General features: G+C 44.6%; 1 protein-coding gene across 1 annotated transcript; it reads left to right on the forward strand.

Annotated features, from left to right (window-relative positions):
* Nucleotides 1-19,635: 19,635 nt before the first annotated feature.
* On the forward strand, nt 19,636-91,157 carry RGMB (repulsive guidance molecule BMP co-receptor b). Its single transcript, XM_078675437.1, has 3 exons — nt 19,636-19,946; nt 37,720-38,225; nt 89,065-91,157. Exons 1-3 carry the CDS (start codon nt 19,844-19,846, stop codon nt 89,731-89,733), a joined length of 1,278 nt encoding a protein of 425 aa, XP_078531563.1. The 5' UTR covers nt 19,636-19,843; the 3' UTR covers nt 89,734-91,157.
* The last annotated feature ends 53,022 nt before the right edge of the window (nt 91,158-144,179 follow it).

The raw sequence follows: 144,179 nt of genomic DNA on the forward strand, positions 1-144,179 counted from the left end.
TGAGACCTTCTTAGATATAATATAATATGCTAGATAGGGAGGGTGAGAAATAGGTGTTGTTGAACCCTATTCATTTCAGCATATTTAGTATGTTGTCACCTTTTGCATTCTATGGACTAGTAACTATGCTGATAACTTTGCTTCTTATAATATGTTTGCTTGTATTATCTAAGATACTGCGTTTGAGAACACTGCATTAGTAAATAAATATTTCAAATATGCACGCGTCCTCATTTACTCCACGTTCTGGTTTGAAATGATTGTATAACGAAAGAGTGCTCATGTATTCCACGTGACCTGAGGTATTCTAAGTTCATGTTCTGGTTTGTCTAAACATTGGGAGTGTGTAATGACCAATGACACTTTGTAGCTAGCTCGGTAAGGGGATTTTGGGTACTAAGGTGAGTTTTGGCACACCCTAATTCACTGAGGTTCCAAATCTCTATGCACAGTTTTGTAGGAGAACGGAATCCCTGCTACAGTGGGGAATGCTTCAACCCATCGTGAAAACAGACAAATGATCACAAGTACATATCTAAGTCTGTTACATGGTGGCAATTCAATAAAATCTAACTGCATTCTTGTAAATGGACCTCCCTCTCGTCCTATGGTTCCCAAACTCACAACAGTTTTCCTTCTTGGGTTCAATTGCTGGCACACAAGACACCTCTGACAGAGACTCTCGGCAATCATCCTAAATTTAGGATTATACCATGTCTGTCTAAACATCCTAATCATAGCGTCTCTTCCAATGTGTGCTTGACCATGATAAATTCGTGCCATATTTGAGATCGTGTTATCAGGCATTACTGGTATTTCATCTTTGTAAACCCAAATTTCATCTTGTTCTCTTTGTCTACATCCTGCTTTTAACCAATTATCTTTTTCTTCCTCAATAGCTTCTTCCTGCATTTGTTTTACCTCCTACCATGTCTCAACTACTGTGGTTAGCATCAAAGGACTTGAAACATGTTCAGTTTGCCTATCAAGATTTATGGATGCAAGATTTTTGGCACAGTAGTTTGCAATTGAATCTACATATTTATTACCGCGAGTGATGTAATCATCTCCTTTTTTATGAGCTGTACATTTCACAACAGCTATATTGTCTGGTAATTGAATGACATCAATTAACATTTTCACAAATTCAGCATGTCTAATGGTGGATCCTGCTGTAGTCATAAAACCTCTTTGGGACCACAGTTGACCTTTAATCATGGACAACCCCAAATCCATACTGACTGTCAGTCACTATGTTGACCCTTATCTCTTTTCCCAACTCACATGCTCAAATCAAAACAATTAATTCCACAATCTGAGCTGAACAGATTCCTTTCAGACAAGATGCTTCTAGGACATCTGCTACTGTACAAACAGCATAAACAGCGCTCAGTACACCTTCATCTGTTCTCAAACATGATCCATCAACAAACATCACATAATCAGATTCAGGCAAAGGTGCATCTTTGATATCAGGCCTTGGTTTAGTGCAGTATTCTAGAACATCCAAGCATTTGTGATCCACTTCATCTCTTACTTCGACATTCACGGCATCAGGTTATAATGTACATGGATTCACATTTACACATCTTGAAATTGTTACGTTTTCTGCACCTAGAATCGTTTTCTCATATTTTCTCATTCTATTATTGGTTAGGTACTGTGTTTTGGTTCTAGTGAGGAGAATCTCCACCGAATGAGGCACATACACTCTCAAAGGAAATCCCATCACTATACCTTCACTTTGTTCAAGACTCATACTTGGATCTAAAACAGCAGAAAAGTATGCAATTGGCTTTCTCAGTAATCCATGCCTCTGTATTAGAACTGACAATGCACATCCTTCTCTCTCACTGCAATATAGTTCAAATTCTTTTTCATAATCTGGCATTCCCAACACTGGTGCTTCACATAGACTTGTTTTTAGTTGCTCAAAAGCTTCCAGTTCTGCCTTATTCAGTATTATTGGGTCTTTTACATCTGCTTTTGTCAATCTCTGTAAGGGTTTGGCTATTAGTGAAAATCCACTAATCCATTGTCGACAGTATCCAACCATTCCAAGAAACATTCTCACCTGTCTCTGTGTTTTTGGAGGTTTCGTTCCTTGTATCATTCTAATTCTTTCTATTGTGACTTGTCTGATTCCCTTAGCAATCTTGTGGCCCAAATATTGTACCTCTTTCTGACAAAATTGCAGCTTTGATAGTGACACTTTATGCCCTTCTGCCAGATGATTTAACACTGCAACAGTGTCTGAAACACATGCATCTTTTGATTTTGACGCCACCAACAAATTGTCAATGTACTGTACTAGAATTGACTCTCCAGGCATGCTTAAACTTTCTAATGATTTCTTTAACAATTGATTAAAGATAGAGGGACTTCAGTATACCCCTGAGGAATTCGGCACCATGCCAAAATACGGTCTCTGAATCGGAACGCAAGTATTGGCTGGCTTTCAGGGTGTAATGGAACAGTGAAGAACGCATTACATAGATCAATGACTGTGTACCATTCTGCATCATGTGGAATTTGGTATAGAATTACTGCTGGAATGGCACAATTGGACAACATGAAACTACAATTTTATTTACCTTTCTCAAATCCTGCACTATTCTGAATGTTCCGTTAGGCTTTTTCAATCCCATTATAGGTGAATTACAAGGACTGCTTTCTATTTCTCTCAAAATCCCTTGCTCAATCATTTTATTTATCACTGGTGTTATTCCTTCAATTGTTTCAGCTGTCATTTTGTATTGGGGAATATTTGGATAACGTATTCCTTCTTTCACAGAAATTTTCACAGGATCTACGTTTTTCATCAAGCCAATATCTTCTCCTGTGAAATCCCACACATGTTCTTTGACTACCTCTTTTAATTCATCAGGTATTTTCTCTCGATCAAACACAGGAAACATACTATTCTTTTCTGCTTCTATTAATGTCATTGTCATTTTATACAAACTATCCTCGTCTGGAGTTTGAAGCTCAGTGCCATCTGGTGAACAGTAAATGGCACAGTTCATTTTGCACAATATATCCCTTCCAAGAAGATTAACAGGACTACTGTCACACACCACAAATCGATGCATGTCTTTGAAATTTCCAATTTCTATTTCAATTGGTTTTGTTAAGGACGTTTTAATCTGCTGATTAGCTATACCTACAACTTGAATGTGTTCACCCGAGAGAGTAAGATTTTGAATTTCCACTGATCTAACAGTAGAACGGGCAGCACCTGTGTCCACTAGGAAAGTCACTTTTACATCATTCACCTTCCCATTCACATATGGACCAGACTGATCTACCTCTAGAGTAGCGCCAAGTACGCGCTCTTCTCCCTCTCTCAGGAGAAGAAAAATGTACTTTTCACCGTCAGAAACTGTCATCCGACTCACTTCCGTCTTCTTTCAGCCAATATTGCGGACTCACATGCACTCTGGGATATCTTATTACCTGATCTCCTGCGCAGAATCCTGTCTTTGTATTGTATCTCTCTAGGTTTAATATTGTGAGGAAGTGGAGGTTGTGGCATCTGGCACTGTGGATTAACTACCTGTTGCTGTGGCGATGGCTGTTAAATTACCTCATTCTGCACCTGCGGATTCAATGATATATTTTCTGAATTAACTTTCGGTGGAAACTTACACTCTTTCCTCCAATGTACCATCCTAACGCAATTATGACATGGATATTTCTTCTTTAATTCTTCTATATTTCCAATTAATTTTTGCTTCCTGAAATTTCTCTTTACTCTGTTTTGGTTCCCTTCTGTAGTTTTATTTTCTAGTTGAGCTACTTGATGCTCTGCAACCGTTACTTGTGCCCACATTGACTTTTCCTTAAGTTTCCTCTGTTTTACTTCAATTTCATCACTACAGTATTTTGCATGTCTTAAAACTTCATCACAGAACATGACTGCCATCCGATTAAATTATGGTTAATCATATCTCCTATTTCTGGTCTCAATCCGAACACAAAGCGATATACAAAATGACTCATATCCTTTTCATTCAGTTCCTCATATCCACTGTACTGTTTAAACACTATTAACAGTCTCTCATAAAATGTATGAACTGACTCTTTGGCTTCTTGTATTGTCCTGTCTATTTTTAGCCAATCTGTCTCTTTTGGTGGAATTTTGTTTTTCAGAAACACTATCACTTGTTCATATTTTCGCATTACTTCAGGTCCAGGAGCACCTGTCACTTTATCTCGTGGATATTCAGCTTTTGGCCAGTCCCCCGTAATCTTACACTCGGACCATAGATCGACTGGTACTACTATGTTAAATAACCCATCTAAGTCTTCCCACAAAACTTTTGAAACTTTCACAACTCGATCGACTTGCCTTTACCACTCTACTGGTTTCTCTCTCAATCTGGGAAAGTCATTTGTGAATGATAAAATATCTTGTCTACTCCAGGGTACATGCACATATCCTCCTCCTGGTGTTTCTCTCATAGGAAACTCATTTACTACTTCTTCCTTTTCTCTTACTGGGAACGCTAATGTGGATTTGTCACTGCTTTCCTCTCTTTTCTTTGTCCAAATCATTTTCCACTTCTCAATGTCTCCCCATTTTCTCAATAACACAGTCAACTTTTATTTGAGTAATTCTCCCTGCTGTATTCATATTTTCTATATCTTTGTCAGTAAAATCCACTCTAAAGGGTTTCTGCAATGCTTTATATTTTGAAAAGTCTACATCCATTTCACTTGCCAACCCTTCAAATCGATCATGCATGCTTTTTGTTTTCCCCGTAATACTTTTACACATAAATGTTATTTCATCGTCCTGATAATTTTTCAATCTATCTGTACCAATCGTTTCAATTATTAGTTCCTCCATATCAATTTTTAGTCTCGCCACATCTAACAATTTTGGTTCCGTTTCTTTCAATTTTAAAGTTTTAATTCAATCACTTAATTCCTGCTCTGATGGTCCTACTGGAGTTTGTGTTAAATCAATTTTCTCTACACTTTCCTCAGGAGTTATAGAACCAGACTCCGCTCCTGTTGGAAATGTATACGGAAGACACTGATTAAAAGTCAAATCAGGCGGTGTCATTTGATTAGTACGTTTAATTTCTGACAAGTCTGGGTAAACCTTTTCTTTTACTTTTTGTAAACTCTGATTTAAAGAAATAGTTAAAGATGGTTCTTTTATTTTCTGATTTTCAAACACTGGGATTACAGGACCTATTGTTACTGGAACAGTTACAGCTTCTATATTTTTAGTAAGTTCCTGTATTTTTTTTAGGCCAATTCATTTGTTGAACGTATATATTCAGAAGTACTCTGTTGTGCTTCAATTTGTTGTTCTGGTCTATTTCCAATGTTCTCTGTTCCATCTCTTTGTTTAGGTGTCCCAGTGTATCTGGTTCCTATTAATGGAACATCCGAATCATATCTCATTTCTACTTATTCCGGAACATCTCTAAAGTTTGAAAATTGTTTTGGAGTTTCTGCTAGTCTATCCTCTGTCTGGGGAGCACTTGGAGTTGTACTCATAGAATTTGGTTGGTATGGCGGTGGTCTCCTATTTAGGATCTCCTCCAGCACTGCATCCTCGGACCCACAATCCTCATAACTTCTTTCTCCTGTTTCTATATTATTCTTCATTTCTGTACATTTTCTCCCTTTCTCCTCATCAACCAATCTAACCGGATACATTCCATCACACATGTTAGCATTTCTCCACCTCCGCATTCTAGTCTCATGTGTCTCTCTCCAAAATCCACGACATCTATTCCTTGGTCCTATGTAATCTCCAAACCTTTCTTGCTCTAAATCATGCATTTCATCTTCCCACTCAGCTAAAGCTTCAAACTGAGTCGGTCTAGGTCTTGGTTCAAGCTTCATCATCTTGTCTCTCAAATTCCTCAAAACTGCAAGACGGAAAGATCCTACTTCTGGGAAAGCTAATGCACCATAATTTTTAGTATACCTTGCCCAATTTTCTAACCATATGCAAGTATGGTAGCCATATTTTGTCATCATGTATGGTGCAGGCATTTTCGGCGGAGGAATTATTTTTCCCTCCCTTGTTTCAATTACTTTATCCTTTTTAAACATATTTTTCAATTTTTGGAACCATGAAGATTTTTCTTTCTCCATCTCGTAATAAAATTCCATTTTGCTATTGATCTCCTCTCTTTCAAAAGATTGCGCACTCTTCCGTAAACTGGTTTGTAACACCAGCCTATCACAGCGCGGTTCACAATAACGCACCAATTAGAACAAGGTACATTTCATTAGTGCTCAACCAATTATTTCGCTGCTTTTACTGATGCACCAATCAGCCCTTACTCTGTCTTGATCACATGGACCAATCCCAGCGCAACACTTTTGACGTCAGCCCTGCTCTGGCTTCTGCAGCTTTGACTGACCCCTCCTTTACAAAATTTATCAGCACACTTTATTTACACCTTTATACAGCAAAATCAGTTAGTAACTACATAAAACAACTCCATTGGTCTGTTTAGTTGAAACCAAAGTGATAGTTTCCTCAATCACACAGGAATTCTGCATTTCCAGTAGACAGCGCTTACCTCTTCTCTACCACAGAATTTTTGCTTTTGCCGATAAAGTAGCACTTCCCTCTACCTTACCCTTCTCTCAAGCTTAGGTTAAACTTTATCACTCTCTCCGGGTAGAGTTTTAGCAAGAATACGCAATGATCCCTATGCTCAGACCCAAGATTTCACAGGTTGCCTTCGCTATACATTCACCACTTTTACACGTAAAGGTCCCTAAACTTGTAACATACGACGATGTCACCACTTTGAAACAGACTATGTGATGTGCGACTTCACTTGCCACACTTCCTCTGCCTGCAGATAGAGTGACCAGCTTCCCACACTTTCCAGAAGCCTTTTTCAGACTACATATAACGTTATACGAACTCAGCAGATGTTAATCCCAAATTCTGTACATCAAAATTCTATATATTCTACTCAACACATCATATATCCTAGTCAACCTATAGCAACCAATGCTCTGCTACCAAGTATTTATGGTACAGCGCGGCTTCAGAAATTCTTCGTATACCATCACCTTAACCCAAGGAGCTATTCACAAATTTCTCACCTGTGGGCCCATAACACTACAATATATATTCATCGACACATCTACTCTGCTCCGAGGATTCAGTGAAGACCAAAGGAGAGCCGTGGTGCTATAGTGGAGTGTCTAAACTAAGATTTTATACATTATTTACATCTGCAGTTTTAATTCTACTATCATGGTTTTCTTTAAAGGAAAGACTTGAAACATCCCACCATTTATTTTCGATGGATCAGATAATAAAAGTTAACTAAAGGACAACAAGACCTGCTTAATTCTCCATTTATTTAATTTTTATTTAGAGATTATTCTCCTAGCATGATCTCTATGTTTTACTTGAAGGAAAAATTCAGTTATGCATTAATAATCCTTAAAGAAAGATTAAATTTAAAACATTAATTTATTAGCATGACAATTTAGGAAAATAAATCAAAAACATAGTACCAAGATGTAGAGACGCAGACATCAGCATACAACAAAATAGTTCCCAAAGAAATACCTCTCTATCTCTCTTGATGTTCCCCTCCCATAGGACTTCGCAAACATTCAAAAGTTAAAGATCAGAAAAATGTCAAAGTCCCTGAGCCATGGGAAAAATTGGGCAGACCGACAGTATCTTGGGGAGCAAAGATTAAGTCGAAAAGTAAGCTTTTTTCATTGTCCAAAATGTCCTCTTTTATACCCCTTTTCACTAGCTTATCTATCTAAATTTGTAACTCTTATGTCCTAGAGTGTCCGTGATTGGTCAATTTAGAGGTGGATGAGCATCACCTCATCGCCTTACTGTTCATTTTGTGTTGAGTCATCATTATAACAGAAAAAATAGTGGTGCCATTGTTCATGTTCAACTTCCTTCGAAGTGTCCTTTAAATTGTTATTCAATGCCCCATTCCCACGGATTAACTTGCTGGCTTTCATAAAATTTAGCATCTGCTCCATGCGGCAGCCCACGCTGTCCTTGACCCATACTGCACAGGCACCGGCAGCTCGAGCTTCCAGTTGGCGCATGCGTACTTAGACAGCCACCTCGGAGTCACAGTCCGCTTCCATTTCCTTTTGGTCACATAGGCCTCAATTTAGGAACTATTATAGAAACAAACACAAATAAATGTAAATTTATCAAATAAAGCCCTTCTGTTTACCTCCCCCTTCTAATAATATCCCAGTTAGTATTTACCTAGCTTTAAGCAACACATATGCGTGATTTTACTTACCAATCTTCATGATTTATGCCACAAATAAACAGACAAAAAGCACATTCATGCAATTTTCAATTAAATTACGACAAATGCGTACCTTTTATGACGTGATACATGACAAATTAGTGAATTATGCTTGGCAATTACATGCAAATTAATATCCCATGTGTATTTGTGTGTGTGCATTCTAGTATATGTTGGTTAATTTCAAAACCACACATTTAGTACATATTACTGTTATGGAAAGTTATTTTCACAAAGGGTATACAAAAATGTTGGTTTCCACCTCGCTCCATCAGTACCTTGTCCAGAACAACGAACAGCGCTGGTTTTGGCAGTCAGGGTCCGATGGCCAGAGAGACGCATGCAGCCGTCAAGATGGCGGAGAATGGTTGTGACTAGGAGACCCATCGGCATCGGAGACCTGCTGCTGAGAGAGGCCTGAGCCTGAGACTAGTGGCAGGAGCGATGGGAGTCGGGAGAGAGCCCCTCTGGGGTGCCTGGAGTACACACCCTGTGGCGTAGAGGTCGGGACCCAGTGGCACTGTGGGTGCTTCAGCCCATCAGGAGGCCTGACTTTGTGGCACGGATCCGCCTGTCCCTACGGCTATCACCAGCTTGAGGAGAACTCCAGGCCCAAGATTGCCACCCATGAGTGCTGGCTGAACGGGCACTGCAAGAGCCCCATCCCTGGCAAGAAGATCATGCTCTGTAAATATGTAATATATTATTATCCAACTCAAATCACTTCAACTCTTTTTACAATATAATCTTGAGTAAATTTTCAACTTGTATATATGTAACTCTAACCACTAATATCTGTAGTAGACATGTACTTACTACCATTCTTATGTGATTTTAGAGTTTATCTCTGTGTGTATTTTATGTTATTCATGTACTCTGAAGTCCTTATGTAATGTAACCGGTTCTATTGTAAAGCGCTCTGACACCCTCGGGTAAAGTTCGGGCTATACAAAAACGCATAAATAAATAAAGGTCCTGCAATGCAAACACACCCCTCCCACGCAAACTGATCATTTAAAAAGCTTAATTAATAGCTGAACGCAAGGAAAATGTAAACGAGTCAGACGTATGTTAGGAAGCCTGTACAGCAGTGCAGTGTGCGTGCAGGTGACAGCTGTCTTGTGCGGTGTTAACACGTTATTCTGTTCCAAGGGAGACAAAGACGAGATAATACAAAATGGATTTGAACTATTTGCCCAAAAAGTATTCCAGTAAAGGCACCATTTGACTTTTTTGAAAGACTCAGACAAAGTCTAAATGTTACCTTTCGTCGAGGAACCGCATAAATTACGAACAATGCATCTTCAATCCAATCAATTCAGCCATGCTACTTTATTACAAGCACAATAATCCAGTGAACCTTTGTTTAAAATATGAAACATTAGAGTGCCCTCTAACGTTGAAACAGGGTAAATGTGTTTAAAGATGTTAACCAGGAGTTTTCTCGGAGACTTAAAATAGAAGTATATTCATGAACTTAGTAGGGTGGTTTACATTTGCTTTTTCTGCCGAATCCCCACCGTCTTGAGCTGGTGGGGGTATGCCAGGCTGAGTATGGTGGCACTTGAAAGGAGAGAGTGGCTGCTTGAAGCGTCGAAGACTGAGAACCACTTCACCCCCGCTGACTGGGGAAATTGCTCAATCCACTTGGCAAACCTACTTTTAAGGAAACCGCGCCCTTACGATTGTCAATGATGATACGTCCTCACCACAACAGCTGTTTTTGTGTTCTCGGATGGTCTGCTGCTGGAGCGCACAGCATTGCTATGTTAGCATCAATCCCCAAAACACGAAAGAGTTCTTTTCATGGGGAGGTTTGATATTAGACACATTGATCAAAGCGACCTAATACATGTAATGCGAATCCAGAAGGTGTTTTTGTAGGTGGAGTGGGAAGGGGGAGGGGGGGAGGGGTGTGGGGGAGGGGTTGTGGACTGGCGAGGTATGTCGAGTTCTGAGCATATGGCTATTTTCGAAATATACATTTATTCAGTAAAGATAATGTATTTGGCCACTTGCGAGCATTTATCTGCATTTTTCAGATGAGCTATATAGCACGTTGGTTATATGCACCATTTTATACATTTGACCAGTGATTCCATTTTTAAATATCAATGAATATTGCCTGATTTCCAAGATCAAGCAATATGATCAAATCAAGTTTACAATGGGATTATCACAATTTCTCAAACAACTTCTCAGAGCGGAAAAGCAAGACTCCACGTAGTATTCTGCCATCTGGATACTCTCCGGAGAAAATGTCCTGCTACCACTTGCCGTGTGGGGTGCAGGGGAGGAGGGGTGGGTTGGGGAGGTAAGGGGGGTTTGTGGTGGGCGTGATTTGTAGGCTGCGATCTTAAGAGGTCTCTGAAGCTCTTTCTCGTGTGCTGGAAAAAGAAGATTGCTATTACCACTGCCTCCCTCTGCCTAGAAAAGCCCAAATATGTGATGGTTAATCACTGCCTAGCGACACAACAGCATGGGTAGGGCCCTCTTCCTTCCTTGGCTACAACTAGCTGTCCATTCCTCAAACGCCTCTATGTATCTAAGTAAGCAAACTTTGAAGCTTAAGCCAACTGGAAAGAGAGGGGCACAGTAAAATGAAGATCACCAATAAGCCAAGAATCACAACGTTTACATCCTATTGGTCTTGGTGGCTCCATTCAAGAACTTGAAACAGGTGCATTTGATCTTTAGATAGCTGTTATTACTGAATATTAGGAACCAAAACACATTTATTGTTTCATAATATGTTCTATATCCCTTTGTGACTCTGAATGCAGCCTCTCTGAAGAGCTGGGGTTCATAGTCAGAAACAACAATTAAAGAATGTTCCTTTATCCTTCCAGTTCAACAGACTGGGGCAATGGGGGACTCGATAAAAGATGATTTAGCTGCACAAAGCGCTTCAAAGTAAGCTTCTGATGGCATACCTTTTACCCTTCTTGCAAGGAGGCATACACTCATAGCAATATTTTTAGGTATGTTTTAGAATGAGTTTAAAAGGTCACAGCTTATGTCAAACATCTGGATGTGACTCCTCATGGAAACTCTTGGGACCTGAATAGCTCCAGGGCCAGCCATGATTATAAAGTCTATCAACATTTGAGAACTACCAGGAAAATCAGCGTTTTTAAATGTATGTATGTGTGGGTATTTGTATAGCACAAATCTAGCTTGGAAGCAACGGAGCGCTGTGCAAAGGTCAAGGCCAAAGAGTAAGATTCATAGTTGTTACAGAGAGGAAGGGGACAGCTGTGATACTTTTGTGCCTTTTGCTTATTTCTGAATTGCAGAAGAAAGGGAGAAAATTAGATTTTGGTGAAAATGCTACTCTAAATCCGGTGGGTGTTGACGGACACGTCCTGCCTTCAGTTTTATTTTTCCAGCACATTTCTGTCTGAAATCTGATCGTCTCATGGATCCAGGTAACACATTGTATATCTAAGGTGAATACTTTGTTGGCCAGATATATCAGGTTATCATTTTTGATTGCCTTTTAGGTGGGTCAGCTGCTCTTAAGCATGGTGTGAGCATGCAGGGCGGGGGCAATCTAGATCCTTAAATGTTGGGGTGATGTGGCTGAATTTCTGCAAGCGATGGACAAGACAAGCCGTAGCATGTGGGATGTCTTTGAAGTTTTGCTGGAGTGGAGTCAGGAAGACTCTTGAGGACAACACTGCTTTCATCTAGGCGGAAGAAGACTAGGTCATGCACTGTTCTGAATTAGGTGTCTGAAGGAAGAAATTCACTTTTTGCAGGATTGAGAGCTGGCAAATTGCCTTGGTTTTCCTGGCAATGTTTTTCAGGTGAGGTCTGTGTTGATGGTGAATCCTAGGAATGGTGTGTCAGCTGACAGGTGAAGCCATCTATGCTCATGTTGAATAGCCATGCTTATATCTGTAAGCTCAAAGGTTCCCTAACATGCTTGTGGAAAACAAACTTAGGGGCCAATTAGGATGGCGGACCGAGGTGGAGGGACCGTCCGCAGGGGCTGCGGCGTTCCCTCCCTCGGAATTAGGATGTGACCGCCACCCTGGCAGTCACATCCCGTATACTTAACATTCCGGCGGTTGCGGCTTGAGGCAGCACCCGCCACAGGGTTAAATATGCAAGTATTCCCTTTGCAGGCACCGTGCGGTGCCTGCCGCTTTGTGCATGCAAAGGCAGGTGGGTACCATAGGCACCCCCCACTCCCCCTTCACCCTCGCCATATTAGGACTAGCCTTGGTACATGCCTTTCCGCGGCGGCAATGCCGCCACGAAAAGGCATACAGTCTTTTCTTTTGGTGCCTGTTGCGGGCCCCCACTCCCCCTTCACCCTGGGGGCCCGCAACGGGCCCCCAAAGAAAAGACCGTATGCCTTTTCGTGGCTTCGTGGCGGCATTGCCGCCGCGGAAAGGCATGTACCAAGGCTAATCCTAATATGGCTGGCGGTGTCTGATAGACACCGCCACCATATTAGAGCTTTTACGCCGCGGTCTGAAGGCGACTGCGGTGGAAAAGCGGAGGACGGTCTTCCCGTCCGCCGATGACCCCCCAGCCATCCTAATCTGGCGGGGGGTCTATGCAAACACCGCAGCGGTGAATCCGCATCCTCCAGGCCGGCGTTGGCTTCCGCCGGCCCGGAGGATGCGGATTCACGGCAATCATAATCGGCCCCTTAGTTAGTACAATTATGAGAGAAAAGGAGGGAAAAGAGACATTGTTCATCCCCTGATTCGTGTGGTTCCAGGATCTATTGTCCTATTTGTGTGGTCCTTCGTACAGCGCCTTAGCTTAGCTAACACGTGTTTCATCGCTACCATTTAGTACCCAGCGACTTCTTCAGAGCTAAATTAGTACTACCCCATGTTCTTTCATTTCATCGAATGTTGCAAGGCTAAGAAAAGTGCTGGAAAACAGATGCGCTTTGACCTTTATCTCAAATTGGGATGTTATGCCTAAAGGAAACATGGAGGGTCACACCTGTGCTAATCAATTGACACCATGAATATGTATCCCTGCAGCTAAATCAAATAAGTTTGGTAGATCATCAGACAGCCTCTGTGTATATGTTTACACTTTGACAGAAACCAACATTATTTTGATAGATCAGCCCTGTATATTGTTACAGGAAGTTATTTTAAATCACTGTAATTTCTACAATAAAATAATTTTCATTATTTTAATTAATGTTTTATTGAGTGTAAACAAAGGTGATCGAAGAGGGAAAAGTCCGACTTTCAGCAAAACAACTGAGGTTTGTGTGTATCAATACTCTGATTGTGAAGGTATAACTGGTGATTTCAATATCAATCTTAATCTACTGGATAAAATTAATGACTCCTCGCCCAGCATAGCCCATGATATTAAATTGCTAGATCAGAATACTCAAGAAGGCCTGAAGATAAAGATTGTTGTCAATCCTTCAACCTTCATTCTTTTATCACGCAGTGTGCATTTAAAATGACTTCAGCAGACACATATCACACCACTATTATTGTTGTCCGTCCATTAGATTATATATTTCTTTCTCTGTTGTTACTTTCCATCTGCACAGATTTTACCATTCTGCAGAGGAATAAAACTGATAATTTCCCCCTTAATTTTGTCAATGACTTCTTTTTAAATTGGGCGGAATGCAATAAAGCGGTAGAAAATGTGGAAAATAACAGGTAAAGTGGAGAGGTGTAAATAGAAACCAGTCTGTATAAAGAAATTAGAAGAGTGGCATCATCTCGTAAAAAGACACAGCTATTTGACAGTTTACTTTTCCTGAATCATTCCCAGTCACTCTGTGAATTGGTTATTAAATTATCGATACTCTGACCAGTAAAAGAAAACAAAGACCAAGGGTTACATAAGGAAGGCTTGGAGGATTACACCTACCCTAAAAGCACTTAGCTCTAAGATTAGACCACCTCATAATTACAAAAAAGAATTAGTTAAATCTCTCAAGCCATTTTCAGTCTCTGTAGAAGGATATATCACAGATTATTGTAGGAAGAGAAAAAGCATTATATCGATCAACAGTGATCACTAGTATATACGTTTTCAAGGCAGAGGGACAAGGCCAATATTTTGGAAATTTGTAAACAACCTTGATGCCAGTAAGGCTCACACTTCTGTTCATATAACTAATTAGATTCTAATTAACCCACCCCCTCCAATGATTTGTTTTCAAAACCATAGATTTGGCACATAAGTCAAGTAGATCCAACAGCACTTCAGGCCTGTATGGGATTCCGGGCTCTTTATTTAAATATAATATCGATTACCAGTTTCAATGGTTATTCCAGCTGTATCATGCAAGCATTTCAACAGGAACACATGCTAGATTCTTGGCATGAGTTTATTCTACACCCTTTTCATAAGAAGGGCGAAAGATCTGATTCTGCTATTGCTCAATCACGCTTTTACATATGGAGACGAAGGCGTATGCCATGATCCTCTTGGGAGAATATTAATTCAATTCTTTCAAACAGAGTTTAGATCTAATTGCAATGCCACAGATTACAATCTGATCCTGAACTTTATGGATCATAATTCTACTCTTACATAAAGTCCCAGTATGTGCTTGTTTTAATGATTCTACTGCTGCATTTGACAGGGTGGACTTTCAAATCCTAAGGGGTTAGACATGGGGTATTCCCCCTGTCCTACAAACAGCTATTAGTTCCTTGTACTCTGATATCTGGTTAAGAGTTAAAGCTGGAAACAGTCATGTGGTTTCAGACCACATATACTCAAACAGAGAGCTTCAATAAGGATGTTTCTTGGCTCCTTTAATATTAAGTCTTTACATAGCAAAAATTGGCAAAGCACTTTCCACAGCCGCTTGTATGTCGGAACAATGAGTTCCACAACCCTGCCTACCTTTACAATGCCGTCTCTACTACGACCGCGCTTAACGACAAATGGCTTTACCGCGAATGTTCGTGGTAAAGGCATGGCTGGTAAACGACTATCCATGGCTAAGGTTACCGCCCCCCCTCCCTCTCCCCCTGAGCCCTAAATACACCCCCAACCACCTAAAAACTACCCGAACCCTCAAACCCTCTAAAAACTACCGAACCCCCCACGCCCCTAAAAACGACCCCAAAGCCCACCCCCTAAAAACTACTCTGAACCCCTCCCACCCCCTGAAAACTACCCTGAACCTCCCCACCCCCTAAAAACGACTCTGAACCCCTCCCACCCCTTAAAATCTACCATGAACCCCCACCCCCTAAAAACTACCCCCACCCCCACTCCCTAAAAACTACCCTGAACCAAAGCCCACCCCCTAAATACGACTCTGAACCCCTCCCACCCCTTAAAAACTACCTTGAACCCCCACCCCTTAAAACTACCCCCACCCCCACTCCCTAAAAACTACCCTGAACCACCCCACCGCCTAACATCTGCCTCAAACCCCTCCACCCCTAAAAACTACCCCGAACCCCCACCCCTAAAACTACCCTGAACCCCCACCTCTAAAACTACCTCAAACCTCCACCCCCTAAAAACTACCTCGACCCCACCCCCTAAAATCTACCTCAAACCCCTCCACCTCTAAAAAGTACGGTTTATTGAGGAAACCCCACATTGTACTAGCTGCCCCTTTGCTATCAAGACAAGTAACCCAATATTTCCGCAAGATACAAGGAAGCTCGCCAAGCACAAAATTGAAATCTACCATCAACCCAATGCCATGATTCTCTCTGAAACCTGGCTTAGTGCAGACTCAGCCCCCGACATACTTGAAGCACTTCCCAATGACTATGGCATGCTCAGACTAGATCGTCCCCTAATAGGCGGAGGAGGAATAGCCATCATCTTCCGCCTATCCCTTAAATGCACTCTACACAAAGTCCAAATAGAAAGTGCAGAGGCAACCCATTTCACCTTGAAAAAGGCTAATGACCTTATCATGAGGGTCTCTTAATTTACCGCCCACCTAGCCAGCTAACCAATTTTATTACTAACCTTGTGGAAGTGACCACCCAATTTGCCATTCAATACACTAATTTTACGGTTCTAGGTGATCTAAATCTGCAAATGGAGGATCACCTGATGACGGAGGCGCAAGCCTTATGCAAAGAAATGGCCTGCCTACAATTAGAACTTAAACCTACAGCACCAACTCACCATACGGGCCATTTGTTAGATCCCATCTTCTCGAACCTACAGGGCTGGTGGTCGAGTCACTGACCCCCATCCCTTGATCTGATCACCAGCTCATAGTATTCCATATTCCTCAACCTAAACCACAACCCTCAAATAAAAGCAACTCTGACTTCCCACATAGGAAATGGGCTAGGTTCAATTGTGAGAGTTTCTCCAACGCGCTACAAAAAAATCCTCCTCAACTAGGCAGTGACATTAATACAGCTAACGCCTTAGTAGAGTCATGGATTACGGAGGAACTTGATGAGGTGGCACCCTGGACCAGTAAGACCCCGAAGAGAGGGTCGAAATCAGCACCCTGGTATAAATGAAGAGCTGCGAATTGCAAAGCAGGGCTGCAAGCGCCTAGAACGCAAATTGAAAGTAGCCTTCTCCAAAGAATCGAAGGAAGCCTATAACATAGCTCAAAACAAAAACCACTCTCGACGAAAAAAGAGACGCAAAGTGTATTATAAGGAGAAAATAAAAATGGCAGAAAACGCATCCAAGGAAATGTTTGCAACTCTTAAAGAGATTTCATCTCTCGAGTGGACAATGTTCGCCCCTACCAGTTCTGAGGAACGGTGCAACAGGATTGCCTATTTTTTCTGGCTCCCCTGCAGATCCTGCTGCTCCTAGCAGAATAAGGGAGGGCATAGAACTGATTCTCCCCTACATACAACACATTTTTGATGCATCTTTAAATGTGGGGAGGTCCCTAAGTCATAGAAGCACGCGATTGTCATACCTTTTAAGAAAAAACCCTCAGCCAGCCCTGAGCTGTTTCACAATCTCCGGCCCATCTCTCTACTTCCCTACATCTCCAAAATCACAGCAAAGGTTGTAAATAAGCAATTAGTGGCTCATATTGACAGACACAAGCTATTTCACCCTACTCAATCAGGTTTTAAAGCATCTTTCTCAACTGAGACAGCACTGCTCTTCGCAACAGAGTCCATACGGAGACAAGTGGACACCGGTCAGATGGTCGCCCTGGTCCTGCTGGACCTAAGCACCGCCTTTGATACGGTCTCCCACAAACTTCTCCTTCAGGTCTGTGGACTAGATGGGGTAGCACTTAAGTGGATGCGGTCCTTTCTAGAGGACCGGAGTTTCCAGGTGGCACAACACCCTTACAGATCCAAAACCCGGCCACTACTCCTAGGGGTTCCACAAGGTTCTATATTGAGCCCCACCATCTTTAACCTGTACATCGGCCTGTTGGCAAATATTATGGACAAATATAAGATCTATATGGTGTCATATACTGACGACACCCAGCTTGTGGTAAACCTCGCTCAAAACTCGGGTGAGACAGCAACACAGTTCTCTTGTCTCAATGATCTGGCCTCATGGATGTCAAACTGTCTAAAATTGAATGGGAGTAAGCCGGAGGTCATGATCATTGGGAAATCTCCCTCTATCTGGGGATCAGCCTGGTGGTCCCAGAGGCTGGGGACGGTCCCCCTGCCTAAATCAGAGGTAAAGAATCTTGGAGTGTGGCTCGATCCAAAACTATCCTTCGAAGCCCACTTAGAAAGGTAGCAGAGAACTGCTTTGGCACACTCAAAATGCTAAGGAAAACCTTAGACATCCTCCCTGTGTCAGCAAGAAAAACTGTTGTCCATGCCCTGGTGACCTTCCAATTGGACTATGGGAACGTTCTGTACCTGGGTGCATCAAAATGTTGGGTGCAACACTTTCAACTAATCCAGAACTTAGCGGCTCGCCTCGTCCTTAATCTACTGAGGCATGCCTCAATGACAAAAGCCCTTGACTTCCTGCACTGGCTTCCAATGGAAAAAAGATTTTTTTTTTAAGGCCATGTGTTTCTGCCACCGAAGTTTACAAGGGAAAGGCCCCAGCTATCTGTGTGATCTTCCAACCCCTTGCAATCCTAGCCGACAGTTAAGATCAACAGGAACTCACCTGCTCAAAATACCGAAGATAACAAAAAGGGCTAGGATGGGAGCAAGCTCTTTTGACTACCTGGCGGCCAACAGCTGGAACACACTCCCACCTCTGCTAAGAGCAGAGAAATCAGAAACCACCTTTCGAAAAGGTCTGAAAACCCATCTCTACAGGACTTGGTCAGCTCTCTCCCTTTGTCCCAGCGTGAGACTGCTTCCTAGCGCGGGGACACACCAGGAGGTGTAACCAGTTGCTCTATACAGGCTGTATTATTATTATTATTATTATTATAACATTACCATAGATGTGTCGTTCTCTTGAATTCAATTAAAGATACACTTGAGTGTGTATGCTATGGTGATTAAAAAAAAGTATAACTTGTATAAATGTTGGGATTCTTGGCTGAACTTAGTGATAGGAGTTCCAATAAGGATCGGAAGATTTGGACGGTATCACGCTTTTACCTTCCTTTAACCTATTTGCCCCCAAAGTACAGCGACCTACATTGGCTCTGGTAGAACTAGATGGAAATGGTCCAAGGAGCGCAATTTCACAAAGAAATGTGTACTTGTGTTGTTTTTTTTTTTTTTTTATGGGAGCGGGAGCAAGTGGCTCCCTTTTTTCTGCTCGCAAGGTGGGGGGGTTTTATGACGACGCTCTTTCGCATTCCAAAAACAAGCTGTTTGGCGCCCCCACCAAAACCTCCAACAGGTATGAACTGACCACGCTGCCTTCCCATTGTAAAGCGAGACACGCGTGACATAGAACTCCTCCTCTTGCCCAGCTTGAAGACATCTGGTCTGAAGACAGCTGTCTGGAAGGACTGGGGACATTCATGTCAGTGGATCTGTGACTTGGGCGGAGCGCTGGCTGCTCCTATGCTCTTCACGAGGGGGAAAGCATGTGCCTCTGTCAACAACTGAGCTGCACTGCCTTCTCCACAACTAGACCTCCCTCAGGATATGCCTTGGCAGTAAGCCACGCGAGATAAGGGGGAGGGTGAGAGATTCGCAGGCTTCATCCAACAAACCGGCCCAGTGCAGTAGGCACTAGAGCAGAAGGTGTCAGGTTCCGCTGCGGGCTTCTACACCGGCAACCAATGGCTGCCATGTAGAGTGGCCTACGGCGACTTGCAATTGGTCGTCGAAATTACCTTTCGCGTCTCCGAAGTGGCTGTTAGAGTTTCTGTACACGGGGACTTGGAGTAGTTGACAGCCATTCCCCTTCTAAGAAGAACTACAACGCCCTCAGCCAATCAGTTGCGAGCTGGAGGTGGGGGACAGCCAATTCACGGGCGAAGGGCGGAGTTTGAGTGCGAGGCTGCGATTGATCGATGGCGGTTGGGGCAGTGAGCGCGAGGCACTGTTACAGTCGCTGAAGCTGTAACGCTCCTGCGCGCGCTCCGTAATCGGGCTCCGGTCGCAGTACCGCGTGACCTGGACTGAAGAGGAAGGAAGCCAGCGTCCCCCTGCTGTCATACTCCTGGCCCGCCGAGCCCTGAATGGACGGGCATGGGGAGAGCGGCCGCCCCCTGCCCCCCCGGCGCTGACCGACGCCCCGGCCCACTCCGCCCGCCGCCGCTGCTGTTCCTTTGGCTTTTCTGGCTTGCTGCAGGTATGTGTACGCTGGGGCCGACTCATGATCCATTACAGTCCCAGGCGGTAGTGTTTTTCTCATGTCCGGGTGATGTCCGAGTGGGGTGTCCTAGAGAGGTCGGATGTTCATCAAGGGGAGGAGACCAGGGAGTCCCGGTCAGAGAGCCTGGTTGAAGGCGTCCCGCACCTCCGACAGCAGCAGCCTCTGTGTATTGCAGATAGCGGGGTCAGTTCCTCTGAATGAGAAGGGGGTGGGGGTGTTAATCTACTTTGTGGTCCAGTTCTAACGTCTACAGTGTATGCTTAATGATTCCCCTTCACTCCTCTATGATCCTCCAGAGCAGGGGATCCGGAACCACCGCCGTTAAAAGGCCTCTGCGCAGCTGTGGCAGCCCTTGTGTTATGGGAGCAGCACTTTTGTCGATCACAGGGCTGAAAAGTGTTTTGACGGTGCTTTCAACTGCTGATCAATGATGTATATGGCCAGCAGTCTGTGTGTTTGGAATTCCTTGGCTTCCTACCAAGGACTCGTGTTAGAAAACATGTGGATCCAAGGTATAAACCTCGTTGCCAAAAGTCACATGAGTCTCGCAGAGAGCGAGACTAAACTCCGATGTGTGAGACATGAAGTCTTAGGGTAATGAGGTGAAAAGTAGATCAAGTGAGTTCCTGACACCACCGAGGCTCTTCAGCAGCCTACACATACACACATTTGGGCTTGTGGTGATCATTTTCAGCATGTTTTAAGTTCATTTGCAAAAATGCGCTTTCCCCTCTGGTATTTTTTTTTTTTTTTAGAAATGCGATTACTTTATAAATCGTTCGAGGTCTAGGTTTGACGTGATGGTTGGCAGGTCGAGGACCCCCCCTGAAATGTTGATCCTAGCGAAATCGCCTTTTTTTCTTGTTGCTGTAATGTTGAGCGTGGCGAGCAATCAAAAAATGGTCGATAAAGTACTATTTGGTGTACTGCTAATTACTATAGTTTTCCTCACCCCGTGTTCTTAAGTTGCAAGCTGTCAAAACATCGACCAACTCTGGCCCTAACAGTTACTTAAAAAAAAAATCTGCTGCTTTTATTTATTAAATCTCTCCTTCACCCATGGTAGTCTTCCAGTACTCCATAGTAGATTAGATTTTAGGGACCTTTCCCCACATACGTGTGGTCACCGGAAGGGTTTTCTCATGTGCCGAGGATGCCCTGAGAGGCCCTTGGCGCATTGCATGAACGGCTGTTTTCTTGACTGTTTCAAGGGATTTCTGCGGTTGGGCTTGTTGTGTCTGTTCTTCCCTGGGATCCTGGCCGGAGGTTTTCAGTATTGACCCCGTAACAGTCAGTGCTTGCATCGTTATCAAATGTTCACTAAGCCCAATTATTCCTCGGTCCGTGGTGTAAAGACTTCCTTCCTGGAGTGGAACGCTGGCAGACTGAGTCAAACTGGCCCACAGCGAAGCTGAACTGTAGGCTTAAGGTCCTCCTGCCCATACACCTAAACCTCGGCAGCTGGGCGTGGATACAAATGGAAAAGGAGGCATTCTTATAACGTTAACCCCATGTGCGTAAATGGTGTTTATTTTAAGCTCCTTGTTCTACCGGATTGAACATCCAATTAGCAGCATCTTCAAGGTATACCTACTAGATTGCTGGCGCATCTGTCTTGTAGCAACGATTGTGTATGTATATATTTCCAAACCCTTATTTGAAAGTCGGAGTAGTAGTTAGTTATTTTGGAATTAGAAATGTTGTTTTAATGTTGAACCTTAGGAAGTAATAAAGGGTGTATTTTGAGCTAGGGTACACTTTTTATTTAATTTGCACAGTAATATATTTTCTACGTTCTCATTTTGCCAATGTGGGAATTCGTGTATCAACTATGCAGTGCTTTCTCTTTCGACACTGAATACCTGGTAGTGATTGCGTGTTCCACCATTGCAGTGAGCTTTACATCTCGTTTCCATGCTTTAATCCATGCCACCATTTCAATCGACACATTTCACTAGCTACACTAGTCGGGTGTACTCGGACCAGTGTGCTCTTGTTCAGTACGGAACACATACATTTAATGTAGAGTATTGCATGGTATTTATGGTTGTCATTTTCTATTTTGATCACAATAACTAATATTTTACATTTTGAAATAACTAATATTTTACATTTTGAAATTACGCTTTGGAGGCTTTTTTTGTTTACTAATAATGGTCTGCACAAACCAGTTATCCGCAAGCAGGATGGATTACAATATATTTTGGAGCATAGAAATGGGGTATAATGTATTTCACAACATATTTGTACATTGGTCCTTTTAAAGCCTATGTTTTGCTACTCTTTTAAGCCGTGGGTATGCATTTTATTCCATCCGTGGTGTCTATGGAGTTTTGTTCCCTCACAAGTGTTCGAGTGTTATTACACTGCATGTTTCATTGCGTCGTTTTGTACCCCCACCCTGACCACCACTGGCATGTGAAAACTCACTGCCTTGTAAAGTGCCATATAATAACACCGTTGTCTTAAGAAGCTCGTAGCTAGCCGCTAGGTTTTAGGAGAAGACAGATTGACGTCCTGCCAAGTTTCAACAGAGAAGGCTCGAGCGAGCTGGGGGAGGGGTGTTATTTCTCCTAGGCATTCCTGCCCGTAGACTGTTGTATTTGCTTTCCGCCGGTTCATGACATAGTTTGAAACCTGAGCTTGGGTTTTATACAAGGGAACTGGAATATAAATCCACCACCTGTGTTTTCTCGGTAATGTTTTTTCAAGCTGTGCGGCCCCGTTGGCTTGTTTCACCTTAACTGTGCATACTATGCTTTAAAGGCTGCACATGGCAATATCTGTATGCATGGGGTCTTGTTTAAGAAGGCAAGTTGGTTTCAGTCTTTTCTTTCCGTGTGTCTGTAAGAGGGTGAAACGTTAGTCTAGGTTGAATCCAAATCGCATCCAGATGTGAATAGTTTCCCACTTGATTTGTAGCTCGCAGAAGTGTCCATCAGCTCACCGCGTCAGCACTAAATAAGTGTTTTTTAAATACTAAGACATGACCAGGAAGACTTGGTGAATACAATGTTTTAGGCACAGGCTTGGAAAATGTAGTAGTCAAGTAGGAGTGTTTAATTGGAAAGTTTGGCATTTGAAACCTCGCATTTTCAGAGTTCCTCATTTGAATATAGTGATGTTGTCACAAAAAAATTAGTGACTACCCTCACAAGTTAGGACGTTTACGCTTATAATATTTACGAAAGGTTATCAATTTATGGACACTTAAGATGTACCATTAAAAGTTACCGAAAATGTGTGAGTAATGCTCTGCTGGTGCAGGACAAATATTGTCTGGAAAGGTGCCTTTGGAAAAATCGAACACAGGGAGCCAAGTAATTTGTGCCATGTGCTGTCCTATTGCAGACATTACTAGCACCCACATAGAATGGGAAACATCATTTACCACGAAGGCATTACCACTACTCACGTTTACCACGTGACACTTACCACGCAGGGTGCCTTCCACGCAGGGTACCTTCCACGACGTCTTTACCACGGGCTAGGGGGGAGACGTGGTATTCCTTCAAGTCGATCTGCGTGGGCATGGGGGGGCAGAGGGAGGGGGGGGGGCTCGGAGGGGGGCTGGGGGGGGTCTCCCCCCCCAAAAATAACAAGCAGGTTACTTTAACAAAAAAACGAACATAAATTTAAAAGAAAGAGGAAAGAGCCTCCCCCAAAGACGTGCCGTGTACGTCAAAAAAGCAGTCCTTTTTTTATTTTGGTATACGTGTTTTGACGCTTGTTTCAAAGTAGGATGGAAGTAAGGGCTCGTGGAGAAAGACGTGAAGGTAAGACGTTGCAACGCGTAGTAAAATGCTACGTTGTAAATACAAGCGTGGTAAAGCCACTTGCGAGGTAAAATTCGCGTGGTAAAGCCATGCGTGGTAACTGAAATCGTGGTATAATCATATATTCACATAGAATATTTCTCTGTGGATGAAGTGCTTAAGTGAGTACCGTGCCTAAATGGAAAGCTACTTTTCCATATCCAACCCACAAAATAACTGTGACCCATCATACAGAATGGAAGGAATTTCGTCATAGCTTTCAAGTTCTGCACTTGAGGATTTGAAAAAGTATTGATGTGACATTGAACAATGAGTGTACAAGAACCTTGACGGCTTTGGCAGTGTGCAATCTCACCAGGGAAGGAATATCGTTTCACTGTTAGGCCTCGTGAAGAGATCAGGCTAACTGATTTAGACCTCCTAGAGGCAGTAGATGTCATATAGACTTTTGGATTCAAAGCAGGATACAAGCAAAGCTGCACAGAAACAACATGCATCCTTTCATGTTTTTTTTTTTTTTTTGTCGCCCTGTGAATGTGATGTCCTGGAATACAGCTGGTAGGACCTTACTGCTGGGGCACGTGTGCGGAACTGGTCGCTACCAGCACTAAATACCGCTAGTTGCCACCATATTGTAATTCATGACAGAAGGCCATGAGGCAGCTCACAGTGAAGGACATGCATGTGCTGGACATGCTAAAAAGCTGCCTAGGTTCACATACATAACTGTAACTCTCATTAGCTCTTTGGACTACTTGTTGGCATGACTGGCACTGCACTCAGATACTGGCTGCAGAGGTTTGCCACACGTTCAGCTACCAGAATTCCCACCAACATTGGACAGGCTGAAGCTAGTGATGACCACACTGTCTGTTGATAAACTGAATTTACACTGAAGAGATACCGAGCCTCGGTTTTCATGCAGGCATGGCCACTCCCACATACAAGTTATCTTCAACACCTACATTTTGGCTAGTAACAGGTCTACACCTAGCTGTTGTATTAAAGTGACTTAAAATAGATGAAGAGACTTGTAAAGCACGACTACTCACCAGTAATGTTCTCAAGGCGCGGAGGGGGAGGGGGAGTGGGGGTGGGGGTGACTGCTGATCTTTCGCAGGCACTTTTGTTTAGTTAAATAGCCAGGTCTTGAGGTCCTTCTTGAATGGGGGCTGTGACTGTGATTGCCTTAGGTGGAGAAGCAGGGTGTTCCAGGTCTCCCCTGACCGTGGTCTTGCTGACATGTGGGATGGCAGCAAGGGCCAGATGTGTCACGTAAGGCTCACTAACACTTCAGGGGTTCCCTTAGTACTGCAAGAAAATTAGGTGATAATCCACATTGTCAGAGACTTGATGGGTAGGTAGTTTACTAGTAGCCAGGTCTTGAGAAAGAGAAGCGTTTGTACTCTATCCAGGACAGTGTAAGAGAGATTCAAAGTGTCTCCTGAAAGCACAGAAATGCACCATCAACAAGTCTGTTTAAGTAAGGCACATTATTTAGCTCTAAGTTACTGGAATGCTGACTGTAGGGGTGAGTTTGATAGTTCTGATTATGAAAAGCGGATCAATGCAATTGATAAAGCAGTGGACAATGATTACCATGTTAAAAGACCTGTTGTCCTCCAATGGAAGCCAGTGAGAGTGCAGAATGGGGTAAGGAAGCTGAATCGGGGAGCTTCTAGAGTAAGTTAAACCACCAGCCTCTCGCCTCCTAATGCATGGTTATCAATTACTTGACCCGGCCTATTATTGCTAGATGGTGACTGTATTGTTCAGGAATATGTACTACCAACTTTAAACCTGTCCGTACCTCCGGCCCTGCTGTTTATTATCTGGTGGTATGTTGCGTTGATTGTTAAAAACCTGGCTGTATTTCAACAGAGGTTTTCAACATGTTGTAATTGGTAAGCCTTTATTCAGATATGCTCACTGTTTCAATATGGCACTGTCAGTGGTGTGGTCACGTATAGATTGTGTTCATACATGGTAGTGGGAATGAGAGCTGCAGAAAGACTGACGTTGAAGAGTGGAGGGAGCACACTGCCTGGCATATTAGTGCACTGTAATAAATCCAGTGCATGATAACGTTCAGTTTAGCTGAAAGTTTTAGTAGTCCCCATTGTTGGTTTAGCCAGTGCTGTGTATTTCTATTCATGGTTGTGAAGTTGGTACATAAAATATATTATAGAATACACAAAATTACACAGTTGTTCACATGCTTGTTGCTTACTGCGTTGGGAAGTGTTTGCCAATAGTCACAAGACCCGAGAGAGGAAGAGGGGCTAGAAAGAAATCTGGCGGAACTTTAAAGTCTTAGAAGATGGCCCTCCGAGTGATCCATCGCCCTATGAAATACCACAATTTAACCAGAGAAGGAAAAAAAATGTCGTTATCTCTGCAAATGTGAATTAAAAAAAAAAAGGGCATTATTTATGTAGGCAACTCAAAACTACAAAGCGGCATTGCTCTGTGAAAGTTTCTAGAAGAAGTTTTCAAAGGATGGGCAAGGAGTTAGTTTCTAGAATGTCTGCTGGGTTGATGGCGGAGATAGATGTGTAGCAGTCCTTATGAATGATAGTGTTAATAAAGAGCATTGTTGCAAATCGAAATGCTAACAACTCCGGACTTACAGATGAGCAAGGTAAGTGTATTTGAGAGTCGTGTATGTATGTAACTTGCTTGTTGACTAGGAAAGTCTAAGAAATGGACTGGAATGCACAGGATCATTGCGATGTCTTGCTTTTGGCAATTTCAGAGTTGGCAGCTCATTGTGGTGTAGGAACTTGACTGTTCAGTGTCGCGTTTTGTCCTTTTAAGATGCAGCAGAGTGGGTACATCATGGTGGCGTAATACTGCCAACTGCTTACCAGTACCTGGCAAGTCTCTGCCCTTGCAGTTACTGTGTTGGATGGAACAGTCCTATGTCCTATCTCATGTAAAGTGCTCTGATACCGCCGGGTCTAGCCAGTGCTATATAAAACTTTTAAAAGAAATAAAATAAAAACAGTAATGTCATTGAGTTGTAATCTTTTGTATGGCGAGTGCTCCCTTATGGTTGACTGAAGGCTTTCCGCATAGATATCTCCCACCACCCCCTTGCATGTCAAGCTCTAACAGACTGTTTCTCAAGTCGAAATTGGTTTAAACCAACTAATCTAATTCCTTTAATTTGGCTCTCCAGGTACCCATTCTGTAACCTAGTCTACAGTTTGACTGTACATGCACGGTGATGCATTACACCTATGTTCAAAATCAGTTTATTCATCCACTACTCCCTGAAGTTAACTTAAATGGGCAGTAGTAGAATCCATACAGTCGGGGAAAGGCTTCTTATAATTTTTCATCAGGTAGATATTTTTAAAGTCTGAGGTAAGAATTTACTTGCTACTGATACTTCATTTTTTAGGTCTCACATACCACGTATCTTTTAGTTATCTGTAGGCGAAAGCCAATCGCGGACCAGTACAAAAACCGTTAGTGGGCTTAGAGACCACCCTTTGGTTGAATGTATTGTTACTTGATATTAGCTCCCTTCTTATTTAATGCATTCACTTCCTCTTCTTGTTTGGCTCTCCTGTGATAACCTCTTTACTATCTTTTAACGGACTTGTACCCTTCCACTGGTCACCTTAGGAAACACATTTTTAGGTCTCGTCCTTTTCCATTGCGAAGCAATGGGAAATGGGGGAGAATTATAGTGCTTGATCGGCTAGTGAAACCACTGGCGTTTCTTCCAAGTGCATGTGAGGTCACGTGGCCACAAAGCGGGTCACGTGACCACACAAGCACGAGCATCTCCCTAATCCGCCTGCCCCCACCAGGCTCGCATTCCCGCCCCCTCACCAGGCCGCACATCTGCCTGCCACACTTCTCCTCCCCTCGCACGCATTCCGCTGCCCCTCCTTTCTCCCCCCGCCCCCCCCCCCCCCCCCCCGCCAGAAGCCTCGCAAAATCACCCCTCCTTTCTCCCCCTGCCCTGCTGCTCCCTTGATCCATTTTGGCTCTCTTTAGGGCTCGCCTGCTGATGCGCTTCAGGCCCCTTCGCTGCTAACCTCGCCATTGGTATGCACAGCGCACTCTCTCCCCCCTCCCTCCTCCTCACAGCGCTACACGAAGGTTGGCACCCCAGCTTGTCTTTATCTCTCTGCCCTCTCCTGCTTCACCCCATCATGCTCTCTCACAGCTGTTCTTTCCTCCCTCTCCCTGCCCTGTAGCCCCGCTGCAACCCCCCCCCCGCACGCAGCATTTTTAGTTTCACTTTCCGACTTGGCTATTCTTCTTTTCCTTCCGTCCACACTCTCTGCCTTGCGCTCCTCTCCCTCCCTCGCAATCCGTTCGCACCAAGGCTCTTTCCCCTCATGCTCCTCCTTCCTGTTTCTTTATCTCTCTGCCCTCTCCTGCTTCACCCCATCATGCTCTCTCACAGCTGTTCTTTCCTCCCTCTCCCTGCCCTGTAGCCCCGCTGCAACCCCCCCCCCCCGCACGCAGCATTTTTAGTTTCACTTTCCGACTTGGCTATTCTTCTTTTCCTTCCGTCCACACTCTCTGCCTTGCGCTCCTCTCCCTCCCTCGCAATCCGTTGGCACCAAGGCCCTTTCCCCTCATGCTCCTCCTTCCTGTTTCTTCCTGCTGCTCTCCTCTGGCTCGCGCCCCTGCCTTATTTATCAGCATTCCACTGTTCCTCTGCCACACTTCCCTTTTCTTCCGTGCTTCTAGATCATTGTTTGTCCTGTTCGTGTCTTACTCCCTTCTCCTGTAGTTTCCCTGTTCTCTTTACTCAGTGCTGCTCTACCTCCAAATAACGCCTCTGTCGTCTTCTCTCTTGCTTCCCTCCCTCTTCCACCCTATCCCATTGCCAGGGCTCCCGCTGTCTTTTTTGTCTCCTCTCTCTCGCTGTATGTCCCCTCTCCCTCTTCTTGCCTTCTTGCCTTGTGACCGGAGCCTCAACCACGCCTTATCAGTGTCATCAATCATGATAGATACCAGGGCAATGGCGGATGACTCACTCATCTACTCTGATTCCGATATGTGTGCACTGTCAGGAAACATCGGGTTTGAAGAGGAAGCGCAATTGAAGAGAGACTGCTTGCCGGCTGCAGCAGAGAGCTAGAACGGAGCACTTTAAAACGATGCTGCTGCACCAGACAAAGAGAAGATATTGTTTTAAAGTGGTGGTGCTGTAAGTACAGCTCACCGATTACAGTGGTGCAGTGCTAATCTGGGCGGACCAAATCACAACCCAGCGGTAGTACATATGTGCATACCCCTCCTCAATCATCAATAATGTCCAGGCTAGGGTAATGGCAGATGACTCACTTATCCACTCTGCCTCAGCGATCGGGGGAGTGTTGTAAATAGCGCTTCACACCACATAGGCGCTATTCTGAGCACAGAAGCAAAAAATATTTTTCCACAAACATTTGGAATTAGAAGTGGGCAGTTTAAACCTCATGCCTCTCACTCTAAGACCTCAGCTGAGGGAGTCCAAGGGTTTGCAAAGCTGCCTTTGGATTCTTTCTGAAGAGGAAGCCGAACCACTACAAACAAGAAGTGCATGTGGTCTCGTGAACGCTCCGCCTGCCTGCGGAGAGCTTCACACACTTCAAAGGCCCCGCTCCCGCCCCCCGCCTGCACTTCGCACTCTCCGACTTCCCCTCCCACCTCCCACGGCCGCTATTCCCATTCACGCGCCATCGTTACCATTTGCTCCCGAGCCGCATTTCCCCTCCCATGCCAGGAGCTTGTTTTGTAAATACGCGTTGACAGCTGGGGTGGACAGATAGACAACCAGAATATATCCTGCTGGCTGGAATCCTTTGAACCCAGGGGGGGGGCTCTACCCTGCATACATATTACACTATCGCTGTATTCTCCGAGCCCTGTCTTGCCTGCATGTTTACAGTGTCTCAAAGCGCTTTGAAACGGCAGACAGGCAGCATACGAGCGCTACATGACAATTTTTCAACACACAAAACAGTTCAAACACTCTTTGTCACTGCTGTTCTTTACAATGCTGCCCTTATGTGTTTGAAACCAGACCCCTGACCCCCAACCGCACACTAGCGCCCACAAATCTTAAGAGGCGCTCAGACCACCAGTCCGGTAATAGCGCCAGAGGTACTTGAGGCTGGGGTTGAGTTTGCATGACATTTTATTTATTTCCCTATGCGCTTTGTTAGCATTAAGTGCAAACTTCTAGTTTCACAGAGCACTGTATAGACTGGATCGCTTCTGGGTGCTATATTTAAATGTAATGCTCTGAAGAATGTCCCAATGACAACACAGGAAATGAAATTGATATAAAGTAATTGCAGATCACACGCTTTTCAGGTTGGGCAGGTCCAACCCCTTTAGATTCATTTGCATCAAGGTATTCGTAGTCTCTCAATTGTCATTCATTCATGCTCAGCACTGTAACTTTTCACAAACATATGTTGATTTTTCTTTAAGTTTTGTGTAAAAAAGCATCTAGTCACAGTGTAGACAAGGGCACAGATCAAAGGGCAAGGGATAGAATTGCCTCTCGAGGGGCGCACGCACCCCCGCACAGGAAGCAAGGCTCCGACGGACCATGTTAATATGCCTGAAAGCGTAAGAGCTACCCCGACAAATCAGCTCGTTCAACATTTAAAAGTGCTCGGCCCCCGTTGAGGGATTCATTTCACGCGAGGTATTATGGTACTTGTGGTTTTTATAATTTCAATTCATTCATCCATGTTTTTTCACCATTGTAATTCACGACATGTACGTACTTTGCTTTATGCTATACTAATCAGTTAAAAAACCCACACACTTCCTGCAGCAGATGAGCCAAGAAGTGAGGGGAGGCAGAGCCTCGCAGCATCCCTCCCTGCTCCAGGCACCAGGGCCCCCTCCTGGAATTGGAGCCTCCCATATCCTCTGCTGCGTCAGCCCCCAGGGACGCTAAACTCCCATTGCTGCACCCCCCACATCCATACTCCTTCTTTCACCTCAGCTGAGATTTCATACAGGGGTTAGAACTCCTGCTATAGGCTCCTGCTATTGCTTTGCCCACAAGTATGTATTTACTCTACCCTTCCCCATTGAAGTCATGACTCTCTTGCCCTTCCATTGCAAAATGCTGATTTTAGCCCCAAATACAATTTGTCCCATATGCCTTCCTTTAAACTGCTGTATTTCCAGATCGTGCTGCTACATTTAACTAGACTTAACCGCACAACAGTTCATGTAACTTTAATATTTTTATAACTTTACAAACTTGTTTTTTAAGTGACATCGCACTGGAAATGTCCAATGTCAACCTTGCGCTTGTCTTTCTTTTTTGCGATGTCACTCAAAGTTCATGTTAAGATAGAAAAGTTTGAGTGACATTGCACTGAAAATGTCAAAACATAGCATAGCATAACAAAACACAACAAAGCATAACAAAACACAGCAAAGCATAGCATAGCATAACAAAACATAGCATAACATAACAAAACATAGCATAACAAAATACAACAACACATAGCATAGCAAAACACAACAAAACAGCATGGCTTAACAAAACATAACAAAACATATAGCATAGCAAAACACAGCATAGCATACCAAACACAGCAAAACATAGCATAGCAAAACAAAGCATAGCATAATAAAACACAACAAAGCATAGCATAGCATAAAACAACATAGCATAACAAAGCATAGCAGAGCAAAACATAGCATAGCATAACAAAACATAGCATAGCATAACAAAACACAACAAAACATAGCATAACAAAACAAAGCATAGGAGAGCAAAACTAAACATAGCATAAGAAAGCATAGGATAGCAAAACAAAACAGCATAACAAAACATAGCATAACAAAACATAGCATAACAAAACACAACAAAACAGCATAGCTTAACAAAACAAAACATAGCATGGCTGAACAAAACATAACAAAACATAATAACATAGCAAAACACAGCATAGCATACCAACACAACAAAACATAGCATAGCATAGCAAAACAAAGCATAGCATAATAAAACACAACAAAGCATAGCATAGCAAAACATAGCATAGCATAGCATAGCATAGCATAGCATAGCATAACAAAACAAAACATAGGATAGCAAAACAAAACATAGAATAGCATACAGCATCACTCAGCACCACAACAGCATCACTCAGTGGCACCACAACATCAATCTGTGCAACCATTCAACAACAACTGGTTCAAATGTGTTATATCAATGTTTCAAGCTTTATTACAAATGTCACAAAAAGATGTTAATATTTGACATATGTTCTTGGATTTTCGTCACAATAAAATACACTGAACATAATCTTCACAAATGTTATTTACAAAAGTTTAAGCTATTGCCATTATAAATTACAATAACTTTTATTTAAGTATTAATTATTTAAAAAAATTATAAGCCATTGTTATTTGTAATATCAATACATGTAAGTCACGTAAATACAACACATATTGCATTACAAATGCTATAGGTGTCACATGATTTGCGAGAGTTATAACTGTTGGCATTGTAAATGACAAAGCTATTAATTTCGCAATTTTCAAAAACAAAACCAAAATAAAAAATGTGTCATTTACAATACCAACAGCTCTAACTTTCCTAATACGAGACCTATTGCATTGCAAATGCTTGTTTCCTTTGTGTTCAATCGCTCCCATTAGTGTGCATGTTTTTCTTTCTCTTGTGCTTCTCACTCCATACCCACCTTGCGCTACATGTTAGTCCCTCCTTCCCAATCTCTCATTTGTGTGCTGCTTTTACTGTTCTAGCTGCCCCACTAATCCATGCGCCCCATGTTGCCCCCCACTTCATGGTTTGTTTGTTTTTAAACCGCAGGCTGCCTGCGCTCATGGTCCTATCATAATAATATTTTTTAATTTATTTGGAGGACCCAGCAGTTGCTGGGCCGTTCTGTATACTAAAAAGAGCTTTCGTGCTAGTAAATTTTTTATTTACCAGTTCAATTGGCACCTGCCATTTTAGATCGGTAAATAAAATCTTTACAAAATTATGCCTATAGAAGCAGCCGTGTCATTGCACTTTTTTCCTTCTTTAAGTGTGACCTATTAGCTTTGCCAATGCTTGTTGCTAATATAATCAATCAGGCATCCAAATAGTTCTTTCGTTTAGCAGCTACCCAGATCTTCTAATGCTAGTGTGTTTTAAAATTGTAAAGCATTTTTTTTCTTAAAGTGAAAACGTCTTTGCCATTACACATCATGTAAACTCATTATCTAAAAAAAAAAAACTAAATATAAATCCCGTAAAAGTGTGTAAAGTCCCAGGTCCCTTAGAGTCTTCCTAAAATCCTAGGCTTATTTTTCGTTTTTTTGGGGTGCTTTAAAATTGGTAGTAACATTTCAGAATAGCAAAATACATTTATTTCAAACCTCTTGTCCATCTTGCACAATCATTGAATACATTTAGTTTGAGATTTCTGCTTCTTGTTTTTCGTTGCTTCGGAATCACTCTTTATTTGATGTCACCATAGACTCTTTCAAGTCCTTTGCACACCATTCAGTCACTCCAGCCATATTGGGACTAGGGCTCCCTGTGCCATTGGTTGCATGGACTTGTTTTGGGACTACTGGTAGGGCTAGGGCCTTTATTGGACGTAGAGATCAGGGTTTTTGAACTGATTGGGTGCTTGCACTAGGGCTAAGATTGGCTGGAAGGTCCTGGTCTCCCATTGCTTCCTAGATTTTAGGGCGAGTGTTGTGATTGGATAGTGTTAGGGCTAGGGTTCCCATTGGCTGAAGGGGTCACCTGATTACTAGGGCTATAAAAATAGGCCAGGCTTAGGGCGTCTCAGCCCGGGCGTCGAGGCAAAGGGCAGAGAGGACAAGGGTGGTTGCCTGTTTGAGACTGGACGTGACTAGGGCCAGAAATGCTACCCTTTTTCTCATTTAGTAATACCCAGCCCACACCATCCACATCCACAAACAGAGCAACACACTCGCACCAAATGTACACCACGCACAACACTATGCACAGATTAATGTACCAGCCTGCACTACAAACCCAACCAAACCACATCTACACACCCTACTATCCCAACTACCACACATATCCACCATCACCTACAAACAGTACACAACTCTATCCTATACCACTAACCAATACTCATCACTAACACACCAATCAACACCATACATAACTACATCCCATTCAGACACACTCTCCCTGCTCTAATTACAACTAACAGACCTTCCATCAGTTGTCCAACAAACACCCTCCTCTCCCTTCTTCCATAACACACACACACACACACACACAACACACACACTGCACACCACCACACTTTTTAACTCTTGCAACACATATACTTTCAATGTATTTATGGATCTACATATTTATCACTTTCTTCTAATTTAGCATTTCCAATGCACTACCCTATTTCTCAGCCTATACTTCGCTCAATATATCTATAGCCCAACCTTCTGACTCATCTCAAACTTCTACTACTCCTTCCAATGCACTATCCTATCTCTCATCCTATACATCTATCAATATATCCTGTTCATCCACTCTCTCATGTATCCCAAACCCCATGCCACTACTATGATTGCCAAAATAACCCTTTCTAGACTCTCTCCTACTCTACCCCTCCTTGTATCATCTGGCACCTCTTTTACTATACTGATCCCCTAAAACAAACCTTTCTAAACTTTCCTCTGAGTCCTCCCCTCCTAAACTCCTTTTTACTCATCCAAAAGCCTCCTCCTATTGCTAAGACCGTAAAAAAATATTTTCAAAAATTAATAATAAAAAAATCTTTAACTATTTTATCCCTCCACTATTCTTTTAAATCGAAATTAACAGACTAACATGTTCACTTCTCAAATTCCATATTAAACTATACTAATATACTACCTAAATAACTGGATAACATATCCACTACTCAAATTACTTCATATTTTTACTATAGTAATTTTCAACAGTAATCCTTTATGGGTTCTGGAGTGGCGTGCTACTCATCAGAAAAGCGATTCAACACCCATCAGGGTAACAGGTGCTATATGAATGCACATCTCTCTTCCCCTTTTATCCCTCCCTATCCTTCTCACTAAAAGTAACTGACTAATATCCACCACTGAAATTACTTCATATTTCACCATATTAATTCACCACTAATTCTTTGTAGGCTTCCTAAATAGCGTGCGTCAACAAGCGCTATATAAATACAAACCTTTGTCCTCCTCTGTCCTTCTGCTATCATTCCAGATCCAAATAACTGACTAACCTATCCACCACTTGAATTAGTATAGTGAAACATGCAACTACATTTTAACACTAATCCTCTATGGGTCCCAGAGTAGCGTGCTACTCGCCGAAAAAGCGCTTCGACACCTCGTCAGAGGTAGTAAGCGCTATATAAATGCAATTACAATACTATACAATAGACCAATGCGGTGGCATTGAATATGTTACATAGTATAGAACTAGACCTGTATTCTCTCACTCCTCTCCTCCTAACCTTCTCGTCCTTCTAGCATTGCTCAATGTTGACTTCACAAGCTGCAGCTATATCTTTTTTTATTTTAATTTTTACAATTGTTTTGCAATGTTTCAAGGAAATGTTTTATAGTACTTAAACTTTCTGAACCATCTAGTTTATGAATTTTATTACATTTGTACACAGCAAGATTTGCTTTCTGCTCTAGAGAACAGTATGCACACACCCTAAAACAAGATTTCACTGACAGTAAATCTTCTTTATCTACTTGGGACTTTTTTTAGTTGCATAGGTTTCTATCAGGTTACCAAATACTATTCTTTTTTTCAGTGTAAATGTGGTTTTCGTTCAAACGATGGACTACTTTTTTACTTTTCACTTTTGTTAGACCGAAATGCTTTTCAAAATTTTCAGCTAAAACACCACCACAAGATATTTATTATTAATGATCTGTTTGTCTTATGTGGTGTGATTGGCTCTATACACTTCCTTTTGTTTCTAGCTTTCACGCTAGTTAAGAGTGTACTTGTGAGAAACCACCCCTGCTCTGCGCGTTTTTAGCCTTTTCTTGAACATACCAAAGAGTGACGACGTCACATTTGTCATCAAAGAACCACTGAAATAATACCAGCTTTAGTGTCTCTGTTGCTGTTCATGGCACAAATGTTTGCCTCAGATAAAGATGTATATCAGGGCAATGAGCTAGCTTAAAGAATCTTTTTCATTCTCTAATGTCCTTTGTCATCGGTTATGCCAGACGACACTGACCAAACATTTTGATATTAAAAATAGTTTCATATTTGTATTCCATTATGTTGTACCTGTATGGGATTACTGTGCTCTTCATGAATCTTGCACATTCATTGTAATGCGCTAGGTGGAAGTTGTTCAATATGCTGAAGTTCTGCTCATTGTGCTTCTGAAAAAACATAAATTACATTACTTGCGTATATTCTCGATGTGTATATTTTTAAATGCCTAACCTTCCAACACTACTTCTCAGAGACTTCTTTATTCTATTTAATCAAGGGGAAACCAGTGTATTTTTTCAGGGACCCTCCTTGGTGATTCCTTGATATTGCACTTTTTGCCAAGGAGATTCCTGCATTTCAGGGCGACCATCCCCTTCTGGCCATTCCCTAGGTGATCCCTAAAAACTGCTGTGACTTTTGTTAGGTGCTGCCTTAGCATTTCATTTTTCACACGTATTATGCCTCTACTGTATATACAGTTTGTAGAGTTTTCATTGTGGCCTGTGTATTTAAATAGCAAAAGACACACAAATGGACGGAATATGGAACAAAGCAAACATCCACTCCCCAGTCAAGAGATCTGGGTTAAATCCATTGTTCTTTTGCTGACCAAGCCACCCCAGTTTAGCATACGCTTAGCCAGGTCCTCCTTGGACCTTCTATTTGCATTTGTACACCAGAGTGGGACAGGTATGCCCAGACACGGGTCTCGTGTTTGCCATCCCTCTGGAGTCAAATGAAGGGTGATAGGATGTGTGTTTCCGGTCCAGGGAAGACCTGGCCTGGCAGTTCCGGTTTGGATTGTTCCGGTTTGAATTGTTCCCGTGGTGAGAGCAGGGTCAAGACAGGAATGGCCTGGTGAGCAGAAAACGACGGATTTAGATCCAGATCTCTGCACTGGTGGTGGATGTTTGACATTGTTAAGCATTCCGTCCATCAATTGTTCTTTTTGCATGTGTATTTAAATAGGCACATGTGCTGCTTAGTCTGTCTCTGGCTTGTCTAGTTACAGGGTTAGAAGGCACCTGTTCCGATGCCTCAGTGAGATTTCACTATCATTGAAATGGTTATTGTTTTAATGTTTCTGCACACCTTGCACTTGTCTATGATTAATGCTCGTGCAAACTTCTTACTGTTGTAAGCAACCTTTTTTGCTGAAACTGTTAATATTCTACCCCCACGTACTTCCTTTATTTTCTAGTTACTCTGTTTTAACTCTTGCTTGTCAGATGACTTGCCTTGACAGGCTATGACTTACTTTGTGAACTACACATTGTTTTAATTGGATCACGGTCTTGATGTTTTAAATAGAAGTTTGTTTCGATAATAGGAACTACTGATATCTAGACTATTCATTGACTAAGTGATGTGTCCGAAGAACCTGGGAATGGAGCAGCTTGTCACAAGCCTAACTGTCATTGGACACACAAGCAGCACTGGCTTTTGTTTCTTACTGTAAAGCAATGTTGCGAATCTGAGCTTAACTTGTGATTCTCTCTGGATCCCTTATTGAGTATGCTCAATGGTAAATGGTATGAAGAAGTGACGCAAAGCGCTGAAAACTGTGTTGTGTGAACTATCTGCTTTGTATACTGTTAATCCCAATATATTGTAAAATCAGAAAGATTAACAAATTCTGTAAACTGTATCGGAATTCTCATGCCTTAGTACTACCTTGCCTTGTATTTCTGCTATTGTGGTTGGGTTTGTTTGGCAAAACAGTAGATATAGTGTTATGTTAAATATTTACCCTTTTTCTACTCTGCCTTTTCAGGTGATGGTCAACCTTTGCAGTCACAATGTCGGATCCACAAATGTAGCGCGGATTTTGTTGCCCTGACCTCACATCTGAATACTGATGGAGTTGAGTTAGAGTTCTGCAAAGCTCTGCGGGCGTATGCTGGGTGCACTGAGAAAAATTCCAAAACATGTCGGGGAAATTTAGTCTATCATTCTGCTGTGCTGGGGATTAACGACCTCATGAGCCAGAGAAATTGCTCTAAGGATGGCCCAACATCCTCCACTCACCCCGAGGTGGCCCACGACCCGTGTAATTACCATACCCGCTCTGGAACCAGAGAGCACTTGGTAGGGCAAAACACAAAGCCTACCTATGTCTTCTGTGGTTTGTTCGGGGACCCCCATCTGAGGACATTTAAGGATCACTTTCAGACCTGCAAAGTGGAGGGCGCTTGGCCTCTGATAGACAATAATTACTTGTCCGTCCAAGTGACAAATGTCCCCGTTGTTCCAGGATCTAGTGCTACTGCTACTAATAAGGTAATTGTGTGTCTTCCTTTTGTATGGGGAGGGGCAGTGAGGGTTGACTTTGAGTTACTACTTTTTTTTTTTTTTTTGATCCTTCACTACACCTGCCTGAAATAATTCAAATTGTTCATGAGGTTTATTTCGCAGCCTTTATCTGTTGGCAGAAGCCATGCTTTATGCTTTTTCTGGTGTCTTTAATGTTTGTATGATAGCGTGAGTGACACTTACTATTGGTTGCTTGAATGTGAAGATTGTACCTTCATGGACATGGCTGCTGAATAACCCTACTCCTGCCTGCATGTGGCCTTTTCATGGGATCTGGCGCCTCAAAGGTTTTCACATCAGTTTAGTTGGAGATTTTATAAAGTTACTATAGAAAATTCCAGAACAGAGATCAGCTCCTTCCATGAAAAAAGTGGTTGTCTTTGTAGTGAGCTCATGGCATGAGATTACTCATTGTAACCACTATTGCGTTGCAGCTTACAAAATAAGCACTGTAATGTGTAAAGTTTCTCGTATGTGGCTTGCAGGCACAGCATTTTTTTCCTTATTCCCGAGAATGTTCCTAGGAGTCTTATGTAACTAAACTTGCTTCTCTGCCAGGTAAAGACTTTTATTAGTGCCCTTCTGTGAAGACTGAATGCAGCATTTATGCTTAGAGAGCAGTCTTTTGCAAGGTGTAGTGTGTAAACTGGGGCACATCTGTCTGAACTCTGGGTTGCAGCTCTACGTGCCAAGGAAGCCACACGTTTGTTACAGTTCCAGCACATCGGGTTTCAGCTGATCTTGTTGTTTCTCATGACAGTCTCCCAAGTATATTAAAAAAAAAAAAACTTTGCTTCGCCTGTAATTCCACAATTTTGGCTGTATCTTTTTTGTAGTCTAAGAACCGCATTGTAGGCTTTAAGCTCATCAGACTTCTACTTAGACATACATGTATGTGGCATCCTTTCCACTATTCTCATACAGTTGCGTAGCTGTTCACCTATTTTGCACAATCTGTTTGTTGTATCTCTTAATTGAACAATGAGTCATGATTCTGTTGTATTTCGTATAGCAGATTGTGCATGTTGTAACTAGAAAGTTAATCTGCCATTTGTGACTGGCCATGGTCCCCTGAAGCATATCCCCACTCAGCAGATCATTGTAAGATGGTGAATTCCTTTTGGTGATCACTGTGCACAATCATTTTTTAAGAATTACACTAGTGCATTCCACGCAATCTGTACTGGAATTCTGATGCTGATAGAAACTGATTTATAGGGCACTGCAGTTTTTTCTTTCCCCGTGCTTTTAGGCAGGTGAAATTTAATAAAATATACTGGGGGGCGGGTTGGTGGGAGGCAGTGGGGGACTCGATTCTAGACCTGAATGTTTCTTAAATTTTGCCCTGGGGAAATACAGGTTCCCACTGTGTTTGTAGGTCCTGAAACTTCAAGTATTCTCCTAGCAAGCTCCATTTGCTCAGTGAGTGTCTGCAGCTTAATATTAATACATTGCCAAAATCATCCGATATTCATGCTCTGCAAATTAAAGAAAATCGTTAGAATAACAAACTATACCAGTTTCTGTTGGATTAAATACTTTTCTGGTTTATTCAACAAGGTAATGGGATAATTTGCATACAATACAAACTGATAGTCTGCCTGATTTGCCACAAATCACCAGAAATAACCATATGCTTGTATTGCAATATTTTTATTAGTTTGTCCTACTTCTGGACACCGAGGGCCAGAAAAATGAAACTCCTATGATGAGCAGAGTAATACCAGTCCACCTCCGGTTGGACAGTTCCAACTGCTCTAAGGGGAAAGAGGCACAGTCCCTTTCTTTCCAGTACTAGCCACAGTGACTCCTGGTATATTGGTTTGGCTGCCTCCTTTGAGCTCTTTCGTGTTGGTCTTTTCTGCAATGAAGCAGTTTTAAACTCGGCCCCCTGATCTACCGCAGTAAAAAAAAATGTTGTCCGAAGATTTTCATTTTTGATTTATTTTTGGATTATTAGAGCAGTAGTTTTGCAGCGTGAATCTTTTCTGGATTCACCTGCTGTGCATTATTCTGCCATCCAGTGGTTGGGTCCGGAATTGTTGTATTTGTCCCTTTTTTTTCCTTTGTTTGTTGGTAAGCATCGACAAACTCCCATTTGGTGTCCTGTGTCTACGTGCTTCCTCTGGGAGCTCCCACCTTTGGTCGCCATCTTCAGATTTATTTTTTCCCGCCGTTGGGTCTGGAACGATACGGAAGGAGCTCCTGATATTTGGAGAGAACTATCAACGAACACTAAGGAATAAACTCCAAAAACAAACAGTACGAGGATTCGACGTACCAGACTTTGAATCAAGCTGTCGGAGTTCACCGAGAGCTGAAAACAACCTGCACCGATGGACAATGCGCATACAAGGAGCGCCCTGTGCGCGGTAATGGAAAAGATACCGCTCAAGTTCTGCCAACATTGTCACCACAAGTCCGCCCAAAAGGACCAGCATCCTGTCTGCAACCTTTGCTTGCCATTGAATCACCAAAGTGAAGATTGCAGCGCGTGTTCAGCTTTCACCCCAAAGACTTTAAGGGTAAGAGTGAGACAGAGAAAAGCCAACTACAACATGCAGGGGCAGGGCACAGCACCATCGCTACCAGACCTGGGACTCTCCAGCGAGGAAGAGAACAATGTTGTGAAGGTCCACAGGTCGACGCTGACATAGACGTCCAGGTCGTAGATGTCGAAAAGAAGATGTCAAGAAAAGTAAGAAAACCGTTGACCTCGAAAAAACTAGATGAGTCCTGAAAGACTGTCTCTAGGGCGTCGAAGGGAGCCTTGGCGTCAAAGCACTCGACTTCCGCAGTTGCGTCCAGAGAAATGCTTCATTGGATCCTTACACAAGGACTCCGTAACGGCAAAGACCCTCGAAAGATCAAAGACGGTCAAGAAAGGACGCTTTAATGTCAAAACCAGAGATGTCAAAACAGGCTTTGACAGCGTTGAAGGCACCGTCTACCTTAAAGAGCAAAGAAAAGAGTTTGACGAAAACTTGAAGCAATTCAAGATTCTGCTAAGAAATTCGACCGAAGTAAAAAAAAAAAACGCTGGCGTTACAGCCTCCAACAACACCCAAACCGATCGAGGAGCAAGGAGAAGTATACTTTTATGGAGAAGAAGACTAACAGACTTATGTGGGCTCGGAAACCTCGGAGGCTCCAGAGCTACAATGGCAGGACCTCGACGCAGGCTCCCCATAAGAGACTGTTGATACCTATCCTTTGAGGTCTTCAACTCCAGACGACATTGTTATGTACAACCAAGTAATCAAAAAGACTGCAGATACCTATGGAGTACAACTTGAGGGGAAAAAAACGTTGTGTCTTCTGCTCAGAACTTTAATGCCTATACAATCAAGGAACCATGCTGCCAAGTTATCTCGATCAGGGAAAAGAGGCATTTAACACCATCGATGCTCATGACGAGCTCAGCTCGTCATGAGGCACGGCGCTCGGGTGCTCATGACGAGCTCAGCTCCTCATGACGAGCTCAGCTCCTCATGAGCCGTGGAACGCTCGCATGTGGGGATAATTCCCCTGCTGTGCTGAGCGTTCCACGGGAACGGGTGGGCTCATGACGAGCTGAGCTCGTCATGAGCATGGGGGCGCTGCGCGCGGGCCCCCCAGCACAGCAGGGGAATTACCCCCGCACAGAAGGGGCTAAGGAGCCTGCCACATGTAAGGCACTTACACCAAGAGTAGAGAAAAAAATACAAACACTCCTCTAAGGACACTATTTACATCAAGGGGTCAGTGGTAGTTGACTCCATTATAAAAGCCAGGAAAAGGGCCAATGTACCAACCACCATGGGTCCATCACTGGACAAAGAAAGCAAGAGGATGGACCTCATGGGGAGAAAGGTAGAGCGAAGTGCAGCAAATCAATGGTGCGTAGCAAGTTCAAATGGATTGCTCAACAGACCTGCATACCCACGCTGGGAGGAGGTAGGTGAGCTACTAAAGCACCTACTGGAACAATTCCAAAAAAGAGCAAACCACTTAGTAGAGGAAGGAAATAATATTGCAAATAAATTTTTAAAATCTGCACTAGATGCTCAGAAACATCAAGCAGGCAAATGATCGGCATCACCGAAAAAAGGCACGCATGGCTGTGGATCTTTGGTTTCAAACCAGAGGTGCAGAACAATATACTGAACTCACCGTTCAATGGAGAACAGCTGTTTGGTAGCTCAGTCGACGACAAGCTAAACCAAATAAAAAAGGACAACGGGCGCTCTACAACTCTGATTCTGGCGCAGGGGCACCCCCTCAAGGAGTCCAGCGGGCAGAGGTAACTATCATCCTACAACCTTGCATCAGTAATAGCAGGGTTACCAAGGTGTAAAGCAAGTGCAAACAACAAAATTGGCAATACCAGCAAGAAAGACCATTCTTTCAAGGACGCCCCCAGAGAAAAGGCCTTCCACAAAGCAGGGGGAGCACCACCACCACCACCAACAACAAAGTTACTGCTTTCCAAGCAGCACACACACTCCAACATGACGGAGTGTACCCGCAGTAGAACATCAAATAAACAAACCGTTCCTCTACCATACTACACCAGTAGGAGGCAGGTTAATGTACTTCCACAAATGGAGAGAGATTACTTCAGGCAAATGGATCTTAAACATAATACAGTACGGTTACTGCATAGACCTAATCAAACCATCTCCAAACAAAGGCCCAAAAGCTACTCCAAGAATTACAAGCCAAAAAATAATAGAGCAGGTACCACACAAGGAAAGAAACTAAGTGAATTACTCCACATACTTCCTAATGCCATAGATAGACGGAACGCTGCGTCCTGTATTAGACCTCTGATTTCTCAACAAATTCATTAAGACTCAAAGGTTCAAAATGACAACACTGCAAGAGGTGATTCCTCAATTGCAAAAGGAGACTACATGGCAACCATAGACTTAAAGGATGCTTACTTGCACATTCTCATGAACAAGAAACACAAGAAGGCTATTAAGATTTGTGGTCATTGAAAAGCACTACCAACTCAGTGCTAGCATTCGGTCAGAAATCAGCAGCAAGAGTGTTCACAAAGTGCCTAGCAGCAGTGGCCCTCATCTAAGAAGACCAGGAATCCATGTATATCTGTACCTAGATGACTGGTTAGTAAGAGCAACCTCGTAAAGAGACTGCAAACAACATATACAGCAAGTAATAGAGAGACTAGTTCAGCTCGGATTTTCCATTCACTGGGACACATTTTCCCCAGAACCAGAACAAGAAAAAGTGTTATTAGAAGCAAGAATAGATGCAATATTGGGCAAGATCTTCCAAAGTGAGAAGAGGATATTGGCCCTACTGAAGGAGATACATCTATACAAGGAGGTAGAGCTTGCCCCTTCTGGTATAGCTGTGACAGTGGGAAAGCTGCTAGGAATGATGGCTTGATACATTCATTTGATTCCCAACATTTGCATACACATGAGACCATTCCAAGAACGGCTTCAAGCACATGGTCGTAAGTAACAGGGAGTTGGGACGTGCTAGTGGTTGTAACTCAAACAGTACAGCAGGAAATAGCATGGTGGAACCAAACAAACCTATTGCAAGGTAGTCCTTTCACAGAACCAACTCCAACAGTGACCATAATGACAGATGCCTCACAAACAGGATGTGGAACGCATATGGACACCCTCAAAGTAAGAGGATTGTGGACAAGGAAGGATGCTCTGCAGCACATGCATATCCTAGAATTAAAAACAGTGTTCCTAGCCTTAAAAGCCTTTCAGGAAGAGCTCTACAGAAAGACAGTTCTGATACAAACAGACAACACAACCACAGTGTTTTACATAGACCAGCAAGGAGGAACACAATCATGGGCAATCTCGACTCTAGCTCAGCAATTCTGGATGTGGGCAATCCCAATAAACATAAACATAATAGCAATACACCTGCCAAGAAAGGACAATGTAGAAGCAGACAAGCTGATTATACAGGTGCCATCATCCCATGAGTGGGAGTTGAATTGAACAGAACTCTACAAGATTTTTCACAAATGGGGAACCCCGAAAGTCGACCTCTTTGCAACACCCCATAATGCAAAATGGCATCGCTTCGCATCCAGGCAACCTTGCAATCCAGTCCCTGGGGAATGCTCTATGGACAGACTGGTCAAGGATATTTGCTTACGCTTTTCTCCCCGATACCACTTCTCCATAGAGTAATGAACAAATGCAAAAGCAGCCACATGACAATGATTCTCATTGCCCCACAATGGGCAAGACAGACTTGGTTCTCAAAGTTAATGGAGATCTCTCGGATCAATTCATAAATTGCCAAAAAGACAAGACTTACTAACAAAGCAAGAGGGGAAAAGTACTTCACCCAGAACCAGAGAGCCTGAGCTTGCAGCATGGCTCCTGAGGACATAGAATTTGCACACCTAAAACTACCAGAAAGCACAATGGCAGTTCTAGGAGAGGCAAGGAAGCCAACAACAAGAAAATGTTACACGTCAAAAAGGCAAAGATACTCTCAATGGTGCCTCAAAGAATACCTTTCCAAAAAGACCACAAAAGAAAAGACAGTTCTGCAGTACTTAACACATTACTACATAGCAAACAAACCTATACATCACTAAAGGTTCACTTGGCAGCAAATGTAGCATGAACAAGAGGACAAACCGGGAAGAGCTTCTTCACTTCTCACGTGGTCAAAATGTTCCTAGAAGGGGCAAAAATAATTGCACCGCCAGAAACCGTGCCTGCTCCCACATGGAACCTTAATATAGTACCCGCTCAGCTGATGTAAGCACCATTTGAGCTGCTACACAATGCAATGCCACAGATGCTCACGCTGAAAGCTGCCTTTGTATATATAATACCGCTATGTAGAATTAGTGAACTACAGGCACTAACACTGCAGGAACCCTACTTTCAAATACATAACCGAATCGAAACTGATCCACATAAAAGAACTGATCCACATTTCATTCCATAGGTGTTTCAAAATTCCACTTAAACCAAACCATACAAATTCCAAGTTTCTTCCAAAAACACTGGCAGAGAAATCATTGCAAAAGAGCAGTCATGTATTTCATTGAAAAGACAAAAGAAAACAGGAAAACAAAGCAATTGTTTTGTATCTTTTGCAAACTTTTTTCTGGGAAGGCCAGTCACCAAGAACACAATTGCAAGATGGGTTGCCCAAGCTATACAGTTATGCCATAAACAAGCAGGGCAAACATTACAAAGAGCACCGCAGACTCGCTCAACACGAAAGAAAGGAGCAACAATCTAATTTCTAGCCAATACTCCAATTCAACACACTTGCATGACATCAACATGGTCTTCAGTGCATGCTTTCACGAAACATTACTTTGTGGACATTCAAATGAGTAAGGAAGCACAAGTAGGACAAAGTCTTGCAACACAATATTCTCAAACCAGCGCTCCTCTTCCACCCAGCCACCACAAGACTAGCAAACCGTCATAAAGTCTATGCACAGCATGTGAATCCAGAAAAGATTCACAATGCAAAACATAGCTTCTTACCTGTTGGTGTTTTGCAGCTTGAAGATTGTTATGGCTTCACTAGGAACCCACCCACCTCCCCCAAGAAAGATGAGACCAGAGGGGGGAAAAAAAAGATTATCCAGTATTAGGGGTGTCTTTCATAGATTCACATGCCTGAATCATTCCCTGTTGTCGAAATGGGAGTCCCCGGTACATAAATAAAGTAATGTCCCATAGACCTATAGATAACTAGGCCTAAAGGCCTCACATTAATAACATATCCATGTCCTTTTGCAGAAAGGACCAAACTCTAGAAAAGAGACCATCAGCTACCACCTCCCTCTAGAACCCTCCTGGAAGGAGCCTCAGTCCCTCAGATTTTCTACCGCACGTTGTGCTAAGGGAGTCTCCCCTGAGCTCTGCTCAGATTTTTTCTTCACAACTATTTTCCAGTGATCTGGGATATTTTATCCTGTTTCTTCTGTGATTGCTGATATTATCATGACTGACACGCCAAAAAAGGGTCTTTTTAGATCCTGTGGTTCATGTGGAAAGAAAAGGTTACATGTTGATGACCAGCATAAAGACTGCCTGTATCCGGACCATTCTTCTAAAGACTGTAAGGTATGTCGTACCCTTTTCCACTAAAACCCTCAAAGACCGTGAGGGACGCCTTTTAATTTGGCTCCAGAGGCTGAAAGACAAGGACCACCTTGAATCTTCAGAGGAAAGTGAAGGTTCACCTGTCTCTTCAAAATCTTCTCTAAAGAGACCAAAGGTGGCTTCCCCTAGCCCTTCGGCTCCCCCTAGCCCTACGGCTCCTCCTCAAAAGAAGACATCAAAGAAGTCTTCAGAGGTTCTATCTAAGGCAACTTCTGTGAAGGGTCCTCTCCGGAAGTTCACACCTTCAAAAAGCCTGTTTCGACACCGTCGACGACTGCATTGTCGACGACTGCATTGTCGACGACTGCATTGTCGACGACTGCATTGTCGACGACATCTTCATCGTCAAGTAAAAGCTGTCTACTGCTTCATATGTATCTACAGCGACTGTTTCTACGTCGACGGCATCGTCGTCATTATCCTCGTCAAGGACTACGACCCCATCGTCGACGATAGCCATCAAGAAAACAGTCGACGTCTAAGACCCCGTCAACGCTGGCCTCGCCGACAACGGGATCGGCGACGACATCGACGAAGCCAATATCGGCAACGTCTGCACCATCGGCGAAGACGTCGGCGAAGACATCGAAGACAGGGATGTCTCCACCGTCGACGGCGCCCCCATCGACGATGACTCCAACTACGACACCCGTCGACGACTACACCGTCGACTGGCTCGTCGACGATGATGGATTCTAGCCTACAAACCACGTGAACGCCTAAGGATCACGAAAAAGGCGCTGACGCCGGCTTTAGCATCGCCAAGCAGAGTTCAACCACTGCCTCCAACATGTCTTCTTCAAGAGGAGGATTCAGATGCAGGAGACCTGTTTCAGACGGCTACAAGCCCGTCTGAGCTTCACGTAAAATATCTACGTTCGGATGAAGAAGAGAATTACTAGGAGGAATATCATCCACCACCTCCTCCTATGGTTTGCCTTCCAGCCTCTTTAGTCACTGACTTAAGGTACCTCATTCAAGACTACAAACCGAGGTTTCCAGAGTCTCCGGCTCCTCCATCTACCACAGAATCTCCTTCACCAAGACCACGGCCTCCACCTTTGTGTGTTCAGCCTGAGCGGTTTGATCTGCCGTATCCTCTGACTTCTGATGAGGAAGAGGAAGAACAGCAGGAAGAAGGAGAACTGCAAGATACTCAATCTATGCATGATGACTGTCATTCCCTCTCCCGCTTCTCCAGTGCCTGCGTCTGCAGCTTCACCACCAGGCGACATTGGAGGGTTCCATAACGTAGTTGAGAGGGCCGCTCAACGTTTTAAAATATCAATGGTCTCTCAAGAACAAGACTGCTTCTTGTATGAATTTAAAGAACCTCGTAAAAAATCAGTTAGATCAATACCCATTATTGATTATTTATGGGACCAGGGTGTTAGTCATGCAGAACCCTTCTTCTGTACCTCCAGTGGTGCCTCGCTTGGATAAAAAGTATAGAGCACCTGATACTGCACCGGCTTGTTTGATAGGACACCCCAAACCGGATTCAGTGGTGACACAGGCGGCCCAGAAGAACTCCAGGAATCCTTCTGCCCTGTTATCGGCACCTCCGGATAAGGAAGGCAGGAGGTTGGACAACATTGGGAAGCGGCTCTCCTCAATGTCCGCAATGACGGTGAAGGCGGCCAATGCCTTAGCGCTTTTGGGACGCTACAATAGACAATTGTGGGCGGATATAGCCCAGTATCTATCAGAATTACCTGATGCATCCAAAGAGGAGGTAAAGAAAATGTTACTAGAGGGTGAAGCCTCGGCGTCAGAAATAATAGACTGTGCGATGGATATCGCTACAACAGGTTTCCGCCAACTGGCTGGAGCAGCAGTCTTGCGACGGCAAGGGTGGCTGAGGGGAACTTCCTTTTGTCCCGAGGTGCAAACGAAAATATTGGACATGCCCTATGATGGCCAATTGCTTTTCGGCTCCAAAATTGAAGCGCTGCAGAATATAAAAAAAGGACACGGACATTGCTAGGGCTTTGGGCACTCTCCAGTTCAGGAACCAGTCCTTTCGAGGATCTAGAGGAAGAGGACAGTCCTGTTATTGAGGAAACTACATAAAACAGGTCTTCATACTCTTCAGGCCAGAGTCAACCCCAATATCAGCAACGCCAGCAGTCTTCCTTTTGTGGTAAAGGACAGCGGAAAAACAACGGACGTAGACAATGACATGTCTCTTCAGCCAGTCCCAGATTCAGTTCCCTCATCGAAGATTGAAGTAAAGATTTCCCATTTCTTAACAAATTGGAAGATTACTACCATGGACTGTTGGGTCCTTCAATTAGTTCAATTCGGCCATTCTCTGAAATTCACGCATATTCTTCCCTAAACTCCGCCACGCCCAATGAATCACAAAAATCTATGTCTGCTTCTCCGAGAAGTCTCTCTTATGCTCCAGAAAGGGGCAATAGAGAAGGTACCTCCGTCTCAACGGGGAAGGGGATTTTATTCTTGCTTCTTTTTAATTCAGAAAAAAGAGAAGTGGAGACCGATTTTGGACCTCAGGGCCCTGAACAAATTCCTGAAGAAGCAGTTGTTTCGCATGGTAACGATCCAGGAGGTCTTGCAACCCCTGGAAGTGGAAGATTGCATGACGTCCCTGGACCTTCAGGACGCTTACTTCCATATCCCAATTCACAGAAATCACAAAAAATATTTAAGATTTGCAGTGGCAGGCAGACACTTTCAATTTCGCGTCCTGTCCTTCGGGCTCAAGTCTGCACCTCGCATCTTCACGAAGTGTCTCTCCCCAGTAGCTGCATATCTCAGGCAGCACCATCAAGTCTTTCCGTATCTGGACGGCTGGCTGATCAAGGGTCCATCCTTAAAAGACGCGTCCAGGTCTTCCAACGCTTGTCTGCAACTTTTCAATCATTTAGGGCTCACACTCAATTGGGAGAAAACAGTCCTACCTTCTCAGCGCATCAATTTCCTAGGTGCAACCCTCAACACACGACTAAGGAGAGCCTTCCCATCTCAAGAGAGAAAGAACGAGCTTTTGATGCTGGCTATGCGTGTAGCTTCAAAGAGGACCTTAACAACAGTCCGACTTTTCAAATCTCTACTGGGGATTATGTCATCATGTATCCTCTTAATACCTCGCTGCTGGCTGCGGATGCGCCCCCTCCAGGAGGCACTCTCAAAACAATGGGTCCAATGCACAGGGTCTTTCGATGATCTCATCAAAGTAACTCCTCAGATGGTCATGGCCCAACAATGGTGGAAATCTGCTTGAAACCTTTCTCAAGGCTTACCATTTCTGGTTCCGGCTACACCGCATGTCATCACAACAGACGCCTCCTTAGAAGGTTGGGGAGCTTTCCTTCAAGAGCTACAGATAAGCGGGAAGTGATCCGCCTTAGAAAAGGGGCTCCATATCAATCTCCTGGAACTGCGGTGTTCCTCACCCTGCAAGCATTTCTGCCAAGAATCAAAAATTCCCTAGTGCTCGTCCGTACAGACAACACTACGACGATGCACTACCTCAACAAACCAGGAGGGACTCGCTCTATAACACTCTCTCACGAGTCGCAGAAAATCTGGAACTGGTTAATTGGACACAATATATCTCTTAGAGCGGAGTACGTCCCAGGCATGGAAAATGTACTCGCCGACTCATTAAGCAGACGGAGGTCAACATCTCACGAATGGGAACTGGATCGAGGAATCCTCAACCAAATCTTCTCCCAATGGGGCACTCCACGGATCGACCTGTCCGCCACAAGATCCAACACCAAATGCCCACACTTTGCAAGCTGGTATCCCCAGAAAGGGTCCCCAGGGAATGCATTTTCGATCGCATGGTGCAACGTCTTTGCATACGCCTCTCCACCATTTCCAATGATTCCCAGGGTCCTCAAAGTTGAAGGCGGAGCCTTGTACACTCATTCTGATAACCCCAACGTGGCCACGCCAACATTGGTTCACGGAACTCCACCGCCTATCTCTGGAGCCGCCAATCCGCTTGAAGCAGGTCCCATCTCTCCTCACAATGAGCAACCAGCAAGTCCAGCATCCGAATCTAGCCTCTCTCAAATTAGCGGCTTGGCTCCTGAGTTCAGAGAACTTCAGAATTTGAATATTCTACCAGACTGTAGAGCCATCTTGGCTCGAGCACGGGCGGATAGTACCAACAAAACATACTCTTTAAAATGGAAGAGATTTTGCATCTGGTGTAAGGCTCAAGGTATACATCCTTTCTCTTCCTCTCCTGAACAGATACTGCCTTATCTTCTCCATCAGTCAGAGTCCACTTGGCGGCAATATCCAGCTACAGAAGATCTCCTACTGGCCCTTCTCTTTGGTCCCACAGGTTGATCAAACAGTTTTTGAAAGGACTCTGCAGAACCTTCCCTCCTGTGAAAATGTTGCCACCTACCTGGCACCTTAATACAGTCCTTAATCAGCTCATGAAGCATCCTTTTGAGCTGGTACACAGGGCTGACCTAAAATACCTCTCTTCGAAGACCGCCCTCCTGCTTGCACTCACCTCGGCGAGTGAGTGAGCTCCAAGCCCTCTCGATACAGGAACCCTTTCTGCAATTCAAGTAGGACAGAGTAATTTTAAGGACAAATCCTAAATTTATTCCAAAAGTCCAGTCTGACTTCCATCTCAACGAACCTGTGGTCTTGCGCTCTTTCTTCCCAAATCCCAGTACTACAGCGGAAAGGTCGTTGCACTCTCTAGATCTTAAAAGATGACTGAAATTTTATATTGAAAAGACAAAAACCTTCAGAAAGTCACCAACTATTCGTAGCTTACAGCAGGCCCAGGAAGGGCCTTCCACTCACCAAACAAAGTATTTCACACTGGATTTCTGCAGCTATTTCATTTTGTCATGAACAGGCAGGGCAACCCCTGCAATATAAAATGAGAGCCCACTCTACCAGGGCCATGTCCACGTCACTTTTTGCAGGAGTGCCGGTTATAGACATTTGTAGAGCGGCAACATGGAAGTCGCCACATACCTTCACTAGGCATTACGGCCTGGATACAGAACTCATGTAGGATGCTGCAGTGGGTCAAGCAGTACTTCGTCATCTATTTCAGTAGAGGGGAGCCCTCTTTTCATCCCTCCATCCTTCTCAGGTATGCACATTTCTCTATTGTATGATTTGACGGTATTTCTTACTAGCGAATGTGTATTTCGTCGTTTGATATGTTATCTGATGACTTGTATATATTTCATACCATCCGAAATGTGCTTTGTTCATTGCTTGCTACTCTCATTCAGGCATGTGAATCTATGAAAGACACCCCTAATACTGGATAAGAAATGTATTACTTACCTCTAACTGCAGTCATCCAGTATTTTTGTCTTTCATAGATTCACATGCAACCCTCCCGCCTCCCCTGGAAGGGCTCACCTACTTCTCTCAGTAATACGCCTACTTAACACTGTGCTTAAGAAAATCTGAGGGACTGAGGCTCCTTCCAAAAGGGTTCTAGAGGGAGGTGATAGCTGATTGGCTCTTTTCTAGAGTTTGGTTCTGCAAAAGGACATGGATATGTTACTAATGTGAGGCCTTTAGGCTTAGTTATTTATAGGTCTATGGGACATTACTTTATTTATGTACCGGGGACTCCCATTACGACGACTGGGAATGATTCAGGCATGTGAATCTATGAAAGACACCAATACTGGATAACTGCAGGCACAGGTAGGTAAAGCATTTCATCCGAAGAGGGCAGCGAAAGGTGGGAGCTTCTGGAGGAAGGACTTCACAGAAGGATACTAAATGGTGGTATGTCGACGCCCACCAACAAACGGAAAAAACCAAGGACAAATACAACAATGCTGGACCCAACCACTAGATGGCAGAATAATGCACAGCATGTGAATTCAGAAAATTCTTCAACTGCAAAACTGCACAGACAGACAGATAACTCCTCAGAGCAACCCTTCTGCTATTTTCCATAATGGAAGCTATAATGGAAGAAGAGACTTATGTAGAAATTAAACAAATGATGGTTTTGAATACTTTTATGTATACACCAAACAATTTCTTTGATCTGAATATGAAAACAAATGTTCATCACTCCTGTTTTAGACACATTTTCATAGTTAACTTTATTTGTTTCTGCAATTGCTCATGGTAAATTTGCAGAATGTTGAACATTTGAGTAGAACATATTGACCGGGACATATTTTTGTAGTACAGGTTTTGCGTGTAAATTCTGTGGGTAGAGGCTTTTGAAATTTCGTATGTTTTAGCACCCTATCAATATATTCCCAACCAAATGCACACTGATCTTTAGCTACCTATTCATGAACCAAAACATTTACACATCTTCTGATTGAAGAGAATTTGTATTTTAATGTGTCCATGTACAGAATAGGACATCGGTGGAAAGTCACTTAGAAGGATTGAACTCGCTGTTAAATGTGACAGTAAGCACTTGTTTTCCACACACTCACAAGATGTTTTTCTACGTCTTTAATGTCATAGGCTTTCTCAGCAAATCCTTTTAGAAATGTCACAGGTTCAGAAGTTCAAGCTCCAAGCTTTGTTCCAATTTTGTTCATAGTGCCATCACCTGTAAGAATGTGCCTTGATAAGAATGCTGGGGATCTCTGGGTCAAGTTTCTTTTACAGAATATGAAGCAGGATTACGTGGCCTGTTACATAACTTACAATCCTTGACTTATGAACATAAAGTGAGGTATCATTTTACTAGGGAGACTGAGGGAAACGCTGAGTGGTAGGACACTTTTGCCGGCAAAGTGATCCCACACAAAAATGTAAGAGAATTTAGATTTTTTTTAAAGCTAAATTTGAGGGTTGCAGGGGATTCTGGGTAGGAACACTTAGGAGGTTCCACACAAGTCCTACCAATTCCACACATTTCTGAAAACTAGACACCCAGGGGAGTCCAGGGAGGTGGGTTTCCCTAGATGGCCGCTGACCCCGGGACCAAAAATGCAGATACCCCCTATCTATCAGATGGTCTGACGGTCCACTATTTATCCTTGATGCCAGCTTTGAACAAGGATATGTTTCTAGATGGTTCCACCCCCCAGAGGTGCTTTGAATTTCCTGCCTCCTTGCCCCCCAGCTTGCCTGGGGACACAAAAGACTAATGTCAAGCTCTTTGTGAGGGTGCTGAGGTAGAGGCTTTGTGATGTGCCAGTGTGTACTCCACCCCCTATCAAATCAGAGATGGCCCTTCCTGCGAATACCTATTCCTCCTTTGTTGCAATGTCTGGGAACAATATACAAAGGCCAGCTACACCTAGTCATGTGACCAGCGTACAGGCACCAAATGGTTGTAACAGGAAACTGAAAACTTTCTAAAAGGGACTTTTTCAGAATTGTGACTTAAAATCCGACTTTACTATTACACCGTTTTAAACTACAATTCGTTAGATACCAAACTCTACATTTCTACTTGCTTAACACTTATTAAATGTAATCATGAATTCCAATGTTATCCTATAGAAGAGTAGTGAAAAGCAATGTTAGGAGTTCTCCACTACCAGGACATGTAAAACCTAAAAGTACATGTCTAACTTTTTTGAATACTCTGCACCCTGCCCTATGGGCTGTTTAGGGCCCACCCTATGGGTGACTTATATGTATTAAAAGGAAGAGTTTGGCCTGACAAAGTTTATTTTGCCACATCGAAATGGCACTTTAAAACTGCACACACGGGGTGCAATGGCAAGCGGAAGACCCGTTTAAAAGACTTAGTGGGTGGCACAATCATTGCTGCAGGCCCACTATTACCTTGTAGAGAGGGCCAAGTCCTACAATAAGCAATATATTTAAACTCTTAAGCAGTGTATGGCGGGAACACAAGTTCTAGTTGGCACAGTATGCTACAACTGGTGTTTTCTTTTGTGTGGTATTTTTTTGTGTTTGGGTCTTATTCTAACACCTAATTATAAAGTCACTTTAATCTGTGTGGGTGTGGTTTTTTATTTTTTTTCTTACGGAATATTTGGTGTTTTTATCTTGCGGGAAGATCTAATTACTATACCTAACTATTCCGTCATTTTAACCTTTTTTTTTTTTTTTTTAACGTAAAGGAGGACTATACTACCATACCTGGTTATAACCTCATTGGCCTGTGGCAGACCAAACATGCACCCAATTTGGGGGTTTTGATCCTATTCAGCCGTGCAGCGAGGGTTTGGCCACCAGAGCTGGCCAGAGGCTACATACATCCTACCCTGCACTAGTGGCCAACTCTGTGTACCGCCATCAGCCGTGCCAAACAAGCTTTTCACTCCACTCCATGTAGACAGCAAATACCCATTTCCCTCCCTTCCTACCCTCCCCCCCCCCCCCAAACCCCACTGTGCACAGGCTTCTAGTGTGCACAACAGAGGATTGGCTGGAGGGCCTGGACAGAGTTCAGACACTGCGGCCAACCTCGTGCATGTGGCCAACTCCCCACTGTGCACACCCAAAAGCCTATGGACAAATGAACCCCCGCAGCGATAGCCATCAGCTTACAGACACAAATCTCACATTTGGCTTAATTGATGTATTATTTTTTTGTGGAAACTACACTACTCCTGTGGTATCTGCACCTCTCTGGTACTGCACAAGCTTCACCTGGGGAACCTCATTCCCACCACAAGTGCTAGAATGGTCCGGGTAGGCGATTTACACCAGAGCACAAAAAGCACTCCTGAGTAAATTTTAAATTATTTTCAAATGTGGTGTAATTCCATTTTTTTCTATATGGACAACAGATGTTTTTCATGGGAATTAAAATATGAAAACATTTTGGGGGACACCACCTCCTTTTTCTCTTGACCGATCGACTGAAAATGTACCATGAACAATTAAAGGTGGATGAACTTTTGTTTGTGTGTATCTGTATATATGCTTGAAGTTGCCCTGCTTTTAATGGAGGTGATACTCATACTTTTTGAATAGACAGACTGAAAGAAGATTCATGCTGTGTTTGGTGCTCGTTATTAAAGGTATGTTACACCTTTTATAAGTGTGTGTGTGTGTGTGAAGCTGTCACTTCAACCTTTTGGTGACAATCGCCAGCCACATGACCAGACAGTGAGTCCAGACACTGCGTGAGCAGGAGTGAAGCAGTCCCTGTTGGCATCCCTGCTGTTGAGGGTATCAAGGGAAAGCTTGGTGCGCAGTGATTAACAGACTGTGCTTGGAGGCATCCATGCCTGCTTTGGTAGGTGCACAAAGTGAAAGCGGCTGACTCTTGGGGACGCCCGTTGATCATAGGGCGTGATCGCTGTAGGAGAATGGTCCTTGCCTGTTGTGGCGTGTGCGCACTTGGAAGGTGTCTGAGTTTAAGGCCCCCCGTTGATCAGAGGGCCAGTTGTTTCAGGCATGCTCTGCATCTGGGGAGTCTAGACTGCATGCTGGGTCTGACTCGCGCTACCTCCCCTGCCGGCTGTGGTGTAACACAGGCTCTATGCTTACCGTGCTGGGTGCATATCGAACATCCTGTTATTTGCCATTGTTGGGGGGCAGATGTACTTATTCCCTCTCGATCTTGTATTCTGCCACGTTAGACGACGACTGCAGCAGTGGACTGTGCACAAACCTAAGATAAAGCACAGTTTTGTTTTAATGGATTAGAGGAAAGACTATAAGCCGGGACTGAGTTTCTCTGCATGTGCAATGTTGACATCACCGTTGAGGAAAATACTTTGGGAAGATGTACTTTCACTTTTTCACAGCTCTACAGACCTTCATTTTGGCAGTTCCATCATAGTTATCCAGTATTGGGGTATCTTTCATAGATTCACATGCCTGAATCATTCCCCGTCGTCGAGGCGGGGTCCCACGGTAACAATATATACAATAGCAGTGCCTAAAAATCTTTGTAGTAGGCTGGAGAAAGGTATAGGCCCAAACTAGGCCCAAAACTTAGCAGCCTTTCTACCTCTTTTTGTAAAAAGAACTGATAGTAGCTCCAGCCAATCGGCTGTCCTCACCCTCTAGAACCTTCCCAGCTCAGGCAGTTCTCCTCAGATTTTCCCCGCACTTCGTGTGGAAGGGAGTCTCCCTGAGTGCCTACTCAGTTTTTTCTCTGTTTTCTTTTCGAGATGTCTGAAAAGAAGGCTCTTTTCAAAGCTTGTGGGACCTGTCTTCAGAAGAGGGTCCATGTGGATGACCAGCATTCCGACTGCATCTACTGCCTGCACCCCTCACACATTGTGAAGGATTGCAGAATCTGCCACACCTTCCCTGCCAAAACCATCAGGGACAGGAAGGCAAGGGTTCTTTTATGGCTTAAGTCATGTATGTATGTATGTATGTATTTAATGCTTGTTAAGCGCGACTGTCACCCAAAGGGTATCCTGGCGCTGAGATCAATTCAACCATCCGATGTATGCTTAAACTACTCTTGGGAATAAATGTGTTTTGAGATCCCTTTAAAAGAGGCCAGATCTTGTCTACTCCTCAGCGGCAGAGGTAGCTTGAGCATCTTCCACAGATGATGAGGACAAGGCCTCTACTTCCAGTAAGAGAGTCAGATCCCGAGAAAGCTCTTCTCCTGAGAGAAAGAAGAAACATAAACTCTCTCAGATCTTCAGAACCCTCAAGAAGGTCATCGTCTCAATCAGGACATTCATCTGCAATTGTGAGTACAGCCCAGACTAATACTGTCACTCTGGTGTCTTCTCACACTACAACTGTCACCTCTACCTCCTCAATTTCTTCTGCTACGGTGTCAACAGCTGCTATCACCTCTCCTAGGGTGTCGGCTAAGATTTATTCTGCAAAACCTGCCACGCCGACGCCATCGTCGACGCGGTTGTCGTCTAAAGTTTCTGTGTCAAAGTCATTGTCATCGACCAAGAGCCCTTCGACGACGGAAGGCCCGTCGACAACTAAGTCATCGTCTACGAGAAGCCCATCGTCGACAGTCCCGTCGACGGCAACTCCGTTGACGAAGAAAGTGACAAAGATGACAGCCTCGTCGACTAAGGATTCGTCGACTAAGACACCATCGGCGGCTTTGTCGGCGACAGCACCATCAACGGCCTCGTCGAGGAAGGATTCGTCGACAGCCTCGTCGATGACGGCATCGCCGTCGACGGCGAAACCGTTGATAACAGCCCCGTCGACGGTAAAACCATTGATAACAGCCCCGTCGACAACGGACCTGTCTGACGCCACAATCCATAACGAGTTCCGCTGTGGCGATTACATCTGCACATCTACTAAATAAAACACCTCCTTCAAGAGTACAATATACACGTTTTCAAATAAACTTATCAAAGACAAGACTATTCTCACATCTCTCCACTTCTACCATCTCATATTTTAGAAACATATGTGGAAGAGGATTCTGATGACGAAGAAGATGAGGGTCCCTTTGGGATTGCCAGTCACCCTTTACAATTACGAATCAAATGTCAGGAGGAGGATGAAGAGGATATGCAGGACCAATATTATCAAGAAGACTTATCAACGCCTTATTATACTCAATCAATAAGGCCTCCACGTTCCGAAGATGCAAGTCATCTCCCTCCTTCCTTAATTCAAGACTTGCAAGCCATGTTGGCAGACTATCGCCAAAGATTTCCACCTTCACCAGCTGCACCTATTGTGCCTCCTGTGCCAGTGGATGTACCACGGCCTCCTTCGCCAGAGGTTCCAGTGTCGCCAAGACACACTGCAGTCCCTACGCCACAGGATGATCTTGATACCTCATCTTCAGATGATGATGAGAGAGAAGAAGGCGAGTTGCCTGCGGACAACACGCCTACAGATCCATGGGATGATTATATAATCCCTATGCCTTCACCGCCAGTACCACAGCCCTCAGATTCTCCACCAGAAGATATTGGCGGATTTCACAACATCATGCAGCGGGCTGCTGCACGGTTTCAACTGCCTGTAACGGTAGAGCAGTCAGACTGTTTGTTGCATGACTTCAAGGAGGGGTACAGAAAGATTACCAGAGCAATACCAATTATTGACTACATATGGAAGGAAGGCCTTAACATCATGAAAAATCTGGCTTCTATTCCGGCAGTCCTTCCTCGAATTGAAAAGAAGTATCGAGCACCATCAGATCCCCCATCTTGTCTATTGGGACACCCTCATCCAGACTCAGTAATATCTCCGGCTGCACAGCAAAGATCCAAGAATCCCTCGACTCCGATATCTACACCCCCTGACAAGGAGGGCAGGAGGCTGGATTTGATAGGGGAAACGTTTTCCACGAATGCTGCAGCATCCATTAAAGCGGCTAATTCCTTGGCAATCCTTGCCCGCTATGACCGACAGATGTGATTGGACCTGTCGGAATTCATAAATTTAATACCTGAAGATCGACAGCAGGAAGCGCGCAAGATAGCACTGGAAGGAGAGAGGGCGGCATCGGAGATCATTGACTGCGCCCTAGACATCTCGAACACCAATTTCAGACAATTAGCAGGCGCAGCAGTCCTCAGACACCAAGGCAGGCTCAAGGCTACCTCCTTCAGGCCAGAGGTTCAAACAAAAATTATAGATATGGCCTATGATGGTGACTCACTTTTCGGTAAGCACATAGACGATGCCTTACTAGCGATTAAGACGGATACAGACCCCTCCAAATCTCTTGGTACCCTACAATTTAAAAGAGGATCTTTTAGAGGGGCAAGAGGCTGTGGTTTCTCCTCCAGAGGAAATTATCACAACCAGCAAAATACAGTACCAGTCTCAGTACAAACAACCGTACTATTAATCGTCTTACAGGCAACCTACCTCTAGTAATTTCTCTCGTCAGGGAGGAAGACGACGATCAAACAATCAAGGACGTGATTCCAACAAGCGTTAATGAGTATTGCCGGACGCCAGTCCATCATCCTCCCCTCCCTGTGGGCGTGAAAATGTCCGCATTTTACCAACAGTGGTGGAGTATAACTTCAGATCAGGGGTCCCCCTCCCATCTCGTCTTCACTTACTGTTCAAAGAGGCCTTAAAGATGCTACACAAGAATGCAATAGAAAAAGTTCCCACCTCTCAAAAAGGGAAAGGATTTTACTCTTGCTTCTTCCTCATAGAGAAAAGATCAGGAGATTGGTGCCCAATCTTAGATCTACGCAAGCTCAACAAATATCTAAAGAAACAGAGTTTCCGCATGGTGACGCTGACAGATGTCCTAAATTGTCTCAACGAAGAGGACTTTATGGCTTCTCTGGACCTAGAAGACGCCTACTTTCACATCCCTATTCACCCAAAACACCGCAAATACCTGAGATTCGCAGTGGCTGGCGTCCATTTTCAATTCAATGTGCTCCCATTCGGTTTAAAGTCGGCACCAAGAATATTTACGAAGTGTTTAGCCCCAGTTGCTGCCGCGCTGAGGTCACAGGGAATACAAGTCTTGCCGTACCTAGACGACTGGCTGCTAAAAGGACCATCAGTGAACTCAACAAGGGAAGCGATCAAAAGCTCCCTCTATCTATTCTCAAATTTGGGACTCACCCTCATATCAACCAAATCTCAATTGCAACCCCGTCAGGTATTAACCTTTCTGAGGGCATTACTGGACACTTGCCAATGCAAAGCGTTCTTGACTCGGGAACAACAAACGAAACTACTAAAGCTGGCAAAACAAATATCGGCAAGAAGGTCACTTTTGGTCCGAACATATGCTTCCCTTGTGTTCGTCTGCAATCAGTTTAGTCCCAATGGCAAGACTCAGAATGAGGCCTCTACAGGAGGAATTACACCGACAGTGGCGGCAGGTAGACGGCTCGTTCGAGGATCGCTTAAAGGTAACATCAAGAATGAGGCGAGCCCTTCTTTGGTGGTCGAAGGAAGACAATCTGTCACCAGGCCTCACATTTCTCCAGACCATGCCAGAATTTACCTTAACAGATGCTTCCATGGAAGGTTGGGGAGGTCACCTCCAGAACCTCCAAATTCAAGGTCGATGGTCTCACCAGTATCGGCAGAAACACATCAACAGCCTGGAGCTGAGAGCCATCTTTCTATCTCTGCAAGCTTTCCTTCCAAGGATTCCTCAGTGCTGGTGCGTACGGACAATACCACCAGCATGTATTATATCAACAAACCAGGGGGAACAAGATCTCTCTCCCTCTCGCAAGAGGCTCAAGAAATGTGGTAGTGGGTCATACGACACGGCATATCCCTCAGAGCGGAGAATATGAAGGGTATTCAGAACTCTCTCTAGCCGACAACCTCAGCAGGTCTCACAGGTTGCCACAAATGGGAGCTCAAGCAAGATCAAGTGGACAGGATCTTTCAAACATGGGGCATACCAACTCTGGATCTGTTCGCGACACGGTAGAACAGCAAATGCCTGTACCTAGCCAGCAGATTTCCTCAACAGGGGTCAAGGGGAAATGCCCTGTTGATGAGATGGTCCGGAATCTTTGCATACGCCTTTCCTCCGATTACGCTTATTCCAAAAATACTGCAGAAAATGAAAAGGGAACATTGCACTCTCCTCCTAATTGCTCCTCGCTGGCCGAGGCAGTACTGGTTCCAAGAACTGCTTCTTTTGTCTCGACAGCCTCCACTTTGTCTCAGACCGACAATGTCAATGCTGACAAGAGAAGGAAGTCAGATCTGCACCCGGATCCTCAATCGCTTCACTTGCACGCCTGGCTCCTGACTTCCTAGAATTTAAGGATCTTAACATTTCTACAGATTGCAGAGCAATTTTAACTCAAGCCCGTGCTCAAAGTACCATCAGAACATATCGTTTTAAGTGGAAAAGATTCTGTAGCTGGTGTGAGGCAAATTATGTTCATCCACTCCAAGCTCCACCAGAGGACATCCTTCCTTACCTGCTGTCCTTGGCCAAGGCAGGTCTAGTTATCTCTTCTATTAAGGTACATCTGGCCGCTATCTCCAGTTTCAGGAAGAGTTCCAACAAACCATCACTGTGTTCTTCCTCATTAATAAAACAATTTCTTAAAGGGTTATTCCGAGCGTTCACTCCAGTTCAACCTCCACCTCCTGAGTGGGACCTCAAGTTTTATCCCAATTGTTAAGGAGGCCATTTGAACCTATTCACAAAGCTGAGCTGAAGTTTATAACTTGGAAAGTAGCTATCCTGCTAGCCCTCACTTCGGCCCGTAGAGTCAGCGAGATGCAAGCCTTCACTATCACAGAACCTTTCTTACATTTCTCTAAAGACTTTGTAACGCTAAGAACGAATCCAAAGTTCATTCCAAAAGTACCATCGCAATGTCACACTAATCAGCCTGTAAAACTAAAGACCTTTTTCCCGGACCCTGTAACTCAAGCCGAAAAGACATTACATTCCCTGGATATGAAACGGTGCCTTAAGTTCTACCTGCAAAGAACTAAGAGCATACGCAAATCTAACCAGCTATTTGTTGCTTATGGACAAGCCACACTGGGGCAGGCTGTAACGAAAGCGACAATAGCCAGATGGCTATCTTCTGTGATTCTCTTTGTCACGAAAAGGCTAACAAACCCCTAACAAGAAGGGTTAAAGAGCATTCTACCAGAATGTCAGCGTCTACTGCCCTATTCGCTGGAGTGACGCTGGAGAACATTTGCTGAGCTGCTACGTGGAAGAGTGTCCACACCTTTACGAAGCATTACTGCTTGCAGTCGGCATCTCATGATGATACAGCAGTGGGGGAAGCGGTGCTACACCCATTTGATAATTACATAGTAGCATTATATGGTCTGGAATTCTCGCCTAAAAGGAAGAAAGTGTTGTTTCTGGGCACCATTGGCAAAGAGGCTCAATATTTTTTAAATACTTACCTCAGATGCTGGGTAATGACAATCTACCTGTGGAGGATGTTTCAAGGTAGAAAAGTTACGTCTGGCGAAAAGGTTTGCCAAAGAGGAAAACATAGTAATGTTGCGGTACAAGTTAATAGAAACCTGAAGGTTGAGTGGAGAATAAGATATTTGGGTCGAGGATCAAAGTGAATGGACCCGAGGGGGAGATTAGTGTGTGTAATTCAGCACCCGCCTGTCATTATATTACATCCTATTATATATTTCACGGCACATATTGTCGGTATGCTTTCATGAACAAATGCTCAATAACGTTGTCTCAAGCTTACGCGAATTGTCCATAAAATGGAACTTCAGCCAAATGACAGATGAGTTGATCAGTTATCAACTTGTAGTGCAGTCCATAGTAAAAAAAAAACACAGGAGTGTCTGTGGGTGGCTAAATATCAATCTTTGAAGAATGCCATCTCCGTTTCCAAGGTAGTTGAGTAATCTGAGCGATCTATGAGGGAGATGGGTAAGAAAGATGTCGGAAGAAGACGTTGCAGCTGTTGGGGGAAGCGGGGGGGCGGGAGGGGGGAGAATGTCTGTCAAAGGGACAAGCAACCAATATAATGCCTGAGCGCGGAAAAGGTCTAAAGGGAAGGGGTGCTTCAGCTGTGGTAGTGTGCACCTTACCAGCGATTCCAAGTGGTGCTTGGCTTTCAACAAGGAGTGCAGGAGGTGCGCATGCAAAGGTCATTATGCCTAAGTTTGCAGAGAGCTGGTCAAATCTCGTGTGGCTGTTACTGACGACATGGTCTGGGATGATGACCATGAGGATTGAGTGTTGATGATTCTTCCTGGAAGTGAAGGTGGTAGAAGAATTTGACTGACTGTGTCCTTTGGAATTCCCGACAAACTTGTGGAACTGATGGATTCTGGTTCGCTTTACACAATCGTACCAAAGAAGATCTGGATGGAAGAGTAGCCACAAATCCCACTCTTACATAAAGACATGAATCCTGGGGGTACCAGGGATAGAGAATAGATGTGTTGGGATGTTTTGTGTCTCCTATTGAGTTCAGGTCCCAACAGGTGGTAGGAAAGATCTACGTGGCTGAAGATGGAGCACCTATTTTGGTTTGAGGTAATCAATGTGATCGCCATATAGTGATTGATCCACATGCCACTGGACAAGTGTTGTTTGTGATGTGTGTTACCATTGATGAGGTGTTGGGTGAGATGGAGGATGTGTTCAGTTAGAAACTGGATGTGATGAAGGGGTACAGGCACAGGATTGTGCTCGAGACTGGTACCATCCCAGTTAAACAAAGTGAGGAGGGTGCCAGTAGTTGTGCGGGCCGCAGTTAGAAAATTGTTGGATTACATGCTTCGAGCAGGAGTCATAGAGCCTGTTGAGGCTTTTGTTTGGATCTCTCCAGTTTTTATTGCTAAAAAGAGCAATGGCAAACGTAGGTTCTATGTGGACCATCGTAGTTTAAATCGCATGTGGTGACCGACACATTATTTCCCATCCCCATCATTAATGAGCTGCTGTTGCGTAAGAGTGGTAGGTACTTTTCGAAACTTGACTTCAGGCGCTTACCACCAGATTAGGCTAGAAATCTTTCATCTTCTATCACCATGGCGGGAATGTTTCAGTTCACAAGGATGATGTTCGGGCTATCCATGGATGCAAGCGAGTTTTCAGAGAATTAAGACTGTCGTCCTGAATTTTTTTTACATTATCTAAACCCCTGAAAACCTCATTCTTATTTTTGGAGGCTCCATTCAAGAATACAACAGCATCTTGAGGGCTGTATTGGGTAGGCGGAGGCAGGCAGGCCTTACTTTGAGGAAGGACAAATGCAGGTTTCTTGTGGAAGAATTCAAATACCTTGGGTTTACCATTTCGGGGCAGGGTGTCCGACCCAAAGTTGACTTGATCGAGGCTATTACGTCTGCACCTGTTCCTCAATATAAAGACCAGTTAAGGTTGTTTATGGGCCTTATTGAGTACTACGAAATTTGTTCACAATTTTGCGAGCAAGATTGAAGACCTCAAAATGTTGCTGCAGAAGGACTGTTCGTTTGCTTGGGGCAAAGATCAGCAAAGAGCGTTTGACGTGCTGATAGACATTTGTGAGGCTGGTATCCTTGCCCTGTTTCACACCCAACTTGAGACGTTTTTAGCTGGGAATGCCAGTGCGTGTGGTTTGGGAGCAATTTTATCCCAGGTGCATGCGGGTACTGAGACAACTATCGCTTTTGCCTCGCGTTCTCTGAGTGTGAGAGCAACTAGTCAGTCATTGAATGTGAAGCTGTAGCGGCAGCATGGTCAATCGAACATTTTAGGAAACATTTTAGGGGTTTTAAAGTTTGGGATTCGCACAGACCATAAACCATTGTTCAAAGTTTTGAGTCCTGGTGGAATTGGAAAGGGTTCGGCCAAACTGGCTAGACTAGCTTCTAGAATTCAAGAGTATCGGTACTGGGTTGCCATATTCAAGGTTGGAGGAACGCGCTAGCTGACTGCCTTTCTCGTTTGTCTTTGGAGTGGTCGGGGGTAGATGGGCATGGTAGTTCAGCTTGGTAACCAGAAGGACCTGTGTTTTTTTGGTGCAATGTAGAGGAGTGCATTGGTGGATCGTTCTCGTCCGAAGAGTGGGCCAAGTGTATGGATGTGGATTTAGTCCTGAAGTGTGAAGCATATGGTGGTTTGTGGAGAGCCTAGGGAGAGTATGTTGACTCCCGACTTGAGACCTTTTGTGAAAATTTTGGATAAGTTAACTTCAAGTGATTCAGAAGTGCTCATAATGATGCATTTGTTCAGCATGAGGGTTTGAGACGCAAGATCATTATTTTAGCGCATGAGGGTAATTTTGGGCAAACCATAACTAAAACGTGTAAGGGATAATTTTTGATGGCCTAGAATCGTTGATCAGATCACGTCATGGGTGGTGAATTGTGTGGTCTGTAAGGAAAGGGACTTAAGACCGGTGTCTATGCAGCACAAGGGCATAGTGAAGATCCTGGTACACCTCGAAATACGGTATGTTTGGATTTTATCAGACGTATGCAAATGCTGGCTGATGGATGGAAGAGCGCCTTGGTGTTGATGGACATGCGTTCCAAATGGTTGGTCGTCAAATTCATGCCTGATATCACCACCATAAGGACAGTGGAAGCATTGAAGGGTGTGTTCCTGGATGAAGGGTTGCCTCGTGTCCTTGTCACGGATAATGGAACCCAATTATTTTTGAATGAAAAAAAACATTAGTAGTTGTGGTATCGCCCACCATCGCACAGCACTTTATAGCCCCCAGGCCGATAGCACGGTGGAACAGGCCATTCGTTTAGTGAAGAGTGCCATTTCCATGGCTCTCCAGAGTGGGAAAGATTTCAGAACGATGGTGGATGACATGGTATGGGCCCTTCGCACGCAGCGCATTGTGACTCGGGTCTGTGCTTTTGCGAAAATGTGTGGTCTGAAGCCAGGCACGAAGTTCACCCCAGCGTGGCTTACAAATTCTTGTTACGACAAGAATGGCACTATGGAAATCATGACCAGTAACAAAGCGGTGTGTTTCCGGGGGCTGGGTCAAAATAAGGCATGGGAGGCTCTGTAAAGGTTTGTCTAAGTTTTGGGGCCTGTACAGAGTCAAAGAGCTTTGACAGTGGAATTGTACCAAAAAGGGGGAGTTGGGCACAGTGAAGTGGCGAGGCGTGAGTGTGGTCGGCCGTGAGCGGGCCTAAACGGGTTCAGGATGATGATTGATGATGATTTGACCAAGGGTAGGGATGATGCTAGAGGTGAGTGTATGGAGTGTGGGGCTGGTAATGCTTATGACTGGAGACTGGAGCCTCTTTGTCCCTTTGCTAGGAGGCTAGAGGTTTTCACTCTACCAGGATTCATAGACCTTCTTTACCTGGAGGATTATATGCAAACCGTTGGAATTTGTTTTATTGATTTGTATTCTTCACTTGTTTCTTTTTTCATTGTTTTTCTCTGCCTTATTTCACTATAATTTTTGTTTGATTTGAAGGGGAAGATATCCTCATTTCTCCTCTACCTTCCTTTGTTTTATGTGTTCATGGTGGTTCTGCTGGTTGGGTAGAAGGGAGGGGGATGTGTAGTAATGGGGTTTAAAATGTTTCCTATGCAATGTTGTATTGGAATGTAGCCAGTGCGTGGATTCAACCCAAGTCAGCTATCCTGTCGCTGTCAAAGGAAATTCCACGCTGTGTTTGGTGCTCGTTAATAAAGGACAATGCACCCAATGTTTTCCCACTCTCATCCACCGTAAGTATGTTATGTAGCGCTGGATCATACCCCTGAATAGGTGCTGCATTACAAATTTTATCAACTCAAAACTTTCCTTACACTTTTCACTCCCCTCAAATTTGTTTCGAATTTTTTTTAAACAGGTACTTTTCATTTATTCAGACTCCTCAATCCGCTCCATTCTTTTTCTCGATCTGCAGAAATTTCGTATTTGTAGGATAGCTTGCACACCAGTTATAGCGGAGTTGAGCCCGCCGCCAACTTTGTAGTATGAAGATATTGTCACGCAGTGTAGAAGTAAAGCGTATCCTTTGTTTTCCTGCTGAAGTGGAGTTGAGAATAAAGCACAACCCATAATGTCTAGGCTTAAACATCAACTGCCACCCAAAGAACCCAAATACCAAAACGTTCTACATACCTCATAGTGACACCATCATATTCCACAAAAGTACATAGCAACACCACACTCTGTTACACCTTTTTAAGTGTGTTAGGAGCTGTCACTTTAACACCCTGCTTTTAGTGGAGGCAATACTCGTTATTTCGATTGGAAAAACATCCATTCTCTTCTAATCTGTTAGACAACCGTGTAATTTAGTTCTGATTTAGTTTATTTATTTATTTCAAATTTTTATATAGCGCGAATAAGATCTTTGCAGATATCAGAGCGCTTTACAGAAAACAAGGGCTAGGGGAAACAAGAGGGTGATTAAACAAACTATTGGGTACAATATAGTAGTCGGTAGTAAGAGAATAGCCAAATAGGATAGTAATCAGATAAAAACATAATGCAAAAAGGATAGCAGTCAGATAAAAACATAATACAAAGTAGGATAGCAGTCAGATAAAAACATAATACAAAAAGATAATCAGAAAAACCAGTAATACAAAAAAAAACGGAGCAAAGTCTTCGGTCCAGTAAATGTAGAGATCAGGTGAATTTAGCCATAAGGATGGCTTTTACCACTTTCTTAAAAAATGCCATGGAGGAGATAAGTCTGATTTCAGGAGGGAGTGCATTCCAGATCCTGGGTGCCATTCCCAAGAAGGAGCGTTTGTATGTTTTTTCCTTCCGGAATCTTCGAGGTTTCAGGAGGAGATTTTTTGTGCTTCTGTTGGATCTAGAGCCTCCTGATATAGTCAGCTTTTGAGTGAGGTAGTTGGGTGACTTGTGGTGTACGGCCAAGTGTCATGCAGGCGATTTTCAGCTGTATTCTGGCTTCAAACGGCAGCCAGTTCAGTGATTTTAAGTCGGGGGATATATGCGAATGTTTCCTTGATCCGGTGATAAGTCTCGCTGCAGCGTTCAAGGAGGCTCTTAGGGGTGCGGTTGTTGATAGGGGGAGTCCGCTGAGAGCCACAATTCCGTAGTCTATGCGTGGGATGACTAGGGCTTGTACAGGAGTTTGGAAATCCTTAGCTGGGAGGAAGGGTTTAAGTTTCCTCAAAGTGTTGATTTGAAAATTAGCTCCTTTAGTTGCTTTGCTAATGTGCTGCTGCATGTTGAGATTGGCGTCCAGTGTGATGCCTAAGGATTTCGCGGAGTCCACGATGTTGGGTTGGACATTGAGTGCAGTAAGATGCTTGAGCCAGGTTTGGGAGATGGCGAGTTTCGCCGGAGGTGCGATCAGAAGGAACTCTGTTTTCAGGGCATTTAGTTTGAGGTGATTGTCGGCCAACCATAATTGGGTGTTTCTGAGCGTGGAGTTCAGAAGTTTGATGTCTTCCGGGGATTGGAGTTTGAGGTAGAGTTGAGTGTCATCGGCGTACATGTGAAAGTGTACATTAGATGCTTGAAGCAATGTGGTGAGTGGTTCCATGACCAGGTTGAACAAAGTGGGGGATAGGGAAGATCCTTGTGGAACGCCTAATGTTACAGGCACAGATGAGGACAACACGTTGTTGATCTTGAACTTCTGAGACCGGTTCTGTAGGAAGGAAGTGAACCATTTGAGAACAGTTCCGGATAAACCCATTCTGGTGTTTAACAGCTCCAGCAGATTCTCATGTTTGACAGTGTCAAATGCTGAGGAGAGATCAAGTAGGATAAGGAGGCAGGAATCGTTGTGATCAAGGATTTGGAGGGCGTCATCAATTATGTGCGTCATAGTTTGAACTACTACATTTCCTCTCGGAAATGCACTGGTCTTGTATGTATAATTTCTGAGTCATTTGAAAACTCAGACAATCTTTTCATATCTGGGAATCCAATATGTAATCCTCTTCTAAAACAAAGTCCAATGCATAACAAAATGCAGCTAGAAGTTGTGAGCGGAGTACACAATATTAAGAATCTTGTGAATAAAAACGAAGACTAGAACATGACTTTGGACTTCTTGACTCGCCTGGAGTGCTTGGGGGCATCTTGTTTTGTTTTAGACTTTTTTCCAGTTGAGGTGTATTTTGGTAGCCCCGCCCCTCTTCCCACCACAGTTTTGAGCACCCACTTGTTTGAGTACTATTGCTGATGATTCTGTTGGTACTTCATTGAGTGTGGCACTTATTACGTAGCCACCTTATTTTCTGATATCTCTTTGTGATTGGGGTACATGTTCATGCTTTCACTAAGTTGCTGTAACTTGTGAAAGTATGTGACGAGCATTAATGACTGTAGAAAAAGAATAATCTACTGAGTAATACATTAATGTATAATCTGATTCATTGCATTATCTTCACCCGCACTCAAATGATATTTTAGGCATGTACATGAACAGAAAACCTCGCCTCTTTTAGCCATTTTTATTGTGGCATACAGTGACTCAAAACGATGTAACAATGTTGTTGTAACATTGTGAAGACCATGATAATATGCTCAAGTGTGTAGGGGTTTTTAATCAGTTTTGTTACTTTTAAAGAAGCATGAAAATTAAGTTAGAAGATTATGGACTTTTTTTCCTCCCTAAAATTTACCTAACATATCTTGGAATACAATATCTGGGGGTAGGAAGTTTTGTAGTTGTTCACCATTCTAAAATAGTTTGCTTCTCTGTAGAGAGTTAATCTGCTATGTGATCCCTTTCTTTCAGATGATATAGTTGTGTGTATTACTTGTCTTGTATATTTGTTCTGCTTGGCTCTAAAGGGGTCATTTCGGCTAACTAGGTGCCGATTGCGGGTAGGGCATTACGGCATACCTAAAGAGCATCTGCTTGATATGGTTTTTGTGAGCAATAAAAAAGAAGCTGTCGTGTTCTCAGCCTACTGATAAAAAGCAGTCCATGCCATTTTTTTGTATGCTTAAGCCTTGCCACCAAAAGGTTTGCGGTTCTGGTACTAAAACTAGCGTCATGTTTGTGTTTAGGACTTGAAAACGTTTCTGCCATGTTCACTTTATTTATCGTGTGAACTCTAATGTGGCATAGAAGACGAATCTGTGACTAAGTGGTTGCTGCACCACTTGTTCTCAGTGCATCTAATTGTTTAGTAAGGGTTTGGAAACACCGCCCTCTTCAAAGTACCTATCCAACGGCTGCCTTTCTGGTTGATTTAACATTGCCTAGTAATCTTTTTCTTTGAGATAAAGTGCGATTAAAATTGCAGAGATCGCGACTTTCATCAAAGTCATTTTCATAACCTGTTTGGAAGACTTTTAATAGGGAACTTTAATCGCTTCAAGAGCGACCTCTAGGAAGGGCATTTACAGAGGGAATTAATGGCAAGGGCTGGAGGCCAAACTACTGGGAATGCAATTCAGCTGCCCATTAACCCAGAGGAAACGCCGAACCCTGTCCTTATTACAAACTATTTTCTAAAGCAATAATTGATTTGTTTATGTACAGTACCAGATTTTCACATTGTATGTATTTTTATTCTAAAACCGGATTTTTACCTTTGTGTGTTTTTTTTAGGTCGAGCTAGACGTAAGCAATGCGAAGCATTGCTTAGTCTGCGAAGACATCTATTGTCACCCGTTTCTGGGAATGTGAGACACGAGAGGGTGCACGAGCGCAGAGCGCAGATTTCATCTTGTGATCGCGCACGGCGCCGTGCCCCTCTCGTGCCTCATTCCCTTGCGCAAACACACTCCACACTCACGCATGCGCACATACACAGCCATACACAGGCACACACACACTGCATACACACACGCAGACCCACGCGCACACACACAGACAGACACATTCGAACACACACACGAGCGTACACCCCCCCCCCCCCCCCCCCCCCCACTCACCGGGCTCTTTCGGCGTGTTCCGTGGGCACTCACCGGGCTGTTGCTGGGGATCGGGCTCCTCTCTGCGGCAGTCTCATCTCGTCGCGGCACCAGGGGGCAGGACTTCACTTCCGGGGCTCCCTCCAGCACCTGGGAGCCCCGGGCTGCGGAGAGGCCATCAGTCGGCCGGCTTCACTTCTTCCTCGGCGGCGGCGGGCGGGACTTCCTGCCGGATTGCAGGCCCCGCCCCAGTCTCGGCCAAAAGTGCCTGACTTCCGGTTTTCACGGAGCAGGGCTGCGGCAGTGATTTCTTTTTCTTGCTTTCTCGTTAGCTATTTGATTTGCTAAAGGGGTTCACTTTTATTTTGGTGCCCGTGGCAGTGGTGCCTGCTTACTTACGTTAACCTGATTTTCATAAAAGTGAATGATATCACACGTTCACTGTCTCTGCGCGCTGTAAATGTCAATTGTTACTAATTTAATGACAGTAAAGATTTTACCATGATTCGAACGTGGCTGCGACGAAGGTTTAACTCTTTAGCCACCTGCACCTTACACAGTTTGGCGAGAACCGTAACTCCTCCACTCCCATTTAAAGCACCGTGAGACCCCTCTTTAATCTATGAATCATGAAGTCTGGCTACGTGAAGAGAACTGTCACGGGCTGCAAGGCGAGCGTTGCAGCGTACAGGAACGGAGGAGTTGCAGGGCCTCTAACGCCTACATCCCTCAAAAGGGGCTGTTTAATTTGGCTCCTCCCTCTTGCTGTCGCCCTTATTTCTGCTGCCTTTCCACTGAAGGTTGGAAAGCCGCGGGGCGGCGGCAACTTACATGAATCATCAGGCCTGACCCACCTCTCCCATTGCCCGGCAGCGCTTCCAGAGGACCTGCTCCTACTGTAAGTTTATTTATGTATTGTAAGTTTATTTATGTATGGAATGAGCATTGACTCGAGGGAACATGGATCCACCCGACCGACCCTTTTTACCGGCCACGCGGTTGGGAAGGACGTAGTTGACAGAGAAGATAAACTTTTTTTTGTTTGTTGTGGTGTTGGCGAGGCACATTTTTACAGCTCTCTAGTTCTAGCACTGTTTGCATTGTTAGTCATGGACACCTAACCGCCAGTCTTCCAGGCGCGGACCGTCACACTCCACTTTGTAAGCCGTAATATTGCTGATTGCCGGAGTAGCCTTTTATACAATTAGCACGGTCATGGTAAAATAGAAATCTTTATTATACACTTGACTTAATTACTCCGACGAAAACCCAAACTCAGGCTTTAAACTTGAAGCAGACCAATGTATTTTTCAATTACATACTCCTTTTTAATCCAAATATAGACTGGAACATAGCCCCGAATATATGCTTTTGAAGGCATGCCAGTCCCCCAGTAACAATAGCAACATAATGGGTGGTAGGGAGAATTATTCCGAACTTTCCCCCTTAACGCACGCGCCCCAGTAAGCTTTTACAGCACACGCTGCATTTCACTGTATTGTCAGATTGTGGATTTTGTAATGCTGATAGTGGACAGAATCATGTAAGAAATAATAATAACGTTGGTAATCAATGTCATTTTGCAAATTAGGCATTGTGCACGGCATGGTACCTCTTGTATTTTGTTGGCTCACGATTGTCACTTTTGTAATGCACCGTTTGCTACCTCTTGTATTTTGTTGGCTCACGATTGTCATTTTTGCTTCATTTAATGTAACGTTTGCTTTTGTATTTTGCTCACCTGTATTGTTCTCCTGTATCAGTTCTGTTCCTATTGTGAAGCACTCTGACACCTTCGGGTAAAGTCCGCGCTATACAAAAACGCATACATAAATAAATAAATGGAAAGATAATTCAGCGGGGTAATGCAAATCTTGCAGAGAGGTACGTGTACCATGCAGGTTCCAAAACTAGCAAGATAATACAAATGTCTAATATAAATAGGAATCCTAGTAAAATAACTTATGGGGTTAATGCACTTGCTGCAGATAGCCATTTCTAACTTGGAGGTTACTTATAACAATCCCAGATAACACAGCTAAAAGCAATGTAATTTTTGTTGACATCATGTACAACATCAAGGTCAAGGGTTTCAGGTGAGCGTGTCTTTGTATGTGTGTCACATTTATATCACAGATTACAATTCTATTAAGATATACTAGTAGGCTAATGTGCCATGTGTCCAGAACTGTATGTAAAGTATAGGTCGCAGGTTGACATCATTGTAAGTCAGCTCAGTATATTAAAATAATTGCAGTAAGGACAGACTGCCTTAACTTTTAACTTTCAGTGTAAAATTGCCCAACGCCCCCCTCACACCACCCTTTGGCAGTGCAATTGGGTGCTTCTCATTTTCACCCTCCCCAACTCTAACCGAAATCATTATGCTCCTTTACACAATATTGAAATTACCTGTCACAAAGTCAGCAACAGCAATAGCACTAAAATTCTAAACCCAAAGGGGCCACCACTGTCCTGTCAGATCTGGACTAATGCTAGACATCATCACCAGGGTCAGACACTCATCTGTCACAGATGTGTAATCCTCCCGTAGCGGATCCCTTAGTACCCTTCCCCATGCCAGGTGCCTTCATCTGTGCCCTCCAGGGTCCGATCCCACATAATCCTGCCCGTGCCAGGCAACTAGAGCAGACACCTCTACCTATGTCAGACTCCCTGAGCTGTCAGACTCCCTGAGCTGTCAGACGCCCTCGCCTGTGTGACCTCTCACATGTCGACACCTACATCCGTTGCCAGTGCTCCAGAACTCCTCCAGCGTCAGCTCCCCTGGAATTCTGCCCATGCCAAGCACCAGTGCCAGACACCTTCACGTGTGCCAATCATCTAAACCCCTTCATGGTCAGAACGCTCAGTATCCGGCCCATGCCGGAAACCCCGACCTGTGCCAGACACCCCCGACCTGTGCCAGACACCCCCGACCTGTGCCAGACACCCCCGACCTGTGCCAGACACCCCCGACCTGTGCCAGACACCCCCGACCTGTGCCAGACACCCCCGACCTGTGCCAGACACCTACACATGCCACAGTGATCCAGAACCCTCCAGCGTCCGTTCCCTCGGAATTCTGCCCATGCCAGACATCCCCAGATGCCCCCACCTTTGCCAGTCATCTAGAGCCCCTCCAGCGTCAATCTCTCAGTATCCTGCCCATGCCCGAAACGCCCACCTGTGCCAGACACCAACATCTGCGTCAGACACCTACACCTGCGTCAGAGATCCATGACTACTTCAGAGTCAGATCCTTCACTCTCCTTCTCATGGCGGGCACCCCACCTGTACAAGACACCTACACCTGGGTCAGACACCTACACCTGTGCCAGTGATCCAAGACCCCTCCAGCGTCAGATCCCTCAGTATCCTGCCCATTCCAGAAACACCCACCTGTGCCAGACACCAACATCTACACCAGACACCTACACCTGCGTCAGAGATCCATGACTAATCCAGAGTCAGATCCTTCACTCTCCTCCTCATGGCGTGCACCTACTCCTGGGTCAGGCACCTACTCCTGGGTCAGGCACCTACTCCTGGGTCAGGCACCTACACCTGGGTCAGACACCTACACCTGTGCCAATGATCCATGACCCCTCCAGGGTCAGATCCCTCAGTATCCTTCTCAAGGCGGGCACCCCACTTGTACCAGGCACCTACACCTACACCTGTGTCAATGATCCAGGACCCCTCCGGGGTGAGATCCCTCAGTATCCTGCCGTGCCGAGCATCCCCACCTGTACCTGACACCTACACCTGGGTCAGACACATATGCCAGTGACCCCGCCAGGGTCAGACACTTACCTACACCTGTGTCAATGATCCAGGACCCCTCCAGGGCCAGACACCTACCTACACCTGTGCCAGTAATCCAGGGTCAGACACCTACCTACACCTGTGCCAGTGATTCAGGGTCAGACACCTACACCTGCCTCAGACACCCTCACCAGTGACCCCTCCAGGGTCAGACACCTACACTCACCTGTGCCAATGATCCAGAACCCCTCCAGGGTCAGACACAGGTGATGATCCAGGACCCCTCCTGGGTCAGACACCTACACCTGCCTCAGACATTGTTATTTGTAATATTAATACATCTAAGTCATGTAAATACAACACAGATTGCATTACAAATGCTATAGGTGTCACGTTTGTGAAAGTTGAAACTATTGGCATTGTAAATGACAAAGCTATTAATATCGCTATTTACAAAACCAACACATAAATAAAATATTTGTCATTTACAATACCAATTGCTCAAACTGTCCTAATGCGAGACCTATTGCATTGCAAATGCTTGTAGTTTTTTTTTTGTGTGTATTCAGTACCTTTAGTTAGAATGTTTTGTTTTTTCTAAATGGGAAGACTTAGGAAATGTCCTTTCTAAAAAGAGACCTTTAATGCTTTCTATTCTTTGCCTCAGAAGCATTGATACGTACAGACTGTGAATTTGTGACCAGACTACTATATAGAATTTTTTTGTGTGACTAACTTAAATTGTGCCGATTGGGTTGGCATGTTAGAATTTAGGTGAAACTGGATCTTCAAGTTGTACAGGTGCTAAAACGTATCGACACAAACGTTAGTATTGTTTTTAAGAGTGAGGGAGTTATTTACATATAGAATTACTGGAATGGACTCTGGGTTTACAGTGTTTATTGTATGTTCCTTTGTTATCCCGTAATTTGATACTGTGACCAAACGGTGACTGCAGAATTTTCTCGATCAAGTTCTTCATTATCTCATCAACTCTCTGCATGATCCTCTATGTTTCCTAATCCCTCTTAGGCATTTCAGGGGTAATCGTTTTGCTGAATGGTTGTCCATAGATTCTCCTTGGCTGTACCACTATTCTGGAATGCCCTCTCCTCATTACAAACCCTACTAAGGTTCACAGAACTCTCAGAGCCTGGCAGCTAATGGCTGTCCTTTATCTGAAAAGTGTTAGACCAAGTATCTTGAGGCCATTCAGGTTGCCTTGTACTATTTGTAAAAACTCCAATTAATTGGTGAAACTTATCTCCTTTGTAAGTTTTCTTGAATTGTGCTTCATATATGATGTATAGCCTTGTTTGGGCTCATCGGAGTGGTTTATGCGCGGGAGTAGCAGGAAACTACTTTAATTGCCCAGCAGAATTACCATTTACTTCTGGCATTGAACCCAAGCTCTCCAAAGCATGGTTTACAGCCTCACTACTTCCTCTGCAGAAGAGCTAATCAGCCGTCTGATGTAGGCCTGTGTTGACTGTTCACATTTGTAAAGGAAATGGCATGAGACTAGGGCGAAACGCTAGACTAGCCATGCCTAATAAAGTTTATGCAAGCAAAACCGGCTATGCTGGTCATTGATAACTCTCTTGCTCCAAGTCTTTACTTTTCAATTGGTAAAAGAAAGTCGGTTTCCTCCTGGAAAACCCCTTATATCAGCATGACATTGGCTTCCTCTTCTAGCAAGAGCATTTCTTTCTACTATAACCTTTCAAGAGCAGTGTGATAATCTCGACCCTCTTTTTGAAACCCTAAACCTGAAGTTTGAAATCTGTATGATCCAAAGTCAGAGCTTTCTTGGCCTTCTCCACCAAGTAACCTTAAATGGAAAATGTGTTTTGAGTGATTCAGTAGAGTACTCGGAACAAATTTTGAATGCCTTGCCGATTTTAAAGTTAGCATACTGGAAAATAAAGTATGGCCAACAACACAGTCTCGTATACACTGATGAACCTTTCTAAAATCAGTGCTCTTAAATAATTTTTCCCCCTTTTTATTAACTGAATATTGATACCTAGTTGGTATTACTGCTACTTCTGTACACCTTTGCATGATCTAGTGTATGCAGTTTTGCTGATTTCTGTAACTTTATTTTACAGGTGAACAACTACAGCAGAAGATAGTTCTCCTTTCACTTCTACTAGGCAACATGCTTCAAGGGATTAATTAGGCAGTTAAATGAACAAATTGCACCGCGTTTGAAATCTTTTATTATTTGATTCTTAGATTGGGCTGATTTTGGAGGTAAAATAATTATTATTTTGGCACTCCTGTTCACCTCACTCATTCTTCGCATCATTAACCTCTCGGTAGTCCGACATTGTTGAAGTGTTATAGCTGCATGTGTTAATGGCTTTGAATAAACTAACATGGTAAATTTGATGAACGACTGCCTTGCACTTGGCTGCCATTAACCATTATTCTTTAATATCCGAAGCCTGAGCATTTAGAGAGTGGATAAACCAGTTTCTCAGAGTAGCACGGTTTAAAAAATTGGATTAGAATTGGTTTGAAAAGCTGATGGAGGATTGATGTCCTACAGTAAAGAGAGAAGGTGTCTTTGTAGAAGCTGGTACGAAAGAAGTCTTCTTTTTATGTGGTGTATTGGATATTCAAGTCACATTTATGGCCCTTTCCATAGGTCGATTTACAAGACATTTGTCGAAAGGAGGACCTGTCATACGACCAGTTGTGCTGTCCCCTCATCCTTACCCTAGGAAATAGTTGACAAAGGTCTAGCAAGTGATAATTTCATCCAGAACCGTGTCAGTGCACCTCCCTATTTTCGGCGGGTAATTTTAATATTTGTCAAGCACATTCTTCTACTCCCCAGAGGAAATGTCAGTATGCACTACGGTAGTCATTCATTGACACTTCTGTTGATGATTCTTTGCTCTTATACCCCCTCACCTGTTCATCTGACTCTGCCTTTTTGGGGTCACTTTTTAATTTTTTTATTTGCAGAATTTGATGTTAAAGCCGTTTGTAACTACAACACTCTCCATCCGCTTAAATCTGAGCTTTTTTGGTCCTACTCCAACTGGAAACTTAAGAGACGAAATCTTCACCTTGCTTTATGGGGTATTGACATTCAGCCAGCACTTGCCAAGTCGGACCTACAGTCATCTTTTCCAGGGGACACTGTGGCCTGAAATGCGGGAGACTGGTCATGGGGAATATTAGGCTACCACAGGGTTGACATCTCAACCTTTCCTGTAGGTGGCCTGGCAAATGCTGCCATAAACTTGGAAACACAATTGATGGTAACTTGCGACCCAAGGACTGCCTCCGCTTGTGGCCAGAAGCCACCAGATATGCATAAAGCACAGATGAAATGCAGGATTTAGTGGAAGAAATTCGAAATTGGTACCACAATATGGTGTTCTGTTGCTGGTGCATCTGCTCTTCTCACACAAGTGAAACCCATGAAGTTGTGTGCACCTCATCACTAGACAGCTTACAAACAGTGCAACAGCCCCATACTAATGGCGGACTTCTCTATTCAAGTGCAATTAACATCCCATTTAGTAAATCGGATTCCACTTTTGGTATGTAAGAGTCTACCTGACCAAACGCCCATTCATTTTGAATTATGCGCACTCAGTAATCTAAAGAATCTGGAACTTTGATTTTAATCTGGTTCTGCTTTACATGCTGAAAACCTCCTAGAGATAACAGTTTGAGGGGGAACCGCAATTTTCCAGAGCGGGTTTTAAGTCTGTAGGTGTATTTCAAGTAGTCCAGGCCTGTTCCAGCTAGACCTTAAAAGCTATGCTAAGTGCTTTGAAAATGGCTTGCTTCTTTACAGGAAGCCAATGAAGCTCTTTAATGGCTTAGCTTACAGGATGACATTTGTGTAAGTTTAAGAGCATCCTGGCTGCCGAGTTCTGCACAGTTTGTAATTTGGAGATCAACTTTATTTGCAGATTTATATAAATTCCATTTGCGTAGTCCATTCAAGAGAGAACTAGTCCAATGACTACTGTTTTTAATAGATCAAATGTGATCATGTGACTGATTTTGTTTATAGTTTTGTAAAGTGCAGACAGAAGAAATGACTACACTGACCTGGATTTTGTAGGTAAGTCTATAATCTAGAATGATGCCAAGGTTTTTTTACTTTATTCTTTTGGCCCTGGGAGAATTCCTAAGTCTTGCAGCCACCAAGAAGGAGTCCAGACTGATGCCTTATGCCCAACATCAACACTGTTTTGGCTGAATTTAATTTAAGGCAATTTTTGCCCGTGCAATCGCTAACTGCAGACATGCAGTTTCGAAAGGATTAGTCTATGCCCTGATCACTGTTGAAAAGAACACCACAGTTTGGTTATCATCGGCGCAGGACACTAATGAAAATCCAAATGATCAGATTAACACCACCAGAGCGGTGACCTATATACTAAACAGGGATGGGCTTAATGGTTAACCCGGAGGAACACCACAAGCTACGGTTCTGAAGTAAAGTCGCCCAAGGTTACAGATTGAACCTTGTTTGTTAGAAAGGGGCAAAGCAGTACTAGTGCAGAATCTTTAACCCCCAGCTTACTCAACCAGTTGACCAAACATTTATTATTGTCGAAAACCGCCGGTAGGTCCAACAGGACAAGGGCTGCTCTGCTGCCCCTGTCCAGAGTGGATCGGATTTCCTCTGGGGGAGGGGGAGTTGGTTATTAGGGGGGCCTCAAGAATAGATTTTTTAAGTAGCAGGACTGAGGCCTGTTTCCAATACATAGGAAATGTGCCTGTAAGGAACATTGCATTGCAGATTTTTGCAAAATTTCCAGCAATAATATCTGGTGCCATCTGAATAGTGAGAGGGAAAGCAGAGATCCTGACTTGGCAACCTTAATCAGCTGTCTTCTGACTTTGCAACCTTAATCAGCTGTCTGACTTACTCTGCTGACAGACAGGTACATTCTCTGAAGGAGCTGGGATTGTCGTTCACTAAGGGATCAGTGCTCGAGGCTGCTTGCTAGTTTGGCTATTGGCAGAAAAGCTATCAAAGATGTCCTGACTTTCTTTTTTTTTTTTATTATTTGTTTTTATTATAAGTTGCCATGGCATTACAGAAGTCTTCATTGCCTGTGGCAGAATTAGGAGCAGGGGTGGTAGTTCATTTAGCAATAGTTCGAAAACGCTCCTTAGTTGAGTTTTTAGCTAACACTTTTTTTGCCCTCCTACTGCTTCCACAAGGCTACTTTGAATCTGTTAAACTTTTTATTATTTGATATATTGCATGCTTTTTCTGTGAGTGGACTTTTTATGAGAACTGGTCACATTTAGGGTCACAAAAAGGCTTAACCAAACTTCTGACTGACCCTAATCGTATTATTTTAATATGAAAGTTTAAAGTCCTGAAAGATAGTTTTGGAAACTCCACTTCTGCATAGATTCCATTGCCAACCATAGTCTGTATTTCATAGCAAAACGCAATAAAAGCAGTCATTCCTCAAAATAAAAACTATAATAAAAGAAAAAAAATTCAAACACATGTGACATGAAAAGTTTTTTAAAAACCTATTTTCTCCCCTTCAGAACTTTGGGTAGCTTTTTTCGGATTACAGATTATTAGTATAACTGGATTTCAAAGGGCAGACTTCATAAGCGTCTAATCGCTGTCTTGCTGTTCTTATTTATGAATAAAATATTCTTTATCCTCTCCAGTTCCACTGTGTTCTGCTAAACAATACTAGTTCAAAAACCGCTGTTGCGTCCATGTCCAGGTAAAATGGATCACATCTCATATCTGCACGCAACTGCTTGAGAATGTACTAAGTTCAGCTCCCATGTGGTCGGATCCATCACTTTTTGGCAGCAGCTAGATACACCGATGATTCCCAGTGCAAATTCTGTTGCCTGTGATGAATGTACGAAGAATTGCAGCCTAGAGAGATTATCATGATTAGGCTGCAGCTGGTTTTATTTAGCTGCATAACTGATTGCAGCCGAGAAGCTGTTGGAAAATTCCTGACACATGATATCAGTTGGGAACACGCTAGCTTGTTGTAGGTTGGTTGGCCAACTATTGTTTGATCGAGGCTGACTTTTTATTATCTTCTTATGGATGGTGCTGTTTAATGCAGAACGCTTACAAGGATTTCATGTTTAAATATACTTTTTTAAACCATATATATTGAAATGATTTGTCAGTATCTTAATTTTGTTTTTTAAGTGGTAGTATTTTATTCCCCTTTTTAAAAACCTGTAAGTAAACGTTTTTTTCCCCTAAATAGTAAAAAGGCTAAATACTTGAAAGAGCATTTTTTTGTTGGTTAAAGAAGTATTTAAAACCCTCGGCTTTTTTCCTATGCAATTCATCCTTTCTTTCAAAGACACACATTTAATTTGTATCGCTCTTTCGTTTATGCGAACTATCAGAGCAGTTTGTGGCAAGAGACTGCTGCTGTATTTCACGCATGCCTATGCTGATACGGAAGCATTTAAGTAAGTGGACCGTGCCCCTATACCAGTAGTGATTTAAAATGGACATTGAAACTGGTCCCTTTCGGGTCCTGTATTCATGTTCTTAACTTTCCATGTAAAAAAGATGTTCGATTTCTGACCAATGGGTGGAAAAACGTTAATGTAATCTGTGGTTCCTGCTTCTATTTGACAAACTTTACTTAAACTTGCATTCCCTAGAAGTGCTTTTCCGGAATGTTGAGTTACTGTTTTTTTTCAGGCAGCATAATACTCTTGTCTCGTGCATGATTTGAATTGAGTAGCATCCGGATGTTTCTTAATGGGACACAATTGAGTTTTGGTTAAAGGAAGTGCAAATTTCTTACATTGCATGTCGGGTGCAAAAAGGTGTTACGAATACGTGGTTATGCAATACTTGGCCTCTCAGCACAGCGCATAGACCAATGGTCACAAAGCCAGTTACAGTTGTGATTCTATTGAAATGTGTGGTTATGGTGACACTCTACACAAATTTTAATCTGTATGTTTAAGCGCCGCCCTTAATTATAGAAGTCCCACCTTTCTCCTGAACCCTCTACTTTTTTCATCCCACTTAAAGAGCTGGAGGGAAGGTTTCTGTTCAACTTTTGGGAGAATGTGCACGATAGGAGTGAGCAAACAGGAGTTCTGATGTACTAGTGAGGCAACTGAAATAGATAGTTCACTTTAGTGCTGCCATAACCCTGATATGTGTGCATTCTATTGTACTGTAAATCATTTGTGACGACTCCTGAAATCCAGTTTACAGGTGCTTACTGCTTCGGAATTCGGAATCAATCAATTGAAATTCCAGACTATTATCACTAATTTCTGATAGAATCATCTGCCGTGTGGATTCCTCACCTTGTGAATATCCCCTTGCGTCAGCAACATTCGGAAATTCTTTTCGTAGCCTCGCGCCGATGTAGATTCGGACGTCATAGAGACATGGCATCGCTCGCGCCTCCGCTGACGTCACCGACGCCTATAATAGGCCCACGCCGGCGTGATGACATCAGTTCCCTTTTTTCCGCGTCATCGACGCTAACTGTTTCGGGAATCTCAGTAGCCAACTGGTACTTTGTTGCCTTTTTGTTACCGCTTTCTGCTTCTTTGTTTCTTGTCTCTTCGATGTCGACAAAGAAGACCGGCTTCCAGCCCGGCAGGGAGTGCGGAAAAAATGATGTCCATTACTGATCCGCATGAGGACTGCATTTGGTGTTTGAGCTCTGACCACGATGTGAATGGATGTTCGTCTTGTCGGAAGATGAACCCGAAGGCCCTGAGGGAAAGAGAGACCAAGCTCCTGGTAGCGAAGCTGCAGGCTGGAAAAGGAAAATTGTCGGTCTCGTTCTCGAAGATCTGGATCTCGAGAGGAGTCGTCTTCGAGGTCAGCTTCAGACCATGCTTCGAAGTCTAAGAGGAAGCATAAGAAGAGGAGGCATGAGTCTCGACGTCGATCCGGTAAGGAGTCGAGGTCACCCAAGATGGTACGTTCTAAGGTGGTTACGCTGGATGTCTCGGATCATGAAGGTGAGGCCTCGCCTTCGGAGTCGTGGGTACAGTCGCCGACTCCGGCTTCGAATCCATCTCCGGCGCCGTCCCCGGCCCGAGAATAGGAAGAGGTTCAGGTGGATGTGGATTCAGCGCCTGCTGAAGAGCCGAATCCGATCCCTCCTCAAGACCAGCCTGAGGGTTTACAGCCACCCTTTCCAGCCTCAGGCCAGGACCCATCGGTGTTTCTGAACGCTATGTATGGCGTCTTTTCAAGGGCGTGGTACCCCTCTGGCGCACCTTCGGGTCCAATGGGTCCTCTGGCTTTCAATCTTGGAGTCCCTCACTCCTATCCTCCTGCTCCATTCATGCCCTATATGCCGGCTCCGATGCCGCCATGGCAATTGCCGAAGCCGTCGACGCCGGTTTCGGCGTCGTCTGCTCCAGATCGTCCTCGAGAGCATCCCGCTGGGCCTTCGGATTCGATACCGACTTCGATCCCGACTCCGTCGGAGCCATTGGTGGATCCGGCTGCGAGGTGTGTGAAGGAGAGGTCCAGAAGGGAGGCTCAACGCCTTTTGGAAGAGCGAAGATATATGGATTCACATCCTGATAAGGAGGAAGGTGAATTGGATGAGGACTGTTTTTAGGAACTGGCTGCCGCTGGTAGCCTGGATTTCTCTCCGGAGTGGGAGTTGCCTTCAGGCTCTGATACACCTTCTAGGGATGTCCAGCCTTATCATATGGTGATGAGGAAGGCTGCAGAACTTCTACAATTAACTTTGCCAACGGTGGAGTTTAAATCCAATCTTCTCACTGAGGTTTTACATTCGCCTAGTTCTGTGGTAGAGCCATTGCTTCCGTTTAATGACGCCTTAACGGAGCCCATTTTGGAGGTGTGGCAAGAAGGTACAGGGTTGCACCTGAGGACCCTGTTTTTTTGACGTCTCATCCTTCACCAGAGAGCCTAGTCATTCAAGCAGCCTGCTCCAAAAAGAATGCGAGTGCCTTTCCCCAGGTACCCTGTGAAAAAGAGGGAAAGAAACCGGATCAGGTTGCTAAAAAGACCTCCTCTGCAAGCATGGCGTTGAAGTCGACTAATGCCACTTGTCTGATGGGGAGGTATGTGCATGCCCTTATGGATTCTTTCCGTATTCTAGCTCCTGAGATTCCTGATGCCAACAGGAAGGATTTTGAGGAGGTAATTTCGGATGCACAGGCAGCGGCTCGCCAAGTGATACAGAGTGGTCTGGACACTGCGGACTCTGTGGCGCGTATCATGGGCACTGCTATCGCCACTAGAAGATCAGCTTGGCTGAAATCCTCAGACTTTTCGGCGGATGTTCAGGCGACTTAGCTGGATCTTCCATTTGATGGATCTGGTCTCTTTGGGAAGAAAGCTGATACGGCCCTGGAGAGATTTAAAGACAGTAGGGCGACTGCTAAATCTTTGTCTCCAGATCAGAGGCTCTTCGGCCAACAGGAGATTCAGGGGTTTCGGTCGCTCTTCCTTTCGGAATTACCGACAAGGTCAGCAGCAACAGCAGCAGCAAAATTCCATGTACAGGTCTTACAGGGGAAAGCAAAGAGCGCGTCCTCGTGGACGTCAAGTCTCTTCCTCTTCCACTTCCTCCAGCCTCAGAAAAGCAGTCCTAGATCCGCCATTCAGGATCATGTGGGTCCGGTGGGGGGCCAGCTTACCATTTTCCACAGGATTGGGAATTGGTTACATCAGATCTTTGGGTTCTCAATCTTGTAGAAAATGGGTATGCCCTTCCCTTTCGGGAATTCCCTCCCAATTACCCTCCTTGCCAAGGTTATTACAAGGAGGAACATCTGTTGCTTCTACAGGAGGAAGTGCTGACTCTGTTAAAAAAAGGGTGCGATAGAGGTGGTCCCAGAGCAGGAAAGGGGTCAGGGGTGCTACTCCCTGTATTTCCTGATTCCCAAGAAGGATGGCAGACTTCGTCCAATCCTGGATCTCAGGATCTTGAATCTCTATCTGAAACAAGAGAAATTCAAGATGCTCACCCTTGCTCAGGTTCTTCAAGCGCTGCTAGAATAAGACTGGATGGTGTCGCTCGACTTGCAGGATGCGTACTTTCACATCCCAATCCTGAAGTCGCACAGGAAGTACCTCTGTTTTACGGTGGGATCGCAACACTATCAGTTTGCGGTCCTTCCATTTAGACTTACTACTGCGCCTCGAGTCTTCACCAAGGTGATGGCGGTGGTGGCGGCGCATCTCAGAAGGTCGGGGATTCCAGTATTCCCCTATTTGGACGACTGGCTGATCAAAGCAGAGTCGTCAGAGAGTGCTCCATCATCTGCAAGAGACAACCCAGTTGTTGTACAGGTTGGGTTTTTCGATAAATGTACCCAAGTCTCACCTGGTGCCCTCCCAGCGCAACCTTTTCATAGGTGCTGTACTGGACACAACTGTATGTCGCGCATTCCCTCCTCCTCAAAGGATTCGCGACGTACAGGAAATGATTCCTTTATTTTACAATGGAGCGGTCGTTCCAGTCCTGAAGGTCCTTCGTCTGCTCGGTCTGATGGCTTCCTGCATTCTGTTGGTCAACCATGCACGCTGGCACATGAGGGTGCTCCAGTGGTGCCTCTGCAGGCAGTGGTATCAACACAACGGAGATCTCTGGAGTCAGTGAGGATCTCCAGAGAAGCTGCGGTGGATCTGTCTTGGTGGGGCGTGGAAGGCAACCTGTCTCAGGGGAAGCCTTTTCAGCTGCCTCCTCCGGTGGCCACAGTAATAGCGGATGCATCCACTCTAGGGTGGGGTGCTCATCTGGGGGATCTGGAGGTCAAGGGTCTTTGGTCTCCAGAGGAAAGGTTGCTTCATATCAACCTTCTAGAATTGCGGGCGATACGTTTGGCGCTCAAGGCCTTCCTCCCTTCCCGGTCGGTCCAGGTCCTGACGGACAACACGAATGCGATGTGGTACATCAACAAGCAGTGAGGAGTGGGGTCGCAGTGTCTCTGCAGAGAGGCTCTGCGTCTCTGGTCCTGGGTTCAGGACCATCTGATTTGTCTGATGGCGAATCATCTGGCCGGAGTTCTGAACGTGTGTGCAGACAGTCTCAGTCGGCAGTTCTCGGCCGACCACGAGTGAAGGCTTCACCCGACCACGAGTGGAGGCTTCACCCGGAGGTGGTTAGTCACGTCTGTCGGACGTGGGGAATCCTCAGGTGGACCTGTTTGCCACTCGCGAGAATGCTCACTGCCTGTCATTCTGCAGTCTCCAGTATCCGATGCAAGGAGCCTTGGGGGACGCGTTTCTGTTATGTTGGGGAAGACCACTCCTTTACGCGTTTCCTCCCATACCTTTGATTCCTCGGGTTCTGAGGAAGATTCGCCAAGACCGGGCCTAAGTCATATTGGTCGCCCCGGACTGGCCAAGAAGGGTGTGGTATACAGATCTTCTCCACCTCTCCTCTCACCCGCCGCTCCGTCTCCCTCTCAGGGCAGACCTCCTCTCTCAGATGGAGGGGCAGGTTCTACACCCCCACCTCCAGACATTGCACCTTCATGCCTGGAGATTGAACGGGGCAACCTGAATTCCTTTTCTCTCCCGCCTGACGTGGTGGATGTCATCTTGTCAGCCAGGCGTGACTCCACTAAGTCCATCTATTCATATAGATGGTCAAAATTTGTCACGTGGTGTGGGGAGAATTCTATTGACCCTTTGAGAGCCCATTTGTCTGATGTTCTCCAGTTTGCCCTCTCTGGCGCAGCAAGGGCTTGCTGTTGCCACAGTTAAGGGCTATCTTTCTGCGCTGTTGGCATTTCTCTGCTTGCCTGACCAGCCATCTCTTTTTAAATCTCCTGTAGTTTTAGGTTTTTGAAGGGCCTCACAAATAAGTTCCCTCCTACTCCTTTTATTGTTCCTCAGTGGGACTTAAATCTTGTCTTGACCTTTTTAATGGGTGCTCCCTTTGAGCCTCTTCACAAATGTCCTACGAGGCTTTTGACTCTTAAGACAGTCTTCCTGGTTGCAATTACCTCGGCAAGGAGGGTAAGTGAGCTTCAAGCTCTTAGTTCCAAGCCCCCATTCTTGACCATTCATGCTGATCGAATGGTTCTTAGGACCAGGGCTGCTTTTCTCCCAAAGGTGGTGACTCCTTTCCCTTGGTCAATCCATTACCCTCCCTACCTTTTATCCTCCCCCGCACCCTTCCAAGGAGGAGGAGAAGTTACACCGTCTGGACCCCAAAAGGGTGGTATCTTTTTACCTGGACCGATCTAAAGACTGTTGATTGGATGACCAGTTCTTCGTTGGGTTTGCTGGAAGAGCGGTCCATAAAAGAACTTTGTCATGATGGATCGTCCTCTGTATAAAGATCTGCTACTCTTTGGCCGGTAAGGAACCACCATAGGGTATAAGGGCTCATTCTACAAGAGCTAAATCTTCAACCTCAGCATTGGCTAGAGGTGTTCGAGTAGAGGACATTTGTAGGGCGGCAACTTGGACTTCCCTCCACGCTTTCGCGAAGCATTACTGCTTGGATTCCGAAGTGAGGAGGGACGGCCACTTTGCACGCTCTGTCCTTAAGGATTTCCAGGTTTAGAAGAGTGGACACCCTCCTCCGGGAGTGGGGACTGCTGTGGGACTCTATTCACAAGGTGAGGAATCCACACGGCAGATGTATCTATCAGAAGAACACGTTACTTACCTTCGGTAACGCTTTTTCTGGTAGATACAATATCTGCCTGTGGATTCCTCACTGACCCACCCGCCTCCCCGTTGTCCACTCTTCTATACCAGTATATCTGTATTGTATTTATTTTATAGTCAAGAAAATGTGTTATTTCAAATGTTAGCTTACATTTGCTTCACACTGTGTGTTATTTTGACTATAGTGTACTGTGTATGCTATGTACATTACTACTGTCATTGGTCCGTCCGTGTGCCTCGAAGGCACGGAAAAAAGGGCGGAACTGATGTCATCACGCCGGCGTGGGCCTATTATAGGCGTCATTGACGTCAGCGGAGTTGCGAGCGATGCCGTGTCTCTGACGTCCGAATCCACGTCGGCGCGAGGCTACGAAAAGAATTTCCGAATGTTGCTGACGCAAGGGGATATTCACAAGGTGAGGAATCCACAGGCAGATATTGTATCTACCAGAAAAAGCGTAACCGAAGGTAAGTAACTTGTTCGTTAGTGCCCAACATTTGAGCACCCATATTAGTTGGCTGTTTTGCTTTGCAGATAGCGTATGACTGTGGGAAGGGGGCGGGGGGGGGGGGGTTGTACATCAATTAACCCAGACTTATAACAAACAGCTTTTCATGACACCTATGTTTGGAGGACAAATAGCCAGTTTACTGTGTCGTCTTCTAAAGGGGCAGAACTGTTAATGGCATGGTCATTTTTTAGGTATATCATTATCCAAGACCTTTTTTGATTTTTCTGAAATTCTATGTTATATAGTTATAGGAGCTTTCAGCCAACCCTCATTACCCATTGGTTTGTTGTCATCCACGTTTTTCCTTTGCCCACTACAGCATTGATGCAGTTGGTCATCCTACTTTAACCACTGTCTGTCTTCACTGTGAGTAGGAAGACACCCATGTCAAAGTAGTTCCTTCAGCCCAACGGATTACTATGGCATTGTGTGCTTATTGAATTTAAAAAAAGACTAAATACAAAATAATTGTTTCAATATTGGCGAAAGCATATTTTCTCCCCCAACTGTAAGGTTTTACAAAAGCCATGAGAAACCAAAACGAGCATTGGTAAAGCAAACCGACGCAGCCAACACCATATCTATTAGCTTAAGCAATACTTGTGTGTTTTTATACATTTAGCGTGCTTCGAGACAAAGGTGCTTCAAGGATCTTGGAGAGTAATGCTTTAATTGATATTGTGACCTCTCTGAGAAGGTAGTTGTTTGTAGTGTTGAGGGAAAACAAGGATCTGAGGTTTTAGTCCTGACTGTATTGGATATAGATATTTTAACTAATGTTATCAGTTTGAACTGTATATTGGTCTTAACTAACGCATAGTTTATATTCATTTCTGCCAACAACTGAAAAAAGGGCATGCATTTGCCAAGCATGTTTGTATAAAAACCATCTACAACTATTTGATTATTTTTTTCTTTCCTTTTTAGTGGGACACAAAGCACTTTTATTTCGATTTTAATTGGCTTAGTTTTGTATTAGTGGGCCTTAAACACTTGATTGTAGCAGCATCTCCATTTATCCAGAGTTTTTAGAAATTGTGGAGCTGTGCTGTATTTGGCCAGTCTGTGTTCTATGTTATTGATATTTATTACATGAAGGATTAATTACTGTTATTGTATTGTTCTTAAGCATCGATTTATGGACACATTTCCGAAAAAATATATTTGATTTTGACCTGACTCGGGACAAGGATGTATTTAACCAGGCAGGAATTGGGAATGAGAAACTCCATACAATCTGTTAGCTCATGGTTTTTTCCACCCCCCCCACTGCTCTGAGATTGTGTAGAATGGAAAGAACTGAAAACATTTCATTCTAATATCCTTTCCACACATGGCTGTTTTTGTGGCCAGCATAAATTGTTTTGAGCAAGAATAGTACAAATGACAACATATGATGGTAATTTAAATATGCTCATCACTGGGGATGCTAGATTTAGTTTAAGCCAACCTGGAGTTCGGAAAGGGGGTTTAAATGAAGAATTAAAGGATTACAAATGTTATCAATGTAGTGTCCATTTCTCGCTCATGGTTTGACGTTCATAGGTTTTATATTTGCTGGGGTCATCTTAACCACATATTATTCCAAAGAACAGGTGAGAACTATTTGCAAGCTTTACAAAATCAATTTATTCTGTTTTTCCCTTCCAGATTACCATTATCTTCAAATCCTACCAAGACTGTACAGATCAGAAAGTGTACTTGGCAGTGACAGATGAGTTGCCTGCAGCCTTTGTGGATGGCACCACAAATGGACGTGATGGTGACTCAAAGAGCTTGCGCATTGTAGAGAAAGTCAGTGGCAGGCATATAGAGATACATGCCAAGTACATAGGAACCACAGTGTTTGTGCGCCAACTTGGGCGCTACTTAACCATGGCAATCAGTATGCCTGAAGAGCTAGCAATGGCCTATGAAGAAAGCCAAGACCTTCAGCTTTGCATGAATGGTTGCCCATACAGCGAACGCATTGATGACCAGGGAAACCTACCTTTACCTATCAAGGGGCCTCTCCTACTTCACACTGCCGCTGCTCAGACACAGTCTGTTTACACACTGGAGACTGCTACAACCATGTGTTTGGAGACTATGAGAGTGAAGGACATCTATTTTCACAGCTGTGTTTTTGATCTACTTACCACTGGGGATGCTAATTTCACTGCAGCTGCTCGGAGTGCATTGGAAGACCTGAAGGTACTCCATCCAAAAAGAGAGCTGTGGCATATTTTCCCAAACAATGGTATCGACAGCATTGGTAGCAACCATGCATTGCCAGTGATCAGTCTCGGACTTGTGTGCTTAATCCTTGCCTTTTCATAGGTTTCATGATTTTTGTCTATAAACAAAGTTTATATATATATATTGTCATAATATATTGAGTAAAGATAAGAGCATATATGTATATACTGTGTATATGATGGGGCGTGTACATATTGTCATTGTTTTTGTGTATGTTGGATGTAGTATTCCTTAATTGTAACAATGTTTTGCAGTGTGTGAATGTTTTGTAATGTCTCTTCATTGGGGCATTTTAGAAAGCACTTTATTTTTTATATACTTAAAATATTTGCCTGTATCTATCTGGGGAATATGTATAATTGTACATAAGAAGCAGACGCCACACTCCCATAGTGCTCCCTGCAGGTGTTCTTTTGGCTGGCAGCATTCTGTACATGGGGAGCTCTAAAATAAATTCACCCCTACTTCTGTCCTTAAAATGACACTCACAATTCGGTCAGAATCTGTGTTATTTTTATTGACAAAAATGTGAATTTTCACTTAAAACTTTTTTTTTAAGAGCCTTTTCCTTGTGCCATTTTGAAGTCCAGTTTAGCTGGCCAACTATGCCGAGTTTCCTGCACTGTTCTTTCAGCAGTCTGCGTTCTGCTGTTTAAGAGGGATTATTTCCTCCTTTATTGATATATTGTGCTCGTGCTTTCCCATGGTACTATTACATTTTGAATTTTAATGAAGATTTTAGAGACTTCTTAGCTTCAAGTCTTTTTCTTTTCAACAATTAGTATGTTGACCACACGGGAAAAAAAACACAAAAGGAAAACATCTGGTCAGGAACTGCCAGTTGGATCCTTTCGTATTGACATTGTCCTCTAGAGTGGAGTTAATTGGACATTTTTGTTTTGAAGGATATTTTGTCTGTCTGATTTTAAGACTTCATGCAAGTTGTGAATGTTTGCCACAGGGTTGCTTTCATTAAGATAAGAATTGTTTTTGTCTTCTTTTTTTTTCTTTTCTTTTTTTTACCCACGATCTCCAAGAGCAGCGCTTACTTTAAAATACTGAATTTCTACCCGGATCGCTTTCAATGAGCAAGTAGATAATGGTTTCAAGAAGAAGCCGCTATCGATTGGGCTAATATATTTTACGTTAGACAATTTCTTGACTAGTGCAAATGCCACATAGTGTCCAAGCTCCAGCAATTTGTGGTATCCCAAAGAAATGTGACTATACAAGGTTAAAAAGAAGTTAACGTTCATGTCTGTATTCAGTTGTTTTTGGCACACATTCAGCTCATTTAAAAAAATAAATTAGTAATCGTTCTTGTTTCTGATCTGAGATTTCTTGCGAAAATGTTATTTGCACGTCAGTAGACAAAAGCCAGGAGAACTATAATGCCAAACACATGGTTATTTTGAAGCAAGAAAATGCTCTCTTGGGATAGATTGAGCGGAGGGTGAATAGTTTTTTGTTTCCTACGCAAAATAAAAGCTGTCCTTTTTGCATAGCTTCAAATGTGTGTTTTATACTCTGAAACCCCTCTGTATCTATCTTTGCAAAGACTAAAGCTGAGGTTCGATGTTATAGCAATAGGCATCCGCTTGTGTTAAAATGGCTATAGTGTGAAGAATATTGCTATAAGTTATTATGGTGAAAAATAAAGTTTCATACATGTTGTGCGTTTGAAATGTGACTTTAGTGCCACCTACTGGATGCTAAGATGATGGTGTACGCCTGGGAACTTAAGCATCCAGGCACAAAACCCTCAGACGCCTTACAAAGTCAGCACAAATAAGCAATTCTAGGACTGTATTCAACTAGTAGCATTTTTTACTGCGGGACACGATAGAATATGCGCTGCTCTTTAGTAAGCTTGCTTTATGCCAACCAGGTCAACATTTTCCTTCAGATTACACGTTCACTTTCTAGTGTGAGCTTTGGCAAAACGCTTTTATTTATGTTTTTCCAGGTTCATCCGAGATAAACTATTTTCCACTCCCCTTTTTGGAAAATGTTTAATATTTCCTGTCTTTATTTTTTGTCTTGCTATTCAGCAGTAATGCGCTGCTTTGGTTGTATGCAGTCCCGGCATCTACTGAACCTATGGAGAAGAAAGGCATTTACTGGCTTCGAAGAGCTGCACTGAGCTGAGCCTGGTGGCTGATACATGAGGATTTGGTGTTATCAGCATCTTCAGAGGGTTGCACTGTTACTTATTTACCCAGTGTTGCGGTGTATGTGTGCAAAGTCCAGTGGGCTATGTAAAATTACCCCCTACCCACCTGTGTTCTGTGTCTTTGCCCGGGCTGCTGAAGCTTCCAAGACGCACACGTTCTTTGGCTACTGTGTGCTGGGCTGCTGTGAACATGGGGCCTCAATGGCAGCCTCGTACTAAGTATTTCCCAGGTTCTCTTGTGCTTTAAAACACGAAAGAAAATTGATTCTAAGTGCAAAGCAGACTGGGTCAGAAATGTGGCTAACAGAAAAACAAAATATTATACAACTATTTTGTTGTCCTTTTACCTTAATATAAATATATATAACACACACTCAAGTTAAAGTGATCTGTGCTAGATGCATTATTTTATGTCCTACAAGCTCATTCTGATAACGAATCACTTCAGAAGTTTGTGTGTGCAACCAGTCACACAACTGAATCCAGGTTGGTGCATCGGCGAATACTGATGTGTATTTATAGTGCTATAAAGTCCCAATGCAACCAAGAACACTGAATTCAAGTAATTATAATTACTAGGGAAAAAGTGTTGCGGTACGGTTAAGTTTCAGTGACGGGATGCATTTTCTAGGTAATTGTGTGCATTGGAAATAAAGTTAACAGCAATAATAAAATTAGATTACATAGAGTACGATTGGCTGCCAAAATATATTTAGAGATTTTCGGACTGTGATGTACAAAGTCATTTTTGCAATCACAAAGCATGTGATTCTCAATATCACAGGAATGGCGACTTTAAAAAATAAATTAAAAAAAAGTCTTACTTAATACATTTTGTGGTTCTTTAGCAGGTTACCGAATCATAAAATGGGTTGAGAAAGACACGACAAAGCATTCTGCATTCATTAATAGTCTTAAATAATTCCCTGCTGCCTACGCAGATTGCAGAACACCTTTCCAATAGATGTTCTTAATGAAATTGACATTGTAGAGTGTATTTTTTCCATTTATTGCACAGTTACTTAAAACCATTGCAATAATAGCACCAACGAAACAACCTTCAGTGCATTAGTAGTACTGGGCTTCACATGTATTAGGATAAAATCATTCCTCCTAAAAAAAAAAAAAAAAGTATTCTACTAAAAGATAAAACCATTGGGTTGAGGTTGAAACGTAAGTTACACCAGCAGCTATTGTTAATCTTTTTCTTGTGAGAACGTTGATGCCAAGGTTCGGACCGTGCCAGGTTAGCCCCTAGGGGTAGAGAATGGCAAGTGCAAGTTTGTGATGGGGAGTTCCAAGTGCGAAGCTGGGGCCGAAGGTCAAGTAGGGCCGGATCGAGGGCAGCCCTTGTTCAGTAAGGACCGGATTCCGCCATGTTCAGAAGGAGTTATCGATCAGGGACCCTGAGTGTGATAGCCTGCCATTACTTCTACGATGGCCAGGCTGCCCCGCTATGTCAGTGAATTGCTCGACCAACGGCAGGCAAATAGCTTTTATATAATGGATTCTTTCATAAATGAATAATGTGAGCTTTGATGGAAATAGATTAGTGCGGAGAGTAGTTTAGCAGCGTTGGCATTGGTGGCAGCCCAAAACCATGTGGAGAGACGGTGAAGAAGATAGAAAATGCAGGGTGTAAAAGAAAAAAAAAACAACAAAAGAAGGCAACCCCATTTAAAAGGACTTTGGGGCATATTATCAAGCAGGGAGATAGAATTATCGCCGCTTAGCGGCTGAAAACGGCGATAATTGCCTATCGCCCTATTAGCAAGCTGTCGCTAACTGATGTTAGCGACAGCGAGCGGTTTGGGGCCCGCTTTGCATGTCAGCGATGTTTATCGCTAATGACATGCAAAGTGGGCATACCCAACCAGTTAGCGACTGAAAGCAGTCGCTATTGCCTATTAGCAAGGCAGGCGTAGCGATGGAAATATTCGCGCTAAGCGCGAATATCTCCAAATACTAACACCTGCCCAGACCAGTTCTTAGCCATGTTATCCAATGGGAGGTGGATAACATGGCTAAGAGCATTTTGTCGCTAATGCGCGAATATTGCTGTATTCTCAGCGATATTCACGCATTTCGACGCTATCGCTGGATATTTTAGCACAATGGAGAAAAACGATGTTATAGCATGTTTTCTCCGCTAACATATCCAGCGATAGGCAGCGATTTAAAAAAAAAAAAATGCGCTAAGTGCATTTTGCGATAAATATCGCTATTCCTTGGTAATATGCCCCTTAGTGTATTGATAAAACTCTTGAGGCACACCTTGAAATAATCAGTTTTCAATTTTTGAACTGTGATAGCAGATTTGGAAAGGGCTGGGTGACGGAAAAGTAGATCTTCCAGGTTTCTTACATATTTGCCACACCTTGCTAGCATTTGAGTGTCTGTTCGAGAAAAAAAAAGCGCTGATGCCTCCAGGCATGTATGGATGACCTTTCTTCTTTTTTTTTTTTTTCCTTTTCATATTTGCATGGGGGCAGTGAGGAAGGAAACAGACAATATAGGAAATATAGACGAGTAGGAGTAAATACTGGTTTATTCCCATATGTAGAGCCCACAATGGTAGAATCGTCCAGATGCCACAGGGAAGGCACAGACACTGCCTGCAGGTTCCAAGCGTCATCTGCACGAATCGTTCCAAACGTGGAACACAAATCCATGAAATACAGTATAAAGCTACTGCTGCATCACATACCTCATCACCTCTCGCCCATAACAAAAATGCTCAAGAAATAATTAATACAATACGTAGTCTTTTAACTTAATGGGTATGTTAGAACTTGAATTTCTGGTTGGCTAAGGCTTACGCCAAAGCCAGGCAGAAACCACCATTCTACTCAGGGCAAGGGAGTCGCACGCCAAGATAACCTCTGCTCACCCCTTTGGTAGCATGGCACGAGCAGACCGGCTTATCCCGGAGGCAATGTGTAAAGCATTTGCGCACGCACACAACAGCAACAACAACATCCTAGGCACACCACAAAAGGAACTCCACACAAGGTTATATAAAAAACTTTTGTATTATCAAAACACATCAAATAGTAATCACACAATATACATTGTGCCAACTGGCACGGGCAATATTCACAAGGGATTATTTACACCAGGACAGGGCCACGTGGGCCACTGTCAGAATCAGCACTTAGTAGAACTAGCACTTAGAATAACTGTAACCCAAACTGACAATTGTAGAACACCACCAGTAACCACTGGTTAAGGTAGGTACACACTACGCAATACTAATAATCATAGGCCTAGATGACGCATGGACACATAACCTCTCTAGTATAACATACTAGGCAAAGCAAACTTCTAAGCATGAGTACCTTTTTAGAAGTATAACACAAGCATAAAGGCAAAGCACATTACGCAGCAATCACATTTAGGCCTAAACAGTATAACTACAGTAGGCAATCTCTCACTAGTCTAAACACATTAGACTCTGCCTCCTAAGAATAACTCACATTTAGGGGCGTAGCTCACAGTGAAACACAATTTCACTAACACAAACCTCCACAGGAAAAACCATCCCCAGAGGTATCAATACAGGGTGCGTAAAACATACTAAATGCCTTACATTTCCTAGCACCGCATCACTTAGCATATAAATCACATTAGGCAATTACCATCATAAACATAGTAACATCACATTGCGCAAAAATCCCATACCAGCCCCCTGGCCAATTGGCCATCTAAGAAGGGGCTCAAATGCCCTGTGTCCAGAATGTCAGGGCGCGCTGCCAATGCAGTGCCAGTCAGGGGTGCGCCACCGGCACAAACCTAAACGTTGCAGCTGCCCACTACTTGCTGGGCAGCTGGGAACAATCACAAGGGCCTAAACGCTGCAGCTGGCACTAAGTGCTGCGCAGCTGTGGAAGGCCTGGCACCACTGTGCCACCTCTCCCTCACAAGGACTTTCACTCAAATGGCGCCTAAACGGTGCAGCTGCCCACTAATTGCTGGGAAACCACAAAACTACGACAGGGCCCTCACTGACCCTAGAAACCAAACTGCGCCAACTGCTGGAGCCACACAGGCTCTGACACACAACATGCCCCCAAATGGTTGGAGCCCTCTGGGCTCTTGAAAGAAGCATGGGGTGCTGGGGCCATCCGGCTCGGAACTCATTGCGCACTTTTGGGCCCTCTAGGCTCTGGGACACTAATGGGGGCGGGGAAGCCACCTAGGCTTCGTTGAACAACTATGCCCCCCGTCGCTGGAGTCTCGTGCTCGGGACGTCACTAGTAACGTGGGGGCAGCCCACTGCCATCCGGGGCTGCCCTTCATGTCCCCTGCCGCGGTGCATACCGTTGGAGCGGCCCGCTGCCATCCGGGGCCGCTCTAAATGCTGCCATCATACCGGGCCTTGCACAGCGTTGGAGCAGTCCCCTGCAATTCGGTGCTGCTCTGGCGAAGGGGTACGGGCACTGCCTCCTGCCATCCCCATTCACTGGACTGCAGGCCTCCTCCTCGTCCTGGCCACCAGCACACGCAGAGCTCCACCGGGGCAGCAGGCTGGGCTCCTTTTCCTTCACAGGAGCCTCGCTGGGACGTCGCTGCACTGCCTCTTCCCCCGGGCCCCCTCCTGGGACCCGGGGCCTCACTGTACACCGGCAGGGCTCTCCCCCTCACGTGGGAGCCCTGCTACCGTCGCCATCTTCGTAGCTCCCCTGCTTCCGCGTCAGGTCCCGGGCCAGCAGCCAATCACAGCGCGGCCCGAGGAATGACGTCACAGGGTGTCCCGGGCCGGCCGGTGGTGATTTACACGGCGGAAAAGGAGGGGTGGGCACCCTCGGTGCATAAAATAACCTCAGACACGGGGTGGGCACCCGTGAAGTAACTAAATAAACGGGGTGCCACCTGTGACAATACCTAAAAAAAAGGAACATAAAGAGGCCGAGTGGGCACCGGCACTCGGGGCACACAGAGGGCACGAGTGCTTCCCTCAGAGGAAAAACGACAGCGCTCTGCCCAGCAATGAAAAACAAAGCTCCCTCAGGGCGCTGGGGGCACAGGCAGCACCATGCCACGGCGGAAAAGGCGGGGTGGGCACCCTCGGTGCATAAAATAACCTCAGACATGGGGTGGGCACCCGTGAAGTAACTAAATAAACAGGGTGCCACCTGTGACAATACCTAAGGAAAATAAAGAGGCCAAATGGGCACCGGCACTCGGGGCACACGGAGGGCACGAGTGCTTCCCTCAGAGGAAAAACGACAGCGCTCTGCCCAGCAATGAAAAACAAAGCTCCCTCAGGGCGCTGGGGGCACAGGCAGCCCCATGCCCCCTCAGGAATGACCCCACAACAAGAAGGGTCCCAGCAACCCAAGACAAGGTTTCCAGGCTAAAGCAGAGTCTCCAATCATCCCAGGAAAGGCAGAGGGGTCCCAGGAATTCCTTCAGCAATTCAAGGGGCTGGGCAGGGCCCAGGGAGGCAAGCCTTCCCCTGGGCCCAAGCAGCAGCACGCCCCTGGTAGATTCCAGTCAGAAACAAGAACATTTTACAAGAGGTCACAGCCTCTTTTTATACACAAAATCCCTTTGTCTAGCAGGGTGTAGGCAATGTAAGAACCAGCTACAACTAGTTATGGGGAACACCCTTTCACTGGCCAGGCTAGGGACATCAGACGCACCGCAGGGGGTGGAGCCAGCATTGTGTAGGGAAAGCCCAGCCCTATTCAGGTCCCAGGTGTACTACTCCCTCACATCATCATGCTAATCTCTCCATTCACCACCGGGGCAGACCCATCCTGACTCCTGGAGCAAGGCTCACCAGCCAGCTCCAGACAATCACACACCAGACACAAATTACCCTAATATGCCAACTTCTAGAAGTGGCACTTCCACACTAGACACAATCATGCCGCATACATAATTGCACAGCATTCAATCTCACGAATTCGCACTTACCAAACTCGACCCTGCACTCCCCACACATCAGGAACTACCATAGTCCCACATATTCCCCATGCATTCCTATGGGAGGGCAGGTCACTCTCACCACACAGAGAGCTCACTCACTTTACACTGTACCACATTGAAAAAGTGCGCAGAGGCCTAAAATCACCAACACCAGGTTGCAGAAACAGGCTAGGAAAAAGCAAAAACGTTTTGGGGTGAACTTGCCAAAAAGGGCCAGGTCCAACAGGGTACTTTAACCTTTCTAGATGATCGAGTGACCACAACGCGTTGATTAATATGCAGATTCGTTGTAGTAATGATTTTTTCTGAGGTACCTGAAACAGTGGTAGACCCGACATCGGAGACTGTGATCCCATTGCATTTCTTTTTGTTTTTTGCTTGCCTTTGGTCCAATCTGGCATTGCTTTTCTTACCTCGCTCTTTGTTGGCTAGTGGTCCCATCCGTCATTTCCGTTTTCTTTCGTTTCTGCAGGAAGCCAAATCAACCAACTAAAGTAAGCATACACTGCAGGGCGATATCTTTTGATTTAGGGACCAATATGTTGTTTTATAGGTCTCGCATAGAGAGGTGAGTGGACATCGGCTGCCCCAAGTGCGCTGAGTGCCTGCAGCCCCCACCACGTCCGAGCCGCAGCCCCCAGGCCCTCTGTTACTGCCCTGTCTGCACCGCTCGCAATGCTTTCCCCCCTCCCGCTGCCCGTGCTCGCTTGCCCCTCTCTCCACTACATCTGCAAATGCTTTCACTTTCGGGCGGCTGGGTAACTGTGTAACTGAAAGCTGTGTGTGAGGAAACCAAATCAATTAACTGCAAACACAAATCTGTTAAAAGTAACTGAAGGGAATCCTTTATTAAATCCTAAATTAAGGAGTCATCCGCACTGGCAGCCACGCATGTACCGGGTGAAGCGCTTATTTTAAGATTGCTGCTCCACCTAGAAATGCTCAAATGTTAATGAATGCGGAGCTGATTTTTACAAGCGCCATGCTTTAATGTTATTTGCAGCCTGACCCCCGTCACACTAGAGCCCGCACCCACCACCACCTATCGCTCTGAGGTTGCTGCTCGCTCTTCCCTCCCGTTTGAAATAGCAGCAGCAACTGCATACATGAGCGCCTTGTTAGAGAAGGAAACCTTCAAGGGGATATGCTATACATTCAAAAATGTATGTGTGGGAACTATTCGTGATACATTGCCGTGTCTGAAGATGATGCGCAGTGCGCACTGAACACTTTTTGCTGTGTACATCTTCACCTTCCTGATAATTGCTGAGCCCAGTACAGCTTATCCCTCACGTTTGTCAATAATGCTCCTGCCAGTGAGCAAATGTGGAAGGAAAATGGTCATGAGCGTGGGAAATGTTCACCTGGGCTGAAATACACACCTGCAAGTCTCCGGCGTCCGGAGATGCCTGCCAGTTTCCCAAACAATTCCCACCAGAGGTGCAGGAGACAGGGGTCCAATTAAACCGACCATGCTCCCACTGTTCTCACCAGTCCATGCTCCCACTGTTCTCACCAGTGTCTGGAGTGAAATGACCATTCCCTCACGATAGACAGATGTGTAAAAAGGCCTGTAGGGCTCTCTGCCCGTTACCACCAGAGGCATGTGAGCCCGATGACGCTAGCCAGGCTAGTCCCGCATCTCTCGTCTGAGGCCTGTGACTCTGCAGTTGTCAGAGTGGTAGAGATGCAGAAAATGGTGCCTGATGTCAAAAAGCAACTTCCTCCAGCAAGACACGCACATGTACTTATGCATGTTCCATCAGGTAGGCAAAACAGAAAACCGCAGACCAAAGCCATTATTTGTTTTGCATAACCTCCCCTCAAGCAGTAAATTTGGCGTCTTGCCGGAAGGCTTTTCATCATCTGCGTCGCCATCTTTTGTCAATCTGGGATCAGCACCCAGATACTAAGCAATGCGATCTTTTCACCACATACTGTTACACTTTAAACTCCCTTGAAAAATCCCAGTCAGTTGTCTACTTTCTGTCTCTGGTTCTTTTACTTTAAGGTTGGAAATACAAACACTTTACAGGTGCAGTTTTACCTGCAAAGTGACTCTTAAATTCAACAAAGTGTAAAATATGTTGCCAATGTGCCCACAATATTTTTAGCAGATTGTAGCACGCATTTTCATGGCTACTACGCCTTCTTCGTCCCCTCCAACATTTGTTTTTCAAACCCCAATGGCAATGCGAGACAGAAAATCTGCAAAGTTCTTACCACCTTGAATGTATTTGACTGACATGTGAAATTCTTGTGACTTTGATAGTAATCTTTCTAGGCGTGAATGTCCTACCCAGTCCTTTGCCATTTAACAAGAAAACCAGCGGTTTGTAGTTTGTAAACAAATCAAAATGAGTTCCCCAAGAGTAAGTTTTGAAATGATCCACAACCCACCCGCAAGATAATGACTCCCTCTCAATGGTACTGTAGTTTGTCATTGGATAATGTATGCAATGCAAAGGCAACAGGATGTGGGAGCACACCGCTGACCTCTCAGGCAAGGTTCGCCCCTGGCATTCTGGGAAATGCAGTCTCTTGTAGCTCGCTCTGATATTTTCGAGTTTCGCCAGTTTAGCAAAGGCCACTGTATTCTCATGACCCTCAACAAATTGCCCAAACACAGCCAGATACCTTTAAGACTAGTATCTACCATGATGAATGATTTGCCTTTTGGATCAAAAGGTTGCAAAGATGGAACATTAACTACTAATCCTATAATATCCTCAAATGCTTGGTTAACCCGTGGTGACCATTCAAACTCTTGTCCTTCGTTAGACCCTCGGTCTGAGATCTGCTCTTCCCCAGCAGCTCCGTTGTGCCGTGCTCTACCTCTGACCCCACCAGTCAGTGTTCAAGACTCGCTGGTGCCCGGTGCTACGCTCTGCCCTCGCTGGTAGTTCCATTTTCCTCCTCTTGTCCTCCTCTCACTGTGCCATTGTTTTCTTGCATTCCTTTCTGTTGGTTCTGTTTTGCCATAGTGTTTTTTGCTTCACCTTCTGTTCTGCTCTCCTGCATTGTGCCCCTGCATATTCCATTCCTATTTCCATTCTTTGTTAATCTCGGTTTTTTCCACCTTGTTGTCCGGTTGACCTTTTGGCTCCCCGCCCCCATTCCTGCCTAACCTTCTGCCCCCGACTGCCTCCCAGCTGCTTGTCCCGCCCACCTCCCTTACAAATGGCGCATATGGCAAGCCCATCTGCCCACGACCAGCGCCAGGAACCCTATCCATTGCTCCAACACCCTCCTCGCACTCAATCCTGGAAGAGACAGACTGCCAGCAGGCCTCACCGAACACGACCACGTCTCTTTCCTCTGCTGACGCCGGACCTTCCACGAGTTATGTAGCAATGAGGCAACCCGGGCGACCACTGGACCTCGGTAAATAGTGGGTCAATAAGGTAATGTCACAGTGGAGAGCAATTTAAAACAGATAGGAAAAAGCAAAAGTTAATCTATTGTATCTGAACAAAGTAAAGCACCACCATACAGTGTTCCAACAAAGGATGTCCTTTTATTTCATCACAACATTGAAATGAATCAAAATATAAAGTCAAAAAATTCATAACTGGATATTTTTCAAAAAACAGGTGCACAAAGGGTGAAGTGATAAGTGCATGGAAGGGATAGCGAGAAAGGACAGTAATGTGCATCTATATACATCCGGAAATAATTAGATAATGGACTATCCAGATAGTTTCCTGCCAAATATATTAAATGCCAAATCATAACATAGTTGCAGATATATATTCTCTGTCATATATGCCTGACAATAAAGTAAAGAAGTGTAGCCGTTTCGACCCCAAAACGGAACAGCGAAATTGGCACATTGTGGGTGGGGTCTTCATCAGGACTGAGGTGAAGGTGAGGAGAAAGCAACAGTGAAGACCGCTATATTGCTTCAGGATGCGGGTAAATAAACTAGATCCATCCAGCCAATGATGTCCCTTCCTTTCACTGCAACATACACCTTAGCATCACTTTGCCTTCCCAACCATTCAAGAAATGTTAGAAAATACACTGTCAATTCAATGTGGAGAGGGGTTGGCCTAACGGCTAAGGCGCTCGACCTCGGACCTGGCGATCTGGGTTCGAGTCTCGGTAACGACGCCAAAAAAAACCCTGTGATTCTGGGCAAATCACTTAATCTCCCCGTGCCTAAAATGAAAGTGTGTCCTCATGTAACATAACTGGTGCTATGTAAAGCGCTCTGATAACTGATTCGGTTCGGTTCTAGTTCGCGCTATATATAAAACTGCACAAAAAAAAAAAATGTCCTGCTCAACAAATGCCTTTGGGCAAATATTTGGGGCCCTTTTAAATATCAGATGGCCAATGCTTTTAAAATGTAGTATCTGCCAAAATGGCGATTGGTGCAACCGAATCTGCCATTACAGCAATGGTTTTACCCCCACTGTAGCTTGACAGAAAGGTCCTTTTATTACCGTGACCGATTCAAGTAAAGGTGCATCTATAGTAAGAACTATGGGGCATATTACCAACGACTAGCGATAATTATCGCTATGTTGGTTTAGCGGCGATATTTTTATCGCTGAGCTGCGGTGATTTTTATCGCTTAGGAGCCTTGATATTATCAAGGTTTATCTCCTAAGCGATAAAAATCGGCCGAAATGCATGAATATCGCTGAAAAGTCAGCAATATTCATGCATTACCGAGCTAATGCTCTTAGCCATGTTATCCACCTACCATTGGATAACATGGCTAAGAACTGCTCAGGGGCAGGTGTTAGCTTTTGGAGATATTAGCGCTTAGCGCGAATATCTCCAAAAGTTGGTAATAGGAGATAGCGATGTTAGCGACTGTTTCCAGTCGCTAACATCTTGGCACGCCCACTTTGCATGTCATTAGTGATAAATATCACTGACATGCAAAGCGGGGCCCAAGATGGTCGCTATCTCCTACTAGCTGTCGCTAACTGGTGTTAGCGACAGCTAGGTAATAGGGTGATAATTTTATCTCCGCTTTCTTGGCTTTTAGAGCCAAAAAAAGGAGATAAACCCCCTTGATAATATGCCCCTATATTAGAAAATGTTTCAGCACATTCTTCCAGATCCTCAGACTTGTTAGCAGGCACATCAAAATGATTTATTTAAACTACTCACGCTCATGAAATGACCCATCTTGCAACAACGGTTGCATCTTTTGGATAAGGCTGGACAAGCAGGACGATTGCCCATATGATTCATAGAGCCACATCTATAGCACATCCCTCTCTTCACCCTACTTGTTTTGTTAAAAGTAGCCACTAGTGATTCATCATTAACCAAACTAATTGCAGACATTATACTTAGACTGTTACTTTGGTCTGTTTGACTAATCATAACCTGAGAGGGTATAATCTTTCTTTCTATACTCCTGGCAATATCCATGGTCTTATTCAAACTCTGATTTTTGCATGTTAAAAGTCTTTCTTGTACCTTCTTGGAATAGCAATTAAAGACCAATTGATCCCTTCTATAAATATCCACATTGTTGTCATATTCGCATTTTAATGCTAATACTCTCAAAGTAGTAATTGTACTCCTCCACTGTCTCATCAATAGCCTGCTTGCACTTAGAAAAATTATAGCATTCCAAAAGCACTCTTGTTTCATCTGTGTATTGCTTGCACATTCTCTTTAGCTTCTAAATAATCATTCCAGTGTGTATCCTCTCCAGCAGGATCTGGAACTATTGGTAGATTGTCAAGGCTGGCTTTTGCAAAAAAAAGGGAAGAGACTACATAGCTCCCTAAACTGTACCCATGATGTTAGATTACCATATACACTGGAGAGTTTTAAGTTGAGAAGAATGTGAGGCAAGAGAGAAAAATAAATGAAAATAAGAACATTTATTTAACCTGGATAATGGAGATCGAAATTGTCTGTGTACAACAATCTGCACTTCTGATTTCTTTAGGAAAGGCCAGTTATGTTTGGAACAAGATGTCGTCTGAACAAATGTCTATTTACCAGTTGGTGTATGTATTTTGACACATCGTATGTATGAATCTGGCACTGATTCAAAATGGCAGACATTGATAGTAAGCGTGAGCTTTGGACGCTATGACCTGTGATGATGTGGGCATCGCCTTTCGTCGTGATGATGCGGGCATCACCTCTCGGCGACTCCGTCACAAGCATCAGCGTGATCCAGAGAGAAAAACTACTTGAGGCAAAATGGAATGTTGCCATTCTAAAGATGCCGCTGCCAGTTTCCAACGGTTCACTTTTCCCAAGCGAGTGTTGATAAAATGGAAAGCCCCTAAATCACAGAAAACTTACAGTTTGAGGCAAATCTGTATTTTTTGGGGTATTGCGTGCACAACTGGTGAGGGCGCCTCGTGGTCAGTGCCTTGTATGGTCGTTGGGCCCTACCCGTTTCCTAAGGAAAATTCTTTCTTTTACACTTCTTTCTCACCCCACTACTGGTAACCATAAATGTGGAGCGGTGAGGAAGGAAACCCACAATAAAGGAAACCTAGATGAGGAGGAGTAAATACTTTTTTATTCCAATATGTAGAACCCCCGACGGCATGAACGTCCGGATGCCATAGGGAAGCCACAGACACTGCCAGCAGGATCCACGCGCCACCCGCACGAATCTATCTGAATGTGGAATACTATCCATGAAATACCATTTCAGTTAAAGCAAGAACACTACCGTATGAAACTACTACTACATCACATACTATAAGTGGCTTCAGAAGAGATCTCCTAGGGGCATCAAGGAAAGAACATTAAGCACAGCAGGTGGAGTCATTATTCGATCTTGTAGTTCCATCGTGTGCAGGCCCCTCCCCCTCTCTGTAGGGCACATTGATTTGAGGTTGGTGGTTCACAGACCTAGGAGGCGCATAAACATGATATTCCTACGGGCTGATTGGTTTAGGCTGTCTAAGGTATGGTTGGGTATCCCTCATAGATATGAATTGTTCAAGGCAGAGTAATTTAGGTTTTTAGGGACTGAATGTCCTGCTGAAACAAAATTTGTCTCACCTGCTTGTTTATAACCCTTTTCCAAGCTGCAGAGGAGATGGAGTACAATTTAGGTGGTGTTTCTTCAATTTATAGGATCCTATTGCCTTTTGTATTTGTTGGTTCTATGTGTTCCCGGGGCTCTCGAAGGTTTATTTTAGGCAGGCTTTAAGAAGGTTGTCCGGAGTTTTTAGTAACCTTTAATTTAAGGGTATCGACTACGCATGTGAGTGATTGCCTCAGAAGGCCCAGCTCTAATCGTAGTCTTGCCCTACGTATATATTTGGGTAAAGAACTAGTTTGTATGTCTTACATTGGGCAATGTCTAGGCTGGCTGCACTTTTCCCTTGGGAAGGGATGGTGCCCGTAGTGTAGAGCAGGAAGAAGGGTAGTGTTTATAACCTTTAATATAGTGGTAGCTGAGGTGCGGCAGAGAGTCCGGGTAAGGGTTGTCAGGGTGTGTTATGCTCTGGCTCTCTTTTCCAGGGCGGCTAGGTGGAAGACTCGCTGAACCATACACTGTGGTTTTAATCTTGGCGGGCCCGGTGCTTCAGGTTAGAAATTTATTTTTTAGACAACAACTGAAGATCAGGACCTGGGTCTTGTCCTGAATGATTTTAAGAGCGGTGGCTTTGTTGTATTCGTCAAGTCTGCTCAGGGAGCATTGGATTCCAGATTTGGCTTGGTCCATTACGACGATGTTGGCATATTGTAGAATGTGCGGTTTGGAATGGCCCAATTGTGGAGGGAGCAAGCTGCTGTGCTCCAAGAATCTCCCAAGGTTGGCTGTGTCGAAGTTGTACAGGAGTGGTGCGAGAACATATCCTTACTCGGGCTGTCTCAGGTGGATATGTTTGTAGAAACTCGAAGGGCCAGTTCTCACGCACCCATTGTACACCACGTTCCCCCTACAGCGGTTGGAGGATTGGAATTTGTTAATGTAGTTTCAAAAGTGGGGCGAGCTTTTTTCTTTTAGTATGCCGTATATTTTTATCCACTCCTGTTCGTTGAGTTTCTTTGCTTCCCAAGTTAATTTTTTGTACAATTTGCGAAGAGTGACCAGGTTTTTGATGGACAGTGCAATGGAATTTTATTTGTGTGACCGAGTGGCTCTCCTTAGTGTTCTTCATTCGTTAACAATAGCAAGTGGAGGAATCCTGGGATGTTGGCGAGGGGCTCCGGGTCCCGTTAGGATGTCTCTTAATTTGGCTATTAAATCATCCCATCTGTGGCGATAGCTCACAGATGTGTTAATGAAGTTCAAGGTTACATCTTTGAGCCATTTGCCCACCTTAATGAAGCCTGAGGACAGAATCTCCACCCACGCACACAACAGTAAGGAACTCTTCAGCATCATCAAGGAGTTCGCCCAACCCACCAGCGAGTCTACCGACATCCCTCCCTCACACGACCTCTGCGACAAACTCAGCACCTTTTTCCACCACAAAATCAAGAGCATCTACGACCACTTCGACGAAGACAACCAACACACTGAACCCTCACCAACCGACACCCGGAAACCAGCGATTGATGACTGGACAGCCCTCACCACCGAAGACACACTGAAGACAATGAAGTCAATCCACTCAGGGGCCCCCACGGACCCCTGCCCCCACCACATCTTCAACAGAGCCGCCGACACCATCGCACCCATGCTCCGCCACACCATCAACCGCTCCCTGGCGACTGCCTCGTTTCCCGACGACTGGAAACACGCCGAGGTGAACCCCTTCCTAAAGAAACCCTCAGTGGACCCCACCGACCTCAAAAACTACAGACCCATCTCCCTGCTCCCGTTCCCAGCGAATGTCATCGAGAAAGCCATCAACAGCCAACTCGCCACATTCATTGAAGAACACAACATCCTCGACTCCTCCCAATCCGGCTTCAGAAAAAACCACAGTACGGAAACCGCCCTCCTCGCCGCAACAGACGACATCCGCACCCTACTGGACAAAGGAGAAACAGTAGCCCTCATCCTCCTCGACCTATCAGCGGTGTTCGACACAGTCTCCCACCGCACCCTAATACGCAGACTTTATGACGCAGGAATCCAGGACATGGCCCTCGACTGGATCTGCTCCTTCCTCTCCGGCAGGACGCAGCGGGTCAGACTCCCCCCTTTCCTCTCGGACCCCACACCTACCACCTGTGGAGTCCCCCAGGGCTCCTCCCTCAGCCCGACGCTCTTCAACGTCTACATGGCTCCACTTGCCCCCATCGTCAGAACCTACGGACTCAACATCGTGTCATACGCAGACGACACCCAGCTCATCCTTTCCCTATCCAACGAGCCCAACACCGCCAGACGCAACTTTCGAGAAGGCATGGAAGCCGTCGCCAAATGGATGCAAAATAGCTGCCTACAACTAAACACCAACAAAACAGAAGTACTCATCATGGGCCCAAACCCCGACGCCTGGAGCGACACCTGGTGGCCCAGCGCCCTCAGAAACCCGCCAACCCCCACAGACCACGCACGCAACCTGGGAATCATCCTGGACTCCGAGCTCAAAATGGACTGCCAGATCAACTCTCTCATCGTCCTGCTTCCACACCCTCCGCCTCCTTCGTAAGACCTTCAAATGGATCCCCCTCGAACACCGAAAGACAGTCACTCACACCCTGGTCACGAGCAGACTCGACTACGGCAACGCACTCTACGCCGGAATAAACAAAAACCTCATCCGCAAGCTACAGAACATCCAGAACGCCGCCGCAAGACTGGTCCTCAACCTGCCAAAACACTGCCACATCTCCCAGCGCCTGCGCACACTCCACTGGCTCCCCATCGAGGCGAGAATCACCTTTAAGATGCTCACCTACGCACACAAGGCCCTCCACGGCACCGGACCAGCATACCTGAACAGCCGACTCAAATTCCACGCACCCCAAAGGACCCTACGATCAGCCCAGCTCTCCTACGCCGTGGTCCCCCGCACCAGAAAGACCAGATCGGGAGGCCGCTCCTTCTCCTTCCTTGCTGCCAAAGCATGGAACGCCCTTCCGCTCCACCTCAGACAGACAACATCGCTCCCCATCTTCGCAAGAAACCTCAAAACCTGGCTCTTCGACAGACCCCTCCTTGATGGAATGGAACCTGCACCCCCCCCCTCCCCCACCCCTAGCGCCTGGAGACCCTTACGGGTGAGTAGTTGCGCTTTAACAAACCCCTGATTGATTGATTGAGGTGTCCCATTTGATTCTTCTGACTAGTGTGTGGGATTCGGTCAGCGTTGAGTACCCTACTTCTATAACTGGCGGCAGCTGGGGTTTGTAGGTACAGTGTTGTGATATATATATATATATATATATATATATATATGATCGATTTCTATCCGGGGATCTCCAGTTTAACTAAATGACTTGCCAGAGATGCTGACAGGAAGGTATAGTCTATGGTTGAGATGTTCCTAAATGGTTTTGAAAGATATACACTGGGATCTTGAGAGTGAAAAAACTCTTCGCGGAACGTAGATTGCAGTTGGATAATAGAATGTTCATAGTTTCCTGTTCTTTGGTTTTTAGAAGCTAAGTGGCCTTGATTCCCATGCCCCTGATATTAAAGTCGCCTAGTAGCAGAATTTCAGCCATGGCAAACTCTAGCAGAAGATCTTCCAAGTTCTTAGTCAGGAGTATTGTTGTAGAGAGCTTTGATGTTTTTGTTATGTTGTGATAAGTTTATTAAAAGAAGAGGGAGGTCTGTTTGGTTTGAGGCCCCTGTAATTAAAACAACATGCACGGCTAAGAAGTTTGGTGGAGTGGTGTAACCATGATCTTACATGAGTGTTTATTGAAGATTGAGAGGCCCCCAGATGGACGTCCGAAGAGGTTAGACCTGGTTGCTGGTTGGAAAAGCTCATAGTAGCCGTAGAGTACCTATGGAGATAGAGCCCAGGTCTCCTGTAGGCAGATAATGTCACTTTTACTCAGATAAGCCACTGCAGATTTGGATGAAAGTGCTGACTTGAGCCCAGCCACATTCCAGGATGTGAGGATCAGTTTGGAGCCTGCAAGCTCAGATGAGCCGTAAGTGGGATTTTCAGAGTTCCTGCTAGGAGCAGGACGCTGGCTGGTCTCGGTGAGGGGACCCCTGGCGACTCCGAATGTTAAGGTGATCTGTGAGGTTTGATTTGCATCTCACGTTGATTGTTTATGCACAAGATTTTGATAAGACTTTTCGGCTTTTGAAGTTCCAAGGAGCCAGTCGTTGGTTGCTCCCCATGTCCCTCCGAGTGCTCTTACGTGAGGCCTTGCCAAGTCTTCCTGTAGGAATACGTGCGGGTAGTTTTTGTGGGTGGGGGTCCAGAGCTCAATGTCCCTCTCGAAGATCTTGGCTTCCCCAAGGATGATGCCTCGTAAACACTCTCTTGACCGTGTTGTAATGGTTGCTTCTGGGGCCCCTTTACTCAGAATTTGAGCGAACTTTCCTGATGTTAGGTCAGAGGAGATTATCCCTCTGAGAGCTCGGGTCACTCAAAACCACCTCTCAGCCTTCCATTCAAACGAAGAGTCGGTCAGACAGTAGAGAATTCAAACTAATAACAGTTTATTCAAAGTGCACTCAGAGTGGAGCTCTGTCTGCCAGTTGCTAAGAGTGCTGCAGAGGGACTGACTTCAGCAAGCATAATGATACATTATGAACGCTTCGAAACCAATGGAAGCACGCCCATCATGGAATTCTCCAAGGAGATGCAGCTACACAGTAAATTACAAAGGCACACCTTATCTATTTGCCAAGGTCGCTCTGCCTGTGCCCATCACTAGACAAGTGGGAGAAGGCTTACATCTAAAGGGAAGGTATGCGCTAATAAGACAATGCATTCATTAGTGTAACAGAACTCTCTGAAGAAACAACCTAGAGAAGGCTATTTCTCGGAAATGACAAATTATTAGTTTTGATGATGATAAAAAATGGCGCCCTCACACAAAATGGCGCCGCAAATTCTAACTTACGTAAAACAATGCTAAAGCATATTTTTCTATTTTAACAGACCCTCCTTTTCGCATGATCTAAACATTTTTGTGTAATAATAGAAATACATATAATTCGATAGATCATGAATACACTGTTTTAGTTGCACTCCATATGTTCAGCTTCGAGAAGGGAAGTAATAAGGAGGGAAGAAGTCTCAAAAATGCCTTCATTTATTTGCATGAGAACTTCTACTTCTTTCTGAATCATAATTGTGGCAATTAATGCAATTAGTGCCATGAATTGATATTCTCTTAGGAGGGAGAAGGATGGTGCAATATGAACAACATAACGGGAGACACTGGACCAGAAGGCAGCAAGAAATCAGAATCACAATGAAGTAAATCACCTTCTCAAGGATCCAGCTCCATCTACTAAAAGGGACCAACTACAGTTCCCACTATCCATTCCTTTAACATTTTCTAGGATGTCTAAAATGTGTTGGGCAATGTTCTTCTCCATATTAGTGATCCCAACTACACACTGATCTCCTACTACAGCGCACACGCCACCACTCTTAACTAGAATGAAATCAACCGCATATCTTATCTCCTCGGAATATATCTGCATACTTTCTAATTGGGTGGTGATGCCACGTAAAGCTGCTATTGTAAAGTTAGAGAATATTTTGGAAGTAAGCTGCAGATATTGTCTGACTCTTTCACCCCTGGCCATTGCAGTACCACCAAAGGGAATAATGGAAGAAAGAATTTACCAAAAGGTGATGCCATTACTATAATTATTAACGTTGATATCTGCCACTCCGTCGCAAAACTCTGCAATCAATGTTCTTTCTACCCATCTTACACTAGGCTTACTATACTTACAGGGTAAGCCTAGGGGATACACCATTCCTAAAGCAACATAATCTGTACCAATATGAACATTTGAGTAAGTGCCATTGGATAAAAAAAATAAAATCCTGGGTGTGCATAAAGTGGACCTTGGTAATCTACAGGAGCATATCTGGTATTCATGCATGAAGATACTCATTTCCTTGTTTTTCACTAGAGACATTGTATTCTTGAACAGTATTACTCCGGAACAATTGACATACAGAAATGCATCAGTACTATTTATTATCGGGCAACATGCAGGATAAAAACCAGATTTTCGAGTAACCGTTAAATCTTGATAATGCCAGCCCACGTAGGTGACGTTCTGCTCCGTCATGTATAAGTTATCACAGTACGTATTATTATAACACCCCGGGTACCCCTTTCATTGTGGCTTTCTGTAATACAAACAAGGGCCAGGATACCCCATACCAAACTCACCCCTTACTTCTATGAAGTGGGCTGGGCGAGTATATGTGTAATTGACAAGTGACAATGGGTAAGCAGTCCATAAACTCGTAACGTATTCAGTGAGATAACAAACTGTACCTGCTCCAAAAAATCTTTTATGTGTATCTAGAAATACATTACTCGGAGCTGTCCTTTTTGTGAGGGTTTGGGAGACATCTTGTTCTCAACACTCGACGTTGCATTCTGATCACGTTAAAAAACCCAGGACACCCCACCTAGAATTAATAGCAGTAACAACACAAAAGTAGAACATAGTATCTTTTTCTTAGTTGACCAAAATACACATGTATGGACAAGGGGAATCACTGGCTGCTCTTCATCATTAACCATTCTGCTAAAGAGATGCATAACAAATGATGAAGCAAAGAGGCAAAATGCCAACAAGTGGAATATACAAGATCCCAGTGTCCGTCAGAGCCTCACTGGTACAGGCTCCTATTGTCCATCAAAACGTTGGCGCTCTTCAGCACCGGCAGTGGAGCTTGCTCTGTCCTAAGCTCGGGTTCCCACGTTGACCAGGATAATGGACCCCCAAGGGGATATATCCTGTCCAATGTTCCAACAGTGCACACATCTCACATCACCCTACACTAGTTCAGTTGGTACTATAACAGAGTACATCCAAACTTACACAGTCCATCCCTAACTAATCTGACTTCTTTGGTGAACTGTTTCGCAGCCGAGGTTGCAGATTGTACCTAGTGACTCCAGGCACAGAGGGGTTCACAATAAGGGGTTCCTGGATTGCCCTTGTTTCCGAAAGAACTGATGCATTCAGCACTTCATCATTTTCCTCATCCGTTTTGGTCCAGGTTAGCCTGGCGTCACTGAAGGAGACAAATCGAGGCACCGTCTCACACTCTGAGTCCCCTACTCCATCTTTCGTCCACTGGTCATAGGGCAGAGGCAGTGGGACATTGCGACAGTGAGTCGCATGGATCCAGTTCTTACGGCCGGCAACCTTGACTGCGGTGCATGTTGATAGGAGGACCTTTTCAGGTCCCTTCCACCGTGGCTCCAAACTCTTCTTCTGCTGGAAGTTGCGCACCAGGACAATGCCCCCAGGCTGAATATCGTGTCTGGGCCCCTGGTGTAACTGGCACTGATTCCCTGGCCTGTTGGTGAATAGAACGCAGACTTTCAATTACCTGCAAAGATAATCTATCAACAGCGGTACTCAATGTCAGAAAACCGCCGAGAATGCGGGATGACCCAGACATTTGCCCTGCGTCCAAACACGACCTCGTACGATGACAATCCTGTTGTAGAATGTGCTGCTGTTCTTGTCGACAAAAAAGCTAATGGTAAAGCATCTGGCCACTGTAACCCTGTGGTCTCCTGGATCTTTGCTAATTTTAGCTTGAGAATACCATTGTACTTCTCAACCAAACCTGCTGACTGTGAATGATTGGCTAAACTAAGGAGTTAGGTCCTTAGGGGCATGGGGTAGGCTGGACCTTATTATAACAAGAAAAAACAGAGATGCCTACTCCACCCTTATTTTTACTAAAACCTATTTCGAATGGTCAAACCACAACTTCTTTAGTTTGACAAAGTATTTTCATTTATACCATCCAGTTTTATATTTTCTTTTTAAAGACTATTTTTTTCAAAGTTCATAAATGCAAAAAAAAGACCACTGTACATTGATCTATTTACAATACTGTACCTTACCATTAAAGATATACATATAACAAAACACTAAATCAAAAAATTAATTATCAATATCATTCATCCCAAACAAAAACATTTTTAAACAAGACAAAACATTATATACACTTGAATTCCAAATTTGAAGGAGTAAATGGTCATCTTCAGTATTAATTAGCAACATCTGACCTTTAGATGTATTGGTTTCATTAATTGAACTCCTTGTTGGCTTACTTTGTCTATTCATTTATACCTTTATTCAATTTATCTGGACCGGTCTCGAGCCACAGTCCAATTTTCCAGAATCTATCAATACCACAACATGCTGTTGACTTACACAGGAACAGTTTATGCAAGGTCAACTCTGGAAGTGTCTCCATCTGGTAGAGGATATTTTCTCTCTTAGAGATTGCCACTCCACCTCTTAGAGAGTGACATCCAGGGTATTGCGTCATTTAGACCAGTAGTGACTCTCGATAGTCTGAAACCCATTGTTGTTCTTGTTGAAATAAAAAAGTAGAGATATCACTGATATGTGGTGGAATGAAAGGTTTTTCCAGTACTGTCCACATGAAGTCTTCTGTTTTTGGAAATTTTTCTAAAAAAAAGTCTTGTTAGTTTTGTCATGGTTTTTTTGCACCGAAAAGTGCTTTTGTGTTCCTTCATCCGAAGGTTGACTTTCCATGTAGTCATGTCAATGTAATTGTATTTACAGGGGCACGTGATCAGATAAATGAGGTTTTCACTGTTACAATTTGTGAAACTTTTCTGTATCCAGGGTTTTGAACTTCTTATATCTATGGTTTTTGATTGTTTCGTCTGGGCACATACAGCACAAGAGCCACAAGGAAAATGGCCCTGAACTCTTGGAAGATCCCACAGTGTGGCTTCTTTCTCTTGTCTCGCACCTAGCGGTCGTGTATGGACCAGCTTGTCTCGCAAGTTGGTACTTCTCTTATACGCCAATGTTTCCTAATGCTTTTCTGGATGTTATTCGTAAGAGCACTGAAAGTGTGTACAAACGTGAGACGACCCAGAGGAGGCTTTGCTGTCGGCAATTCAATAAGTGCTTCCCGGTTATTATTTGTGGCTCGTTTCTTTGCTCGTCTGATCAGTTTCCTTGGATATTTCTTTTCTTCTAGTTGTTTCATTTGGTTTCTTGAATGTTCTTCATATTTATCCAAAGTAGAGCAATTTCTCCATACCCGTAAGAACTGCCCGTACTGCAAAATTTCACTGAGCGATTTAGGATGTTGGCTATCGAACCGCAGCAAAGAGTTCTGTGTCATCGGTTTACGATATAGTTCACTCTGTGGGCCTCCTGACGTGTAGAAAATAGACAGATCGAGAAAAGCGATCCTTTCTTTGTTGGCTTCTACTGTAAATCTTAGAAAAACATTAGAAACTCATTTCTGCTATTTAGCCAATCCTTGAAACGCAATGTGACTAACTTTAGCTTGTATGCTGCGGAGCTGGGAGAACACCAGACGAGCAGCAGAATGTATGAAAGAGGCAGTATATAGCGATGCAATATTTGTCCACTAGATGAACGGTCTTGGTACTGCTTTTTCAATAACCGCTTCTGGCATCTTACTGTTATCCCTTTACTACATGCTAAGAGCACTCTTTCAAGTATTTTAAAACTAGAGTATTGAGGGCTATAAGGGTGCATTCTAACTATCCGTTTTTAACTCCGATCGGTCTGCTTTGGATCGAAATAGACGAAGGTCACCCTTGGGGGCCAGTGGCTCAGATATGAGGTGTTACCTCTTCTTTTCAAATTAGTGACAGGACATAATGAAAAACTATTAAGACAGCTCTAATAGCATCCCATCAGACATTACAGTCAAAAGATTGTCTTTGATACTCTGTGATCGCTTGTTGGGTTTATGTTTTACTGTGACTGTAGCTGGGGGGCCCTACCAGAATACCTGTTTTTAATTAGCAATATATGGTTTGATGGCTTATAAAATATAGCTACAACCACATGTATATCTCTTGTCCATAAACTGTTGTTGTTGAGCTATGATTATCCCACAGACCTCTGCAACCGGCTGCCCTTGTGCCGCTGGTGGAGCAGTACCTACCTTGATCTGACCCTTTCCCAATGATGGTCTAAAACCCTGAAGACTGGATGTGTAAGTAGAGTACTTGCCTATAAATGTACATAACTGTTTTTTAGGTTTCGACCTAAAGCATTGCTTAAGCAATGCTTGTTTGTTGAGATTCTAGTAAGCGGTCCGAAAAGTCTGCCAAAACGGCAGATTAGCCACAGTTCATGTGAGACAAGCGCATGCACAAACCAGCCACGTCACAGACCACCATTTGTCTGTGCCCCACATCAGACTTCAAAGGTTGCCGCTCCCCCATCATACTTCAAAGGCTGCCGCTCCTCCGCCACAGCAATGCCTAGAGCTTGTTCTAATGAGCGTTTGTTTCACAGCCGAGCAGCGCGCGCACACCACTCGTTTTCTCACGCAGCCGATAACTCACATGGGGATGCAGTGCGCGCGCACCACTCGCCGGCTTGTTTTTTTTTGCTGAAGACTGCATTTGATATTCCGGTCTTTGCAGCCCAGCACTTGTTAACGTCAGTCGATGTGTATGTCATTCAGAAGACTGGCGGAAGTGATTTTGAAATGGGGCTTACAACCGGTACACCAGAAAAACCCACTGAAACGTTATTATTCCCAGACAGAGCCACCCCAGGGACCATATTTAGAGAGAGAGATTTTTTGTCACATGTGTATCCAACAAAAATTCTGTAGCTGAACCATGCAGTTCTGCTGTTACATAAGGGCCACGCTGGTCTACCGGTATCAAAACTGGTCCCCCACTCTGCCCCTGGCTGTCCTAACTATAAGACATCCCTGTCACTTCCTCCATATCATAATCATCATGATAGTACTGTCCCTCACGAGGGTCATCAAAGTAATTATTATCAGAACGACCTTGTGAGGCTGCAGCGTTTTATGCCCTATCAGCCCCACCAGCTCCACGACCCCGTCCATGAAAACCGCGTCCTCTAGGGACTGCCAACTTCTGCAAAAGCACAGGACACTCGCTACGCCAATGTCTCTCCTCCTTTCATATGCACTGATTCGGGCCCCAAAGGTGTAGTATTCTGCTGCCTACTTGTGCGAAGAAGCTGTCGGGCAGGACCATCACGTCCTCCGCCTTTCACCCTAAAAGCCTGCTGCAACAACACCTTCGTCTTCAAATCCTTATGCTTTTTCTATGTCCTCTCCTTTTCCTCATTATCCCTATACTCATAATATTGTACCATATTCAAAATAGCAGAAGGGGAAGAGGTGGATAGGGTGTTTTCGGAAGCCTGCAATCGAGTTGCAATCTCAGGAAGCAAATTGGAAACAAATCTATTAACAAACAACCGAACACCTCCTTCAATAGACTAATCCTGCCCACTGTAATCCAAAAACATGTCTTCAAACTTGGTGAAAATATCAGACACACTCACCTTTCTTTTGTCGACAAGTCGACAATTCTACTTTCCTTGACGGAATAAGAGTATGCATATATGTATAATGCGAGCAGACAGAGCAAGTATCTCAGCTCGAGGTTTGTCTCCTGGCTTCCTTTCTGGTCCCATGTACCTCGCAACTCTGCAACATGATCTTGTGTGTGTACCTGCCTCAAATATCATCCTGAATCAAGAAGCCCAAAAAAAGCTTCAGTCAATTCCTTATAATATACAGTAGGATTTTTCTTAGGGTCTGGCAAATGAGTCTTAAGAGACAAAACTTTGCTTCTTTTCCACGGAGTATAAACCCATTGTTCCTGGAAACGGGCCACCTCCCTCACCCTATTAACATTGCCACAGCCATCCGTTTACTCTGGTATTTCTGGATGATATATAGGATGAACAGCCTGCATCGGAAACGTGAGACACTGACCTGGGACTTTTCTCAAGTAATCTTCCCCTATAAGCTATTATTGACGTAACATTAGAAAAAACATGTCATGGCCCCACCTAACTAATATACACCGATCTCTAATTTCATATAAAATCTGAGGTGCTTCCGCTTCAAAACACTGCTGCCAAAGACCAATTAAAGTTGCTCACATGTGTTTAAGGGCATGTGTCCTGCCGCCCTTTCCCCCCCATCCTAGGCACTCACCATACCACATCACCAACATACCCCATAGTTGGGCCTCCACTCTGCACCCTAACGACCCTTCTCGCCCCTCTAGATGTAGAGCCTCCCTGTCTGATAGCGACATTCATTCTCTCCTACTTTCATATGATCTGGCACTTCCCTCCACCTTATCAAACTTGCATCTAATTGAATCCATCCCCACGAATCCCTTCAGGGAACCTAGGCTAAACACCAGAACTGAAAATTAGAACAACCTCACAAAAGTCTTCACCACTCTACCGCCACCAACAGACACCAACGTTACACTCCAATGCGCGCTCCTAAACTGTAGATCGGCTGTTAAACATGCTGCGGACATTACCAACCTCATCCTTGTCCAGGATCTTGACCTTGTAATGTTAACGGAAACCTGGTTAAATGACTCAACCACTCCCATCCTGGACCTTTTAATGCCTCCCAATTTTGATATCATTAGGTTGATCAGAACTAGTGGTCAAGGGGGAGGCATCGCATGCTTACATCGTAGTAATCTAACAGTGAAAGTAATTCATGTCGACCTGCCGTCTTGTGAATACCTATGCATTGAAGGGTCTGGGGGCAACAATTACTCATGCAAACTGCACATGTTCTAACTCCCCCCTCGCAACATCCTTCCCTTCACAGAACAGATAATGGACATTATTTCAGCCAATGCCGATTTCCAGGGCACTCAGATCTTCCTGGGTGATTTCAACCTCTACTGGAATGATGTAAACGATGTGGTGGTCAATAGCCTTAAATCCTTCCTACTTGACCTGAACCTAATCCAAATCTGTGACAGCCCTACTCATATCAAAGGAACTACCTTAGATCTTGTCATTGGTAAGTCCAATGCTACCTCCTGGAGTCGATCTTCCCTTGTGGCTGGACAGACCACTATTCCATCACCTTCCTCATATTTGAATCGGTAAGAGCAAGCGGAGCCCAACCTAAGAACCCAAAACAGTTGAAAAGATGTCAACAGAACATCAACTAACAAGACCCGACGGCGCTTAGCAACAACATCCTGCCCCCCCCCCCCCCCCATGAACATGTCGGATTTCCAAAACGTTACGGCCCACTATACCCACTCAATGCTTAATGTACTTGACTCAGTGGCACCATTTCAGCTTAAAAGAATGTCCTCTAAACTATCCAAACCGTGGTTTAATGATAGTCTTAATTCAGAAATAAATTTAAGATTTGCAGAAAGATAGTGCTGATTGTATCTCTCCCTTCAACATCTCTGTCACCTGAGATCCCTGCGAAGCATATACAATAAACGCATCAGATGCTCGAAGGCCACCTTTTTCAGAACTCAACTAGATCAAGCAAAAAAACGTTTAAAAACACTGTTCAAACTCAAGTCCCAAGCTACCAATCATTCTACCCTCTCTACACGGGGTCAAGGGACATTGCCGAACTGTGAAGAATTTGCTGATTTCTTCACTGATAAACTATTAAGATTGAGACTGAATTACGCTCGGCCCGTGATCACCTCTCGAACAGCCCACTGAACACCCTCCGCCCCTCAGGTTTGGATATCACTGACCCTGCACAGACCTACCTATCCAAAAACAATGCATCTTGGAGTCTGTTCCAAATCTTGGATGAATGCACTATTCTCAAAATGCTGTTGACTTTGAAACCTTCCCATCACTACAACGACCCTCTGCCATCAAACATTTTCCCGGAAATGAGATCCTCCCTGCTAACACCTTGGAAGACAATCGTCAATGCATCACCTAGGCAACGTTCGATTCCAGATTGCCTTAAATCAGGTCAAGTTACCCCGAACCTAAAGAAACCAACGGCTGATCCCACGGACCTTCTTAACTTTCGCCCAATCACTAACATCCCTACCTTGGCAAAGCTCCAGGAGAAATGTGTGCTCGCCCACCTGTGTGAATCACATCGACCATTTCCAACTCCTGGACTAATTCCAATCTGGTTTCCGCCCGGCTCATAGTACAGTGTTGGCACTAACGCACATCGTGGATGATGCGCTAACAATTCTGGAACACAATGAGTAGTGCCTATTCATCCTTCTTGACCTTTTGTCAGCATTCGATACTGTCAAACACGATAACCTAACTGACCTCCTGGAACACAGAATGGGGCTGTCTGAGCCTGCACTAAACTGGTTCTCTTCATTCCTTCAGAACAGATCCCAAAGCTTCAAGGTGAACCAATCTCTATCCCATCCTGCACCGGTCACCCTGGGGTCCCCCAAGGTTCAGCACTCTCTCCCACACTCTTTAACCTGTTCATGGAGCCTCTAACAGAAATTCTAAAATCATCCAGCATTCACTATCACATGTATGCAGACGATATCCAACTATACCTGGAGAACGCCTCCCCCAAAGACATTCAGTTCCTCAACTCAGTCCTTCTGGAAACACAAAGCTGGCTGACACATAATCACCTGAAGCTAAAAGCTCTAAAAACGGAATTCCTACTAATCTCACCCCTCAAACAATCTCTGGTCATGGAACAATGTTTGACTCAGCTTACTGCTCTCAACTGTAGACCTCAACTCATGGATTCGGCATCCTCTCTGGGTATTATACTAGACAATAGTCTGAACATGCAGAAGCAACTCAGTTCCCTCACCAAAGGAGCGAACTTCCAATTAAGCATACTTAGGAAACTCAAAACCTTTCTCCCTGCTCATGACCTAAAGGTTGTTGTACAATCATTAGTGATCTCAAAGCTGGACTACGGTAGTGCAACACTCTGCGGCTTGCCTAGAGTGACGACGGCTCCTCTTAGGGCTGCCCTCAATTCCGCTGCTAGGCTCTTAACTGGCACTAAAAAATACCACATTTGTCTCAACTTGCGGGACCTGAATTGACTTCCATATGAAGCTCGGATACAGTTAAAAATTGCATGCATGGCTCACAAAGCCATCCACTTTAAGACACTGCTATATCTCGCTCATAGACTGGAGCTCTTGTGTGGTTCTAGAGCCTCCAGAAGCACCAGCACCCTTTTGCTCAAACCACAAAAATTCAAGAAAAAAAGACCTATAACCGATCCATCTCAGGGATGGCTCCGAGGATCTAGTACTCCCTTCCTCCTGAAGTCAGGGTGATCCCTTCCACTGTCTTCTTCAAAAAAGAAGTCAAAGGGCTCCTGATGAAGACATTTCTGCATCCTCCGGGCCCCTCCATCTGTTTCTGGGACCATAGATGTTGACTGTGCCCCACCTGCCTGGCTAACGAGAATGTCGGACAATTTTAGACTTTGAATTTGTTGCTTTGCTGATTCTGTTGTGTTTTCTTTTATGCATAATCTGTAAAGGGATCTGATACCCTCTGTGGTCAGGTTCGCGCTAAATAAAACGTCCTAAATAAATAAATGAAGGGCTCAAAATCTCTCATGGTCGCTGCTGGAAATGGCCCTTTTTTGCAGGGTAATCCCCAAACATTTTGCTTCTTCCTCCTGATCTGTGTTTGTTGGCTATAGGACTCCGGGCACTTTACCACTGCTGATCAGTATCTATGGACTCAGTTGCTAAAACCTTTTGAAAGTAATTTTTCTTAATACCTTTATGTTGGATTTTTCTCAGTTTGGTCTTATTAAAGTTTAGCTAAAGATACTTTATGTTTCCAAACCGGTGTGGTGTCCATTTGTGTTGTTATCACTGTGTTACTGTGAGTGTTGGTACAAATACTTTACACATTGTGTTAGAAGGTGGTCTGACACTATGGGCCGCCCAAATTATTTGCTTTTTGAGCACCTAATTTTTGAGCTTTTACTGTGGGGAAGCCTCCTAAGTTGGGACTCACCCATAGTAAACTCACAATGAAAGAGACTGCATGGGGATTTTACTGGTGTACCCCTGGCTTGACCAGGCCACTGAGCAGCAGCTGGAGTAAGGGACACCGGGCTGGTTACATGCAGACACAGGTGTACATGCGTGTGCCCACGTGTAAGAGCTGGGGAGGGGAGATTCCTAGCGTGCGCAGTCCAGGAGCAGCTACAAAGTGAATTGTGTGGCAGGACTTATGCAGAATTGGGTGGTGACATGGAAAAGGCTTTATACACTGGGAAGGAACATGCCAGGGAAAGTCAGTGTGTTTTACTGTTTTTCACTTCATTATTCCCCTATGGGGGTGTAGAGCCCACGGGCAAGAGTAACTTTCATAAGGCCTACAGATTCCAGACACACACTAAAGTCAACTGTAATGGATGTGAGAAGGAGTATTCTGCAGAGTCCAAAGTCATGTTTGCACTTCTTTTGGGTCATCCAGAAATGTCACATTTCTCTGAGTCAGCCATAACCAGGGCCTGGCTGAGGGCTGACATCAGCGGGATGGATTGATAACCTTTCTTCCACAAGCTAAGGCCTCCTCTCCATGAAGAGAATATGGGTGGGGCTACAGGATCATCCATCAGCTGCTATCACTGGGTGCCAGGCACCAGGCTACACCAAGGAGGGAAGCCAGCGAGGGGGGGAAGGGGCTTTTTCAGAGACCATGTGGCAAGAGACCCTGAACAATGCCATTTTGAACAAACCCAGAGGCTTTTCAGGAAGGAGGGAGCAGGGGCAGTAAAGTGATGTGTCGTTCTTTGATAGGACAAACAGAGACTTCCTGCCAGCCCCCTACTCAACTTTTAAAAAGTGCTTGTACAGGCAGAGAAGCTCTCTCTAGGGTGTGGTCTGCTGAGGCAGAAGGTGCTGGAGCCTGGCGCAAAGGGCAGTTGGAAGGAGGAACCCCCTGACTGCCCCCAGGGTCCTGAGCAGCGCCAGGAGAAGAGTCCAGTACCAGTGCGCAGAAGCAGGGGCCTCTCTGCAGGAAAAAGAGAGGCCCAGGAGGAGAGCAGGCGAAAGGCTGGCGCAGGGAGCCAGTGAAGATAGCTCCCTGCTGAATTCCCCCTCTCAGAGACCCAGAGGGCGAATGAGAGTGTTCTCAGTGACTGGGGCTGGCCAAGAGGAGCAAGAAGAGACAACAATTGTGAAAATCGGCCACTTGTGGGCCGAGATAGTCCCCCCAGAAGGTAGGCGACCTTTGACTCCTCAGTGGACCAATGACGAAGTACGTGGGGCACCGCTGCCGGTCTCAACCATGCCCACGGGGTGGGTCAGGTCCCGGGGGCTGCCCCCAGCAGAAGGGAAGCTGGGGAGTGCCGTCGAGCTCCCTGTTAACATACCCTGTAGGGGAGCCAGGAGCCCCGCCGAAGATAGTGGCGGCAGGGAGCACGGTCGCGCCTTTCCGCAAAGAGGTGTTAAAAGAGCCGGGACCCCATCCGCGGGCCCCAAAGCAAAATCAAAGCCCTCGCGCTCCCCGTGTAGCCAAGCACGGGGCGCCAGCAGCCCACCCTGGCCCCCAAAGAAGATGCTCTGGGGCCCGGGCCCCGATTCCAATTCGGGGAGCGCCGTCATGCTCTCCATGAAGATGGCCCCCAGTGACCCAGGATCCCAAACTCGGGCCCTCATGTGATGCGTTGCGGAGGGGGGAGTGCCGTCGCACTCCCCGGCCCTCGCTGGGCCAGCAGCAGTCAGCGTGTCTGCACACCGGAGCGGGCAGACCAGAAGTGATGTGCCGGCTCCCGTGGCCACACACGGAGGCGTGGTCCGGGCAGGGAGCCGGCCGGGGGTGGGCTCCCGGGCCGTCTTACACAGGAAGAGGCCCCCACCGGAAGGAGGCGGCAGAAGCAGCCGGAGGTGGGCTCCCCGAGCTGCCTCACCCGATACAGGGTCCGAGTGGGACCGGGCCCCCAACTGTAGGAGGAGCGGCCGGGGGTGGGCTCCCTCAGCCGCAAGGAAGCACCCAACTGGGGGTCCAGGTGGGACCGGGCCCCCCACCGAGTCAGTAACGAGGCACAAAGCATCAGGAAAAAAGGCAGCGCGACTCTCCCCGGAGCAGTGAGGTAGCAGCTGCTATAGTATGCACAAACTCCCATAATGCCTCGCAGACCAGGACCGGCCTGCAAGGGCAAACAGCAGTTTTCTTTGCTTGTGGTGGCCCCAGAAGGATGGGGTCTCCACAACACGGGCGCAAAGGTGCAGGTGGAGCTACTTGAGAAGTGCAGTCTCCCTCAGCACGAAACTGGAAGTCCCTCCCTAAGTGCCATGGAGACTTGAAAAGGATAACCCCTCAAGGGCTCAGCCAACCTTTTAACACCTTCTGTGCTGGAACGTTTGTTCTACAGCTGGAGGTGTATAGAGAAGTGCATCAAAGAGGGAAGTGCTGAGTTGGGGATGTCAGCAGAAGGGAGATGAAGAGGTGTAATTGCACCAGAAATGCATTCACTAACGTTATTTCTTTTAAAGGGACTCAAAGTCACATGTGTAATGTGAAGTACCTGTGTATGGTGCTGTCATAAGCAAAGTGGAGTTATGCTGTCAGACATTCCTGCTACGGTGTCTGGCTCTATCTGTGTAATCCTGTGATTTCATCTGTGATGCCTTTAGGGGCTATAATTGCAATGCCTTCTAATGATCCACAAATGTGATGAATACTGTCATTCTAACGTGATGCATCAACATGTATTCAGACTGCTAGCTCTTAAGATGTAGAGGTGTATACTTAATGGTCAATAGGAAATGCTCAGTCAGGGCTATGTGTCACCAAGGCAGGGTTCCTATTTTAAATGCGTGTTGAGGTAATGGGGTGGGTCGCCACTGGGATGGTGCCAGTGCGCAGGGCCCTCGCTCCAGTTAATGTTCAACTAACTGCTTTGGTGGCAAGATGATGTGCATATACGGGAGTGGTGGTACTAGACCCCACCCCTCCTGCAGGAGGGGTGGAGATGTTATGTAATGTCACAAAGTAATTCCAACATCTTATGTATATATGTAAATTGATGCATAGTATTGAGTAGGGTGCGTGTTTAATAAATGTACTCTTACTTTTATGAAGCAAAGTACATTTGTCTCTTGTGGGACGGTGTAACATCATTAAGATGATGTTTTTACCAAAGATTTTGTATTTGTTTAGGGCAATCCCATTGAAATTCCCAAACTCTTGGTTTAATATTTTGGAAGGTTTAGTCAACCGGTTTATTTGGGCACATGGGAAAACTAGGCATGCACTTCAGTTTATGTTTTTATCACGGGGAAAGGGGGGCTTCTCGGTTCCAGACTTCCGAAGTTATTATTGGGCAGCTGCCTTGCAATACATGGGGATACTGGTTGGGTCATGTCCTGGGGACATGGAAGGTGTAGGTGAAATTTACCTCCCGGATGTCTACAAATTATTAACGGGTGAAAACACAGAGAATTGTTTTTTTAAATTTACAGAGCCTAGTTACTATAAGAGGAAAAGATGTAAGACGCTGATTGCTGCTTTTAAGATCTGGGGGCGCTAAAAAAGAAGATTGGACTGGGGAGACTCAATCATTATACAGTGTTATATAAAAACCCCACATTTCCTGAAATGTTCTCTGATGAGATTATGGCAGGATGGGTTACTAAGGGTGTTCGAAAGGCTGGGGATCTAATCAGCAAGGAAGGGTTTCGCCAATTTAGTGATATACAGACGGAGTTTGACTTGGAAAGAGGCAATTCTTTTTAAATATCTACAGTTGCGTAGCTTTCTCAGCAAAAAAAATGGGGGGCTAGTGGGTTTGTGAGTAATGTAATTATTGACACTATGCAATGCCGGATTAAAGGGGCTATTAAGTTCATATACGCAGAATTGAGACGTCTAAAACAAGACGATTTAACTAAACATGAGGTTAAATGGGCTGAGCTGGTGGGGGCTGCTCCTGATGTAGTCTCAAAATCTTTATTTTATTTATTTATTTATTCATTTATTTAAAAGGTTTTATATAGCGCTGGCTAGACCCGGAGGTATCAGAGCGCTTTACATGAGCATCAGATCATAGTTACAGGTTACATCATTACAAAGGTTTCACAATTATAAGAGCATGTCAACATAGTTACTTGTAAGGTTGAGATAAACAATAAGCACAAATACGTAAGGGGAAAAGCAGGCAGGGGGAAGATTCAGGGGAGGGGGAAGGAGCTGGGGAAGTAGACACGTAAAGAAGGCGGGCAATAGGAGGGGAGGGTGAAGGACACTGCATGAAAAGGGGAGGGGAAGGGCGACGGGGACGCAAACCGGTAGACGAGTCAAAGCAACGTCCAAAGTCCATAAAACTGTGATCCCAGGGGTAGTGGTATCACTTCACTATCTCAGTTGCAGGAGGCTCCCTTTACACAGTGGACTCTCTCAGAGGGGTCTGTGAGACTCCAAGGCCTACAAACTGGATCCTTCCCCAAAAAGGGGCGAGCGAGTGCTTTGGCAAGGGGGCGCCATACCATACCTCTGCTGAGAGTGGCTCCCTTGGCGCAGTGGACTCTCTCAGCGGGTTCGCTGATACTCCCGATTTTAAATATTGGATCTTTCGAAAGAGTACTAAATGAGAACAAATTTAATTAATGAGTTATTATATAGCGCTGGCTAGACCAGAAGGAATCGGAGCGCTTTACATGAGGAACAATAATGTTGCAATTTACATCAGTTAAAAGTTACATAAGTATCAAGAAAGGCATTTGAAGAACATAGGGGACAAGGTGAATGGAGCAAGGAAGGGAAAGGGGATAGGGTAAAGGGGTAGGAGGAAGATAGGATGTAGAGACAAGGGGAAAATCTGCCCAAGGTCCGGCTGGGTAGGTGACGGCAGGGGGGGGGGGGGCGAGTCCACAACCCATCTCCTCTATAGCTATATGGTAGCTCCACCAGGCATCAGCCAAATCGCTCTGTCTCCACAGTCTGGGGTAAGTTCCGCAGGTTCCAAGACCTGATGTGTAGGCAGGTTAGGGGATAGGTTCAAGGTCTGGTCAATGTCCAATTGTTGTCCCAGGGAAGTAAAACAATGTGTAGGGGGGCCACTATGGAAGCCATGTTGGGGTCAGGCAGGGGACTGAACTGTACACTGGTGACCATCCTAAGATCAGGCATTTAGCAGTCAAAGTCAATATCCAGGATAGCGGCCGCCAGAGAATAACAAATCCAGCGTGCACACATAGACATGCACAAGCACACCCAATTATGAGCAAACACTCTCATATGCGCACCGACGCACACACATAAGCACATATACAAAAAACATCCAAGAACACAAGCACACAAAAAATCCCATGCTCTACTCCAAAAACACCCAAATACATGCACACAAAAACATCACATGCACAGACATGCACAAGTACACACAAATGCGCTCACACTCTCATACATGCAGACACGCACACACACACACACACACACATCCAGAAACTATCAAAAACACAGGCACACATACAATCACATGCTCCAGAACAAAAAATACCCAAGGACGTACACACAAATACATAGTTGGGTCAGTCGGTTTTATGCTCTGCTGGTCTTCAGGCACAACACTTTAGAACTGTTTTTTCTTTATACTACACACTGGCCAGAATAGCACAGTGGGGCGGGTTATCAGGGACTACATGTCCCAGATGTGGGGGGCTGGAAGCAGATCTGGTGCATATGTGTGCATCTTGCCCTCGCCTGCAGGGGCTGTTGGATTCCATTATGGAATACTTAGATCGCTCACTCGGGATACAAATTACATTAACCCCGGAATTCATTCTGTTAGGAATAAGCAGCATGAGTCAAAATGAGATAGCTTATTTTGTTGCTATGGCTGTTTTAAGGATCAACATTGCTTCTGCTTGGTTACACCCTCTCCCCCCCACCTTCCAGCAATGGTTGGCTCGCCTGCTTTTTATATATACATTGGAAAGAGCGATTTATGAACGGAAGGGTAAGAAATCGAAGTTGTTGGGACGGCTTATTTGGGCCCCTTTAATAAAATGGAAGGAATCAGAATAACTAAAACTAATCGGGGAGGAAATTTAATTTGATGTTGGTATAAATTGCCCGAGGCAGCTTAAAAATCTTTGTGTTCTATGCAATACGGTTTCTGATAATGGCTTAGGTCTGTCTCTCTGTACTTTAATTGATGATTTTTTTCTATATGCTGTTTAATTATTTGTTTGCTTTTGTGCATTTGTTTCTCTCTCGAAACTTGCAACTCTGCTTTTTTTTCTTTGTGTTGCTATCTATCTGTGCCGATACCCTTGTTTGAAAATGTGAAAATATTAATAAAGAAATAAAAAAATAAAAAATAAAAATAATAAAGCAAAGTACAGACTGGACAATCAATTATTGAGTGTTATTGCTGCACACCTGTAATGGCGATTACTAGCCCACACCACCTCCCTTGAATAAGCCTCAGACTGCTCTTCAGTGCTACCCTCTGAGAGTCAGGTGCTACAATTGGGTGTTTGGTTCCCAGTGAAGGACAAATGTAGTCATGTTATTTGTGCAGGCCTCACAGATACTGCCTCGGTTTCCAACACATTGCCTTTGGGATACACCTGTCTGCTCGTGCCAAGCCACCAAGGGGGTGATCAGGGGTTATCCTAAGTGTATATCCCCCTTACCTTGACTAGAAGCAAGGGTCCCTATTTGGACAAAGGTACCTACCTCTGCCAACCAGATACCCCCATTTCTAACATTGGTGGTCAGCGGTGAGGATTTGAACCTGTATTTGTACTTGACCCACAGTGATTGATGTACATCACTAGTTTAGTGCAGACCACTACCCAACAACATACTGTGTTTTATTTTTGGTTCTATTTTTGAGTGACCCTTAAGGTATCCACGCATCATGTCTCAGAAGGGTAAACCAGCAAGTGAGACTGTAGACTTGGAGTTTGATATTGAAGCATTGCATACCTACAGGGTAGATCAGCTCAAACAATTTTGCAAAGATTTGGGATGTCCCATGAAGAGCAGCTCTAGGAAGGATGAGCTGCAGAAGTCTTTAAGGGCCTGGTGGGAGGCCAAAGAGGCTGGGGAGACAGGTGATGCCGAGGTGGATGAGGATGCACAAAGGGATGGTTTCAGGTCACAGGATCTGCCTGTGTCAAGAGCAGCTTCCAGGGCTGGCAGCGTCCATTCCGCTGGAAGTCTTTCCCCAGAGGAGCGGGAGGAGAACTAATGGGTCAGAGAGTAAGAGCTGGAGGTCATGAGGCTCCAGGCCAATGCAGAGGAGAGCAGGAGAGCTTATGCCTTGGAAGAAAAGAAATTCAAAGTCAAATGATCTTTATTCGGATTCAACATCCATAAAAGTACATAAAATCTTAACGTCATGGCGTAGCATACAAGAAATCAATTACAGTACACTTACATTAAAATTTATTTATAAAAACAGCAAATTCTATAATGTGTGCAAAAAGCAATTATTTGTGCAAAACAGAGCAATGTAAAAAGACAGCAGTATACCTTACAGAAGTTTTCAGGGTAAATTCAATAACACTCTAGACCGGACTCATATGACAGAAAACTACGACTAGCGACTCTACAAAAAATAATTCTATAATGTGTGCAAAGAGCGATAATTTGTGCAAAAAGGCAATGTGCAAATCAGCAAATCACAGTACAAAACTTTTCAGGGCAATTTCAATGATGCTCTAGAGCGGACTGCAGATTTAAGAAAGCAACTGACTCTAAAAATTACCTCATCACAGTTTAACCGTAATAACTCTACAAAGGCTAATTCATAGTCGAATTGTTCAGTATTACGAAAATAAGGCATTAAAAAATGTTTGGTATATTTAACGTAGAAACCACAGAAGAGTGTAAAGTGTAGAAGGCTTTGTTTGCCCCCAAGGCAACAGGGACAGTCTAATTGCTCCAAATTCCTGTTGAATCCTATTGGGAAGCATAATAAATTTTTGATGCTCCCATCCCTGAACCGGAACAGCATACTCCTATTCCATCTACTCATCTTTTTACACAGATAACTTGCGGGTAGTTTTGGAGGCCTATCACTTGGTATAAAAAATGAGAGGTACCTTAGGACTGCCGGTTTGATGAGGACTTTCTTTTCTCTTTCACAGTTATAGTGGCTATATAGAGCCCTTTTTACTAGATTCTTGTGTGAGCAATCTATTGTGGTGGGAGATGTAAATAAATGACCCTGCTCCACACTCCGTAGGCTTTTTTCCACCGCAGCGAGCCATGGTATCTGGATGGTCCGGTCGCATTTCAAACAGTCCTTAATAATATCACGGCTCAGGGACGCCGCGTGGTTCCTCCATATTTTCAGCCAAAACAGAGCAGGTCTGGCTTTTATAAAGTCCTCCGTATATGGAATGTGCAGTTCTTGGTGGCACAAGTAGATAGGAGCAGAGATGACCCCCCCCCCCCCCCCCCCAAGGTGGATGAGGATGCACAAAGGGATGGTTTCAGGTCACAGGATCTACCTGTGTCAAGAGCAGCCTCCAGGGCTGGCAGCGTCCATTCCGCTGGAAGTCTTTCCCCAGAGGAGCGGGAGGAGAACTAATGGGTCAGAGAGTAAGAGCTGGAGGTCATGAGGCTCCAGGCCAATGCAGAGGAGAGCAGGAGAGCTTATGCCTTGGAAGAAAAGAAATTGATGGCATATGAGCTGAGAATGAGAGAGCTCGCTGAGAAGCTCGAGAGGCTTGAGGCCATGAGTGGCTTAGCTGAAAAGGAAATGTGTGCAGCTCATGAAGTGAGCTGGGCTGAGTTGGAGGTGGAGTCCAGCTCAGATGGTGGCAGCAAAAATGTAGTGTCTAGTGCTGAGGGAGAAGTACACACACCCAGAGATGTGGCGCCTGACTTGAAGGAGGGGGTTGACATACACTAAGGGGGTCAGGGTTATAAAGTAGCTCCAGTGGTGTGCAGTGTCCCTGAGGTAGTTTGGGGAACTGACACAGGGGTTCATGTTCCAGGTGGTGGGAGGGACACTCTACTGACTCGCGATATGAAGGGCAGGGAGAGGGGTTCCCCCATGGTAGGAGTAATGGTGTGTGTGTGTGAGTGTGGAGACCGCCCAGAAGAGTGTGGGTTGAGTGACAGAGACACTCAGACACTGTCTTGCTAATCTCAGGAGCCTGTGGTGGGGTACTTGTAAGAGACGCTGGAAGGTGGGGCAAAGGGTAGCTTGTTTAACAACTTTGGGAGGCTGTGTGATTAAATTGTAGGATAGCATATTTAAAGTCCCTTTTTTCCAGAGCCATGCCAACACCTGGTGTGAGTTCTCTGATTCCAGGGAGCTTGCACTAGAGGCAGACATTTTGGTGGATTCCAGAGGGTCTGAAAAAGCTTTTGGGAATGATCCTGAAGGGGGTGGCTCAGGTGTTCCCCAACCAAGTGAGGTAGGGGAGGTTTGTAGTAGCCCAGATAGATCACAGCGTAGTGGGAGGGGTGAAGGGTCCCACGTCCTATCTCAAAGGAGAAGGAATGGGAGGGGGCTGTGTCCCAAGGTGCCCAAAACCCAGTTCCAGGACCTGGTTGGTTCCATGAGTGAACACCAGGAGGGGAGCCTAGTCTGTACCAGGAGGCCATTTCCTGAGGGAGTTCCCAAGGTATTAGATGAACTGGGGGAGACTGCTGTAACTACCGTTTCACCAGTTCTGGTGTCTGGCAGGACGGCTCTAGTGGGGAGGGTGCATGTGTGGAAATGTGCCTTTTAATGAGCACACCAGTGCAGGGGTCACCCTTCTCTGTCCACGGGTCCGTAGACCAACAAAATAGAGATTGACACTAAAGCTGGAATTCAAATAACAAGTTTATTAATCACTCATGAGTGGGACCCCGTCCATACAACACCCTCAAGTGTTCCAGGAGGTAATACACAGACCATGGTGCTTATATACAGAGTTTGTTGCAGAGTAAGCATGTAGATACAAGTAGAAGGTACAAGCATACACAAGAATAACTACCGACAAACATAGGCAGATGGGAGATCACTTAGTCAGAAAAGTGGGAGGGGGAACAGAACTGCTTACAGCAGCCACAAATAGTTGACAATTACATCTTGGACCAGGTGCATTTGAGCAGCTACAGGCCTTTGCTAAGCACATACATTGCTTTGTCCCAGTACAGAAGGAGTTAACTAAAGTTGATGACACAAGCGGAATAGAAAGGCAAGCAACAGTGAAGACAGAAGAATTACATAAGTAACTAAATGGATGCCACAAACAAGATGGCTACAGCCTATGCTAACAGAAATTATTTTCGATTTCCACAGAAGACCCTTTTAGCATATGCTGAAGACATGTTCTTATAATTTCCAATTAATACGAAAAATATCATTTATGTCAATCTGCATCATTTCATTGATTTCTTGCTCACTTGCTAATCGTGCATTTACATTCTTACTATTTTGTTTTGTCGGTATACACGAGGTCCCAATAGAAGCACAAAGGGAACAAAGCATCGGGCCGCATGGGATACCTAGGCAACAAGTAAAAAGAATAGCAACAAATATACATAGAGCTGACAGGAATTTCCAGCCCCATAATGTAAACATGTTCCATAGCCATCCAGTCAAAGTCCAAGTTCCTGAATCTTGGTGCATTTCAGTGGCTATTTTGTGCATTTTGGAAATTGCATCAAAAACAGAAGGGGCATGGTCAGGAATGTAAATGCAGCAGATACTCCCGATGATGCAACATGCTCCACCACAGTGATCCAGAATGACGTCGAGGACCATTCTATTTTGGAGCATCACAATTCGCAATTTGTAGTTCTTCTGTGATATTCCCAAGCGCCCGTGCTGTCTGATTGGTTACAGCCTCTACACCATGTGTCAAACATCTAATTTTTCTGCTGTTTAAGGCCGCACCAACAAAGAAGAATAGTCCCAAGTTAAAGTCAATATACTGCTGCAGTGTAGTATCAGTTTGATCCACCTCATCATTATTTATTGTTCTCTTGAATCGGCTCTTAGAAATGTCGTTATTCAGTTTATATTTACAACAAGGGGTGGTGAGGGACAGAGTCTCTGAATTAAGCAGAATACTCTCACCTAGTCAAAAGATCAGGGCTAGATCCAACACTGTTTTTTAGCTCATTGCACCATCCCAGTTTCAGAACCTGGCTGTATGCAAATTAGTCTGTTCCTGTCCCAGTGCATGATGGGAACAGGGCAAACCAAACTACAAAAGCCAATTCTTACACTGGGAAGGAAACAAGCTTCCGGGGACCGGTTTCTGGCATTACAGCCGTCTTCGGCCCGGCTTGCTTGAATCCTGATGGTTCAATGAGCAAGGGACTCATGTCTGAGTATACCCTTCCACGCTTAGGGTGGACAAAAATATTTACAACAAGGGGTGGTGAGGGACAGAGTCTCTGAATTAAGCAGAATACTCTCACCCAGTCAAAAGATCAGGGCTAGATCCAACACCGTTTTTTAGCTCATTGCACCTTCCCAGTTTCAGAACCTGGCTGTATGCAAATTAGTCTGTTCCTGTCCCAGTGCATGATGGGAACAGGGCAAACCAAACTACAAAAGCCAATTCTTACACTGGGAAGGAAACAAGCTTCCGGGGACCAGTTTCTGGCATTACAGCCGTCTTCGGCCCGGCTTGCTTGAATCCTGATGGTGCAATGAGCAAGGGACTCATGTCTGAGTATACCCTTCCACGCTTAGGGTGGACAAAAATATTTACAACAAGGGGTGGTGAGGGACAGTCTCTCTGAATTAAGCAGAATACTCTCACCCAGTCAAAAGATCAGGGCTAGATCCAACACCGTTTTTTAGCTCATTGCACCATCCCAGTTTCAGAACCTGGCTGTATGCAAATTAGTCTGTTCCTGTCCCAGTGCATGATGGGAACAGGGCAAACCAAACTACAAAAGCCAATTCTTACACTGGGAAGGAAACAAGCTTCCGGGGACCGGTTTCTGGCATTACAGCCGTCTTCGGCCCGGCTTGCTTGAATCCTGATGGTGCAATGAGCAAGGGACTCATGTCTGAGTATACCCTTCCACGCTTAGGGTGGACAAAAATATTTACAACAAGGGGTGGTGAGGGACAGAGTCTCTGAATTAAGCAGAATACTCTCACCCAGTCAAAAGATCAGGGCTAGATCCAACACCGTTTTTTAGCTCATTGCACCATCAGGATTCAAGCAAGCCGGGCCGAAGACGGCTGAAATGCCAGAAACCGGTCCCCGGAAGCTTGTTTCCTTCCCAGTGTAAGAATTGGCTTTTGTAGTCTGGTCTGCCCTGTTCCCATGATGCACTGGGCCAGGGACAGACTAATTTGCATACAGCCAGGTTCTGAAACTGGGATGGTGCAATGAGCTAAAAAACGGTGTTGGATCTAGCCCTGATCTCTTGACTGGGTGAGAGTACTCTGCTTAATTCAGAGACTCTGTCCATCACCACCCCTTGTTGTAAATAATTTTGTCCACCCTAAGCGTGGAAGGGTATACTCAGATGTGAGTCCCTTGCTCATTGCACCATCAGGATTCAAGCAAGCCGGGCCGAAGACGGCTGAAATGCCAGAAACCGGTCCCCGGAAGCTTGTTTCCTTCCCAGTGTAAGAATTGGCTTTTGTAGTCTGGTCTGCCCTGTTCCCATGATGCACTGGGCCAGGGACAGACTAATTTGCATACAGCCAGGTTCTGAAACTGGGATGGTGCAATGAGCTAAAAAACGGTGTTGGATCTAGCCCTGATCTCTTGACTGGGTGAGAGTACTCTGCTTAATTCAGAGACTCTGTCCATCACCACCCCTTGTTGTAAATAATTTTGTCCACCCTAAGCGTGGAAGGGTATACTCAGATGTGAGTCCCTTGCTCATTGCACCATCAGGATTCAAGCAAGCCGGGCCAAAGACGGCTGAAATGCCAGAAACCGGTCCCCGGAAGCTTGTTTCCTTCCCAGTGTAAGAATTGGCTTTTTTAGTCTGGTCTGCCCTGTTCCCATGATGCACTGGGCCAGGGACAGACTAATTTGCATACAGCCAGGTTCTGAAACTGGGATGGTGCAATGAGCTAAAAACGGTGTTGGATCTAGCCCTGATCTCTTGACTGGGTGAGAGTACTCTGCTTAATTCAGAGACTCTGTCCATCACCACCCCTTGTTGTAAATAATTTTGTCCACCCTAAGCGTGGAAGGGTATACTCAGATGTGAGTCCCTTGCTCATTGCACCATCAGGATTCAAGCAAGCCGGGCCGAAGACGGCTGAAATGCCAGAAACCGGTCCCCGGAAGCTTGTTTCCTTCCCAGTGTAAGAATTGGCTTTTGTAGTCTGGTCTGCCCTGTTCCCATGATGCACTGGGCCAGGGACAGACTAATTTGCATACAGCCAGGTTCTGAAACTGGGATGGTGCAATGAGCTAAAAAACGGTGTTGGATCTAGCCCTGATCTCTTGACTGGGTGAGAGTACTCTGCTTAATTCAGAGACTCTGTCCATCACCACCCCTTGTTGTAAGTTATTCAGTTTATGGTAGGATGCAGATGTCAAAAACACAGGTGGAAGCAAAATGGACACATAGCAGCTACCTGACCACCCAATAGGTAGGTGATAATAACCTTTACTTTCGCAAATGAAATAGGTATTATGTGAGGACAAAAAGCTGCTATTGTTCATTCCAGTAATATTCAACACTAAAGTACAGTCACTTTTTCCCACAGGTATACTGCCAATACTGCTCACACAGAGATCCGCTTGAGCTCTAGTGACAGCAATGACAGGAGGCCCATTTCCCTTGGTTGTTCGAGTTTTAGGGAAAACAGAGTGCGCGTAGGAATTTCCTCGATGATACTCCTCCATTTCCCATACAGTTCCATTAGCTTGTGGATCTCCTTCTTCATCAGGCTAATTAACCTTATTCATTTGAGCGTTTAGTCTTCCTACATCAGCATAAGTAAGGTTAGCAACTTCAGAAGCCCACAACAATGCAAACCAGGCTATGCAGGAGCCATAATGTGAAAACGGCAAGGGAATAAAAGGCGTTCTTCCCTTTTTCTGATGAGCTGGCATCATTCCACATACCCAGCAGTTGGTAACATTTGTAGCATTGTGTGTATGGTGCAACATCTGAATGAAAGTGTTATTGAGGTAGGACATTCTATGCTTCTGCTCATCATAAGGAAGAGTGAAGTAATGGTGTTTAATGGGGACAGGAGTAGTAGCAGTCAGTAGATTGTGGAACTGGGGCTACTTCCTCTACAATCCATGTTATTATAGCAACAATAACAACAGTCAAAGTATATCCAGTAACAATCATTGTTCTTTTGCTACAAACTCTTGCAGCAATTGATTTCTTCTCCTTACGCATATTCATTTAGTCGACAAACAACAAAACAAATGGTGCCCTAAGGTCCTGGGCAGACGTTGATTTCTTCACTGAGATTGAGACGAGCAGGCACTAAAAGGCTACCCCCCTTTTGTAGTCAGGCTTTAACCACCTACGACAGTGGCTCTGAGTCTTTTTCAACGATGAAGTGTCTTTCTTCCTGGGTTGCAGCTGATATTGGGATGTACCTGGAATCGTGTGGTCCGGGAAGCCTTCCTCAGATCCCTCAGGTGACACAGCTTGTCCTTTCTCGGTGATCAAGATGTTGCGGTGATCTGCCAGCTGGGTTCACTAGGTCTTGCAACACCTTCTGGCAGTGTGTCGCATGGACACAGTTCTTCCGGTTTGTCACTCTAACTGCAGCCCTGGTAGCCTGCAGCACTTGCTCAGGGCTTCGCCATCTCAGTGCTAGGCAGCTGGCTCTCTGGAAGGACTTTATAACCACAGTCACCAGGGTGCAAGCAGTGGCCCTCACCTTGCGACCTGTCTGGAAGAGTCCCCCGAACCTGTTGATAAATAGAAGACAAACTGTCAGTCAACTGAGACAAATAATCATTCATCAATTGGTACATCGTGTATAGGGCATGGCTTAGGAATCCCCCAAATATTCATTGGCCTTCCAAAAACCACCTCTTATGGTGCGAGGCCAGATCATGTATGTGGTATCGATCTAATAGATAACAATGCTAAAGGCAGTGCATCAGGCCATTTCAAAGATGTGGAAGCCTGTATCTTAGCCAATTTCAATTTGAAGGTAGAGTCTTAACATTGTGGGTGAAAAGCAGCATGAAATTTCTGCTTAATTCCCAACCCTTTCATTAGATACTCATCAACTTGCCAAATAGAAGGGGGTCCGTTGTCACGCCACAAAACTCGACAAATGCCGAATCGGGGAAAGAACTCCTTTAGGAGCACCTTTGCTGTAGTAAGAGCTGTCTTATCTTTCGTAGCGTATGCCTCCACCCATTTACTAAAGGTACAAACCTCTACCAAAACATACTTTAGGTTGTTACAGCGCTCAAACTGGATGTAGTCCATTTGCAGGACTTCAAAAGGTGCAGTAGGTATTGCAAACCCTCCTGTTGGAATTCGTGTCCCTTTTCTAGGATTATACTGGAGACAGATCAGCGAAAACTAGACTATTTTCTTGGCTGTACCGACAATCTCTGGATGATCTCAAACTTGCATAAGTTGCTTTGCTATTGAGGATGCTCCAACATGTGCCACTCGTGCCATGTAAATCATAGAGTGTAAATAGGCTGTGGGTAACTTCCATTTTGTAATTTCTTTATTCCTCCAACAGCCCTCATCATCCAATGCTTCCTCCTTGGACCATTGGTATAATTCATCGACAGAGGCAGATTGTTGCATGTCCAGCACTTCTTGCCTAGCATCATGTCAGCGTTCAGCCTGTGATTTAACTACATACATAGATGTGGTACTTCGCTGCATTGCGGTCTCCAGAGCTGTGTAATCCGCAAAGGCATTGCCTGCTCCTATTTTATCGGTCACTTTCTTGTGCGCTACATTTAACAATTGCCACTTTCTTAGGATAGGTCAAAGCAGTAAGGAGATTATGTACTAATTCCCCATGCACTATTTGTGTCCCATGTGAAGTGAGAAAGCCTCTTTCTTTGCAAAGCTGGCCGAAGCTATGTACCACGCCAAAGGCTTATTAGCTATCAGTGTAAATGTTAACAAGCAAATCTGTACTAAGCTCCCATGCTCTTGTCAGTGTTTTCAACTCGGCTGCTTGAGCTGACTTCTGTGGGATACGAGCTGTCTCAACTACTTTCTGAAGTGTTGTAATTGCATAAGAAGCAGATGTAGTGCCATCAGGCAACTTCAGGCAGGACCCATCAACATTAGAAAGAGGTGTATCTTGTAGGTCAACATGACCCTTTGTTTGTTCTTCAGTATGAATGAATGAATGAAATAAACTTATATAGCGCAACTTAGCCCATCGGGCGTCAAGGCGCCTAACCAAAAACATAATCAAAAAACAAAATCCTAGGTTCGTGAGCATGTCTATGGGTAGGCCTCGATGAAGAGTCAAGTTTTTAATGGTTTCTTAAAAAGCGCCATGGAAGATTGTGTTTTTAGCTCGGAGGGGAGGACATTCCACAGTTTAGGGGCCACAGAGGAAAAGGCCCTTCCACCCCATCTGACTCTGTTTGTCCGAGGGACGGATAGAAGGTTCTTGCTGGCGGAGCGTAAGTTTCTACTGGGGGTGTAAGGAACCAGAAGGGAACTTATAGCTTCAGCACAGCCGCCATACAGAGCGCTGAAAACCAGACACAGGATTTTAAAAGAGATCCTGGCCTGGATCGGGAGCCAATGCAGACTCTTCCTGGCGAGAGTGGCTGAGGAGATGTTAGGAACATCCAGGACAAATCTAGCAGCCGCGTTCTGGATGGTTTGAAGATGTCGGATAAGGCCTTTATTGATGTCTGCATAAAGCGCGTTGCAGTAATCCAACCGTGATGCAACTAAAGCAACCACAGTCTGTTTGCGGGCTTGGGGGGAGAGGTAATGGGAGATTTTTCTAAGAATCTTAATGACTCCCCAGCAGGTGGACACAGTTCTATTGACCTGCTGTGTCATGGCAAGCGAGGTGTCGATAATCACACCCAGATTTCGGGCGGATTTCGAAGGCAGAGGACAGGCTCCAAGGGAAGGTGGCCACCAGTCGCTTGACCATGTGTCTTGATCCTTACCAAAGATCAAGACCTCGGTTTTCTCTCCGTTCAGCTTCATTGAGTTTAAGATCATCCACTCAGAGACTGCTTGCATGCAGTAAGGCATATACAGTCATGTAACTCTTGTGACTGAGACTGAGTAGCTGGAAGTGGCAATAATCTAGCAGGATTCAGGGTCAAACATCTTTTCAATGTGATATGAGGGGCCAAAAGTGTCAATTCATATCTTGTCAAACGGGCACAAGTCATATGCTGTGTTTTCATTTGATTTAACAAGGCATCGACTGAATGAGGTACTAACACAAACAATCTACGTGACAAGACTATTCCATCACTCTGACGTATAGACACAGCTACTGCCGCCACCACTCGAAAACAGCCAGGCAGTGCGCAGGCAACTGGATCAAGGACAGCTGAAAAATATGCACAAGGACGTTGTTTATCACTGTGTGTCTGTGTTAAAATCGAGAGAGCACAACCTTCCTTCTCGTGTACATAGAGTGTGAAAGTCTTAGTGTATTCTGGAGTTCCTAATACTGGTGCAGAACAAAGAGCTTGACGTAGCTGTTGAAAGGCATTCTGACATTCAGTAGTCCATGGAAGAGGCATCGGAGTGTCTTTAGTCAAAAGGGCCAATAAGGGTTTAATAATATTTGAAAAGCTAGGGATCCACTGCCTACAAAAGGAAGTAAGGCCAATCAATGCATGGACGCCCTTCTGAGTATGGAGCACAGGAGTGTCTAAAATGGTCTGAATGCGATCTGGTGTGAGTGCACGTCCCTCCTTAGACAGGAGGTGACCTAAATAGTTAACCTGCTGTCTACAAAATTGCAACTTCTTCCGAGAGACTTTGTGATTATGAGAGGCAAGGAACGATAACAAGGACAGTGTTCCTTCTTTACACTGTTCAGGGGTATCGGCAGCCAACAAGATGTCATCTACATATTGAATAAGAGCCACCCCTTTCGGTACAGGAAAAGAATCAAGTTGCCTTTTCAATGCCTGGCTATAAATGCTAGGACTCTCTGTATATCCTTGTGGAGCTCTACAGAATCTGTATGATCTATTATTCAAAGTGAAACCAAACAAATAAAGGCTATCAGGATGAATAGGTATTGAAAAAAATAAATGTTTTCAAATCAATTACACTAAATGTAGTGGCAGTAGGAGGAACCACAGTAAGAAGTATTGTGATGCCAGAGACTACAGGGTATTGGGGCATCACAATTTTGTTAACCTCTCATAAATCAATAATGAATCTATACATTTTAGTATCTGTGTGTTTTTTCAAAATAGGAAGGATAGGGCTATTACAAATGTTATGAGGGACTTCTTCCACAACCCCCACCTTGATCAAATCCTGAACAATGTGCATCAAAGCTTCTTCGCCTTCCCAAGATATTTTATATTGGGGCAGTGTAGGCAATGAAGCACCTTCCTTCACTTGAATATGTACTGGTGGGATAACCATTTGTCCCACATCGGTATCTGATGTAGCCCACAAAGTACAAGGTAAGGATGCCAGAGCGATATCCTCTTTAATGGGACAAAACCTCTCATCCATTGGATAGTTATTTAAAATAACACGCACACCTTCTGGGGAACAACGTATTGTAGCATGAAAATAATTGAGCATATCAATACCCACAATATCATCCGGCGTGTTGGAGGAAAGCAAAAATGAACATTCTGTAGTGAATTTATCAAGACTAAATACAAGTGGCTGTGACAGTGGGCTAGATGTAGGTGTCCCATCGAATCCTATAGATGTTATCATTGCGCCAGACAGGGGAGCCCTAGGAACCAATTTTTTAGACAGAGCACTACAAGTAGCTACCATATCAACCAGAAACCGATCAGTAGAGCCCAAGACATTTGCATTAACATAAGGACCTTTCTGATCTATTGGGACCTCAACCGGTTCCTTACCACATCCTAGGCATTCCTATGCATAAACACAATCTGCAAGACCAGCAGTCGAATAATCAGACATTTGATATTGATTTTGTCTATCAAAGGTATTAGTATAATTTGGTCCATGTTCAACTGCCACAAACCTGAGATGATTTCCTATTCCTCCTCATTGTCCTGATTTCCCTGGGCGTCCTCTCATACTGCCTCTATTTATTTATTTTATTTATTTATTTTGCATCTTGTAACGCGCAAACTAAAACCCAAAGGTGTCAAGGCGCCTAACAAAAAAGATCAAAAGCGGGCACTCATGCGCTTAATTCATACGCTCGGACAAAGAGACGAGTTTTAAGGGCAGCTCTAAAGGTTTGAAGGGAGGGGAGGGACCTGAGCTCTAATGGGAGGTCGTTCCACCATTTGGGAGCCAAAAGGGAGAAAGCCCTACCACCCCATCTGGCCTTCCGAATGCGAGGGATGTGAAGAAGAGAATGATTGGAGGAGCGAAGGTTCCTGCCAGGGTTGTAATAGGTCAGGATGGAGCCAATGCCTGTAGGGCTACATTTTGCCAAGGCCTTAAAGACCATACACATGGACTTAAAGACAATCCGCTCCTTTATCGGCAGCCAGTGAAGCTGCTTCCTGGCCAGCGTTGCCGAAGAGCGTCGGGGAAGATCAAGGACAAATCTGGCTGCCGCATTCTGGACTACCTGCAAGCGCTGCAGCTGACTCTTATTCAGTCCGGCATACAGCGCATTGCAGTAGTCCAGACGGGACCCCAGAAGGGCGACAGCCAGTTGCCTTCTTGCCTGCAGGGAGAGATAGTTCCTGATTTTCCTGAGGACATGGATTATACCCCAACAGGTAGATACCGTCCTGTTGACCTGTTGGCGCATGTCAAGGGTAGGGTCAATCATCACCCCGAGGTTTCTAGCCGAGGAAGTAGGCTTAGGGCAGGGACCGAGCGAGTCAGGCCACCACTCCATGGACCAAATATCTTCCCTTCCGCCGAACACCATCACCTCGGTCTTCTCCCCATTCAATTTCAGTGAGTTGTAAATCATCCACTGGTCGATGGCCTCCATGCAAGATCTAAATCTGGAGGCCGTCAGCTCTATTGACTGGGAGAGAGACACGAGGATCTGGGTGTCATCCGCGTAGGAAACTACCTCCATCCCAAAAGATCTAATAAGTCTAGCAAGGGGGGTCACATAGATGTTAAAAAGGGTAGGACTAAGCGCCGACCCTTGAGGGACCCCACAATGCACAGACAGGGATGGAGATAGAAATTTTCCCAGCATTATCCTCTGCTCCCTATGATCGAGAAAGGAAGAGAGCAAACCCAGGGCTGCCCCCCGGACCCCAATCTCACCCAGTCGAGATGTTAAGACGCGGGGAGATAGGGTATCGAAGGCAGCCGTGAGGTCTAAGAGGATCAGGAGGGATGTCCGACCCTCGTCCACACTCATACGGATGGAGTCGAGGACCAGGGTGAGGGCGGACTCGGTGCTATGTTCCCTCCTGAAACCATGCTGGGAAGGGTTCAAACAGCCCGACTTCTCCACAAAGGCAGCTAGATGCCCATTTAAATGGGACTCAAGCATCTTTGCGGGGGCCGGAAGCAGTGAGATGGGGCGAAAGTTCTTTAATACCCCGGGATCTAGGGAGGGTTTCTTAAGAAGAGGTTTTACCACAGCATTTTTCCACTGCTGTGGAAAGACACCCTCCCTCATTACCCCATTCATGATCTCAAGTAAAGGGGGTAAAAGAGATCCTCTGCACTGCTTCAAGATCTTAAGCGGGCAAGCATCTAATGGAGACCCTGACTTGGTTTTCTCAAGCAGCATGTCAAGATCTTGTAAGGAGAGCGGGGGAAAAGATTCCAAATAGCCGGCCGCAGGAGGCTCTGCCGAGGAAACATCCGGAACCGCAATGGCCGGAGGCTCACCCGTTATGAGCCTCTGTGACTCCAGAGAAGAAGCCTCTACCCCGCTAAAACTGCTGACCTTGCAAAAGGGGGCTCTCAGAACACCAATGTCCAATCTCTTTACAATAAGCACACTGATCAGAAGACAAAGTTGCTTGAGAGAAAGGGGGTACACCAGGTGTAAATACTGCACGTCTGCCTCTACCACCACCTCTGAATGGTGGACCATATACTTGAGCCAACAAAACGTTCGTCTTTAAATCCTTAACCTTCTTATCCTCTTTGCCTTTTGCTTCCAATTCCTGACGCTCATAATACTGGGCCATAGTCAAAAGGGAGAATGGGGAAGACGAAATCTCACTGGCCGTGAGGCGACTAGCTAGTTCTGGCAACATGTTAGCGACAAATTTGTCGACAAACAAATGCTTACCCGTGTCATCTGTCAATGACTGCCCACTAAAATCATGGAATGTCTCAAGAAATCAGAAACGGACTCATCTGCTTTCTGTTTACAAGACGGTAATGTTGTCCAATCTATTTTCTTAGGGGGTATGAGAGTTTTTAACGTAGTCACAAGAGCTTTGGGAAGATCTAATATCTCCGGTTATTGTTTCTGATCAGGTTCCCTAGCCGCATCTATTTCTTCTAAATGCACCCAAGTATCACCATATGCTACGTTATCATCTATTTTCCGGGCAAAATAAGTCCAAAAAACATGTTACTATCTGGCAGGGTCATAGTGCAGGAGCTAATGCGTCCTTCCACTTCTTCATAGAAAGCGGCAGGACTTTTCCGCGGATCGGGCAAAGCAGCTTTAAGAGCCATGACATCTGCTTTACTCCAAGGAGTATAAACCCAATTATAGACAAATTATCCCATTGCATCATCTGAATCTTTATCGGCATTTCTTCCTGCACCCTTCCGAGGAACATACAAAGGCGCAGCTTCACAAATCGATCTCACAGCAACTACAGTATCACTAGGGTCATTTTCTTTCCCCGAAACCTCTTCTTTTGGCGCTGGGGTCTGAACTGTTTGTGCAGTTTTTACTTTACTAACTGATTTTTGCGCAGTTTTTAAACGCAGTGTATCATGTCTAAATTTAACTACCCACCGAATTAGATCAGATATATTTGACATAAGGAGAGTTCCATCATTTAATTGTTTATAATCAGAATTAATATCTTGGGCTCTAAGTTTTTAGAAACACTTCTAAAACCAAGTATTACTTCCGAGGTAAACTTCTCTGCAAAATATAACTGCTCTAAATCTTTCGAATGCTGTACCATTGCTACAAAATCTGCAGCAGAAGTAGTCCCACAACCTTCTTTGTGAGCAGTGGATCTAATATTGGCTTTTTCATCAACAGTCAAAGTAGAGAGAGTCTGCCGCCCATCTTGCTTATCTAGGTCTTTATCGTCTGAAGAAAGATGTTCTTCATCAGAAAGGTCATTCTCATGGGCAGAGGGAAACTTATACAGGGCGGAGGTCGATCTAACAAGATGTAATCATCCTGAGGTTTATTACTTATGGGATAAATGGGGCACCTAATAGGGTTACCTCTAATCGACTCTCCCATTCCTCTTTTTTTTATTGGTTTCATCTCTTTATTTTTTAATTCCAATGCTTTTTGATATATTGTTTTTTGCTGTTATTTTTCTGCTATAGCTTCTTCTTTCCTCATTCTCTCTTGCACTTTCTCCCAAATACGTACACAATCAAACATATCTTGTCGACTTTATTCTTGAATAAACACTGCTCTAAATATTGAATCTTTATAAAGTCAAATGACCTATTCACAGGCCATTGTATTAGGTGTCCCCTCTGGGGGAGCCGGCTGACTTCTGTCTAAATCCATTTTGGTACCTCCAAGACAGCAACACAGCCTACGGATTGTGCTGAAAACAGTCATGCTACCAAGTTTTTGTAAAGTATTACTTTTCCAAAATATTCAAAAGTAGAGCAAAATCTCCACATTACCTTCCTTTATCTTTTGCAAAAAATAAATCAAACAAACTAAACCCATAATCTTGGCCAAGCAAATCATGAGTGCCGCTTCAGCGACCTTACCAAAGAAGAGTCTGCAACTTCCAACTGTGAAACTCTTGGTTGACCTAATGGTCACTGCAAAAATACGCCAAAGGATACCTCAGTTGGGACTGGCCACCACCTAGAGGGTCAAATCGAGCAAACCGGAAAATCACTTTGGCTGCAAAGACAAGGGTCTCCTCATGCAGGACGTCTCCACAGCAAAATTCCACTCTTCCGTCAAGACCACTCCTGTGGACGGCAGCGTCTCCGATGAGGCCCCACTAGTCGGGCACCAAACTGTGGAAATGTGCCATTTAATGAGCACACCAGTGCAGGGGTCACCCTTCTCTGACCAGGGGTCCATAGACAACAAAATAGAGTATGGCACTGAAGTTGGAATTCAAATAACAAGTTTATTAATCACTCATGAGTGGGATCATGTCCATACAACACCCTCAAGCGTTCCAGGAGGTAGTACATTAAATACACAGACCATGGTGCTTATATACAGAAGTTGTTGCAGAGTAAGCATGTAGAAATGAAAGGTACAAGCATACACAAGAATAATAACCGACAAACATGGGCAGATGGGAGATAACTTAGTCAGCAAAGTGGGAGGGGGAACAGAACTGCTTACAGCAGCCACAAATAGTCGACAATTACATCTTGGACCAGGTGCATTTCAGCAGCTACAGGCCTTTG

The sequence above is a fragment of the Lissotriton helveticus genome, chromosome 2_1 (genome assembly GCF_964261635.1).
Source record: "Lissotriton helveticus chromosome 2_1, aLisHel1.1, whole genome shotgun sequence".
NCBI classification, from domain to species: Eukaryota; Metazoa; Chordata; class Amphibia; order Caudata; family Salamandridae; genus Lissotriton; species Lissotriton helveticus.

Excerpts from the sequence above, each read along its gene's own strand:
- RGMB (XM_078675437.1), top strand. The coding sequence starts at position 19,844 with ATGGGGAGAGCGGCCGCCCCCTGCCCCCCCGGCGCTGACCGACGCCCC. Across the intron at positions 19,947-37,719 it reads GCTTTTCTGGCTTGCTGCAG|GTGATGGTCAACCTTTGCAG; the intron begins GTATGTGTACGC and ends CTGCCTTTTCAG. Across the intron at positions 38,226-89,064 it reads GTGCTACTGCTACTAATAAG|ATTACCATTATCTTCAAATC; the intron begins GTAATTGTGTGT and ends TTTCCCTTCCAG.